The sequence below is a fragment of the Pseudophryne corroboree genome (assembly GCF_028390025.1).
Source record: "Pseudophryne corroboree isolate aPseCor3 chromosome 3 unlocalized genomic scaffold, aPseCor3.hap2 SUPER_3_unloc_28, whole genome shotgun sequence".
NCBI lineage: Eukaryota > Metazoa > Chordata > Amphibia > Anura > Myobatrachidae > Pseudophryne > Pseudophryne corroboree.
In genome coordinates, this window is record NW_026967517.1 from 1217334 (window position 1) to 1361512 (window position 144179).

Consider the following 144179-nt stretch of genomic DNA (forward strand, 5'->3'; position numbering starts at 1 on the left):
CGCGCTGAAGATACCGGGATCTTGACCACCGGAGGAGACGACCACAATTCGGGGAGCCCCCCACCTTTTGCATTGGTGGCTCAAGACTTTTCCAAGTTCACTACTGGTTTGGAGGGTTTAGGTTAAGTTGAGAATCTGGGCCTTCTTAGCATTTGGTAGTTGGATTTGGCGTTTTGGGATATAAGTATGCCGGAGTTCGGGGTGGTGTACGGGGAGGGGAGGGAAGGTTGGGAAGCTGCTAGTTGCGGCTCTTCTTGTTGTTTTTGGTTTCTTTTCTTTAGTTTATTATTTTTCATATCTACGTTTTTTCTGAAACTAGGATGTTTGATATACCAGATATTGTGGCTTATAACGCAGAGCTCCTATGAGATATATGTCGCTATGGCTAACGGTGCTGATGTTTGGATATATATTGTGCGATTTCTATCCGTGTGGTACATAGAATATACCTGGGGTCATGAGTAACTTGAAATTCCTGGCATGGAATGTCCGGGGACTAAATAACAAAATTAAGCGTTCTTTGGTTCTAAATACGATTAAGAAGTATGACCCGGACATTGCATGTCTTAGCGAGACCCACTTGCAGGGAAATAGGTTGTTATCTCTAAGATGGGCCTGGGTGGGATGGGCTTATCATGCCTCTCATTCCTCCTTCTCCAGGGGAGTATCTGTTCTGATTAAGAAAACGGTGCAATTTGAGTTAATATCGGTCAAAACTGACACGTATGGCAGATTTGTGTTTCTAGAATACAAACTAAGTTCCCAGCCATATTACATTTTAGCAGTGTATGTCCCCCCTCCTTTTTCATACGCTGTACAGCAGCAAGCTGCATCTTTTATAGCTTCCTCCCCTACCACTCCGGTGATATGTCTGGGCGACTTTAATAATATATTAGATGTCTCTGTGGACCGATGGCGGTCTCCGAATGATGTGATGGTGGGTAGTGGGTATACCAAATTTGCTGATTTCTTGAATAATCTTCAATGGGTTGATGTGTGGAGGCTTCGCCACCCTGCAGTCCGTCAGTTCTCCTGTTTCTCCAGCACACATGGCTCCTTTTCTAGAATAGACCTGGTACTGGTGTCCCCCGCCCTTATCCCTGCGATCACTGACGTACGTTATGAGGCCCGAGGGATCTCTGACCACTCCCCCTTGCTGATGACTCTAGCTGTGAAGGGTCAGAGGGGACACTCTTATTGGAAGCTGCACCCATCTTGGCTGACTCAACTGAGTCACTGTGGTGACCTGGAGACTCAGTGGGAGGGTTACTTTAGCGACAACACAGGATCTGCCCCGGGAACTATGGTTTGGGATTCATTTAAGGCTTTTCTGAGGGGCTCTTATATAGGACGCATAGCAGCTCACAAAGTGTCCTCTAGAGAAAGGGAGAAGGCCCTGGAGAGTGACGCCAGGGATTTAGAGTCTCAATATTTGCTTGATGGTACCCCTACGACGAAAACACGATGGCTGGTGGCCCAGTCGGCGTGGCTTGCCCACCTGACCGATAAAAACTCACGGTCCCTTCTTTTTAGGGCCACTAATATTTATATGCAGGCTGATAGGACGGGTGGCCTCCTGGATCGGCTGATACATCAGGATCGCCCTGGGACTGTAATTACACAAATGTCCGATGGGGATGGGTCCTTTGTTGACACCACACCGGACATTGCGCAGCTATTCCGATCCTATTACACCAAAGTTTACAGTTCACAATTGACGTTCTCCACTAGGGATCTCTCCTACTATTTGGCGGGTATCTCGCTACCCGTGCTCCCCCCCGAGGCCCGTGTGGCACTGGAAGCACCCTTGACGCTCGCGGAGGTGACTGCGGCTATTGGTATGTCTCCCAGTGGCAAGGCCCCGGGGTGTGACGGAATTCCCTCAGAAGTTTACAAAACTCATGTTGATTTTTTCGGGCCCAGGCTCCATGCCTTATTCCTAGATATATTTACCAATAACGAACTTCCCCCCTCTATGTCAGAGGCAATTATAATAGTGATCCCGAAGCCCGGTAAAGACCCTAGGTCTCTGGATTCCTATAGACCAATATCCCTAATCCCCACCGACGCCAAGATCCTGGCAAAGATATTGGCAGTACGACTTAATACAGTGATCACCTCCCTCATTCATCCTGATCAGACTGGCTTCATGCCTGGGAAGTCCACATCTATCAACCTACGTAGACTATATACCATTTTACAACTCCCACGTGACTTCCCTTCTGACTCGGCTGTGGTCTCGCTAGACGCGGCCAAGGCCTTTGACAGTATTGAATGGGCCTATTTATGGGAGGTGATGTCTTGTATGGGCTTTGGGCCCAACTATATCAGATGGACTAAATTACTGTACCAGCATCCGAGTGCCAGGATCTTGGTGAATGGTTATGTATCCCCCTCCTTTCAATTGTCCCGGGGTACCAGACAGGGCTGTCCCCTATCCCCCGCACTGTTTGCCTTGGCCATTGAGCCCTTGGCCTGTTTGATACAATCACACCCAGATATTGTGGGAATTTGCACGGGCTCACGCGAGGATAGGATAGCACTTTATGCCGACGACATGTTATTATTTCTGCAAGACTACGCCAGGTCAATGCCCGTTCTGCTGCGTGTGATTGAGGACTTTGGTGCTCACTCGGGTCTTCTGATCAACTGGTCTAAATCATATATTATGCCAGTCATAGGCCTCCCTCCTACTGTTCCAAAAATTTCCCTACCATTATGCTGGACAACACAATTTAAATACCTTGGAATCCAAATAACTAATGACCCTTCTGATTTCATCCCTATGAATCTGGACCCGACCATGCAGCAGATCATGTGCAAATCTAAAACCTGGTGTAGGCTCCCATTGACGGTGTCTGGCAGGGTTAATCTCATTAAAATGATCATACTGCCCAAACTCCTATATATTATACTTCAATCCCCCGTATATATCTATCCAACATTCTTTAGGAAACTGAACAGTATCCTGTCCTCGCTTGTTTGGGCTAACAAACGACCTAGGATACAATTAAATACTCTCACTAGGCTGCGCTCTGATGGCGGCCTAGCCTTGCCTAATTTCCAGATGTATTACTACGCTGCCCAGCTGACTCATATTAGTGAATGGGTGCGGGATTCTGGTGATGACACCTTGCAATGTGAGTTTATCCGCTGTTATTTTCCTCACCTTTCTCCTGTACAGCTGCTGCTGAGTGGGAGTGGGGCCCGGTTTCTTCCCCCTATTATTTTTCAGGCCTTAAAAATATGGCGGGCCCTGAGAGACCTCTTAGGGTACGACGACTTGGACCCAGACACCCCCCTTTGGTACTCTGACTGGCTTCCTGAGCTGCATGCGCTTGAGGGACGGGAGGTGTGGGCCCCTAGATCAGTGGTCTCTATTTCCCAACTCTACCTAAATGATTCACTCAAATCCTTTCAGCAACTGAAAGATGAATTTGGCTTACCCAACTCATATTTTTTCAGATACCTTCAACTTCGACATGCCCTCCAGTCCCAGTTTGCGGATTCCCCCCCGCGAATCCTCCCATTTCCCATCAAGACTTTTGTAACTACATTGGGTCGAACCAAGATGGTTTCCCTTGCGTATGGATATCTTCTCACCAAAATCCATGCGGACCCGCTGACACGTCTCCGTGGAAAATGGGAGGAGGATATAGGCCTTATGGGTGAGGAGGACTGGGCTCTTGCTTTGGAATACCCCGCCACGGTCACTAAATCCCTCAGATACCAACAAATCCAATTCTTCATTCTACATAGGACATATATGACTCCAGCTAGACTGGCCTCTTTTGGGACTGGCAGATCTGGTCTCTGCCCTAAGTGCGAGGCGGATATGGGAACATTTTGGCATATGGTGTGGGATTGTCCAAGGCTGAGGGTGTTCTGGTCGGGGGTTAGATCAGTGCTGGTGAGTACGGGAGTGACTGGCGGACTGCTTACCCCACAGTTCTGTATTTTGGGGATAGGAGGCTCTACTTCTGAGACTGGCCCGGTTGATCTATATGCTCGCAATGTATGTGCCTTGGCTAAGGTGTGTATTGCGAGACTCTGGATGGCCCCTAGCGGTCCTTTAATCTCTGCATTCAAGACCTTGGTTAATGACACAATACTTAAGGAAAGATATATTTATATGAAACAGAACGCATCGGCCAAGTTTGAAAGAATTTGGTCTCGCTGGCTGGAATCTCCCCACTCCCACCTAGTCCCTTGATCATAATTGATACCGAAGAGCTATTGTGCCACTGATCTGATCTAATATATAATGATGTATATCTAGAGGGCTGACAGCGTAGCTCTGCGGGCTTGCCTTAATACATATGCGACTGATAAGGTCCTAGTTCAGATGACATTACGTCCTTCTTTTGTTTCTTATTTCTCTTTCTTTTTATGTACCCTTATGTGGGTTAGTTTAAGGGTAAAAATTAAAAAACGGATATGTTGATTTATATATTGGATGCAGATGTTGCAAGTCCAGACGGGCTGACAAAATGTATGGTAAAGAAGATGCGATTAATGTGATGATGTGAGATGCTGATGATATGCAATGTCTGTAACTCAATCTACATATTATTGAATAAAAATTACTTTATTAAAAAAAAAACCTGTTGCACATAGGGCATCGAGGGAGGACCCAGTGCACACCAGAGAGTACCTAATCTTTCTTTAGAGTGCCCAGTCTCCTGCGGAGCCCGTCTATTCCCCATGGTCCTTACGGAGTCCCCAGCATCCACTACAGACTACTAGAAATAGAATTACCGGTGAGTAAATTCTTATTTTTCAGGACATTCTATTTTTGTGAGGTTTTTAATGAGGAGTCGAGTGTGGGACTGGAACTGGTTCTGGAGAAAGGAGTGATGTCTTTATAGGATCCCAGGATCAGCCTATCACTTTTGCTAAAGCCAGAGAAAATCAAAGTCTAGTAGTTACGGAGTTCAGAGGTAACGTGATAGGCTATTGTCCGAGGATTACTGTATTTTTGTAGTTATTGGGACCCTATAATTAAAGATGAGTGCTTCCAGAGATGTCAGTCTAGCAATAAGGCAGCATTTGACATACATCCCTTGAGTGATTACCTCTCACTAGTGGGTAAGGTCTTAAACCAAACGGATTGTTGGATGTGCTCACAGGTACCTCTAAAGACAAAATAATGCAGGATTAGTGCCATATTGTTTAGAGGTAGCAGAGGTACTTGAATGACACGGAAAGAGCGGGGGGGGGGGGGGTGGACAAGGAATATAATATAACTTGACCCCCTAGTCTTAAGATCCACCAGTACCATAGATAACTCCCTGGTATGTTTAAATCTCACCAATTTCAGGATATCAAGAATTTGGGAGGTAATCAGGAACAATCAGACAATGGCTATTCACACATAGCAGATGAAGAACTCATTAATATCTGTGGAAGAAAAGTTTACGAATGGCTCTCCCCGAACTCCAAAGGTTTATGTTATCTAGGAAGGACACTACTAATAACCCTTATTCAATGATGAAACAGACCTAGCATACATTTCAGAAATGGAAACAATGTTCAGGGAATGATAGGAATATATAACATGAAATTTTTTTATGTCTCTTTCACGATTTGTTTGTGTTTTCTCCCTCTACCTAGCAAAACCTCTATCGAATCCAAACATCAGTGTACAAAGACGTAGGTGCATGTATGTGTGCAACGTTCGTTAAAATCAGACATCATAGGCCATAGCACTGTCCCAGCATTCTCTATAGGTTGAATGTTGTCCCACACCAATCAGTGGTCCCGTACCGCAAAGTGCATATAGAGGATGTCCCGTGCTCACTGTCTTCCCCAAATATAGGCAATGTCTGATTTACGAAATTAATACAAATTTGTGTCTAGCTCACCGATTATGTGTTGGAAATTTTTTTTTGTAATTATATTTAGTGTGTCAGTTATGACACTTATTGTCTACTGAAAAAGGATGGACTATCAAAGTCAAAAATATTACATACACAGCAAATACAAATTCCAAACAGATAGGTGTCTGTGCGTTTGCATTCACCCAGCATGAACAGCGATATATGGTAGCATATGCATTCACACAGACAAGCCACAAAGATATATTCAACACATATTTCATACCACACATAAATTAAACATGGCAAGCACCAGACATTATAATGTATTTATATAATAGAGTATAACATTATATATATATATATATATATATATATATATAAGAATGGAACAGGTTAAACATATCATGCTTGGTGTCAAAATGATCATATGAATGAGTGTGTTGGTTTGATAGCTGTGGTTAGACTGTAGCACATTGCAACGATTAGTTATGATTAAATGTATTAAATCTAAAGTCACTCTTATCAGAACAAAGAACTTCCTGGAAGACAGCATGTGTGCAGAAAGGAACCAGTGGCTAACTCCTGTAATTACATATTCAAATTGGATGTTGCTTGCATATGAACTGTCCAATGACAGATCATGAATGAGAGATTTCCCTCCCCTGGACCAATAACAGAAGACTCAGTCCCAGACATGTACTTCCCCCCCTATACACAGTATATAAGAATTTTCCCTCACTCAAAAAGTTTGTTTGCTGGTGTTTAGTTGCTGTTGAGGCAGATTCACAGATGGAGAGGACTGTGCATTGAGGGACAGGGTAATGTATGTATGCTGGCTGTAATGGATTCTTTTGTAACTATTTGTTTCTTGTGTAACTGTAACTCTGTAACCATATATATAATGTACATGTGTTGTATTGTATGCATACCCTTTTAATATCAAACATATACATCTCTGAGCTTTGGACCTCAATGTACAATGTGTGCGAGTGCTTGTTTTCTCTTAAGGGATGTAGTGTTTGTGACATACAGCGCACTGTTATCGTATATGGTAATAAGATGCACCGTGCATCTGCAGCATATATTAACGCTGGCATTTTAAATATTTATTAGAAATAATCTGATCTTCTCAATATATATATATATATATATATATGGGTATATATACCTTTTATAATAAGGTATGGATATATACCTTCTGATGAAACATCCTCATCAATAACCAGTACCCTGGTTTTACATGTTGGATTTCTGCACCAGAGAAAATCAATGGTCTCCCAGTGCTTATACTAATAATTGGAGCCGGCAACGGTTGCGGAGGCGAGTGAATCCTAGATGCTAATAAACAGGCTCCGTCTTTTCAAGCCCTACACAGCTCCCAGTGCTGCACAGCTGACAGGCTCCATCTGTCCAGTCCCACACAGCGTTCAGCACCATACACTGACAAGCCAGCGTCAGGGAAGCTGTCTCTGCAGACACGAGTGGTCATCAGCTGTGAACAATGGAAGCGGCAGGCTCCGTTAATTTGGTTTCATAACAGGTACCTGATAATACTGCTACTGAGAAAGCTGCAGGTTCTGCAGCGAAACGCGTCATATGTTTAACCCAGATCATCTTTCATATACTGGAAGCTGCACTTGCTACATCTGGACCTTTAGTGGACTTCTACAAGAATTTGCAGATAAACAGGAGAACAGCTTTGCCCACTGGTGACACTTGCTTTTCACCCAACATTGAGGACTCCGAATCTGGAGAGGATATAGGATCCCAACGATTTAACCCGTATAAAGGGACGCTATCCGGAGGACCCCTTCCTCTAGCGGTAACCACTGTGGTAATATTGCTATCAGGGCTGTGCCATCAGCCCTTATTTACCTTTCTCATCATATACATCTGCAGCCCACATAAAATAAGGAACGGGCATCATGTTTAGAGCAGTTTATGGTGATTCCGCTTGTTTTTTAAATTTTATTTTTTTTATCTGATACATTGTATGTATTCTTATCATGAAATAATTGTCCTTTTCCACTTTCAATCCATTCATCTCCACATGCCTTAATCAGTTTTACTATACCTAATTGATTCTTGAATATATTATTGATTGCATAGCGCTGCTACTCTGTTGTTTATTAACTTCCTCAACTTTCAGGATAGATTTGACGGCTTCTGCAAGTGCAGACACATCCAGAGCCAAGTGAACCTCCTCCTCTCCTGAGGGGAACTCCGTGAGTGAGACATCAGTTGTTCCTTCTTCACCAGATGATGCATATGAATCTGTGATTGGTGTAGATTGAGAGGATGAAACAGTACACCTAATGGCCCTAGAGGGCAAAGGCCTGTCATTGGGTAATAGTTGCTGGAAGGCCATAGAGGTTTGTGTCAGGCTCTGTACCAAAGTAGAGTGCATCCACCCAAGAGGGATTCATGGTTGTGACTGGTATAGCTGGAGGCCTGGCTGGGACTGATAAAGCAGTATGTACCTGATGAGGAATTCCCACAAGGGGAGTCAATGCAGTTGTCATCAGGCGGTCAGCTATCTGACTCAGTAACTGAGAAAGAGGCCCATGGCGGTTCCTACCCAGAAACTGAAGGTGATAGATGGTTTGGTACTGACAGGTTAGGTCGGATATAACAGGCAGAACAGTAACCCATCCTGTAAACTGTCCTGAGGTGACAGATCTGCAAAACAGGACTTACATGAGGTTAATAGAAGTGCCTCAGCCTCCTTGCGGCCCTTGCCTTTGCCAGACATGGCTGCTCAGGAATGTGTGCACACTATATGGTAATAGGCAGTGAGCAACACTGCTGTAATGTGACTAACTTCACCAGCCCAGAGCTGTGAAACATGTAGAACCCTTTAACACCTGGATTTAGGGTAACATTGTAGAAAGGAAGGACCTAGCACAAGTCACATACAATGTAGAATACAATACAAATGCAAATCAAATAAGCAGTATTAGATGGTAGGCTACAAGTGCTGTATAACCTGGCTCCTTGGAGAGGCATACAGGGAGACTGGACCCAGCATTCCCGGAGACCTGCTTGCTGCACTTAAAGTGGCTGCGTCTGGTCTCAGAAGGGGAGGAGGGTGAAGGAGCAGCTCAGCAGCGGAAACAACACAGTGGACTGGCTCCCTGAGCTGGGGGAGGCGCTGTAAGCAGAGGGCTGTCCTTCCCTATGCCAGCATTACCCACCAGGTACCCTGGCTTTTCTAAGCCTGTGCCAGTGCAATTTATGCCTTGGTACACACTGGCATCTCCGCTCTGTCTCCTGGAACCAAAGGCGGACTGCAAGAAGGGACCCACCTTACCTGTACCCCCATGTCAGTGTGCATTCCTGGGACCCTTAGGGTCAGCAGTGCTAGCTGTGCTCATTCACACTGCTGGAAGTAAATGTCAAGAAGGAGTTTCTGTTACCGGTATGGGGCGATGGAATAGCTGCTCTGGCATCCATAGGACTGCCTAGCACTGCTGCACAAATGTCTTTTCTTTTTCATCCACTAGGGTTCACTGGAGTACTCTTGGGATATGGACGGGGCGTTAGAAAGGATAGGCACATTAAAAATTTTAAATTAGTAACCCTCCTCCCCCTCCATACTCCCAAGATGCCTGTGTTTTTTGTGCCTACCAGGGAAGGCACGTTCTGGACTCAGCTCCAGACTTTACTTTTTTAACTTTTCTTTTTACAAGTCACAGTCCCTTACCAGCTTACTGAGAAGCTTGGTTCCTGGACTGTGTGTGTACTAAAAAACACCAAAGGCTTGTTGGCGCTTACTGAGAAGCTTGAGTCCAGAACTGTGTGTGCTGCTAAAAGGAACAAAGGCTTGTCGGCGCTTAGATGAGAAGCCCCGCTATAGACCTTAATTAGCGTTAGATGATTTTAGGGCAGAAGGTAAAGAGTGGGCGGTCAGCCTCTATTATTGTGGCCTGTCGGGCGCTTTGGTTGCAGTCTTGGCAGGCCGAATCAAAACGAGAAATAGAGGCATTGCCTTATACTGGCGATACGTTATTTGGTGAATTGACAAATGGATTTCTCAGGCTACTGGAGGAAAATCTGTGTTCCTACTGTTGCCCGCGCCAGTACCTAAAAGGAAGTACTCTGGAACAGCGTTTAGATCTTTTAGACCTCAGTCCTTTCGAGGCCATGCTCGAGGAACAACCGTACACAGTAGACGTGGTAAAGGACATGGTTTTCAACAAAGCACTAATCATCATCAAGAAACAAAGCCAGCTGACAAACCAGTGGCATGACAGGCTTCCAGCCCATCTCAGATCTTCAGTTGTGGGAGCATGCCTTCAAACATTTCACTTGGAGTGGTTTCAGACATCCACAGATGGATGGATCTGCAATTTAGTGTGCAAGGGTTACAAAATAGAGTTCGATTGTCTGGCACCAATATGGTTTTTCAAGACAGGTCTGCCTGTGGCAGGAGACAAGAAGACAGTTCTGCAGGCCACTATTCAGTCTCTCGTAGATTCAGCAGTTTTGATTCAAGTACCAGTACACCAACAGGGTCAAGGGTTTTATTCCAAACTTTTTGTAGTATCAAAGCCAAACGGCTCGGTCAGACCAATATTGAACCTAAAGGGGTTCAATCGGTACGTCACTTACTACACATTCAAGATGGAATCCCTACGGTCAGTGATTGCAGGTTTAGAACTACAGGAATTCATGATTTTGTGGGATCTCAAGGATGCGTACTTACACATTCCAATTTGGCCACCGCATCAGGTGTACTTAAGATATGCGGTAAAACAAAACCATTATCAATTTCAGGCACTACTGTTTGGCCTCTCATCAGCGCCTCGGGTCTTCACAAAAGTGATGTCTGTGATGATTGCTCATCTCAGATCTTTGGGAGTGATAATCGTTCCGTACTAAGGGGGTAATTCAGACCTAATTGGTAGGGTGCGTTTTTTCATCCCTGCGATCAGGTAGTCTCAGTGTACTTATGCATTCGACTGTTAGGAAAGATGATGGTGTCTTTCAACGCACTTCAGTTCAGATAATTTCACTCATGTCCTTTTCACCTGGATCTTCTCGCACAGTGGTCAGGGTCTCATCTACAGATTCATCAAATGGTGCGTTTGTCTCCAAGGGTCAGAGTTTTGCTGCTTTTGTGGCTCTAAATAAGAAATCTCAAAAAAGGTTTGGAGTCTGGAATTGGATAATTCTGACGACGGATGCAAGTCTCAGAGGTTGGGGAGCAGCGGTCCCTCATTGTCAGTTTCAGGGTCCATGGTCAGACCGAGAATATTGTCAATAAATGTCCTGGAACTCAGAGCAATATTCTACACTCTGCAATAGGGAATTCACATGCTCCAGTCTCAGACTGTTCAGGTTCAGTCAGACAATGCGACGGCAGTCACATACATCAACAAACAAGGAGGGACTCGATGTCGCATGGTAAGGCGAGAAGTTGCTTGAATCCTGAATTGGGCCGAGCATCACCAAGTGATATTATCAGCAGTGTTCATTCCAGGAGTGGACAACTGGGAAGCAGATTATCTCAGTCATCAAGATTTTCGTCCACGAGAATGGGCTTTACATCCTGAAGTCATCCAGATGTTAGTACAATGGTGGGGTTACCCACAGGTGGATCTAATGGCATCTTCCCAAAATCATCAGACACCCAAGCATGTGTCCAGAACAAGAGATCCAAATGCAGTGGCAGTGGTTGCTGCTCTCACAATAGCGTGGCCGTACAGCCTCGTATATCTATTTCCACCATTTCCACTGATTTCTCAGTTGCTAAAGCGGATCAAGAGAGTCCACGACCGTCATACTAGTGGCACCTCATTGGCATTGGAGAGCTTGGTTCTCAGATCTCTGCTGTCTACTTGCAGATGGTCTGTGCCCGGTTCCACTACGGTCAGACCTTCTGTAACAGGGTCCATTTCTTTACCCTAATTTAGCGCAGCTGCGTTTTATGGGGTGGCTGTTGAAACCACTCTCTTAAGACGCGAGGACATTCCAGTCTTATACCAACCATGTTACGTGCTAGGAAGCCAGTTACAGCAGCTCATTATCACAGGATTTGGTGAGCTTATATTGGTTGGTGTGAATCTCGGATGTTTCCGACATCTTCTTTTCATGTTATCCCGTCTTTTACAATTTTTAGACGGGGTTAGATGGAGGACTATGTTTAGCTACACTAAAGGTGCAGGTATCTGCTTTGTCACTTTTCTTTCAGCAGCATTTGGCTCTTTTGCAAAGAAGTGCAAACTTTCCTGCAAGGTGTCCTTAGAGTTCAACCTCTGTTTATACCACCTACAGCTCCATTGGACTTGAATCTAGTTTTAGAGTTTTTGCAGTCCTCAATTTTTGAACCGTTACAACAATTGGATTTTAGGTTTCTGACTTGGAAAACAGTTTTTCTCCTAGCCTTAGCTTCAGCAAGGCCTGTTTCTGAATTAGGTATATTGTCATGCAAAGCACTGTATCTGGTGTTTTGTGACAGAGCGGAACTTCGGACGAATCCCACCTTTCTACTAAAGATAGTATCCCCTTTTCACAGAAATCAACCAATTGTAGTTTCTGTTTTTTTCAGAAGGTTAAGGAACTCCAGCTACTTTGGATGTGGTTCATGTGCTTAGGATTTATGTAGCTCGAACATCAACAGTACGTAAAACAGATATTGTTTGTTCTCTATAATGAAGTCAAGATAGGTTAGCCAGCTTCCAAACAGACCTTGGCAAGATGAATTAAGCGGACCATTCATCAAGCTTACTTTCATGCTAGTCTACAACCACCTGCATCGATTGCAGCACATTCCACACGTCATGAGCAGCAGGTTGTGGGGCTTCCACGACACAACTTTGCCGTGCAGCTACATGGTCGTCAGTGCACACGTTTGTGCACTTTTACAAGTTTAATACTTTTGTGTCATCAGCATCTAGCTTTGGCCATCTAGTGTTACAGGTGCCACACAGCTCTCCCGCCCAAGGAGGAAACTTTGGTAAAAGTTAACACCAAAATTTAACTGTGGATGCCTGAGCATGGAAGCGAAGTACAGTGTGAAAGGACCGGAGCATCTGGGGATACCAAAAGCTTATCTGTTTGATGCCCGGTCCTTTCACCATCACCCCATGGTATTCCCTATGGACCCCCTATGGATCCCAAATAAATAAAAGCTATAAAGCAATAATTAGTTACAACCTAAATATTTTATTAGGAAAATATGCAGGGGAGCATTCAAACCATATAGTTAATAACTAATAAAAAATGTGGGCGCTCAAGGGATTAATTGATACAACGGCTGCTGGTTTTGTAAAAAATCAACAATATTTATTAAAAAGAGCAAATCAACATATATTATATTGTTGCCATGAGAGGCAACTAATAACAAATGTAATAACCAATTGATATAGCAATAATTTAAAAAGTATAAGTAGTCACTCTGTCCTGGGTCCCGGGACTTTTAATGATGTTTGTGCACTTAATCCTAGATTTGAATTGTTAGTTCTTTAGCATGCATGCATATAACTGTAGATTAGTAATGGAAATTAAGTGCTGTTGCTGGCTCAAAAGCACTTTGCGGGAAGAAAGAAGAAAAAGGCTGTAGAAAACCAATGCTGGTTTATACTTCACCAATTCGTGTGGCTATGATGGTAATTTGCCAATCCCGCAGCTGTCTCCCTCCGTACGACTGACCGCACTGCGGCGGTTACTCTTGGGGCCGTGCCTTGATGTGTATGTCACAGTGTCCTGTGGGCTGGTATTCGGCTACGTCGGGAGCGGAGACAGAGAGCCGTTAGTGGAAGTCCTCGGTAACAAAGGACGCTACGATGCCGCGGCTCGCGGCTTCCGGTTTCGGTGCTTCCGGTTTGCGGTCCACCTGCGTTCCACGGCTGTGTAGATCACCTGACGCGTTTCTCCGCCTCTACAATTTCTTCAGAGGTATGGCTTAGAGGTGATTACGATCTCTTTTTATACCCACTTATCCATCCTTATTGGTTTCCAGGACAGGAGGATTGTTTTTAACCCTTTCTAGGTGGTTGAATTTTTTTAAAAACAAAAACCAGCAATGTCAGCAAAGGCTGAACTTTATTAATAATAACTATTATATTTAAATAGTCAGTAAAAAACGTTTTTAGACACAATGGGGTACATTTACTAAGATTCGTATTTTTCAGAATCATGTTCAAGTTCAAATGCGACTGACATCGACAGTGTAATTTTGCAACTTTTTGAATTGATTACGACTCATTTACTAAGCATTCGTATTCGTATTTTTTGTATCTTCCGATGTCGATGTCATTCGTGCTTTTCTGCTGTAGAATGCGGCCGCGTTTGTTTTTTTCGCGGCCGCGTAGGGGTTTTTTTTTACGACTGCGTCACAAGTCTGTTACGGCAGTGTTTTTGATTTTGCGGCCGCGTTTTGACTTCTAAGTTTCGTTTTCGTCACGCGGCCGTGATTGGTTGTATTCGTCAAGGAGGAGTGTCTGTGCATGTTACTATAAAAACGCCCCAAACACTCCGCACCTCGTGGGTTTAGCTAGTGGAGAGGAGAGAGGAAGGTGTATTTGGAGTTGGTGAGTTTGGTGGAGTTTTTGGTGGATTTGGAGAGGAGTTTGGTGATTGTTGAGTGCTGTACTGTGTGTGTTAGTAGTCTTGTGAACTTTGTTGTATTGTTTTTTACCAGTTTGTAATCTTTTTTGTCCTTGTTTTTTTTTTCCAGTCTTTTGTCTTTGTTTGTGAGTGAGTGAGCGTGTGTGTTTGCTGTGTGGTGTGTAGTAGGAGTAGTGGAGGAGTGTGTTTTGTGTATTATTTTTTCAGTGTTTTCTGTTGTTTGTCATGTCCGACTCAGAGGTCAGTGTGGTGGCGGAGGTTAGTGAGGTGGAGGCTGGTAGTGAGGTGGAGGCTGGTAGTGAGGTGGAGGCTGGTAGTGAGGTGGAGGGGGGTAGTGAGAGGGAGGAGGTGAGTGAGGAGGAGGAGGAGGGGGTGCCTGTTGGTCAGTTTTCTAGTGATAGTGATGGTGCTGTGGCTCCGCAGCCACGCACCACTACCAAGACTGGCAGGAATATAAAGTTCAGCTATGCTGAAAACATGGCGTTGGTGCGTGAGCTGATGAAGCACCATCGCCAATTGTTTGGTCAGGATGCTGCCAGGGTGTCCTCCCGCAGGAAGTCTGCCCTGTGGGGGCAAGTCATACTTGCTGTCAATAGTGAGGGTGTGGTGAGGCGGACAGAGGACACGTGCCGCAAGCGTTTCTATGATATCAAGCGGCGTGTCAAGGCCAAGATGGCCAAAGAGTCCAAAGCTGCACGTAGGACCGGAGGTGGCCCACCTTTACGTGTCGCCTATCGGGACTGGGAGGAGCCTGTGCGGGCATTGATTCCAGGCGAAGTGGTGTCTGCTACTCACGTCCGGGATTCGGACCGACCCACGCAGGATGGTAAGTTGGTTTGTTAATGTTGATATTTTTTTTTTTTTTTTTTCTAAATTTTTTGGTGCAATTTGTGTTGTTTTTTTTGGTTTATTTTAAAGATTGCAGGCCTATGCTCCCTTAAGGTGTGTTTTGGTTATTCCAAGAATTTTTGCAGCTTGCATATGTTGTTTTTAAATTTTTGGCCCTATTTTTTGCGCTAATGCTGTAACGTGTGTTTGTTTGTATGCCTCATTTGGATTTAACTTAAACAGACCACTGTAAAACTTGACAATTTCCAAAACATTACATTTTGTTTAACTTTGAAAGTACTGAATCTGTGCAATATTTTTCTACATTGATGTTTGTTTATTGAAAAAAGTGTGGCCCACATGACTTTTTTTTTTGAAAACCACTCCAAAAAACAAAAAAAAACGCACTTAAGCTTTTTATTGTTGTGTAAACCAAACCAAATATATGCTTACAGTACATCAATGGTTTGCAATGGGTCCTTTTACAAAATCAAATGAAAATAATGTTGTTGTTCCTTTTTTCACAGTCACACAGCCCAGCCGCCCAGAAAGGCCTCAGACCAGTCGTGATGTTGCCGGTATTGCAGGTAAGTCTTCACTGTAGTCACTTTTTCTGAAAAAACATAGAAGTACAAAATATTAATTAAAACATTTCAACCTAGGTTCTGCTTCTGGAAGCCGACCTCCTGTTAGGCGCCCATCACAGGGCTCGGGCCACTTACCAAGGAGGCCAACTAAGACTCGGCGTCTTGGGTCTGATTCTGCACCTCCATCATCCCCACCCAGGCGAAGGCTATCGGCAGTGTCATCCCAGCCACCACTGGCACTATTGGCGAGTTCGCAGAGTGATGAGCCCAGATCACCTCAGTTATCTGGTGAGTAAAATTTAGAAAAAAACACATAAGCAAGGATATACACAGTACATTTATGATGTTGTTAGTGGGTTTGGAGTTTACATGTTTTCCCCTGCAATCAATGGGATGTAATGTCTTCAATTGCTCAAGGTGATTTGCTTCAAATAACTAAGGTCTTAGTGGATGGTGTAGACAATCTAGTTGTTTGGAAAAAACAGTTTTGAAGATACATTAAGCACACATACGTTTTCCTTGATCAAAATTATGAAGTGTATTACATTTAATAACAAAACCCAAAAGCAAAAATAGTGAGCACACATCGTCCCTGACCAGTATGTAGATGGCTTACTTGCTCTGCTCCTCGGCACTATACAGGTAAGTAGTCTAGCTCGTGGTGAGGGGAGGAAATCTAACAGTGTAATGTTGTGGAGGGAAGTTAGTTAGGTGAGGAATATGCAAATTTGTCAATATCTGTGCCTGTGTGGTGTTTTTGATTAAAAAAAGTGCAAAATTGTTAACGTTGAGAAAAACAAGAGGTAAGATTTCAAAACTGTAGGATTAGGAATGTATTAATGTGTTGTATTATCCACGACAAAATTTATAACAAAAAACATTGCATGTTGCCTCCCCCATACAGAGCACAACTTGATGTCCGGTGACGAGCAGCAGGGACCAGAACAACAGCCATCATTCACACTGCAACTTACAGCTGTTGATCCAAGCATGCCAATCCAGTTGCAGGATATACCCCAACCAACCAGCAGTCCACAACTGGCACAAGCTCCGCCCCAAACCCAAATTCCTGACGACTTTTGGGCAAGTTGGACAAGCCAACAGGCCCAAAGCAATGCCACCCTCACCCAACACACACAACACCTTGCCAGTCTGCCCCATCATCTTCCGCGTCTTAGTCGCAACTCGGGCAGACTAATAGTCCAAGTAGGGAGAATGGCGACCTCTATGGAACAAATTAGGGCGGAAAATAGTCAAATGAACGCAAACTTAACACGCATTATAGATGACCAACAGCGACATCAGCAGGCACTTGTACAGATAATACAACACAATCAAGTGGTGAATGAGGCCTTATCCAGAATAGTAGCCAGCCACACTGCTACAAACACACAGCTGATTGCCAGTTTGAATAATCTGAGCAGTAATATTGCTAACATGGGTGGCCATCAAGCTACCTCCAGCTCTGGAACCACAACCCCGGTTCAAACGCCAGTAACCTCCCCTGTCCGGCGTTCATCAAGAGCACGTGCCAGTGAGCCAGCACCCAGCACACACAAGAGAAAAAAATAACAGAAACCTGTTGTTAAGAAAAAATAAAAGCTTTTGAATTAAAAACACATTCCTGTGTCCGACTCTAAAATGTATGAAGCTGGTCTGTATGTATGATGTTACGTTTTTCAAGGGTAATGACTGTAAATGTTTTGTTAGCATCAACTAAGCACAATGGACACAGCACTAAAAACAACAAACAGTAAGTAACAGAACACACAATAGAAAGTATAGGAAAGTGTTTAGAGAAGGCTAATTAGAGCAGAATAAAACTAACCTGTAAAATATCGCAGGATCACTTCTTGACGTACCTGCCTCCCTACATTTGTACTGACACTGTCACCAGATGGTTCTAACTCCTCTGCTTGCTGGCTGCTTTCTCCCTCACCATGTGCAAGATGTTGGCTTAAACACAGATTATGGAGAAAACAGCAGCAGAACACAATCCTAGTCACCTTTGAGGGACTATACAACAAAAGGCCACCAGATTTATCTAGACACCGAAAACGTGACTTCAGCACCCCAAAACATCTTTCTATCACATTCCGTGTAGCCTTATGTGCATGATTATAACTGTGTTCAGCAGGAGAATCAGGTTGGGACAATGGAGTAAGGAGCCAAGAGTAGCAGCCGTAACCCCCATCACCTGAAAAAAATATATAGTCAACATTAGGACATATGTTAGATGATTCTCTCACCTCCTACAAAATCTAGCCTGTGGTTAAAAGACATACACACATAACATTTACAACATACCCAACAGCCAGCCATCAGGCATTTGTCCCTCCTCAAATTTATCGAAGAGCGATGACTGACTGAGGATGAAGGAGTCATGGCAGGCACCAGGGTAACCAGCAACAACACTCATAATTTTTAATTTTGCATCACAGACCACCTGGACATTAGTTGATGGATCCATATGCCTATTAGTATATATATACTGGCGGCCCTTAGGTGATCTCAGCTGAACGTGTGTGCAATCTATGGCCCCCAGCACATTGGGCATGCCAGCAAGCTCATAGAAAGCTACCCTGACAGCACTCCACTCCGACTCCTCTGTAGGGAAGCAGATTGATGCTTTAATGTGTGGCTCCAACACATCCAAAACCTGAGTGGACATTAAAGAAGCTAAGGTGAGTGTCATGTTAGGTTAGTCTCTACAATACTGTGGTGTCTCAAATTACACAAGCAACACTTAGCCATAACCGCATAGGTATTTGTAGACTCACCTGCATCAAATATCTTGAAAAGGTGGGCTGTGAGATCCCAATGACGTCGCCTGCCACAGCCTGGTAGCTCCCAGTAGCCATAAAGTGTAACACAGCCAGGAGTTTGTGTAGGCCTGAGACAGAGCGAGAGCGTGCTGTCTCAGGGTCTATGCCCAGTTTGACAAGGTCATACAGGTGGAAAATGTTGTTTCTATTTAGGCGGAACATCTGTATGACCCTATCATCGGACAATGCATTTAAGTTTAAACGCCCTTTAAAAAAACGAGGCTGGCGCAGCCTCCGCGGTACCTGGACAACCTGTTGGCCATGTTCACTTACCTGGTCCTGATTCCTGGAAGCCTCATGGAGCAGTCTAACGTATCCCACAGCCAACAAAAAACCATTGCCACACACCACAGCAGCCATTTCAGAGTGAGAGTAGTTCAGAATGTGGCTGAAACTCTTTTATAGGCCCAAAAATTCAGGTGTGAGTAATGGAAAATTAAGTTCACATGTAAACGCGGCTTTCAAAGGCTGGCGCGTTTTTTTTTAGGAAAAAAATGCGAATCGTAATTATTCGCGGCCGCAAATGCATTTTCGCGGCAGCAAATACAATTACGAATGGTTAGTAAATGACCGAGATTCGCATCTAAACAGGCGTAATTTGACCGATGGTGTATTCATTCGTAATTTTAGACTTGACCAAGGAAAAAAATACGAATGCCCTCATCACTGCCGTAAATACTGTTTAGTAAATGACCGAGATGACACTTAGAAGAAAAAACGCAATCACGGTCAAAATCGGGAGCTTAGTAAATATACCCCAATATGTAAACATATTTGATAAATACTTATTTGACCACACTGAGATACTTATAAAATGTAAATAAATTCATACAAAAGGTATAGTTAATAAATAGAACAAAGTCAATAACCCTTGCTAGGTACACATTACTATAATTAAGTTTTTATGAATTTGTACAAAATGGTATTTAGTTTATAATTGCACAAAAAGATTGAGAAGAAAAATATGAGAACCAATGACATTGATAAATTATACTAAATAGTGGTGAAAATATATATATATATACTTGAAAAATGAAATTAGGTTCATAATTCAAGATCAGATAGAAACATTATTATATTGTTAAATCATGAGTCAATATTTTACACGTTAGATTTCTTAAATATCTTGAATAAGAAAGGAAGAGAGAGGGAGGTAGAGCATAGCATGGGGAAGAAAAGAGAGCCAGACCTAGTGACTCTATCTTTATATTATACACACAATAAATATTGACTGTATGTCTCTGTCTGGTTAGGTGTCTCTGACCATAAACCATTTCAATTTTGATAAAAACCAAACGTAGACAGTACAACAGACACTATGATGTCTATATCAGAGTGGAAAGTTCATTTTAGATGTATAATGATTATAACAACCCCTTTAAACTACCCTAAAATACCCGATTAGTGAAAGGGGACAATAAGTTATTTGGATTCAAATAAACTGGAGAGAGAGGCATATAAGGAACGAGCACATAGAGAAACCACCCAAATGGACTTAATGAACATGTTTAGAGAAAGGGATACTATCGTATGGCAGGTGTGCTAGATGTTATTCAACTCGATGTTTTCGTTGAGGCCTAGGGGTTCTAACGTCCTTAGGCGAAAGATCCAGAACGCTTCTCTCCGACTCAACCGTGTGAAGCGATCTCCGCCTCTGTCGGTGATTTTAACTTGTTCTAAAGCCGTAATACGAATGTTGGCTATGTCTCCATGTTCACAAGTTCTTGTGTGTCTAGAAAGACTGTGAAGGGGGCATTTTTTGATTATGTTTCTTCTGTGTTCCAGGAACCGCACTTTTAGCTTTCTTATAGTGCGTCCTATATATTGGATTCCACAGCCACATTCGACCAAATATACTACATATGTAGAGTTACAATTCAAAAATTGTGTTATGGTGAATTCTTCACCTGTAGTTCTGGACCTATAAGACTTTTTTCTATGGTCTATATTTTTACAGGTTAGACATCTAGAGGCAGCACATTTGAAGTATCCATTAGGTTCATTTCCTAACCATTTTAAAGAGGGAGATTTTGTTAAATCATTATTAATACTCAACTCCTTGGTGGATATATTCTTATTCTTACTAATCTTTATGCCCCTACTTAAATTCTTATTAGCCCTAAACATACTGGGTGCTAGTTTGGATTGAAGTGTGTCCGATCTTTTATATACTACCTTAATCTGATTCCCTATTTCTGATTCTAGTAGAGGATCGATTTTCAGTAGTGGAGTATTTTTGAGAATGATTTTTCTTATTTGTGTAGCATGTGTATTATATTGTGTGACAAACAACACACAATTATCACTTAACTTATTCCCCTTAGAACATTTTGCAGCTTTTTTATCTTCTAATAAAGTTGTTCTATTCCTGCAGTCTACTTCATATAGTGCATTCTGTAAGATATGGTCAGGGTAACCCTGCTCCTGGAATGCCAGATACAATTTCTGTGCTTGTTCCTTATAGATGTATTCTCTAGAGCAGTTCCTTTTTAACCTTAGGAACTGACTCTTAGGTATATTGTTACGCCATGCTGGTAGATGGCTACTGCTATATTTGAGAAAGTTATTTGTATCAACAGATTTAAAGTAGGTCTCGGTGTGTATGCAGTTGTCTATGGACAGGAGCGCAATATCCAAAAAGTTGATAGAGTGAGGGTGAGAAGTGTGGGTGAATTTCAATCCATAATTGTTTCCATTCAGATGATCCAGAAAAGTGCTGATGGTGCCATCATCCCCATCCCAAATAAAAAATAAATCATCTATGTACCGGCCATAGAGGACCAGGTGCGCCCCAAGGTCCGCCCCCCAAATGAGCTCCTGTTCTAGTGCGCCCATATAGAGATTGGCGTAACTTGGGGCGAACCTGGTCCCCATGGCCGTGCCCCGTGACTGTAATAAAAATGTTGGGCAAACGTGAAGTAATTGTGCTCTAAAATGAATTTTATGGATGCAACCAAAAAGGTTCTCAAATGTTCTGAGATGGTTAGATCTCTATCGAGTACATTCGAGATAATTTCAATCCCTTTTTGGTGTGGAATATTTGAATACAAAGACTCCACATCACATGTGAGAAATTGATATGTACTCTTCCATCTAATATTTTTTAGCATATTCAGAAATTGTGTGGTGTCTCTTATGTAAGATTTTAATTGTGTTACATGCCCTTGTAAATGTGCATCCACAAAATGTGACAGATTTGAAGTGATGGACCCAATCCCTGAAATGATCGGTCGCCCGGGAGGTGAAGTGAGGGTTTTGTGAATTTTAGGTAGATGGTAGTAGATTGGTGTGATGGGATGGATGGGAAGAAGAAAGTGATAGGTGTCTTTGGATATTGCGCCCCGGTCCAAAGCTCCATCCAACAGCACTTCAAGTTCTTTTTGAAATTGTGCTGTGGGATTGCTTGGTAACACCGCATAGAAGCATGTATTTGTTAGCTGTCTATTGGCTTCTTTCTTATAATCTATTGTATCCTGCAACACCACACCACCTCCTTTATCTGCCATTTTTATGGTTAGATTGTTGTCTGACATGAGGGTTTTTAAAGCCCTTCTTTCATCTGCTTTCAAGTTGTCTTTCAGTTGATCACGCTCGGCAGAAATGCACATTTTTCTGAAGTCTTCCATTGTGGTGTTATAAAAACCCACTATGGATGGGCCCCTATACTGAAGGGGATAAAATTCGGACTTCTTTTTGAATTGTCTGCTAACTTTCTCCTTTTGGGATTGGTCTAGGGAATAAATCTTAACCGGAATATAGACCTCTCGGGAACTTTCTGATAGAAGATCTTCAAAGGTCTCAATAGTTTCCCTATCAGATTCATCCAGAATGATGGGCAACACATTTTCAACATCTTTTATAGCTTTTAGTTTCTTAGTTGCGAAGTATCGTTTTCTACTAAGATTTCTTGTGAATCTATTCAGATCCACAAATAGATTAAAAAGATTAGGCTTTTTTGCAGGAGCAAATTTGAGACCTTTACTCAGTAAGGTTTTTTCTGAGTCAGTAAGTTCCCTAGAGGACAAATTAAAAATACTTTTTGTATTTAACATTGTTTTGGGTTTTTTCCTTTTCTGTACTCCTCCCCTACATCCTCTATGTCTCTTTCTCTTCCTCTTTTGGTGTAGTTCATATTGGGTCTGTTGGATTGATTTAGTTCGTATGAACTTTGTTCTAAAAAACGTGTCTGAGGAATATGAGCAATCAGTAATAGTAACTAAAACAAAAAAACTAGAAAGAGATAGAGGGGACTATGAGACAGATACAGTAAGATCTTACAATAGGAGACGTGACTACTCGAGATCAGTCACAAGGAATCCCAAAAGGGACGACAGTAAACAAAACTATAACAATGGGAGGGGGAGGTCGAGGAGTGCAGTGGGGAAGTGGAGAGCCCAAAGAAATAGAACTCTTTCCAACAGAAATAGCCCCCGGAGGGACCCACGGGGAATAGTCTTAGAGAACAAATATGAATGTCTAAGTAGAGACCAGTATTCCCCTGCCTCTATAGCCAGAGGAGGAGCCAAACCAAAAAAACCCTTACAAAATCAGGAAAATACTCGAGAAAAAGAACAGACACGTTTTTTAGAACAAAGTTCATACGAACTAAATCAATCCAACAGACCCAATATGAACTACACCAAAAGAGGAAGAGAAATAGACATAGAGGATGTAGGGGAGGAGTACAGAAAAGGAAAAAACCCAAAACAATGTTAAATACAAAAAGTATTTTTAATTTGTCCTCTAGGGAACTTACTGACTCAGAAAAAACCTTACTGAGTAAAGGTCTCAAATTTGCTCCTGCAAAAAAGCCTAATCTTTTTAATCTATTTGTGGATCTGAATAGATTCACAAGAAATCTTAGTAGAAAACGATACTTCGCAACTAAGAAACTAAAAGCTATAAAAGATGTTGAAAATGTGTTGCCCATCATTCTGGATGAATCTGATAGGGAAACTATTGAGACCCTTGAAGATCTTCTATCAGAAAGTTCCCGAGAGGTCTATACTCCGGTTAAGATTTATTCCCTAGACCAATCCCAAAAGGAGAAAGTTAGCAGACAATTCAAAAAGAAGTCCGAATTTTATCCCCTTCAGTATAGGGGCCCATCCATAGTGGGTTTTTATAACACCACAATGGAAGACTTCAGAAAAATGTGCATTTCTGCCGAGCGTGATCAACTGAAAGACAACTTGAAAGCAGATGAAAGAAGGGCTTTAAAAACCCTCATGTCAGACAACAATCTAACCATAAAAATGGCAGATAAAGGAGGTGGTGTGGTGTTGCAGGATACAATAGATTATAAGAAAGAAGCCAATAGACAGCTAACAAATACATGCTTCTATGCGGTGTTACCAAGCAATCCCACAGCACAATTTCAAAAAGAACTTGAAGTGCTGTTGGATGGAGCTTTGGACCGGGGCGCAATATCCAAAGACACCTATCACTTTCTTCTTCCCATCCATCCCATCACACCAATCTACTACCATCTACCTAAAATTCACAAAACCCTCACTTCACCTCCCGGGCGACCGATTATTTCAGGGATTGGGTCCATCACTTCAAATCTGTCACATTTTGTGGATGCACATTTACAAGGGCATGTAACACAATTAAAATCTTACATAAGAGACACCACACAATTTCTGAATATGCTAAAAAATATTAGATGGAAAAGTACATATCAATTTCTCACATGTGATGTGGAGTCTTTGTATTCAAATATTCCACACCAAAAAGGGATTGAAATTATCTCGAATGTACTCGATAGAGATCTAACCATCTCAGAACATTTGAGAACCTTTTTGGTTGCATCCATAAAATTCATTTTAGAGCACAATTACTTCACGTTTGCCCAACATTTTTATTTACAGTCACGGGGCACGGCCATGGGGACCAGGTTCGCCCCAAGTTACGCCAATCTCTATATGGGCGCACTAGAACAGGAGCTCATTTGGGGGGCGGACCTTGGGGCACACCTGGTCCTCTATGGCCGGTACATAGATGATTTATTTTTTATTTGGGATGGGGATGATGGCACCATCAGCACTTTTCTGGATCATCTGAATGGAAACAATTATGGATTGAAATTCACCCACACTTCTCACCCTCACTCTATCAACTTTTTGGATATTGCGCTCCTGTCCATAGACAACTGCATACACACCGAGACGTACTTTTAATCTGTTGATACAAATAACTTTCTCAAATATAGCAGTAGCCATCTACCAGCATGGCGTAACAATATACCTAAGAGTCAGTTCCTAAGGTTAAAAAGGAACTGCTCTAGAGAATACATCTATAAGGAACAAGCACAGAAATTGTATCTGGCATTCCAGGAGCAGGGTTACCCTGACCATATCTTACAGAATGCACTATATGAAGTAGACTGCAGGAATAGAACAACTTTATTAGAAGATAAAAAAGCTGCAAAATGTTCTAAGGGGAATAAGTTAAGTGATAATTGTGTGTTTGTCACACAATATAATACACATGCTACACAAATAAGAAAAATCATTCTCAAAAATACTCCACTACTGAAAATCGATCCTCTACTAGAATCAGAAATAGGGAATCAGATTAAGGTAGTATATAAAAGATCGGACACACTTCAATCCAAACTAGCACCCAGTATGTTTAGGGCTAATAAGAATTTAAGTAGGGGCATAAAGATTAGTAAGAATAAGAATATATCCACCAAGGAGTTGAGTATTAATAATGATTTAACAAAATCTCCCTCTTTAAAATGGTTAGGAAATGAACCTAATGGATTCTTCAAATGTGCTGCCTCTAGATGTCTAACCTGTAAAAATATAGACCATAGAAAAAAGTCTTATAGGTCCAGAACTACAGGTGAAGAATTCACCATAACACAATTTTTGAATTGTAACTCTACATATGTAGTATATTTGGTCGAATGTGGCTGTGGAATCCAATATATAGGACGCACTATAAGAAAGCTAAAAGTGCGGTTCCTGGAACACAGAAGAAACATAATCAAAAAATGCCCCCTTCACAGTCTTTCTAGACACACAAGAACTTGTGAACATGGAGACATAGCCAACATTCGTATTACGGCTTTAGAACAAGTTAAAATCACCGACAGAGGCGGAGATCGCTTCACACGGTTGAGTCGGAGAGAAGCGTTCTGGATCTTTCGCCTAAGGACGTTAGAACCCCTAGGCCTCAACGAAAACATCGAGTTGAATAACATCTAGCACACCTGCCATACGATAGTATCCCTTTCTCTAAACATGTTCATTAAGTCCATTTGGGTGGTTTCTCTATGTGCTCGTTCCTTATATGCCTCTCTCTCCAGTTTATTTGAATCCAAATAACTTATTGTCCCCTTTCCCCTTTCACTAATCGGGTATTTTAGGGTAGTTTAAAGGGGTTGTTATAATCATTATACATCTAAAATGAACTTTCCACTCTGATATAGACATCATAGTGTCTGTTGTACTGTCTACGTTTGGTTTTTATCAAAATTGAAATGGTTTATGGTCAGAGACACCTAACCAGACAGAGACATACAGTCAATATTTATTGTGTCTATAATATAAAGATAGAGTCACTAGGTCTGGCTCTCTTTTCTTCCCCATGCTATGCTCTACCTCCCTCTCTCTTCCTTTCTTATTCAAGATATTTAAGAAATCTAACGTGTAAAATATTGACTCATGATTTAACAATATAATAATGTTTCTATCTGATCTTGAATTATGAACCTAATTTCATTTTTCAAGTATATATATATATTTTCACCACTATTTAGTATAATTTATCAATGTCATTGGTTCTCATATTTTTCTTCTCAATCTTTTTGTGCAATTATAAACTAAATACCATTTTGTACAAATTCATAAAAACTTAATTATAGTAATGTGTACCTAGCAAGGGTTATTGACTTTGTTCTATTTATTAACTATACCTTTTGTATGAATTTATTTACATTTTACAAGTATCTCAGTGTGGTCAAATAAGTATTTATCAAATATGTTTACATATTGTGTCTAAAAACGTTTTTTACTGACTATTTAAATATAATAGTTATTATTAATAAAGTTCAGCCTTTGCTGACATTGCTGGTTTTTGTTTTTAAAAAAATTCAACCACCTAGAAAGGGTTAAAAACAATCCTCCTGTCCTGGAAACCAATAAGGATGGATAAGTGGGTATAAAAAGAGATCGTAATCACCTCTAAGCCATACCTCTGAAGAAACCGCCCATTGTAGAGGCGGAGAAACGCGTCAGGTGATCTACACAGCCGTGGAACGCAGGTGGACCGCAAACCGGAAGCCGGAAGCACCGAAACCGGAAGCCGCGAGCCGCGGCATCGTAGCGTCCCCTGTTACCGAGGACTTCCACTTACGGCTCTCTGTCTCCGCTCCCGACGTAGCCGAATACCAGCCCACAGGACACTGTGACATACACATCAGGCACGGCCCCAAGAGTAACCGCCGCAGTGCGGTCAGTCGTACGGAGGGAGACAGCTGCGGGATTGGCAAATTACCATCATAGCCACACGAATTGGTGAAGTATAAACCAGCATTGGTTTTCTACAGCCTTTTTCTTCTTTCTTCCCGCAAAGTGCTTTTGAGCCAGCAACAGCACTTAATTTCCATTACTAATCTACAGTTATATGCATGCATGCTAAAGAACTAACAATTCAAATCTAGGATTAAGTGCACAAACATCATTAAAAGTCCCGGGACCCAGGACAGAGTGACTACTTATACTTTTTAAATTATTGCTATATCAATTGGTTATTAAATTTGTTATTAGTTGCCTCTCATGGCAACAATATAATATATGTTGATTTGCTCTTTTTAATAAATATTGTTGATTTTTTACAAAACCAGCAGCCGTTGTATCAATTAATCCCTTGAGCGCCCACATTTTTTATTAGTTATTCTTTGCATTGTCAGGTGGATACCCAGGTCCACCATTGTGGGCAGCTAATAGGAGATTTATACACCATAGGTATAACACCTATTCAAATTAATTAATTTCTTTTTCATTTAATCAGTTTTAGTAATCAGCGCCCACTGTCTGTCTGTGGAATTACACCCACTGACGTTTTTTCTCTAAACCATATAGTTGTAACAATACACCAAACCACTGCCGAACTCAAATGGTAATGAATATATGGATAGGATCTTATATCCCACAATGCTCTCTATCAAGATGAGTGTCTGCCATGAGTTAGGCAATCTACAAGTGAAAACACGTCCCTATGGCCACCATATTGTCGTGAAGCAATACAGATAGTACAAAACTGGCATTAGACATTTACACAAAATGGTAGAATGGATATTGAAAAAACTACAGCAGATAGGATTGACCCTTGAGGAACAATGCATGACAATGATGATCATATTACAGAAGATTTAATGGCTCCTTACTTAGGCAATGTCTATTGTGTGCAACAAGAGCATACTTATTTCTCACACTCAGAACATGGAAATGGCTTCTCACCTGTGACTTCTCTGATGTGTAACAAGAACTAATTTCTGTGCAAAACATTTCCCACACTCAGGACATGAAAATGGCTTCTCACCTGTGTGACTTTGCTGATGTATAACAAGTTGTGATTTCCATGTAAAACATTTCCCACACTCAGAGCAAGAAAACAGCTTCTCACCTGTGTGACTTCTGTTATGTCTAACAAGAACTGATTTGCGTGCAAAACATTTCCCACACTCAGAACAGGAAAATGGCCTCACCAGTATGACTTCTTTGATGTGTAACAAGATTCGATTTATTTAAAAAACAGTTCCCACACTCAGGACATGAAAATGGCTTCTCACCTGTGTCTGCTCTGATGTGTAACAAGAACTAATTTCTGTGCAAAACATTTCCCACGCTCAGAACATGGAAATGGCTTCTCACCTGTGTGACTTCTCTGGTGTATAACAAGATGGAATTTACGTAAAAAACATTTTCCACACTTAGAACAGGAATATGCTTTCTCACCTGTGTGAGTTTTCTGTTGATTAATCAGATTTGATATCTGTGTAAAACATTTCCTACACTCAGAACAGGAAAATGGCCTCACCAGTATGACTTCTTTGATGTGTAACAAGTTGGAATTTCCGTGCAAAACATTTGCCACACTCAGAACAGGAAAATGGTGATGCACCTGTGTGACTTCTCTTATGTGCATCAAGAGTTGATTTGTGTGTAAAACGTTTCCCACACTCAAAACAGGAATATGGTTGCTCACCTGTATGTATTCTCTCATGTCTAACAAGATTTGATTTCCGTGGAAAACACTTCCCACACTCAGAACATGGATATGGCCTCTCATCTGTGTGAGTTCTCCGATGTGTATTAAGATGTGATTTATTTGAAAAACATTTCCCACACTCAGAACAGGAAAATGGCTTCTCACCTATGTGACTTCTCTGATGTGTAAGAAGATTTGATTTCTTTAAAAAACACTTCCCACACCTAGAGCATGAAACATGCCCCTCACCTGTATGTATTCTCTCATGCATAACAAGATTTGATTTCTCTGTAAAACATTTCCCACACTCAGAACATGGAAATGGTTTCTCACCTGTGTGATGTTTCTTATGCCTAACAAGATGTGATTTTTGTATAAAACATTTCCCACACTCAGAACATGAAAATGGCCTCTCACCTGTGTGTATTCTCTCATGTGAAACAAGATCTGATTTCTGTGTAAAACATTTCCCACACTCAGAACATGGAAATGGCCTCTCACCTGCCTTACCTGGCTGATGGGTAATACGCTTTGTGTTCTGTGTAAAACATTTAGCATTTATAGGACATGGAAACACTGCATCTACTCTCAGAGCTGTAACAGATACACCAATATCAGAGTGATAAGGAGAACATTTCCCAGGATCAGGGGGATCAGCTGATAGAGCTGGATGTATAATTGGGGTAATGGGGTTAGCTCCTGGAGAATCCTGTATACTGTCATTATCTCTTATTTCACAATCCGGGGATAACATTAGATGTCCTTCTGAGATATTCCACCTTGTGTGCCCATCTGCTGGAAATAAATTATAGAAATATAAATTGGAATTTAACAATTTTAATCTTGTAAAGATTAAGATAAAAAATAGTAGAAAAGACCCAGGATGTTATAAGGTACAATTTATAATCTTGAAGCAGACATTTTTACCTACATTATAGTTCAAACATTCCCTTTAGGTTTATTTAAAAAAAACTAAAACTAGGATGCGTGGACTGAAGTGTAACCAACACTGAATGCTCATGGGGGATTACTAGAGGTGACACGGACGCTCTTGTGGGATAATTAGAGGTGACATGGACGCTCATGTGGGATTACTAGAGGTGACATGGATGCTCATGTGGGATTACTAGAGGTGACACGGACGCTCATGTGGGATAATTAGAGGTGACACGGACGCTCATGTGGGATAATTAGAGGTGACATGGACGCTCATGTGGGATTACTAGAGGTGACATGGACGCTCATGAGGGATTATAAGAGGTGACATGGACGCTCATGAGGGATTACTAGAGGTGACACGGACGCTCATGTGGAATTACTAGAGGTGACATGGACGCTCGTGTGGGATTACTAGAGGTGACATGGACGCTCATGTGGGATTACTAGAGGTGACATGGATGCTCGTGTGGGATTACTAGAGGTGACATGGACGCTCATGTGGGATTACTAGAGGTGACATGGACGCTCATGTGGGATTACTAGAGGTGACATGGACGCTCATGTGGGATTACTAGAAGAGACATGAACGCTCGTGTGGGATGACTAGAGGTGACACGAACGCTCGTGTGGGATGACTAGAGGTGACACAGATGCTCACGTGTGATTACTAGAGTTGACATGGACGCTCATGTGGGATTACTAGGGGTGACATGGGCTTTGCAATAATAAAACATTAAAACACCAAAGAAGAGAAAGTGATGTCCTGTTTGCGCACTAATAAATAATATATAACCTTTATTCAGTACAGTAAAGTATGTAAGATAAATCAGTGATATATTAAACAGAAAGGTAAATGTATAAAGGTGAATAAACTAATAAAAAATTGCTTATTTGTAAAAAATTGGCAGGTATATTGTATAATGCAACCCCAGTATACCTTATGGATTAAGAGAAAATATATTAATACAATACACCCATACCAGGATGGGCTAAATTACACGTTCAATTACGTTGTGGCAGGTTTTCCTCCAGCTGTAATCACGATGTAACATCACACTATAAACACTTTATGGGGGGGGGTTAGCTGATCACAAAAACTCCCTATCCAATTATCTGCGAAAAGTTATTGGTGAGAACTCTCCATAATTTTACAGCAAATTTTTGATGCAAATGTTTGCGCAGTTGTGCTGTGTCAGAAGGAACTCATTTGAAAGGGCTTTTATATTGTTTCCTCCTATTTTACTGACCTGTAATTTCTTACTGACGTATAGTTTCCGACTGTATTGTCTTACTGACCTATATTTCCTTCTGTATTGTCTTACTGACCTATAGTTTACGACTATTGTCTTACTGACCTATAGTTTGTGACTGTATTGTCTAACTGACCTATAGTTTCTGACTGTATTGTCTTACTGACCTATATTTTCTTACTGTATTGTCTTACTGACCTACAGTTTCTTACCTTATTGTCTTACTGACCTATAGTTTCCTTCTGTATTGTCTTACTGACCTATAGTTTCCGACTGTATTATCTTACTGACCTATAGTTTCCAACTGTATTGTCTTACTGACCTATAGTTTCCTTCTGTCTTGTTTTACTGACCTGTAGTTTTACTGTATTGTCTTACTGACCTATAGTTTCCTACTGTATTGTCTTACGGATCTATAGTTTCCGACTATTATCTTACTGACCTATAGTTTCCTTCTGTATTGTCTTACTGACCTATAGTTACCTACTGTATTGTCTTACTGACCTATACATTCTTACTGTATTGTCTTGCTGACCTATAGTTTTACTGTATTGTCTTACTGACCTATAGTTTCCTACTGTATTGTCTTACTGACCTATAGTTTCCTACTGTATTGTCTTACTGACCTATACATTCTTACTGTATTGTCTTACTGACCTACAGTTTCTTACTGTATTGTCTTACTGACCTATAGTTTCCTTCTGTATTGTCTTACTGACCTATAGTTTCCGACTGTATTATCTTACTGACCTATAGTTTCCAACTGTATTGTCTTACTGACCTATAGTTTCCTTCTGTATTGTCTTATTGACCTATAGTTTCCTTGTATATTGTCTTACTGACCTATAGTTTACGACTATTGTCTTACTGACCTATAGTTTCCGACTGTATTATCTTACTGACCTATAGTTTCCGACTGTATTGTCTTACTGACCTATATTTTCTTACTGTATTGTCTTACTGACCTATATTTTCTTACTGTATTGTATTACTGACCTATAGTTTACGACTGTATTGTCTTACTGACCTATAGCTTCTTACTGTATTGTTTTACTGACCTATAGCTTCTTCTGTATTTTTTTACTGAACTATAGTTTCCTACTGTATTGTCTTACTGACCTATAGTTTTTTACTGTATTGTCTTACTGACCTATAGCTTCTTACTGTATTGTCTTACTGACCTATAGTTTTATACTGTATTATCTTACTGACCTATACTTTCTTACTGTATTGTCTTACTGACCTATAGTTTCCGACTTTATTGTCTCACTGACCTACAGTTATTTAAGTACACTTTGCGGTTGTATGCATTTGTATCCTGACGATGAGATTAAAATCTCTAAACCTTGATCATTCCTTTGCTGTTTTAGACTGATTTATTTGATTGACACCATCTGCATGCTATATCTATATCTATCTATCTATTTATCTATCTATATATATATATACACACATATATATACACATATATACAAACAGAAAAATCAGCACTCACCAAAGCAAGCTCACTTATCTTCACAACATCAATAAAAAATCCATATGGATGTTAGAGAAATGTATTTTATTTTTTTACAATATAACTTGTCTACTTGTATAGTATACTGCCGTGACCTTTTTAACACTCTCCACTAGCCAAATTAACAATTTAATGTGCATTACTAAACCACACATGTGACAAACAGGAAGTGATGTCATAATTATCTTACTGATTGATCTGGGTATAAGTAAGGATTCTGTCCCTCTCACACCAATGTGCCCTTGATGATGTCTATCTGCCAAAACACGTTGGACCTTTCCAGACTTTTAAAAAAAAAACAAAGTGTTCCTTTTTCTTTTTTCAACTACTTTTTTTCTTCTTTCCACCTTTTTTGCTACTACAACTTAATTGAATTTTAGTTAACTTTAAAAGTGTCACATTTTATTGATGGTTTGAGTAGGATTATCCATTGTAAGTGTGATTAATGTGTTCTGTGCTAATTTAGCAATTTTATGTAATATACTATTATTTGCTATATCTGGCTAAATAAATTCATGTTATAGTTTTTATCAGATATGTCAGTCAGAATTTTATAGAAATCGAGACATCTCAGGTCAATTTTATACCCTAACCTTTGTATGTATATATATATATATATATATATATATATATATATATATATATATATAAAAAGCAAAAATTACAGCACTCAAAACCATAGTACAGAATGAGTAGATGGTGCAAGGCAGTAAAATAACATAAAGAGCCCCTGAGGAAGACCTGTATCGGTTGAAACAGCTGTTGGGCTGTGCCTGTATGTACACCTGTCGCCTTGATATGGAAAAAATCTTCTTCGATTTCTCATCTAAAACGTGAGTGCTGGCTTGTTTTGCTTTTTCCAATGAGCTGGAAAAGCGAGTGCCTTTTTATATATATATATATATATATATATATATATATAAATGTTTGCAGTCACACTATAGTTTGGAGACTTACCTCTGTCCTGGATCCTCCATGTTTTCTGCTCACTGGGTTAAACATCTCACCAGTACCATGAGTTCCCTGAGTGCTGAGCTCTCTGTCTGGGATGTAAGAGTTGCTAACGAGCTGCACCTGTGTATGATTAACCTTCTGTGCGAATACTGAATTCAGCAAGTCTCTCCATGCGGAGCCTACACAGCAATCATTGAGTTTCCCTCCTAGCCCAGTACTGGGCGCAGCCATGACAGTCCAGGTCAGCTGACAAGTCTGGATCCAATCCAGAGCCAGTCTGCCGTCAGCTGAATGCCATGGCCAATCAGCATCCAGCCAGGGGTATAAAGGGAGTCTCCCATCACTGTGGAATTGTCAGTCTGCATACCTGCTCCTGGTTATTCTGGACTCTAGTGCTAGCTCCATCCATAGCACCACCTGCCTCCAACAGCTACTATTAGTAGATGCACTGCTGCTGTCAGCGGTCCATCCCGGTGTTCCCAGGTAGCTCTCCTGCTGTGCATCTCTGCTCATCGGTCAGTCCAGTATCTCTCCCTGCTCATACTCAATCCTGGAGTTCGGCTGTGCCTCTCTGCTCATCGGTCAATCCCGGTGCCCTGCCATGCTCATCGGTTAATCCCGGTGTTGTGGCTGTGCCTCTCTGCTCATTGGTCAATCTCGGAGCTCTGCCCTATTCATGGCCCTCATTCCGAGTGGTTCGCTCGCTACCTGCTTTTAGCAGCATTGCACACGCTAGGCCGCCGCCCACTGGGAGTGTATCTTAGTTTAGCAGAATTGCGAACAAACAATTAGCAAAACTGCTACTAAATAATTCTTAGCAGTTTCTGAGTAGCTCCGGACCTACTCACAGATTGCGATCAGCTTGGTCCGTTTAGTTCCTGGTTTGACGTCACTAACACGTCCTGCGTTCGGCCAGCCACTCCCCCTATTTCTCCAGTCACTTCCGCGTTTTTCCCTTACACGCCTGCGTTTTTTTAGCATATGCCGGGAAAACGCTGAGTTGCCGCCCAGAAACACCCCTTTCCTGTCAATCATTTACCAAACAGCAGTGCGACTGAAAAGCGCTGCAGAAGTCACAGCAAAACTGCTAAGGTTTGTGTTAAATAACTAAGCGCATGCGCCCTGCGTGCCTTGCGCATGCGCAATTTGCAACAAATCGCAGCATAGCGAAAATCGGCAACGAGCGAACAACTCGGAATGACCCCCATGTCTCAATCCTAGCGTACACCCTCAGTAAGAAAACCCTTAATAGCCATGTTTTGTGTTACACCATTATGTGTGCGACCCTGCTGCTACTAAAAACGAGATTTATGGTAGATTTACCATTGTTAAATCTCTCTCTGTGAGGCACACTGGATTCCACAGGGAATACATCGGGGTGTAGAGTTGGATCTTGATCCGAGGCACCAACAGGCTAAAGCTTTGACTGTTCCCAGGATGCATTGCACGGCCTCCTCTATAGCCCCGCCTCCAGGCACTGGAACTCAGTTTTGTTAACCAGTCCAATGCAGTAACAGGTAATAGAGACGACAACAGTTAGTAGCCACAGACAACTACATTCTCACAACAGGAGAAGGTACCAGCGGCTAATGCCATACAAACCCAAAGAAGCTAAGTGCGTCAGGGTGGGCGCCCTGTGGACTCCAGTCTATGTCGCAGAAAGAGATTTAACAACGGTAAGTTCTTACCATAAATCTCCTTTTCTGCAGCGGGGTACACTGGTATTCCACAGGAAATAACATGGGGGATGTCCTAAAGCAGTTCCTCATGGGAGGGGATGCACTGTAGCGGGTACAAGTACCCGGTGTCCAAAGGAAGCATCCTGGGAGGCGGAAGTATCGAAGGCATAGAACCTGATGAACAAGTTCACTGAGGACCACGTAGCCGCCTTGCACAATTGTTCAGCAGACGCGCCACGGTGGGCAGCCCAAGACGGTCCAACAGACCGAGTACAATGGGCCTTAATAGCAGCAGGAGCTGGGAGCCCAGCCTGTGCATAAACTTGTACAGTCACCATTTTAATCCATCTGGCCAAAGTCTGCTTATTTGCAGGCCAGCCACATTTGTGAAAACCAAAAAGTACAAACAAGGTATCTGACCTCCTGATAGAGGCAGTCCTGTCTACATAGATACAGAGAGCCTCTACCACATCCAAAGACTTTTCATTGGAGGACAAACCAGAAGAGTTGAAGGCCGGAACCACAATCTCTTGGTTTAGGTGGAAAGATGACACCACCTTAGGTAGATAACCCGGGCGAGTTCAAAGAACTGCACGGCCACGATGAAATATCAGAAAGGGTGGATGACAGCACAATGCTCCTAAGTCCGAAACCCTTCTAGCAGAGGCAATAGCCAAGTAGAACAGGACCTTGGCTGTGAGCCATTTAAGGCCCACTGTCTCAAGTGGTTCAAATGGAGACTCTTGCAGGGCATTCAGGACAACAGACAAATCCCATGGAGCCACAGGGGGAACATAGGGAGGCTGAATCCGTAACACACCCTGAGTGAATGTATGAACATCAGGTAGAGACGCAATTTTTCTATGAAACCACACCGACAACAGATATGTGAACCTTGAGGGAGACCAGATGAAGTCCTAATCCAGACCTTGCTGCAAAAATGCTAAAAGTCTGGTAGTACTAAACTTGCATGCATCATAATTCTTAGCAGCACACCAGGTGAAGTAAGAATTCCAGACCTTATAATAAATCCATGCAGAAGCCGGTTTTTGGGCCTTTAACATTGTTTGGATAACCACCTCAGAGAAACCTTTGGCCCTCAGGAGTGAAGCTTCAAGAGCCATGCCGTCAAAGCCAATCTGGCCAGGTCCAGATAGACACAAGGGCCCTGAACGAGGAGGTCTTGGCATTAAGGAAGTATAAGAGGGCGCTCTATCGATAAACCCTGCAGGTCTGAGAACCAATGCCGTCTGGGCCACGCTGGAGCGACTAGGAGTAGTATTTGTCTTTCTTGTTTGAACTTCCGAAGTACCCTGGGCAGGAGTGACACTGGAGGGAACACGTATGGCAGCCGAAAGTTCCATGGAATTGCCAGTGCTTCCACGAACGCTGCTTGAGGATCCTTTGTCCTTGATCCGAAGACCGGAACCTTGTGATTGTGTCGAGACACCATCAAGTCCACATCTGGTAGGCCCCACTAGTCTATTAGGAGTTGAAAAACCTCCAGATGAAGACTCCACTCTCCGGCATGAACGTCCTGACTGAGGAAATCCACTGTGGTGGCGTTGTCTGATTGTAACTGAACAGGCCTGTTCTGTACCAGAGGCAGGGCAAGTGTTAACGCATTGAACACTGCCCTTATTTCCAGAATGTTTATCGGGAGGAGAGATTCCTCCCTGGTCCACCGACCCTGGAGAGAGTGTTGCTCCAACACAGCACCCCAACCTCTCAGACTGGCATCCGTTGTCAGTAGGACCCAACTGGATATCCAGAAGGGGCGGCTCTGACTCAGTTGTTGGTCCTGGAGCCACTTGCTCAGTGAAAGATGGACCTCCGGAGTCAAGGAGATCATTTTAGACCTGATCCGCAGAGGCCGGCCGGCCCACTTGGAGAAGATTAACCTCTGCAGAGGACGTGAGTGAAATTGAGCGTACTCCACCATATCGAAAGCAGACACCATGAGGCCTAGTACTTACACTCGGCGATGCATCGACACTCTCAGGCAAGATTTTGTCCTGTAGTTTTAGGACCTTCTCCGGAGATAGGAACAATCTCTGATTGTGTGTGTCCAGGAGATCTGCTCCGAGCAGGGACCATGGAGGACTTTGTCCAGTTGATAAGCCACCCGTGGGCTTGTAGGAATTGGACCGTCAGTTCCAGATGACTGAGTAGAACATCTTGAGAGTTCACCAGGATCAGCAGATCTTCCAGATACAATAGGATCTTGATTCCCTGACGGCGGAGAGGAGCCGTGGTCAGTCCAAATGGCAGAGCCTGGAATTGGTAATGTAGGTTGCCAATAGCAAACCGCAGATATTGCTGATGTGATATGGCAATAGGTATCTGCAGATAAGCATCCTGTATGTCCAGGGATACCATATAGTCTTCGGGTTCCATGGCCAGAACAATAGAGCGCAACGTTTCCATCCGGAATTTGGATACTCTCACAAAGTTGTTCAATGGTTTGAGGTTGAGTATAGGCCGGAAGGACCCATTTGGCTTCAGAACTAGAAACAGGGTCGGATAGTATCCCTTGCCTCTCTGAGGAAGAGGTGCAGGTACTACCACTCCTGTATCCAGGAGGGATTGCACAACCAAGTGTAGAGCTTGCGCTTTCAGTGGAGCCAAAGGGATAACCATTGAGCAGAAGTGGTGATGGGAACGTTTCGTGAAAGAGAATGCGTACCCGTGAGAGACAACTTCCCGCACCTAGGTGTCCAAAGTGGTCTTTAACCAGACATGGGTGAACTGCAGAAGTCGGCCTCCCACCCTGGGGTCACCCAGGGGGAGCCCTGGCCCATCATGCAGCAGGCTTGTCTTGATTGGAAGCAGGCTGACGGGTGGCCCAGGATTGTTTAGGTTTGGGCTTAGTGCTCTTGGAAGCACGAGCCTGTCTCATGTACGTCTGACTCTTCATTTTCCCTGTAAGTCGAAAGGAACAACAAATGGTTCTCTTCCCCTTCAGAGCAGAAGGATTAGTACTGGGGAGACACGCAGTCTTAGCAGATGCCAATTCAGTCACAATCTTGTTTAGATCCTCCCCAAATAGGATGTCCCTTTAAAATAGGATTTTAATTACCTACCAGTAATTATTTCCTCGTAGTCCGTAGAGGATTCGGGGTTCCATTTAGTACCATGGGGTATAGGCAGGTCCCTTGGGAGCCATGGGCACTTTAAGAGTTTAATAGTGTGGTCTGGCTCCTCCCTCTATGCCCCTCCTACCAAACTCAGTCTAGAAACTGTGCCCGAGGAGACGGACATACTTCGACAGAAGGAAATACACAGATAGTGGTGAGATTCACACCAGCTCATACATAACAAAAGGAAAGCCAAACTAACCAACTTGAAACAATTCAGCAATGGCTGAACCAAAGTACTTAACCAAGTAACAATGCAGGAAAACGAAGCGCTGGGCGGGCGCCCAGCATCTTCTAAGTGCTACGAGAAAAGGATTTACTGGTAGGTAATTAAAATCCTATTTTCTCTTACGTCCTAGAGGATGCTGGGGTCCATTTAGTACCAAGGGGATGTACCAAAGCTCCCAGTACAGGTGGGAGAGTGCGGAGGCTCCTGCAGAACAGACTGACCAAACTTGAGGTCCTCAGAGGCCAAAGTATCGAACTTGCAGAACTTAGCAAAGTGTTCGACCCTGACCAAGTAGCTGCCCGGCAAAGCTGCAAAGCCAAGACACCCCGGGCAGCTGCCCAGGAAGAACCCACTTTACGTGTAGAGTGGACCTTAACCGAATTTGCACACGGCAGGCCTGCCGTAGAATAAGCATGCTGCATAGTAAACCTGATCCAGCGAGAAATCGTCTGCTTAGAAGCAGGACACCCAACCATGTTGGGAGCATAAAGGACAAACAGAATATGATTTCCTGTGACAAACAGTTCTCTTCACGTAAATCTTCAAAGCCCTGACAACATCCAAGGACTTTGAGGTAATTGAGGAGTCAGTAGCCACTGGCACCACAATAGGTTGGTTGATATGAAAAGCTGACACAACCTTTGGAAGAAATTGCTGACATGTTCTGAACTCAGCTCTATCTTCATGAAAAATCAAGTAGGGGCTCTTGTAGGACAATGCACCCAATTCTGACACATACCTAGCAGATGCCAATGCCAACAGTCTGACAGCCTAAGAAACTTGAGTTCTACCTTCTGTAAAGGCTCAAACCAATTCGATTGCAGGAACTGCAGCACGACATTAAGATCCAATGGTGCCGTAGGCGGCACAAACGGTGGCTGGATGTGCAAAACCCCTTTCAAGAAAGTCTGAATCTCAGGGAGAGCAGCCAATTGTTTCTGGAAGAAAATGGACAAGGCCGAAATCTGGACTTTTATGGAGATCAAGTGTGGGCCCACATCCATACCTGCTTGCAGATAGGGGAGAAACCGTCCAGTTGAAACTCCACCATAGGAAACTTCTTGGAGTCACACAAAGACACATACTTTTTCCGAATCCGATGGTAATGTTTAGACATTACTCCCTTCCTAGCCTGTATCAGGGTAAAAATTACCTTTTTCGGAATACCCTTCCGAGCTAAAATCAGGCATTCAACCTCCATGCCATCAAACATAGCCACGGCAAGTCTTGATAAGCAAACGGCCCCTGTTGCAGAAGGTCCTCGCGAAGAGGCCGTGGATCCCCCAGCAGTAATTCCAGAAGATCCGCGGACCAAGCCAATCTTGGCCAGTCCAGAGCAATTTACCCCAAAATAGCCCCTCGGTGAATCTGGTTATTACACTATTTTTAATTCATTTTTAATTTTTTGCAATATATGTGTGTATTTTATTTTATTTATATTATTAAATAATTTTGGTACCTTCCTATTTTCAGTCCATTCATCTCCATATGTTCCAAATAATTGTTTTGATTAGTTCACATCCAAATTGTTGATTGTTTAGCGCTACTATTTTGTTCGATACATGTTGTTTCCAGGTATACAGGATTGACTAGACCTGTATGTTTTAGCAGCTGCTTAAAATTATCACAGCAGCCCTTCTTGCGCCTGATTTAACATTGGTTAAACCCCCCTTTTTGCTGGAACACATACACTGACTGGAACACCCACGGATTTACCAGGGCATCCACCGCCACTGCCTGTGGCTCTCTCGACCTGGAACAGTACCTCCGAAGCTTCTTGTTGAGGTGGGAGGCCATCATGTCTATTTGAGGTACAAAGACTTGTGACCTCCTCGAACACCTCCGGATGGAGGCTTCATTCTCCTGGATGAAGATTGTGTCTGCTGAGAAAGTCCGCTTCCCAGTTGTCCACTCCCGGAATGAAGATTGCTGACAGTGCCATCGCGTGCTCTTCTGCCCAGAGGAGGATTCTTGTAACCTCTGACATTGCGGCTCTGCTCTTCGTTCCGCCCTGTCGGTTTATGTACGACACCATCATTACATTGTCCGACTGAACCTGAATGGCCTGATCTTGTAGAAGATGTGCTGCTTGTAGAAGGCCGTTGTACACGGCTCTTAGTTCCAGAATGTTTATCGGAAGGATGGATTCCAGACTTGACCACTTTCCTTGGAAGTTTTTCCCTTGGGTGACTGCTCACCAACCTCTGAGACTTGCATCCGTGGTTAGAAGAATCCAATTCTGAATCCTGAACCTTCTGCCCTCGAGAAGGTGAGAAGTTTGCAGCCAACAGAGGAGTGAAATTCTGGCTTTCGGTGACAGGCGTATCCGCTGCTGCATGTGAAAATGAGATCCCAACCATTTGTCCAGGAGATCCAGTTGGAAGGACCGTGTATGAAATCTTCCATACTGTAGGAGGCAACCATCTTCTCCAGAAGGCGAATGCATTGATGAACCGATACCCGGGCAGGCTTCAGGACATCGCGGACCATCGATTGGCTAACCAACACTTTTTCCACCAGTAGAAACACCCTCTGTACTTCCTTATAAAGAATCATCCCCAGGAAGGACAGTCTCCTTGTCATTTCCAAATGTGACTTTGGAAGGTTCAGGATCCACATGTGATCCTGGAGTAGTTGAGTTGAGAGAGTAATGCTCTGTAACAGCTTCTCCCTTGCAGACGCCTTTATCAGCAGATCGTCCAGATATGGAATAATGGCCCTCATTCCGAGTAGATCACTCGCTATGGATTTTCACAGCGCACCGATTATGGCTGAACGGGGCTAATCTGCGCATGCATGTGCACCGCAACGTGCAGGCGCGTTGTACGAGTACAAAGAACTTTGTAGTTTTGCACAGGTTCTAGCGACGCTTGCATTCGCACAGCCGAAGGCAAGGAGATTGACAGGAAGTGGGAGTTTCTGGCTGGCAACTGACCGTTTTCTAGGAGTGTTTGGAAAAACGCAGGCATGGCCGGGCGTTTGCAGGGTGGGTTTCTGATGTAATTACCGGAATCTTTGTCGCAGCAATCATCATACAAATAATTAACTACAGGGCTGGTATTGTTCTGCACAAAATGTGTTCGCTGCCTCGCGGCTGCACAGGCGTTCGCACTCCTGCAAAGTGAAAATACATTCCCCCGTGGGCGGCGACTATGCATTTGCACGGCTGCTAGTAGCTAGCGAGTAATCAACTCGGAATGAGGGCCAATGTTCAGGAGTAGTATCATCTCTGCCATGACCTTGGTGAACACCCTCGGTGCTTTGGAGAGGCCAGAAGGCAGCACCTGGAACTGATAGTGACAGTCTAGCAGTGTAAATCTCAGATAGGCCTGGTGAGGCGGCCCGATTGGAACGTGAAGGTACACATCCTTGATATCCAGGAATACCAGGAATTCCCCCTCCTCCAGACCTGAGAACACCGCTCTCAGAAACTCCATCTTGAATTTGAATTCCCTCAAGTAGGGGTTCAATGACTTTAGGTTTAATATCGCCCTTACCGAACCATCCGGTTTCGGTACCACAAACCGGTTTGAGTAATAACCCTTTTGGTGTAGGTGAGGTGGAACTGGAACAATGACATTTGTTTGTACCAATTTTTGAATGGCTTCCTGTAGGATAGCACTTTCTGTCAGAGAGAATCTATCTTTCTGATGGCACTGGTACGATCCACGTAGATCCTTAATGCCCGTACTACGTCCAGCGACGCCTCTCCTGCAAAAAGTCTCGATAACTGAAAAGCCGGGACTACAATTTCTTAATTAATGTGGAATTTAGACACCACCTTCGGAAGATTCCCAGACCTAGTTCTGAGAACTGCTTTATCTGGATAAAAAGTCAGAAAAGGAGAACGACAAGACAGCGCTCCTAAATCTGACACTCTTCTAGCTGATGCCATAGTCAGTAGAAAGAGAAGTTTAGCTGTCAACCATTTAAGATCCGCTTTATTAAGTGGTTCAAATGGAGCAACTTGAAGGGCTTATAGGACTAAATTTAATTCCCAAGGCACTGTAGGAGGAACAAAGGGAGGTTGAATGCGCAGCATTCCCTTGAAGAAAGTACGCACGTCCTGTAAATTGGCAATTTTCTTTTGGAACCCTACAGTCAACGCTGATACTTGTACTCTCAAGGAAGCCACCTTCAAACCCTTATCCATTCCCGCCTGAAGTAATGCTAAGACCCTGGAAACTTGGAAAGATTACGGGTCCATATTTCTTTTACTGCACCAATGAATATAGGCCTGCCATATTCGGTAATAAATGCGAGCTGAGGAGGATTTCCTTGCTCTGAGCAATGTTTGAATTTACCTGTAGCGAGAATCCTCTTGACTTCAGGATAGAGGTTTCAAGAGCCACGCTGTCAACGATAGTCAATCCAGATGCCTGTGGTAACAAGGACCCTGCATTAGTAGATATGGACGTTGTGAGAGCAGTCGTGGAGCATTCATCGACATTCTCTGTAGATCTGTGTACCAATGCCTTCTGGGCCAAGCCGGAGCCATTAGAATCACAGCACCCTTTGCTTCTTTTATCTTCCTCACCACCCTGGTAGCAGGATGATCGGAGGAAACAGATACGCCAGATGAAACTCCCATTTCACTGACAGGGCGTCCACAAGGATCGCTCCGGGATCCTTTGTTCTTGACCCGTTCACGGGCACTTCGTTGTTCAGACGGGACGCCATGAGATCTATCTCTGGCAAACCCCACTTGTCTGCCAGAGTCTGAAAGACTTCCGGGTGTAGAGCCCATTCGCTTGCTTGAATGGGGTGTCGACTGAGAAAGTCTGCTTCCCAGTTTAGGACTTCCGGAACTAATACTGCGGACAATGCTGGGAGATGGAGTTCTGCCCACTTTAGTATGTGACTTACCTCCTTCATTAAAATATAAAAAGTACTAAATTGCGCTATAAACTGGATTTTATAGCAGCTTAATTCAAGGTTCTCATATAGTGTGAAAGTAAAAAAGCGCTTGATATGTGTAAATATGTTTATGCGCAAAACCTGTGGAAAAAGAAAGATTAGTAAAAGTGTTTCAGATGCATTGCGAAGAAAACCACAGTATTGTACACAGACTCATATGCAATAGGCCAGTGGTTTCCAAACTTTTTTGAATCACGGCGCCCAAGGATATCAGAATTTTTTTCACGGCACCCCTTGGCCAAACATTTCTTATTGAGAAATTTAGAAACAGATATTACATTAAGTAGATTGCGTTTATATGTCATCCTTAGGGTCAGTTGTGTGGTGAGGGACTAGATTTGCTTCTGTTTGACCACATATTTTTTGACTGGCAGCCACCAGCACTGGTTTTACCTATTATATTGACCATGAATAATTTGAATTAGTCCCGGACCACCAACCCAGGGCACCCCTGCAAGTGTCCCGAGGCACCCCAGGGAGCCACGGCACACAGTTTGGGAACCTCTGCAATAGGCACTTAAATGTAACTATTCATACTGACAAAAGTAATGAATTGGCCAATGCACGGAAGCCTGCAAACCGCTCGTCAAGGTACCCCACCTTCTTGCAGGTCCTACACTATCACAGAGTCTTAAAAATTAAAACCTGGCAACTGTATCACACATAATATAACTGCAAATATGCCCACTAGGTTTAATGTGTACCTGCCATATACCGTATGGCTTTTAAAGGTACACTAGTCACCTGACACCGGCTGATAAATTACTAAAGAACAGCTGACACAGGTTTAGAACAATTGAGCTTACATAGGGGAGCATGAAATAGCTTGTGGCTACAGTTAATAAGAGTTAACCAAAGATTAACCCTGCAATATAGAAACAAATATAAAACCACAGCACTCGCCACCCCAGAAGCGGGGTGCAGTATCTGCACTCACCACTCATAGGGTTGGGTGCATGTAGCCGAAAGCCACCAACCCAAATACATACAAACAGGAAATTCAGCACTCACCATAGCCAGCTCAGTTTTTATTGCAGGGTTAATCTTTGGTTAACTCTTATTAACTGTGGCCACAAGCTATTTCATGCTCCTCTATGTAAGCTCAATTGTTCTAAACCTGTGTCAGCTGTTCTTTAGTAATTTATCAGCCAGTGTCAGGTGACTAGTGTACCTTTAAAAGCCATAAGGTGTGTGGCAGGTGCACATTAAACCTAGTGGGCATGTTTGCAGTTATATTATGTGTGATACAGTTGCCAGGTTTTAGTTTTTTAGACTTTGTGATAGTGTAGGACCTGCAAGAAGGTGGGGTACCTTGGCGAGCAGTATGCAGGCTTCCGTGCATTGGCCAATTCACTAACTAAACCCCCGTCATTTATGTATTGATGTTGTGAGGATAAGTGAGCTTGCTATGGTGAGTGCTGAATTTTCTGTTTGTAAATATATATTGTATATATTATATATAATCCTTAATAATACACTTCTGCTTGTTACTTTTAATAACATTATAGTGATGTGTGTAATAACTCTCTTCATGTTATATTTGTCATGGATAACCTTGTGTTATAAACACCCAACTGAGAACAGGGCTGATGGCGGAGGAGGGTGTGGGATAAGAGATTGCTATAGTGACTGAGCAATGAGAATATGTGACGTCTGTAATAAGTGTTTATTACTCACCTGTGCTGATATCTGTAGGGATCTCCTCCTCCTTACACTGCTGATCACCCCTCACATACGTCTCTTCTTCTCCCTCTATATCTTCTGCCTTTATATCAGTCACATACGTCTCTTCTTCTCCCTCTAGATCTTCTGCCTTTATATCAGTCACATAAGTCTCTTCTTCTCCCTGTATATCTTCTGCCTTCATATCAGTCACATACGTCTCTTCTTCTTCCTCTATATCTTCTGTCTTTATATCAGTCAAATACGTCTCTTCTTCTTCCTCTATATCTTCTACCTTCATATCAGTCACATACGTTTCTTCTTCTCCCTCTGTATCTTCTGCCTTGATATCAGTCACATACGTCTCTTCTTCTCCCTCTATATCTTCTGCCTTTATATCAGTCACATACGTCTCTTCTTCTTCCTCTATATCTTCTACCTTCATATCAGTCACATACGTTTCTTCTTCTCCCTCTGTATCTTCTGCCTTGATATCAGTCACATACGTCTCTTCTTCTCCCTCTATATCTTCTGCCTTTATATCAGTCACATACGTCTCTTCTTCTCCCTCTATATCTTCTGCCTTTATATCAGTCACACACGTCTCTTCTTCTCCCTCTATATCTTCTGCCTTTATATCAGTCACATACGTCTCTTCTGCTCTCTCTATATCTTCTGCCTTTATATCACTCACACACGTCTCTTCTTCTCCCTCTGTATCTTCTGTTTTAATATCAGACAGACGTTCTACCTAAAAAAGAACAAAAAATACTATAATGACATTTGCATACAGTCAGATTAGACTGAGGTGAAACAGTATAATATCAGTGTATAAGACACACAGCTCCTCTACAGATCATATAGTGATGGTCACTTTGGTATATTCGGGAGACCCTAAATCCCACCTACCTGATCCTCCTGTGGGGTCCTGTGATTCTCCTCTGTACAGTCCTGGGAATACAGAGGGCGGGGACATCTCTCTGGGGTATCTCTGTTACTGAGCCCATCTGTAGGAGACACACAGTGACTGAGTACAGTGTATATATGTGATTATCAGGTGATGTGTGTATATAGTGTCAAAGTCGAAAAAATATCATGATACATATGCCTTGCACTAACCCCATGCACATGCCCGCTGCTCGTGCACTCAGTCCTCCGTGCGTGCACATTTCCGCAGTTTGCGTAGGAGTCGCTCCGGCGACCCTGCACGTGATATGTGTATTTACGGCGGAGTTTGTGAGCATGTAGCGTGCTATTAGAACAGAACATATTTAACCCAAATAATGCATTTTGTACCCATAGTTCCCCTAGACCATGTCAGCGAGTAATATTAGTTTAAACAGTTCCTGGACAAAGAGATTCCTCTTTGCATGATAGGAAGGGTCAGATAGGAGGTTGATAGGTGGTGTATAGTATCCAGCTGTAGGGTATTTTAAGGGTAACATTACGGTGTTAGTTAGGAGAAGATTGCATGTTCCTGCGTATAGTTACGTGCAAAAGAAGAATATGAACATTGACTGTGTTTACTGTGTATTGTGTATGCGGGGGGGGGGGAATCCAGAGGATACCACCCACAAGAGCAGTTGGGGAAAGACACAGCCCACCTTTTCAAATCCACCTATGACCTTTACTGTAATGTAGAGACACAGCTCTGTGTCCAATGAACAATGAGATTACAGTGACCATTGTATTGTGTATTCATGTTGTGTATAAATAGACCACTGTTGCCTGGCCGGTCAGTAAGACTCTGAACGCTATCTACCTGATAACGGAGGACTGCTCCAGGACGCGCTTGCGAACGATTCCCTGCGTATGTATATTCTCTGTAGCCATTATTCTCACTTATTCTCTTTAGATTTCCTTGTTAGTCTGTAGTGTATAACTTGTATCTGTTTACCCTTTTCTCTGAATAATCCACTGCGGTGTTAGAGCCCAGTGGTTTACCACAAATCGGTGTTGTGTTTTCACTTTCCTGCAAAAGGCTTTCATAGCGTATTAATCGGTATAAAGTGTATAAGCATTGTTAAGGTGTACGCGCTGCGGGTACTTCATACCGCCAGCGCTACTTAAGGTTTTAAGGTATTACATCGTTGCAGTACTTGGCTGCTAAGGTTTAAAGTATAAGCATATCCTTACATGGTTTCATTAATAAGGTTTACAGTATTTCACTCTGGGTGCGTCCACGCCGCATGTACGTTGTACCCACGGCACAGCGTCTGATATGCTAAGTGCGTATCAATACGGTACTCAGTACGCAAATAGCGTACTTAGTAAGTAGCGTGAATCCATGTGCATACGTGCCGCGTGTGTTGTGCCCACGGCACAGCGTCTGATACGCTAAGTGCGTATCAATGCGGTACTCAGTACGCAAATAGCGTACTTAGTACATGGTGTGTGTAATTAGTCTAGCGGCCATAGCCGCTCCACGGTAATAGCAAACCTAGTGATATAGCTTTGTGTTTTAAGATAATAATTGACATTATCAATAGGGACCCCCATACCTGCTCTCCCCTGTACAATACATGACAGTCTACTCTTACCCAGTGATGTGAGGGGCCGGTGATTCTCCATCATCACGTCCTTGTACAGACCCCTGTGTTCCTCTATATACTCCCCCTCCTGCATGGAGACATAGACAGTGACATCCTGACACCTTATAGGAACCTGACACACACAGTGATACAGTCATCACCCAGACACATCCCCTGGTGTTACTGTATAATGCCCCATTCCCAGCAGTCACCTCTCCAGTCATCACCCAAACACATTCCCCGGTGTTACTGTATAATGCACCCTTCCCAGCAGTCACCTCTCCAGTCATCACCCAGACACATCCCCTGGTGTTACTGTATAATGTCCCATTCCCAGCAGTCACCTCTCCAGTCATCACCCAGACACGTCCCCTGGTGTTACTGTATAATGTCCCATTCCCAGCAGTCACCTCTCCAGTCATCACCCAGACACATCCCCTGGTGTTACTGTATAATGCCCCATTCCCAGCAGTCATGTCTCCAGTCATCACCCAGACACATCCCCTGGTGTTACTGTATAATGCCTCATTCCCAGCAGTCACCTCTCCAGTCATCACCCAGACACGTCCCCCGGTGTTACTGTATAATCTCCCATTCCCAGTAATCACCTCTCCAGTCAGCAGCTGAATGATCTTGTTGGTGAGTTCCAGGATCTTCTGGTCACTGTGTCTCTCCTTTGTCAGTGAGTGAGGTGTAGGCACCGCAATGGGGCTTTGGATCCTGTACAGTCCTCCTAACACACGGGTACGGCTGCTGGGTGTCTCACACTCATTGGATGTCTTCTTCACTACAGTGTAATCCTGTGTATTGTGGGAGGCATCAAATATCAACGTATACACTCTCACATCCCCTCACCTCCCCAGTCATGCCCCCATATTATTACTATAGATATAAATGATGTCACTGTGACGCTCCCAGATCCCCTCACCTCCCCAGTCAGTATTATTACTATAGATATAAGTGATGTCACTGTGATACTCCCACATCCTCACCTCCCCAGTCCTGTCCCTGTATTATTATTATAGATAAAAGTGATGTCACTGTGACACTCCCAGATCCTCTTACCTCCCCAGTCATGTTCCAGTATTATTACTATAGATATAAGGTCACAGTGATGCTCTCAGATCCCCTCACCTCCCCAGTCATGTCCCTGTATTTTTATTACTATAGATATAAGGTTACAGTGATGCTCCCAGATCCCCTCACCTCCCCAGTCATGTCCCTGTATTAGTATTATTATTATAGATATAAGTGATGTCACTGTGACACTCCCAAGTCCCCCTCACCTCCCCAGTCATGTTCCTGTATTATTACTATAGATATAAGGTCACTGTGACTCTCCCAGATACTCTAACCTCCCCAGTCATGTCCCTATATTATTAATATAAATATAAGTAATTTCACTGTGACACTCCCAGACCCCCTCACCTCCCCAGTCATGTCTCTGTATTATTACTATAGATATAAGTGATATCAAAGTGACACTTCCAGACCCCCTCACCTCCCCAGTCATGTCCCTGTATTACTATAGATATAAGTGATGTCACTGTGACGCTCCCAGATCCCCTCACCTGCCCAGTCATGTCCCTGTATTATTTCTATATATATAAGTGACATCAGAGTGACAGGTGTGTGATATACAATTGCTTCATACTGAGCAATATTTTCAATCCCCACAATTACATATAATAAAATTAATAATAATAATAATAATAATAGCAAGATCCTCTCACCTCCCCAGTCATGTTCCTGTATTATTACTATAGATATAAGTGATGTCCCTGTAGTGCTCCCAGAATCCCTCACCTCCCCAGTCATGTCCCTGAGTTATTACTATAGATATAATGTCACAGTGATGTTCCCATATCCTATCACCTCCCCATTCATGTCCCGGTATTAATACTATAGATATTAGTGAGGTCACTGTGACACTCCCAGATCCCCTCAGCTCCCCAGTCATGTCCCTGTATTATTACTATAGTTATAAGTGATGTCACTGTGACTCGCCCAGAACCTCTCACCTCCCCAGCAGTCATGTCCCTGTATTATTACTATAGATATAAGGTCACTGTGATGCTCCCAGATCCCCTCACCTCCCCAGTCATGTCCCTGTATTATTACTATAGATATTAGTTATGTCACTGTGACACTCCCAGGTCACCCTCACCTCCCCAGTAATGTCCCTGTATTATTACTATAGATATTAGTGATGTCACTGTGACTCTCCCAGATCCTCTCACCTCCCCAGTCATGTCCCTGTATTATTACTATAGATATATGGTCACTGTGACTCTCCCAGATCCTCTCACCTCCTCAGTCATGTCCCTGTATTATTACTATAGATATAAGGTCACTGTGACTCTCCCAGATCCCCTCACCTCCCCAGTCATGTCCCTGTATTATTAATATAGATATAAGGACACTGTGACGCTCAAAGATCCACTCACCTCCCCAGTCAGCAGGTAGATGATCTCCAGGGTGATATTTATTATCCTCTCAGTCCTGTGACTCCTGTCCTTGTCCATCCTCGGTGAATCAAAGAGAATACAGAATGTGTGATATGTAATAAAGACTCCGTTCCTCACAGCTGGAGTTCCTTGGAATAAATATAACACATAAAACATATTGCACATGTAACATAGTAAAAGTGGAATAGAGTGGTCATTAAGTCTCCTATTTCCCCACAGCCATAGAGTCCTGGTCAGTGTCTCCAAGGTTCCTGTGACCCAGCCCCATAAGACTGTACTGTATAGTGGGCCTGATCTAGAGTATAGCACTATTGTGGGTGGAGTCACAATGAGCTGATGTTCGGTACACCGCTCATGTGCACGACCCGTACGGAGCATGTGACACTCCCAGATCCCCCTCACCTCCCCGGTCATGTCCCTGTATTATTACTATAGATATATGTGATGTCACTGTGACACTCCCAGGTCCCCCTCACCTCCCCAGTCATGTCCCTGTATTATTACTATAGATATTAGTGATGTCACTGTGACACTCCTAGATTCCATCACCTCCCCAGTCATGTCCTTGTATTATTACTATAGATATGTGATTTCACTGTGACACTCCCAGATACCCTCACCTCCCCAGTCATGTTCCTGTATTATGTATTATTACTAGAGATATAAGTGATGTCACTGTGACATTCCCAGATACCCTCACCTCCCCAGTCATGTCCCTGTATTATTTCTATATATATGTGACATCAGAGTGACTATCCCAGACCCCCTCACCTCCCCAGTCATGCCCCTGTATTATTACTATAGATATAAGTGATGTCACAGTGACAGTCCCAGAAGTGTGATATACATTTGCTTTATACTGCTCCAATTATCATCTGTTACACATGCAGTGATGGCGCCGATCCCCAAAAAAATTGGGTCCCAGGGACCCCTCACTGTCAAAAATTGGGGTCCTACCGTTCTTTTTCTGGGTCCCATCGGAATGAAGGTACTTACGAATCTTAATCTTGTTTGGACACTACAAAAGTGTTACAAGGTGGGGGGATGGGGGTGACAATGTTGCTGGGCTGTGTAGCATGCAGGACACCATGAGCCAGAGCTGTAACTACACATATTAGTGCCCTAGGCATAAAGTGAATTGGTGTTCCACCTGCCAGATCGCAAAGCGTAGGCAATGCGCGCTGAAAGCGCACTTCAAAATTTAAGGGGCGTGGCTTCATGGGGAAGGAGCATGACCACATAATAGTGGCAATTCACATTACACCACACAGTAGTGCCGCTTATACACATTGCACCAGGTAGAGCACGTTATACACAATGTGCCCGGTAGTGCACGTTATATACATTGTGCCAGGTAGAGCACGTTATATACATTGCACTGTTAGGTGCCGCGGTCCACGGCGCAGCTCGGTCTGCTTCCGAGCGACGCTTATGGTCGCTGCACCTCCCTCCCTGCCCGCCCAGCAAAGCCAGGACGCCGTGCGCGCTGAGCCGCCGGGTCCCTGGCAACGCTGGGACGCCGTGCGCGCTTAGCCGCCGGACCCTTAGCAACAGGGACGCCACTGACGAACCGCATTCCCCGTTGCTTCCTATCAATCAATACACCTGTTAGCTCTGGTCGTGCAGCAGGGCAGCTGCACGACATTACTAATTAAGCTTCGCTGCAGCTATTGGAGGGCTTCCTGTTATATTCTCCCTCACTACCTGGCACAGACGCCGGTGATAGCTTCCTGCATGCTGTTCCTGCCTTGTAACGTCTGTTCCTGGTCAGTTGTATCTGGTCGATCCTGCTCCATGTGCTCCCGAGTCCTGGAGTTCTGAAGCCGGTCCTGGGAATCCTTCCTGTTCAAGTGAACCTGTTGCAGTCACCTGGGGGTTCTCGTTTGTTGGGGTTCTCTCCCGGTTTCGTGAGTAGCGGCTTGTGCCGCGTGTTGCAGCCTAGGCCGCTTAGTCCTTGTGTTACTTTTTGCGTTTGAGGTTTTTGCAGAGGTTTCCGCTTTTCACTGTCCTCCCCGGAACTCGGCGGTGCCGTGTGGGGGAGTGGACAGTGATATCTTTCGTTGTTCTTTTCCTTTGGCGGCGTGCCGCACATATATTTAGTTTTAGGGTAGTTAGTAGCCCCTAGCTTCGGTTTGCTTTAGTTAGAGGTCCCCTTGTTATTATCCTGTCTCGGTTCACGCTTTGTCTCACTCTAAGACCTGGGAGCATCGGTGTTGGGCAGACCTAATCCTCCCTTCAAACGCGGCTGCCGTGGGCCCAAGAAACCATAGTCACTCAGGCGTGAACTGACCACACGGGTAAAACAACGGAGGTAGGGTGCTAGGGGCTATGTCCGTTCCATCCCTATCTCAGCGTCACGTCCTGGTGCTCTGGACTCACTTCACAACATCTTTCTAGTTCTCAGCATCAGGAACGTAACATTATCACCGGCCAAAACACACACACACAAAAAAAAAACCAAGATATAAAATATTAAACAGTTATTTTTGTTTTTGCTGGGCCTTGAAATTCGGCCTCATGAATCCAGCAGTTTTAGGACAGAGTCCCAGCCAGCTTTTAGCCAACCAGATTCAGGAACTAACTCAGATGGTTCAGGATCTTACTCTTAAGGTGAGATCGCAGGAAGATCTTTTGCGAGCCTCCCCGAGTATGATTCCAGAACCAAAGATGCATCTACCTGACCGTTTTTCGGGTAACCGAAAGGATTTTTTTAATTTCAAGGAAGCTTGTAAGCTTTATTTTCGTTTAAGGCCCCGATCCTCTGGTACTGAGTCTCAACGGGTCGGGTTTGTGATGTCATTACTACAAGGCGATCCGCAAACCTGGGCTTTTGGGCTAAAAGCCGATGATGTTGCCTTGCTATCTGTAGATGCCTTTTTTAAGTCCTTAGGCATTTTGTATGATGACCCTGATAGAGAAGCGTTGGCTGAGAGCCACCTGTGTGCACTTAAGCAAGGGAAAAATCCAGCAAAGGCGTATTGTACCGAGTTTCGCCGTTGGTCGAACGACTGTGGCTGGAATGACCCGGCCCTGCGCAGTCAGTTTCGCCTCGGTTTGTCCGAAGTTATTAAAGACAGTCTCCTTCAGTACCCCGCTCCTGAGACTAGACAAACTCATGGAGCTTGCTATTAAAATTGATCGTCGTCTCCGGGAGCGGAGGGCTGAAAGAGGAGCTAGTTTCAGGCCTAGTCCATGTGTATATATTTTTCCTGAGGACGTCGAGGAGCCCATGCAAATGGGTCTCTCCCGGCTGTCCCCAGAGGAAAGAACCAGAAGGCTAAATTCTGGTCTTTGTTTGTATTGTGGTGGCAAGGGACATGTTGCACGTAATTGCCCGAATAAGCCGGGAAACGCTCTGACCAAGTGAGTTGTGAGGGGGTTCACTTGGGTCTGCAGTTAATCTCCTCTAATGATTCTTTATTAGTTCCTGTAAAAATTTCCTTTGGTAGCCTCATGTCACGATCCGGGTACTGAGACGCCATTTTCTGCCCGTTAGGTGCCTCCTGAGGTTGGCTCAGTGGGCCAGGGCCAGTCTTTAACCTTGGTTGTGGCATGCAGCGCTGGTCTTAGCATCCACCCGGGTATGTGTACTCACAGAAGTGCGGTGCTCTCAGCCCCGCCGCGGCCGTCACCGCCGCATCCGAGGACCTCTCCTGGATACACGTCCTCCATGTGACTCTGCCGTTCCTGTGGCCGCTGTGTGCGTCTGGGCGCATGAAGCTCTGCTGATTGCGGCCTCCGCCGCCATTGTTACATGGCTAAAGTACTTTGTTCCCCTTCTGTGTGTGTGTTCATGGGCGCAGCCATGTTGGACTTCCTCACATGACATTGTTCCTTCTATCCGCAGTGCTGACAGTGCTGGAGCCTAATTGCCCACCAATCCCTGCTAAGCTGTGGGTATAAATATCCTAGATCCACACCCAGAAGATTGTCAGTGCTTCTGTTTCCTTCAGCTACTCTAGTGTGCAGTTCTCTGTGGACTCTCTCTGGTGCATTCCAGCTCTCCTGTATCCAGCTTGTGGAGCAGCCTGCTTCTCTTTGTTCCCGCATCCAGTGATAAGTAGTGTGTATACTCTGGCTTACCAGCGAACCCCAGCTGCATTTCTTATTTACCAGAGAACCCCAGCTGCATTTCTTATTTACCAGCGAACCCCAGCTGCATTTCTTATTTACCAGCGAACCCCAGCTGCATTTCTTATTTACCAGTGACCCCAGCTGCATTTCTTATTTAACAGCGAACTCCAGCTGCATTTCTTATTTACCAGCGAACCCCAGCTGCATTTCTTATTTACCAGTGACCCCAGCTGCATTTCTTATTTAACAGCGAACTCCAGCCTCATTTCTTATTTACCAGCGAACCCCAGCTGCATTTCTTATTTACCAACGAACCCCAGCCTCATTTCTTATTTACCAGCGAACCCCAGCTGCATTTCTTATTTACCAGTGACCCCAGCTGCATTTCTTATTTACCAGTGACCCCAGCTGCATTTCTTATTTAACAGCGAACTCCAGCCTCATTTCTTATTTACCAGCGAACCCCAGCTGCATTTCTTATTTACCAGTGACCCCAGCTGCATTTCTTATTTACCAGTGACCCCAGCTGCATTTCTTATTTAACAGCGAACTCCAGCTGCATTTCTTATTTACCAGCGAACCCCAGCTGCATTTCTTATTTACCAGTGACCCCAGCTGCATTTCTTATTTAACAGCGAACTCCAGCCTCATTTCTTATTTACCAGCGAACCCCAGCTGCATTTCTTATTTACCAACGAACCCCAGCCTCATTTCTTATTTACCAGCGAACCCCAGCTGCATTTCTTATTTACCAGTGACCCCAGCTGCATTTCTTATTTACCAGTGACCCCAGCTGCATTTCTTATTTAACAGCGAACTCCAGCTGCATTTCTTATTTACCAGCGAACCCCAGCTGCATTTCTTATTTACCAGTGACCCCAGCTGCATTTCTTATTTAACAGCGAACTCCAGCCTCATTTCTTATTTACCAGCGAACCCCAGCTGCATTTCTTATTTACCAACGAACCCCAGCCTCATTTCTTATTTACCAGCGAACCCCAGCTTCATTTCCCATTTACCTGCAAACCTCAGCTTCATCTTCTGTTTACTCACGAACACTTACATTATTTACAGCTTCACGAATCATCCTCAACATCACGTTAGTCCTCACCTGAGTCCTCAAGCTTTATACAGAACTTTTTATTCATTTCGGATTACTGGTCTCAACCAGCAGTATGTCCTTTATCCCTGGTGACAGTATTATTTCAATGCACCTTATTTGACTTTTATTTAATAAAAACCTTCAAAGTTATTTCAGTTGTCGTGGTCACGCCTTCGGGCTTCTATTACTACTACTGTGCGCATGTCTAGGAGTCCACTCTCTCCTCCTAAATTCCGGTACCAGTCAGCCCCTACAACTGAGGCTTCCAGTCACCGTCATCAGCCCTCAGTTGTGACACCTCAGTTCGTTGGTGTCGGCCTTCGTCGACAGTGGAGCAGCGGGAAATTTCATGGATCTTGGTTGGGCTCAGGCTTTGGGCGTTCCACAGATACCTTTGGATAAACGCATCACCATGCATGGCTTGGATGGTGGTCTGCTTTCTAATGGGGTAATCACTCACCGCACACCACCAGTACGGGTTCACTACGGCTGGCCGGCGGTCGGGCTCCCGGCGCCCAGCATACCGGCGCCGGGAGCCCGACCGCCGGCTGACCGACAGTGTGGCGAGCGCAAATGAGCCCCTTGCGGGCTCGCTGCGCTCGCCACGCTACGGGCACGGTGGCGCGCTACGCGCGCCACACTATTTTATTCTCCCTCTATGGGGGTCGTGGACCCCCACGAGGGAAAATAAGTGTCGGTATGCCGGCGGTCGGGCTCCCGGCGCCGGTATACTGAGCGCCGGGAGCCCGACCGCCGGCATATAGAATGCCACCCCACCAGTACAACTGACAGTGGGGGCCCTACATTCAGAGAAAATCGAATTTTACCTTACCCATTGTCCGGCTGTCCCCGTAGTTCTGGGTCACCCCTGGCTTGCCTTTCATAATCCCACCATAGATTGGCGGTCTGGGGAGATTTCCCGATGGGGTCCCTTTTGTGTTAAGGAATATATTTCCCGTCCAGTCCGGGTTGCGGCAGTCACCCCAGAACTTATTCCTTTGGAATATCAGGACTTTGCCGACGTTTTCTCCAAGGGTAATGCGGATATTCTGCCTCCTCATCGACTGCGCTATTGACTTAGTTCCCGGTGCCTCTTTACCTAAGGGGAGACTATATGCCCTGTCTGGGCCGGAAACTACGGCAATGAATTATTATGTACAGGAGAGCCTAAAAAAAGGCTTCATTAGGCCCTCGAAATCTCCATTGAGTGCAGGGTTCTTTTTTGTTGAGAAAAAAGATGGGTCGCTCAGACAATGTATTGATTTTCGGGCTCTGAATAAAATCTCTGTTAAAAACACCTACCCCTTGCCACTGATTTCAGTACTATTTGATCAGCTCCGGACTGCTGTCATCTTTTCCAAGATCGAATTTAGAGGGGCTTACAATCTCATCCGAATTAAATCTGGGGATGAGTGAAAGACGGCATTCAGCACACAGTCAGGACATTATGAATACCTGGTGATGCCGTTTGGGCTGTCAAATGCTCCTGCTGTATTTCAAGATCACATTAACGACGTCCTTCGCGACTTTCTAGGAAAGTTCGTAGTCGTTTATTTAGACGACATTTAGACGACATTTTGATTTACTCTGGGTCTTTTGAACAACATATTACCCATGTGCGACTGGTCCTTCAGAAGTTACGGGAAAATCATTTCTACGTCAAACTGGAGAAATGTGATTTCCACATCACAGAAGTGTCCTTCCTGGGGTATATTATTTCTCCTAAGGGGTTTTTCATGGAGCCAAATAAACTCAAGGCCATTCTAAATTGGGCACAACCCACGAACTTAAAAGCAATTCAGCGCTTTTTAGGGATTGAAAATTACTATAGGCGTTTTATTCATACCTTCTCAGATTTGGTTGCTCCTATTGTGGCATTGACTAAAAAAGGAGCGGATCCTTCCAATTGGTCGCCTGAAGCCAAGTCTGCCTTTCTGGCTTTAAAGCAGGCCTTTGTCTCAGCTCCAGTACTCAGACACCCTAACCCGGAGCTCCGCTTTATTGTCGAGGTAGATGCCTCAGAGGTTGGAGTGGGGACTATCCTTTCTCAGGAAGACCCGGAGTTTCAGGAATTACACCCATGTGCCTTCATGTCCAGAAAATTCTCCTCCGCAGAATCCAACTATGATGTTGGTAATCGAGAATTGTTGGCAGTTAAATGGGCTTTCGAGGAGTGGAGGCACTGGCTGGAAGGAGCAAGGGATACCATTACGGTGTTTACTGACCACAAGCACCTGCAGTATATCTAGTCAGCTAAACGGCTTAATGCTCGGCAGGCACGTTGGGCGCTGTTTTTTACTCGTTTCAGGTCTATTATCACCTTCAGGCCCGGTTCCAAGAATACAAAAGCCGATGCCCTGTCACGTTGTTTTCTTCCAGTTCACAATAACCACCCGGCTACTACCCCCATAGTCCCATCGTCTGTCATCCGGGCAGGCCTCACACAGGATTTATTTACACAGCTAGTCCAGCTTCAGCAGCAGGCTCCCAAAGTCACTCCTGCTGATCGTCTCTTCGTCCCTGAATTTCTGAGAGGCTCTGTTCTAGCTGAGTTTCACGATAATAAGGTTTCTGGTCATCCGGGTATCACTAAGACCTTGGAGTTAATCTCTCGCTCAGTGTGGTGGCCTAATCTTTCTAAAGATGTAAGGGAATTTGTCCGTTCCTGTCAGGTTTGTGCTCAGTACAAGGTATCTCGATCGTTGCCGGTCGGGCAAGTCATACCTTTAGCCGTTCCTCTCAGGCCATGGTCACATATATCCATGGATTTCGTGGTGTACCTTCCTCTTTCAGCTGGATTTCGAGTTAGTTGGGTGGTAGTAGACCGTTTTAGTAAGAAGGCCCACTTCATTGCTCTCCCCCGATTACCCTCTGCTCAAGGGTTGGCAATTTTATTTCTCCGCCATGTGTTCAGGCTCCATGGTTTACCCAGGCATATTGTCTCTGATCGGGGACCGCAATTCATCACCCGTTTCTGGAAACGTTTTTGTGCCTCATTAAATAAGAAACTCTCTTTAACATCTGGGTACCATCCACAGTCTAACGGACAAACTGAACGTGTTAATCAGTCTTTAAAACAGTATTTACGGCTATATTCAGCCAAACTTCAGAATGATTGGTCTGAATTTCTTCCTTTGGCCGAGTTTGCCTATAATAACTCTTGTCATTCTTCCACCAAGGAGTCCCCATTTTTTTCGGTCTTGGGCTTTCATCCTAGAGCCAATTTTTTTTACCCTCCTTTTCCAGTCTCTTCATTGACCTTAACTTCCCATCTCAGAATGATTTGGAAAAAGGTGCACCTTGCCCTTAAGAAGGCTGCCTTCCAAGAAAAAATAATTTCTGATAGGTTCCGATGCCCATGCACTTTTAAGGTGGGAGACAAGGTGTGGTTGTCAACCTGCAACATCAAGCTCCGACAACCCTCGGCTAGATTTGGGACACAAATTTATTGGACTGTTCCTTATCATTAAGAAGGTCAACCCAGTTGCTTTTCGGCTACGCTTGCCTAAATCACTCAAAATTGGCAATACTTTTCACTGTTCCCTTCTGAAGCAGTATTTTTCTTCCAGGAGATTCCCTCGGAAGACTTCCCAGGGTAGACCTCCGGTGGATGTTCAGGGGCAACAAGAGGTCTTGGTGGAGAAGGTTTTAGATTACAAAGTTTCTCGGGGCTGGCTTTATTTTTTGGTTCACTGGAAAGGCTATGGCCCGGAAGAAAGGTCTTGGGTCCTGGATAAGGATATATATGCCCCTAAATTTAAGAGATTATTCTTTCAGCAATTTCCTCAGAAACCCGGCTTTAGGGGTTCTTTAACCCCTCCTCAAGGGGGGGGAACTGTTAGGTGCCACTGTCCACGGTGCAGCTCGGTCTGCTTCCGAGCGACGCTCACGGCCGCCGCACCTCCCTCCCTGCCCGGCGCCTAGCAACGCCAGGACACCGTGCGCACTGAGCTGCCGGACCCTTAGCAACGGGGACGCCACTGACGAACTGCGTTCCCCGTTGCTTCCTATCAATCAATACACCTGTTAGCTCTGGTCGTGCAGCAGGGCAGCTGCACGACATTACTAATCAGGCTTCGCTGCAGCTATTGGAGGGCTTCCTGTTATATTCTCTCTCACTACCTGGCACAGACGCCGGTGATAACTTCCTGCATGCTTTTCCTGCCTTGTAACATCTGTTCCTGGTCAGCTGTATCTGGTCGATCCTGCTCCCTGTGCTCCTGAGTCCTGGAGTTCTGAAGCCAGCCCTGGGAATCCTTCCTGTTCAAGTGAACCTGTTGCAGTCATCTGGGGGTTCTCGTTTGTTGGGGTTCTCTCCCGGTTTCGTGAGTAGCGGCATCTGCCGCGTGTTGCGGCCTAGGCCGCTTAGTCCTTGTGTTACTTTTTGCGTTTGAGGTTTTTGCGGAGGTTTCCGCTTTTCACTGTCCTCCCCGGAACTCGGCGGTGCCGTGTGGGGGAGTGGACAGTGGTATCTTTTGTTGTTCTTTTCCTTTGGCGGCGTGCCGCACATATATTTAGTTTTAGGGTAGTTAGTAGCCCCTAGCTTCGGTTTGCTTTAGTTAGAGGTCCCCTTGTTATTATCCTGTCTCGGTTCACGCTTTGTCTCACTCTAAGACCTGGGGGCATCGGTGTTGGGCAGACCTAATCCGCCCTTTAAACGCGGCTGCCGTGGGCCCAAGAAGAAACCATAGTCACTCAGGCGTGAACTGACCACACGGGTAAAACAACGGAGGTAGGGTGCTAGGGGCTATGTCCGTTCCATCCCTATCTCAGCGTCACGTCCTGGTGCTCTGGACTCACTTCACAACATCTTTCTAGTTCTCAGCATCAGGAACGTAACATGCACCAGGTAGAGCACTTAGACACATTGCACCAGGTAGAGCACATATACACATTGCACCAGGTAGAGCACATATAAACATTGCACCAGGTAGAACACTTAGACACATTGCACTAGGTAAGGCAAATATAAACATTGCACAAGATAGAGCACGTTATACACAATGCGCCAGGTAGAGCACGTTATACACAATACGCCCGGTAGTGCATGTTATATACATTGCACCAGGTAGAGCACGTGATATACATTGCACCAGGTAGAGCACATATAAACATTGCACCAGGTAGAACACTTAGACACATTGCACCAGGTAAGGCAAATATAAACATTGCACAAGATAGAGCACGTTATACACAATGCGCCAGGTAGAGCGCGTTATACACAATGCGCCAGGTAGAGCACGTTATACACAATGCGCCCGGTAGTGCATGTTATATACATTGCACCAGGTAGAGCACATATAAACATTGCACCAGGTAGAGCACGCTATACACATTGTGCCGGGCAGAGCACGTTATACGCAATGCGCCAGGCACAGCACATAACATGCTCTGCCTGGCGCATTGTGTATAATGTGCTCTGCCCGGCACAATGGCCATATCTTTATTACTAACATGAATCCTCCATGCCAGGGGCGGTTGAAATTCTTCTCTTTAGCTCCTCACTGCTGTGGGCGGGATGTAGTAACCTCTTCTGCAGCATTAACTGGCTTTCTCTGCGGCCACCCTTCTCCTCCCCGTCCCAGGCCTGCTATTCTCTTCTACCCCCCACCGCCGCGGCCACCCAGGACTCAGCGTTGTAAGTGCCCCCGCATCCTGAGTGGCCGCGGCGGTGAGGGGGGAGAAGTGAATAGCAGCGGTGGGACGGGGAGGAGACGGGTGGCTGCAGAGAGAGCCTGTTAACGCTGCAGTTCGGGCCGCCTTCTGAGTACGGGTGCCGGCGCTGCATACAGGAGTAAAAGGCACCAACAGCTCCTCCTCCCCGTCTACTAGTCCTCCCGGAAGCCCGGCTATTGGAGGGGTTTGAGAGGGAGACCTCTGTGTATACATGTGATTGGCCACTAGACCTAAAAGGTACCACAGGATTGGCAGCTGGACCCAGAGACATCAATGAAGCCACAAGATTGGCAGCGGGACCCGGCAGAGAGATCAAAGGAGCTACAGGTCTGCCTACAACGGAGCGGGTACCCAGGGACGCACTCATTTTGTAAAAGCGAGTCCCGATCCTCATTATGGGGTAAAATACGCGCTATAGCGCGTTTTTATGATCACTGCACATGCCAGGGATATTATGGTCTCTGCTTTAATGTATCCTAGAATTTGAGCAATATTTTCAATCCCCACAATTTCATATAATAAAATTAATAACAACAACAACAACAACAACACTAAAGGCTGCACCCCAGTATAAAAATAATAACATATGTCTTTATTAACAGGACACCACAGGCTACTCCCCCTGTATAATAATAACAGGACACCACAAACTGCTTCTCCTGTATAATAATAATAATTACAGGACACCACAGGCTGCTGCTCCCTCTGTATAATAATAATAATAATAACTGGATTGCACAAGCTGCTCCTCCTGTATTATAATAATAATAATAATAATAATAATAAAGACTGGATTCCACAGGTTGCTCTTCCTGTATTACAATAATAACAGGACACCAAAGGCTGCTACTTCTGTATTATAATAATAACAGGACACCAAAGGCTGCTCCCCCTGTATAATAATAATAATAATAATAATAACAACAACACACTACTGGTTGCTCCCCCTGTATAATAATAATAATAACAACAACAACAACAACAACAACAACAACAGGACACCACAGGCTGCTTCCCCTGTATAATAATAATAATAATAATAATAATAAAAGGATCCCCCTGAATAATAATAAGAGGATACTACAGGCAGCTCCCCCTGTATAATAATAACAGCACACCACAGGCTGCTCAACCTGTATTATAATAATAATAACAACAATAACAGGACACCACAGGCTGCTCCCCCTGTATGATGATGATGATAATAATAATAATAATAATAATAATAACAACAATAACAGGATACCACAGTCTGTTCCCCCTGTATAATAATAATAATATTAACAATAATAATAACAAAAACAGGACACCACAGGCTGCTTCCGCTGTATAGTAATAATAATAATATTAATAACAGGACACCACAGGCTGCTCCCCCTGTATAATAATAATAATAACAGGACACTACAGGATGCTCCCCCTGTATAATAATAATAATAATATTATTATTAATAATGATAATAAAAGGACACCATAGGCTGCTCCCCCTGTTTAATAATAAAAATAAAAGGACACCACAGGCTGCTCCTCCTGTATAATAACAGGACACCACAGGCTGCTCCTCCTGTATAATAATAATAACAACAACAACAGGGCCCCACAGGCTGCTCCCCCTGCATAATAACAGGACACCACAGTCCGCTCCCCCTGTATTATTATTATTATTAATATTATTATTATAATAATAATAATAATAATAATAATAATAATAATAATAACAGGACACCACAGGCTGACAACAACAACAATAACAAGACACCACAGGCTGCTCCCTCTGTATAATAATAATAATAATAACAACAACAACAGGACACCACAGGTTGCTCCCCCTGTATAATAATAATAACAGTACACCGCTGGCTGCTCCTCCTGTATAATAATAATAATTAGTTCAAAATGAACTAATCTTCAAAGTGAACTAGTTTGTTCAGGTCACAGCTTTTGCAGAGATTCGTTCATCAGGAAGGAGGAGTCAGACAGAATAGTGCCAGTAGCTGCATTAGGCTTCTCACTGTCTCATTCACTTCACTGGATTTTCACTTCCTGAATCTGATGCTGTGAAATGAAAGGTAAAAGTACAACACAGCCCAGCAATACAGATCTAATAAAAAATATATAGCATCTGCACTGCTTAGTCAAAGTCTATGTGTGTCTGTGAGTGAGCATGTGTGGTCATGCTGATCACCTTTCTGTGATATAATCACTGTCCTATTAGTCCAGATATTCAAACACTTGCTGCTACTTCTGGTACTACTGGCTCCTGAGCATACTGCTGTGCTAAGGCCCTCATTCTAAGTTGTTTGCTCGTTATTATTTTTCGCTACGGAGCGATTAGTCGCAAACTGCGCATGCGCAATGTTCGCAGTGCGCCTGCTCCAAGTACATTTGCACAAAAGTTTGGTATTTTACTAACGGCCTAACAAGGTTTTTTCATCGTTCTGCTGATCGTAGTGTGATTGACAGGAAGTGGGTGTTTCTGGGCGGAAACTGGCCGTTTTCTGGGAGTGTGCGGAAAAACGCAGGCATGTCAGGGAAAAACTCGGGAGTGTCTGGAGAAACGGGGGAGTGGCTGGGCGAACGCTGGGTGTGTTTGTGACGTCAAACTAGGAACGAAAAGGACTGAGCTGATCGCAGTGTAGGAGTCAGTCTCGAGCTACTCAGAAACTGCTAAGAAATTTCTATTTGCAATTCTGCACTTTCGTTCGCAATTCTGCAAAGCTAAGATTCACTCCCAGAGGGCAGCGGCTTAGCGTGTGCAATGCTGCTAAAAGCAGCTAGCGAGCGAACAACTCTGAATGAGGGCCTAAATCTTCTGCTGGGTGTTGTGTAGGTGCAGCTGTAGCAGCAGCAGCACTGTTGTTATTCAGCTCTCTCAGCAATACTCATGAGTCAGTACATCTCTGCTGCCACAGGGGTCACTGCTGTGCTCAGTGGTGCTGATTGAGTTACATTGTCCTGACGACTCATGAGTCATTCTCCTTGCAAGTAGTTCAGTAGTTCATTACAGTTCACTGATCAGATCTCTGACTCATACAGCCATCCGAGTCAGTGCAGTACCTCTAAGCTACCATGTGTGGCACTGCTGTGCTCAGGCATATGCATTGTATGGAGCTGATGCTGAGCTGCATTGTCCTGACAACTCATGAGTCACTCTCCTTGCAAGTAGTTCAGCAGTTCAGTGATTCATTACAGATCACTGATCAGCTCACTGAGTCAATGACTAATACAGCCATACGAGTCAGTGCAGTACCTCTAAGCTACCATGTGTGGCACTGCTGTGCTCAGGCATATGCATTGTATGGAGCTGATGCTGAGCTGCATTGTCCTGACGACTCATGAGTCACTCTCCTTGCAAGTAGTTTAGCAGTTCAGTGATTCATTACAGATCACTGATCAGCTCACTGACTCAATGACTAATACAGCCATACGAGTCAGTACAGTACCTCTAAGCTACCATGTGTGGCACTGCTGTGCTCAGGCATATGTATTGTATGGAGCTGATGCTGAGCTGCATATAGCCATGATTCATTCCCCCAATATATTAGATGACAAGCTACACTCCCAATCAGCTAAAGACACAGCGCTGAGTCCCTGTAGGGTCTGATTACTCCACACAAGTCACAGGGGGATATGTACTATGCCCCTTCAAGTAACATAAAGTGGAGCAGTTGCCCCTAGCAACCAATCAGCTTCTGTCACTTTATATACTGTTGAAGATAAATGACAGAAGCTGATTGGTTACTTTACATCTCAACTTTCTCTCTCTCTAAGGTCTGTTACATTGGGGCAAAGGGACTTTTTTTCTTTTAATTATTGTATTTTAAAAGCAGAAAAAACTAAAAGTGACTTATGAGGTTACTCTGAATTTGGGTCACTTGCATATTATGAAGTAAAAAGGAGTACCACCAATGGGAGTAATATTGCAGAGATACGTGTGTCACTATAAGGTTGTTATATAACTTATTGCTTTTCTTACATATAAAACAATCTGACATATTACACCTATCTGATCATTTACTCCTACAATGAGCTAGTGTTAGAAATCCCTCCTCTATGTGTAATAGTCTAGACTAGTTCTACATCCAATCACTCCTTTCAGTCTCAGAGTCAGCGAGTGACAGGATGAACTACAGGAACTAATCTCCTGAGTGAACTAGTTCATAATGAACTAATCACCAAAGTGAACTACATTTCCCATCACTACCCTCACCCTCCCATACGCCGCAGCCGCGCCCCCTCTTCCTCCCATACGTCACAGCTCTGCCCCCTCTTCCTCCCATACGCCGCAGCAGTCCCCGCCCCCTATCCCTCCTATTGGCAGCAGCACAGTCCCCGCCCACAGCTGCCTCCTGCACAGCGCATGGGATCAGCCACCAGCCCGGCCCACTCTCTCATAGGCTGCAGCATCCCGTCACTCAGCCAGCCCCGCCCCTGTCTCTAGCTATTGGTCGCAGAGTCCAGTCACTTTTCTCCTGCTCATTGCTCGCAGTCCAGCCCCCCCTTGCTCTCAAAACGTCACGATAAGTGATGGGACGCTCCGACCAATGGCGGGTAGATAGGGCGGGGCTGGATGATGAGTGATGGTATCTGCGGCCTGTGTCAGGAGACTGGACGGGGCTGCTCCTGGTTGCTTAGTGACTGCGGCTGTCCCTACCCATAATCCCATACGCTATGCAGACGGTGACCCGGAAACAGTGCCCCACCACTTCCTGTATGCCGAGCTCCGCCCCCGGTCTCCTCTGCTGCCGCCTCCTCCTCCAGGTAATGGCCGCCGCCCCCTCTCCTGTCTCTTCCCTGTCTCCTGACGGGCAGGGTGTATGTGCTGCAGTGTGTGGTGCATGGAGTGTATATTACCAGTGTCATACACACACAGCACTGCACACACATAGGGGGGCGGTATACACACATAGGGGGGCGGTATATACACATAAGGGGCCGGAATATACACATATGGGGGCGGTATATACACATAGGGGGCGGTATATACACACAGGGGGCACTATACATACATAGGGGGTGGTAAACACAGAGGGCAGTATACACACAGAGGGCGGTGTGCACACAGAGGGCGGTATGCAAACAGAGGGCGGTATACACACATGGAGGGCGGTATACACACATAGGGGGACGGTATACACACATAGGGGGACGGTATACACACATAGGGGGACGGTATACACACATAGGGGGACGGTATACACACATGGAGGGCGGTATACACACATGGAGGGCGGTATACACACATAGGGGGACGGTATACACACATAGGGGGACGGTATACACACATAGGGGGCGGTATACACACATAGGGGGACGGTATACACACATAGGGGGACGGTATACACACATAGGGGGATGGTATACACACATAGGGGGGGAAGTATACACACATGGAGGGCGGTATACACACATAGGGGGACGGTATACACACACAAGGGGGCGGTATACACACACAAGGGGCGGTATACACACACAAGGGGCGGTATACACACACAAGGGGGCGGTATACACACACAAGGGGCGGTATACACACACAAGGGGGCGGTATACACACACAGGGGGGCGGTATACACACACAGGGAGGCAGTATACACATACAGGGAGGCAGTATACACACATAGGGTAACGGTATACACATGGGGCGATATAATCACACGGGTGGGGTGATATACACACCGGAACGCAGAAGTTAGCCGCAGCCTGGCGAGGGGACGTTGTCCGGCACGGCTTTTCAGCCTACGCAGTCAATACGGAGACTTATCTTCCGATGTATCTGTGGGGGGGTTGGTGCCGACTTCCTGCTCATTCAGTGTGCTATAATGTGAATTTCGGCTCATTCAGTGTGCTATAATAAGAATTTACTCATCGGTAATTCTATTTCTCGTAGTCCGTAGTGGATGCTGGGAACTCCGTAAGGACCATGGGGAATAGCGGGCTCCGAAGGAGGCTGGGCACTCTAGAAAGATCTTAGACTACCTGGTGTGCACTGGCTCCTCCCACAATGACCCTCCTCCAAGCCTCAGTTAGGATACTGTGCCCGGACGAGCGCACACAATAAGGAAGGATTTTGAATCCCGGGTAAGACTCATACCAGCCACACCGTATAACTCGTGATATGAAACCCAGTTAACAGTATGAAACAACAGAGCCTCTCAACAGATGGCTCAACAATAACCCGATTTAGTTAACAATAACTATGTACAAGTATTGCAGATAAACCGCACTTGGGATGGGCGCCCAGCATCCACTACGGACTACGAGAAATAGAATTACCGGTGAGTAAATTCTTATTTTCTCTGACGTCCTAGTGGATGCTGGGAACTCCGTAAGGACCATGGGGATTATACCAAAGCTCCCAAACGGGCGGGAGAGTGCGGATGACTCTGCAACACCGAATGAGAGAACTCCAGGTCCTCCTCAGCCAAGGTATCAAATTTATAGAATTTTGCAAATGTGTTTGCCCCTGACCAAGTAGCAGCTCGGCAAAGTTGTAAAGCCGAGACCCCTCGGGCAGCCGCCCAAAGATGAGCCCACCTTCCTTGTGGAATGGGCATTGACAGATTTTGGCTGTGGCAGGCCTGCCACAGAATGTGCAAGCTGAATTGTACTACAAATCCAACGAGCAATAGTCTGCTTAGAAGCAGGAGCACCCAGCTTGTTGGGTGCATATAGGATAAACAGCGAGTCAGATTTTCTGACTCTAGCCGTTCTGGAAACATATATTTTCAGTGCCCTGACAACGTCTAGCAACTTGGAGTCCTCCAAGTCCCTAGTAGCCGCAGGCACCACAATAGGCTAGTTCAGGGGAAACGCTGACACCACCTTTGGGAGAAACTGGGGACGAGTCCTCAATTCTGCCCTATCCATATGGAAAATCAGATAAGGGCTTTTACAAGACAAAGCCGCCAATTCTGATACTCGCCTGGCAGAAGCCAAGGCCAATAACATAACCACCTTCCACGTGAGATATTTCAGATCCACGGTTTTTAGTGGTTCAAACCAATGTGATTTTAAGAAACTCAACACAACGTTGAGATCCCAAGGTGCCACAGGGGGCACAAACGGGGGCTGAATATGCAGCACTCCTTTAACAAATGTCTGAACTTCAGGTACTGAAGCTAGTTCTTTTTGAAAGAAAATCGACAGAGCCGAGATCTGTACCTTAATGGAGCCCAGTTTTAGGCCCAGATTTACTCCTGCTTGCAGGAAATGCAGAAATCGACCTAGTTGAAATTCCTCCGTTGGGGCCTTTTCGGCCTCACACCATGCAACATACTTGCGCCATATGCGGTGATAATGAGTTGCTGTGACCTCTTTCCTGGCTTTAATAAGCGTAGGAATGACTTCCTCCGGAATGCCCTTTTCCTTCAGGATCCGGCGTTCAACCGCCATGCCGTCAAACGCAGCCGCGGTAAGTCTTGGAACAGACAGGGCCCCTGCTGTAGCAGGTCTTGTCTGAGCGGCAGAGACCACGGGTCCTCTGAGATCATCTCTTGAAGTTCCGGGTACCACGCTCTTCTTGGCCAATCCGTAACCACGAGAATTGTGTTTACTCCTCGCTTTCTTATTATTCTCAATACCTTTGGTATGAGAGGTAGAGGAGGGAACACATAAACTGACCGGTACACCCACGGTGTCACTACAGCGTCCACAGCTATCGCCTGAGGGTCTCTTGACCTGGCGCAATACCTCTCTAGTTTTTTGTTTAGGCGGGACGCCATCATGTCCACCTGTGGACGACCCCATTGATTTACAATCATTTGGAAGACTTCTGGATGAAGTCCCCACTCTCCCGGGTGGAGGTCGTGCCTGCTGAGAAAGTCTGCTTCCCAGTTGTCCACTCCCGGGATGAACACTGCTGACAGTGCTAGTACATGATTCTCCGCCCATCTGAGAATTCTTGTGGCTTCTGCCATTGCCATCCTGCTTCTTGTGCCGCCCTGTCGATTCACATGGGCGACTGCCGTGATGTTGTCTGACTGGATCAGCACCGGCTGGTGTAGTAGCAGGGATTTTGCTTGACTTAGGGCATTGTAAATGGCCCTTAGTTCCAGAATATTTATGTGAAGGGCAGTCTCCTGACTTGACCATAGTCCTTGGAAGTTTCTTCCCTTTGTGACTGCCCCCCAGCCTCGTAGGCTGGCATCCGTGGTCACCAGGACCCAGTCCTGTATGCCGAATCTGCGGCCCTCCAGAAGATGAGCACTCTGCAGCCACCACAGAAGAGACACCCTGGTTCTTGGGGACAGGGTTATCAAGCGATGCATCTGAAGATGCAATCCGGACCACTTGTCCAACAGGTCCCACTGAAAAATTCTGGCATGGAACCTGCCGAATGGAATTGCTTCGTAAGAAGCTACCATCTTTCCCAGGACCCGCGTGCAGTGATGCACCGATACCTGTTTTGGTTTTAGGAGGTCTCTGACTAGAGAAGACAACTCCCTGGCTTTCTCCTCCGGGAGAAACACTTTTTTCTGGACTGTGTCCAGAATCATCCCCAGGAACATTAAACGTGTCGTCGGTACCAGCTGTGACTTTGGAATATTCAGAATCCAGCCGTGCTGGCGCAGCACTTCCTGAGATAGTGCTACTCCCACTAACAACTGTTCCTTGGATCGTGCCTTTATTAGGAGATCGTCCAAGTATGGGATAATTAAAACTCCCTTTTTTCGAAGGAGTATCATCATTTCCGCCATAACCTTGGTAAATACCCTCGGTGCCATGGAGAGTCCAAACGGCAGCGTCTGGAATTGGTAATGGCAATCCTGTACCAAAAATCTGAGGTACTCCTGGTGAGGATTGTACATGGGGACATGCAGGTAAGCATCCTTGATGTCCAGGGAAACCATGTAATCCCCTTCCTCCAGGCTTGCAATAACCGCCCTGAGCGATTCCATCTTGAACTTGAATTTTTTTATGTATGTGTTCAAGGATTTCAAATTTAAAATGGGTCTCACCGAACCGTCCGGTTTCGGCACCACAAATAGTGTGGAATAGTAACCCCGGCCTTGTTGAAGTAGGGGTACCCTGATTATCACCTGCTGGGAATACAGCTTGTGAATCGCTGCTAGCACCGCCTCCCTGTCTGAGGGAGCAATCGGCAAGGCGGATTTTAGGAACCGGTGGGGTGGAGCCGCCTCGAATTCCAGCTTGTATCCCTGAGATATTATTTGAAGGATCCAGGGATCCACCTGTGAGCGAGCCCACTGATCGCTGAAATTCATGAGGCGGGCCCCCACCGTACCTGGCTCCGCCTGTGGAGCCCCACCGTCATGCGGCGGACTTGGAAGAGGAAGCGGGGGAGGACTTTTGTTCCTGGGAACCTGCTGTTTGCTGCAGCCTTTTTCCCCTACCTCTGCCTCTAGACAGAAAAGACCCTCCTTTTCCCCGCTTGTTTTTCTGGGTCCGAAAGGACTGAACCTGATAAAATGGCGCCTTCTTAGGCTGTGAGGGGACATGGGGTAAAAATGCTGACTTCCCAGACGTTGCTGTGGAAACTAGGTCGGAGAGACCATCCACAAATAATTCCTCCCCTTTATAAGGCAAAACTTCCATGTGCCTTTTGGAATCTGCATCTCCAGTCCACTGGCGAGTCCATAAGCATCTCCTAGCAGAGATGGATAATGCACTTACTTTAGATGCCAGCCGGCAGATTTCCCTCTGTGCATCTCTCATGTATAAGACTGAGTCTTTGATATGGTCAATTGTTAGCAGAATCGTGTCTCTGTCTAGTGTGTCAATATTTTCTGACAGTTTATCTGACCACGCAGCGGCAGCACTGCACATCCATGCTGACGCAATAGCTGGTCTAAGTATAATGCCTGAGTGTGTATATACAGACTTCAGGATCGTCTCCTGCTTTCTATCAGCAGGTTCCTTAAGGGCGGCCGTATCCTGGGACGGTAGTGCCACCTTTTTAGACAAACGTGTGAGCGCTTTATCCACCCTAGGGGGTGTTTCCCAACGTAACCTATCCTCTGGCGGGAAAGGGAACGCCATTAGTATCTTCTTAGGAATTACCAATTTCTCATCAGGGGAAGCCCACGCTTCTTCACACACTTCATTTAATTCATCTGACGGGGGAAAAACTACGGGTAGTTTTTTCTCCCCAAACATAATACCCTTTTTTGTGGTACCTGGATGTAAATCAGAAATATTTAACACCTCTTTCATTGCCTCAATCATGCAGTGAATGGCCCTGATGGGCATTAAATTTGACTCATCGTCGTCGACACTGGTGTCAGTATCCGTCTCGACATCTACTTGTGCCATCTGAGATAGCGGGCGTTTCAGAGCCCCTGATGACTTTTGAGACCCCGGACAGGCACGAGCTGAAGACTCGGCTGTCCCACAGTCGGCATGTCGTCAAATTTTTTATGTAAGGAGTCTATACGTGCACTCATTTCCTGCCATAATACCATCCACTAAGGTGTCTGCCCCCCAGGGGGTGACATCCCTGCTAAAGGCATCTGCTCCCCCTCCACATCATTATCCTCCTCAAACATGTCGACACAGCCGTACCGACACACTCCACACACACAGGGAATGCTCAAACAGAGGACAGGACCCACAAAAAGCCCTTTGGGGGGACAGAGTAAGAGTATGCCAGCACACACCAGAGCGCTATATATATACAGGGACTAACTGAGTTATGTCCCTAATAGCTGCTTTTCAATAAAATATAATGTATATACTGCCAAATTTAATGCGCCCCCCCCCCCCCCCCTCTCTTTTCCCTCTTACTGGTACTGTAGATTGCAGGGAAGAGCCAGGGAGCTTCCTTCCAGCGGAGCTGTGAGGGAAAAATGGTGCCAGTGTGCTGAGGAGATAGGCTCCGCCCCTTTATGGTGCCAGTGTGCTGGGGAGATAGGCTCCGCTCCTTTTTCGCGGCCTATTCTCCAGCTTTTTCTGGAATCTGGCAGGGGTATTTACCTCATATATAGCCCCTGGGGCTATATATTGAGGTATTTTAGCCAGCCAAGGTGTTTTTATTGCTGCCTCAGGGCGCTTTCCCCCAGCGCCCTGCACCCTCAGTGACCGGAGTGTGAAGTGTGTGAGAGGAGCAATGACGCACAGCTGCAGTGCTGTGCGCTACCTTGGTGAAGACTGAGTCTTCATGCCGCCGATTTTCCGGACCATCTTCTTGCTTCTGGCTCTGTAAGGGGGACGGCGGCGCGGCTCCGGGACCGAACATCAAGGCTGGGCCTGCGGTCGATCCCTCTGGAGCTAATGGTGTCCAGTAGCCTAAGAAGCCCAATCCGGCTGCAAGCAGGCGAGTTCGCTTCTTCTCCCCTTAGTCCCTCGCTGCAGTGAGCCTGTTGCCAGCAGGTCTCACTGAAAATAAAAAAATCTAAGACTATTACTTTCTAAGAGCTCAGGAGAGCCCCTAGTGTGCATCCAACCTCGGCCGGGCACGAAATCTAACTGTGGCTTGGAGGAGGGTCATAGTGGGAGGAGCCAGTGCACACCAGGTAGTCTAAGATCTTTCGGAGCCCGCTATTCCCCATGGACCTTACGGAGTTCCCAGCATCCACTAGGACGTCAGAGAAAATGTGAATTGCGGCTCATTCAGTGTGCTATAATGTGAATTTCGGCTTATTCAGTGTGCTACAATGTGAATTTCGGCTCATTCAGTGTGCTATAATGTGAATTTCTGCCGATTCAGTGTGCTATAATGTGAATTTTGGCTCATTCAGTGTGCTACAATGTGTCTGCTTATTCAGTGTGCTACAATGTGAATTTCGGCTCATTCAGTGTGCTACAATGTGAATTTCGGCTCATTCAGTGTGCTACAATGTGAATTTCGGCTCATTCAGTGTGCTATAATGTGAATGCGGCTCATTCAGTGTGCTATAATGGGAATTGCGGCTCATTCAGTGTGCTATAATGTGAATTTCGGCTCATTCAGTGTGCTACAATGTGAATTTCGGCTAATTCAGTGTGCTATAATGTGAATTTCAGCTCATTCAGTGTGCTACAAGGTGAATTTTGGCTCATTCAGTGTGCTATAATGTGAATTGCGGCACATTCAGTGTGCTATAATGTGTCTGCTTATTCAGTGTGCTACAATGTGAATTTCGGCTCATTCAGTGTGCTACAATGTGAATTTCGGATCATTCAGTGTGCTATAATGTGAATTGTGGCTCATTCATTGTGCTATAATGTGAATTTCGGCTCATTCAGTGTGCTATAATGTGAATTTAGGCTCATTCAGTGTGCTATAATGTGAATTGCGGCTTATTCAGTGTGCTATAATGTGAATGCGGCTCATTCAGTGTGCTATAATGTGAATTGCGGCTCATTCAGTGTGCTATAATGTGAATTGCGGCTCATTCAGTGTGCTATAATGTGAATTTCGGCTCATTCAGTGTGCTACAATGTAAATTTCGGCTCATTCAGTGTGCTATAATGTGAATTTCGGCTCATTCAGTGTGCTATAATGTGAATTTCGGCTCATTCAGTGTGCTATAATGTGAATGCGGCTCATTCAGTGTGCTATAATGTGAATTGCGGCTCATTCAGTGTGCTATAATGTGAATTTCGGCTCATTCAGTGTGCTACAATGTGAATTTCGGCTCATTCAGTGTGCTATAATGTGAATTTCGGCTCATTCAGTGTGCTATAATGTGAATTTTGGCTCATTCAGTGTGCTACAATGTGTCTGCTTATTCAGTGTGCTACAATGTGAATTTCGGCTTATTCAGTGTGCTACAATGTGAATTTCGGCTCATTCAGTGTGCTATAATGTGAATGCGGCTCATTCAGTGTGCTATAATGTGAATTGCGGCTCATTTAGTGTGCTATAATGTGAATTTCGGCTCATTCAGTGTGCTATAAATAAGAATTTACTTACCGATAATTCTATTTCTCGTAGTCCGTAGTGGATTCTGGGAACTCCGTAAGGACCATGGGGAATAGCGGCTCTGCAGGAGACTGGGCACAAAAGTAAAAGCTTTATGACTAGCTGGTGTGCACTGGCTCCTCCCCCTATGACCCTCCTCCAAGCCTCAGTTAGGATACTGTGCCCGGACGAGCGTACATAATAAGGAAGGATTTTGAATCCCGGGTAAGACTCATACCAGCCACACCAATCACACCGTACAACTTGTGATCTGAACCCAGTTAACAGTATGATAACGAAGGAGCCTCTGAAAAGATGGCTCACAACAATAATAACCCGATTTTTGTAACAATAACTATATACAAGTATTGCAGACAATCCGCACTTGGGATGGGCGCCCAGCATCCACTACGGACTATGAGAAATAGAATTATCGGTAAGTAAATTCTTATTTTCTCTGACGTCCTAGTGGATGCTGGGAACTCCGTAAGGACCATGGGGATTATACCAAAGCTCCCAAACGGGCGGGAGAGAGCGGATGACTCTGCAGCACCGAATGAGAGAACTCCAGGTCCTCCTCAGCCAGGGTATCGAATTTGTAAAATTTAGCAAACGTGTTTGCTCCTGACCAAGTAGCTGCTCGGCAAAGTTGTAAAGCCGAGACCCCTCGGGGCAGCCGCCCAAGATGAGCCCACTTTCCTTGTGGAATGGGCTTTTACAGATTTTGGCTGTGGCAGGCCTGCCACAGAATGTGCAAGCTGAATTGTACCACAAATACAACGAGCAATAGTCTGCTTAGAAGCAGGAGCACCCAGCTTGTTGGGTGCATACAGAATAAACAGCGAGTCAGATTTCCTGACTCCAGCCGTCCTGGAAACATATATTTTCAGTGCCCTGACTACGTCCAGCAACTTGGAGTCCTCCAAGTCCCTAGTAGCCACAGGTACCACAATAGGCTGGTTCAGGTGAAACGCTGAAACCACCTTAGGGAGAAATTTAGGACGAGTCCTCAATTCTGCCCTGTCCGAATGAAAAATTAGGTAAGGGCTTTTATATGATAAAGCCGCCAATTCTGAAGCCAGGGCTAACAGCATTACCACCTTCCATGTGAGATATTTTAATTCTACAGTGGTGAGTGGGTCAAACCAATGTGATTTTAGGAAACCCAAAACAACATTGAGATCCCAGGGTGCCACTGGAGGCACAAAAGGAGGCTATATATGCAGTACCCCATTGACAAATGTCTGAACTTCAGGCACTGAAGCCAGTTCTTTCTGGAAGAAGATCGACAGGGCCGAAATTTGAACCTTAATGGACCCTAATTTTAGGCCCATAGACAGTCCTGTTTGCAGGAAATGTAGGAAACGACCCAGTTGAAATTCCTCTGTAGGGGCCTTCTTGGCCTCACACCACGCAACATATTTTTGCCAAATGCGGTGATAATGTTTTGCGGTTACATCCTTCCTGGCTTTGATCAGGGTAGGGATGACTTCATCTGGAATGCCTTTTTCCTTCAGGATCCGGCGTTCAACCACCATGCCGTCAAACGCAGCCGCGGTAAGTCTTGAAACAGACAAGGTCCCTGCTGGAGCAGGTCCTTTCTTAGAGGTAGAGGCCACGGGTCCTCCGTGAGCATCTCTTGAAGTTCCGGGTACCAAGTTCTTCTTGGCCAATCCGGAGCCACGAGTATAGTTCTTACTCCTCTCCTTCTTATGATTCTCAGTACTTTGGGTATGAGAGGCAGAGGAGGGAACACATGCACCGACTGGTACACCCACGGTGTTACCAGAGCGTCCACCGCTATTGCCTGAGGGTCCCTTGACCTGGCGCAATATCTGTCTAGTTTTTTGTTGAGACGGGACGCCATCATGTCCACCTTTGGTTTTTCCCAACGGTTTACAATCACGTGGAAGACTTCTGGGTGAAGTCCCCACTCCCCCGGGTGGAGGTCGTGTCTGCTGAGGAAGTCTGCTTCCCAGTTGTCCACTCCCGGAATGAACACTGCTGACAGTGCTATCACATGATTTTCCGCCCAGCGAAGAATCCTTGCAGCTTCTGCCATTGCCCTCCTGCTTCTTGTGCCGCCATGTCTGTTTACGTGGGCGACTGCCGTGATGTTGTCCGATTGGATCAATACCGGCTGACCCTGAAGCAGAGGCCTTGCTTGACTTAGGGCATTGTAAATGGCCCTTAGTTCCAGGATATTTATGTGAAGAGACGTTTCCATGCTTGACCACAAGCCCTGGAAATTTCTTCCCTGTGTGACTGCTCCCCAGCCTCTCAGGCTGGCATCCGTGGTCACCAGCATCCAGTCCTGAATGCCGAATCTGCGGCCCTCTAGAAGATGAGCACTCTGCAACCACCACAGGAGAGACACCCTTGTCCTTGGAGATAGGGTTATTCGCTGATGCATCTGAAGATGCGATCCGGACCATTTGTCCAGCAGATCCCACTGAAAAGTTCTTGCATGGAATCTTCCGAATGGAATCGCTTCATAAGAAGCCACCATTTTTCCCAGGACTCTCGTGCATTGATGCACTGACACCTGGCCTGGTATTAGGAGGTTCCTGACTAGCTCGGATAACTCCCTGGCCTTCTCCTCCGGGAGAAACACCTTTTTCTGGACTGTGTCCAGAATCATCCCTAGGAACAGTAGACGTGTTGTTGGAATCAGCTGCGATTTTGGAATATTTAGAATCCACCCGTGCTGACGTAGCACTACTTGAGATAGTGCAACTCCGACCTCTTACTGTTCCCTGGACCTTGCCCTTATCAGGAGATCGTCCAAGTAAGGGATAATTAAGACGCCTTTTCTTCGAAGAAGAATCATAATTTCGGCCATTACCTTGGTAAAGACCCGGGGTGCCGTGGACAATCCAAACGGCAGCGTCTGAAACTGATAATGACAGTTTTGTACCACAAACCTGAGGTACCCTTGGTGAGAAGGGTAGATTGGTACATGGAGATAAGCATCTTTGATGTCCAGAGACACCATATAGTCCCCTTCTTCCAGGTTCGCTATCACTGCTCTGAGTGACTCCATCTTGAATTTGAACCTTTGTATGTAAGTGTTCAATGATTTCAGATTTAAAATTGGTCTCACCGAGCCGTCCGGCTTCAGTACCACAAATAGCGTGGAATAATACCCCTTTCCCTGTTGTAGGAGGGGTACCTTGATTATCACCTGCTGAGCATACAGCTTGTGAATAGCTTCCAATACCGCCGCCCTGTCGGAGGGAGATGTTGGTAGAGCAGACTTCAGGAACCGGCGAGGGGGAGACGTTTCGAACTCCAATTTGTACCCCTGTGATACTACCTGCAGGATCCAGGGGTCCACTTGCGAGTGAGCCCACTGCGCGTTGACATTTTTGAGACGGGCCCCCACCGTGCCAGAGTCCGCTTGTAAGGCCCCAGCGTCATGCTGAAGACTTGGCAGAAGCGGGGGAGGGCTTCTGCTCCTGGGAAGATGCTGGCTGGTGCAGTCTTTTTCCCCTTCCTCTGCCCCGGGGCAGAAATGAGTGGCCTTTTGCCCGCTTGCCCTTATGGGGACGAAAGGACTGAGTTTGAAAAGACGGTGTCTTTTTCTGCTGAGAGGTGACCTGGGGTAAAAAGGTGGATTTTCCAGCCGTTGCCGTGGCCACCAGGTCCGATAAACCGACCCCAAATAACTCCTCCCCTTTATACGGCAATACGTCCATATGCCGTTTGGAATCCGCATCACCTGACCACTGTCGCGTCCATAACCCTCTTCTGGCAGAAATGGACAGCGCACTTACTCTTGATGCCAGGGTGCAAATATCCCTCTGTGCATCTCGCATATATAGTAATGCATCCTTTAAATGCTCTATAGTCAATAATATACTGTCCCTATCCAGGGTATCAATATTTTCAGTCAGGGAATCCGACCACGCCACTCCAGCGCTGCACATCCAGGCTGAGGCGATTGCTGGTCGCAGTATAACACCAGTATGTGTGTAAATACATTTTAGGATATTTTCCAGCTTTCTATCAGCTGGTTCCTTGAGGGCGGCCGTATCAGGAGACGGTAACGCCACTTGTTTTGATAAGCGTGTGATCGCCTTATCTACGCTAGGGGGTGTTTCCCAAAGCGCCCTAACCTCTGGCGGGAAAGGGTATAATGCCAATAATTTATTAGAAATCAGCAGTTTTTTATCGGGGGAAACCCACGCTTCACACACCTCATTTAATTCATCTGATTCAGGAAAAACTATGGGTAGTTTTTTCACCCCCCACATAATACCCTTTTTTGTGGTACTTGTAGTGTCAGAAATGTTCAACGCCTCCTTCATTGCCGTGATCATGTAACGTGTGGCCCTACTGGACATTACGTTTGTCTCCTCACCGTCGACACTGGAGTCAGTATCCGTGTCTGGGTCTGTTTCGACCATCAGAGGTAACGAGCGTTTTAGAGCCCCTGACGGTGTTTGAGACGCCTGGACAGGCACTAACTGATTTGCCGGCTGTCTCATGTCGTCAACAGTTTTTTGCAAAGTGCTGACATTGTCACGTAATTTCTTAAATACGACCATACAGTCAGGTGTCGACTCCCTAGGGGGTGACATCACTAAAACAGGCAATTGCTCCGCTTCCACATCATTTTCCTCCTCATACATGTCGACACAATCGTACCGACACCCAGCACACACACAGGGAATGCTCTGATAGAGGACAGGACACCACGAGCCCTTTGGGGAGACAGAGGGAGAGTTTGCCAGCACACACCAGAGCGCTATATATGTATAGGGATAACCTTATATAAGTGTTTCTCCCTTTTGTAGCTGCTGTATTTATATTATCTGCCAAATAGTGCCCCCCCTCTCTTGTTTTACCCTGTTTCTGTAATGCAGGACTGCAGGGGAGAGTCAGGGAGCTGTCCTTCCAGCGGAGTTGTGAGGGAAAATGGCGCTTGTGTGCTGAGGAGATAGGCTCCGCCCCCTTCACGGCGGCCTTTTCTCCCGCTTTTTTTAGTAAAACTGGCAGGGGTTAAATGCATCCATATAGCCCAGGAGCTATATGTGATGCATTTGTTTAGCCATATAAGGTTTTATCAGTGTTTTATTGCGTCTCAGGGCGCTCCCCCCCAAGCGCCCTGCACCCTCAGTGACCGAAGTGTGAAGTGTGCTGAGAGCAATGGCGCACAGCTGCAGTGCTATGCGCTACCTTATTTGAAGACAGGAACGTCTTCTGCCAGCCGATTTTTCCGGACCTCTTCGCTCTTCTGGCTCTGTAAGGGGGCCGGCGGCGCGGCTCCGGGACCCATCCAGGCTGTACCTGTGATCGTCCCTCTGGAGCTAATGTCCAGTAGCCAAGAAGCCCAATCCACTCTGCACGCAGGTGAGTTCGCTTCTTCTCCCCTTAGTCCCACGATGCAGTGAGCCTGTTGCCAGCAGTACTCACTGAAAATAAAAAAACCTATTTAAACTTTTACTCTAAGCAGCTCAGGAGAGCCACCTAGCATGCACCCTTCTCGTTCGGGCACAAAAATCTAACTGAGGCTTGGAGGAGGGTCATAGGGGGAGGAGCCAGTGCACACCAGCTAGTCCTAAAGCTTTTACTTTTGTGCCCAGTCTCCTGCGGAGCCGCCATTCCCCATGGTCCTTACGGAGTTCCCAGCATCCACTAGGACGTCAGAGAAATGTGAATTGCGGCTCATTCAGTGTGCTATAATGTGAATTGCGGCTCATTCAGTGTGCTATAATGTGAATTTCGGCTCATTCAGTGTGCTACAATGTGAATTTCGGCTCATTCAGTGTGCTATAATGTGAATTTCAGCTCATTCAGTGTGCTACAATGTGAATTTCAGCTCATTTAGTGTGCTACAATGTGAATGTCGGCTCATTCAGTGTGCTACAAGGTGAGTTTCGGCTCATTCAGTGTGCTATAATGTGAATGTCGGCTCATTCAGTGTGCTACAATGTGAATGTCAGCTCATTCAGTGTGCTATAATGTGAATTTCAGCTCATTTAGTGTGCTACAATGTGAATGTCGGCTCATTCAGTGTGCTACAATGTGAATGTCAGCTCATTCAGTGTGCTATAATGTGAATTTCAGCTCATTCAGTGTGCTATAATGTGAATGTCAGCTCATTCAGTGTGCTATAATGTGAATTTCAGCTCATTCAGTGTGCTATAATGTGAATTTCAGCTCATTCAGTGTGCTATAATGTGAAATTCAGCTCATTCAGTGTGCTACAATGTGAATTTCAGCTCGTACCGTGTGCTATAATGTGAAAGGGGCACCAGTACTAGATAGTATAAGGGGTTCTACTACATGAGACACGCCCCCTTTTAAGTGATCACGCCCCCTTTTCTGGAGCGCACGCACATGATTGAGTCCTTTGCTTTTGCTTTCCCCCACTTTAAAATTTCCACCTCGACCACTGATGCTACCCCTGTATATTATGACAACACAGGCCACTCCTACTGTATACTATAACAGCACAGGATGCTACCCCTGTATTTTCTGACAACACAGGCCGCTCCTCATGTATATTATGACAACACAGGCTGCTCCCCCTGTATACTATGACAACACAGGCCACTACCCCTGTATATTATGACAAAACGGGATGCTACCCCTGTATATTATGACAACACAGGCCGCTCCTCCTGTATACTATAACAGCACAGGATGCTACCCCTGTATACTATATCAGCACAGGCTGCTCCTCCTGTATTTTATGACAACACAGGCTGCTCCCCCGGTATAGTATGACAACACAGGCAGCTCCCCCTGTATACTATGACAACATAGGATGCTACCCCTGTATATTATGACAACACAGGCCGCTCCTCCCGTATACTATGACAGCACAGGATGCTACCGCTGTATTTTGTGACAACACAGGCTGCTCCACCTGTATACTATGACAACACAGGCCACTCCCCCTGTATACTATGACAGCACAGGATGCTACCCCTGTATTTTATGACAACACAGGCCGCTCCTCCTGTATACTATGACAACACAGGCTGCTCCCCCTGTATACTATGACAACACAGGCTGCTCCCCTTATACTATGACAACACAGGCTGCTCACCCTGTATACTATGACAACACAGGATGCTACCCCTGTATATTATGGCAACACAGGATGCTACCCCTGTATATTATGACAACGTGGGCAGCTCCTCCTGTCGGGTTCACTACGATCTGCCGGCGGCCGGCCTCCTGGTGACCAGCATACCGGCGCCGGGAGGCCGGCCGCCAGCTTACCAACAGTGTGGTGAGCGCAAATGAGCCCCTTGCGGGCTCGCTGCACTCGCCATGCTACGGGCACGGTGGCACGCTACGCGCGCCACACTATTTTATTCTCCATCCAGGGCGGTCGTGGACCCCCACGAGGGAGAACAAGTGTCGGTATGCCGGCTGTCGGACTCCCGGCACCGGTATGCTGGTCGCCGGGAGCCCGACCGCCGGCATACTGAAGACCACCCCTCCTGTCTATTATAACAACACAGGCCACTTCCCCTGTATACTATGACAGCACCGGATGCTCCTCCCTTATATTATGACAACACAGACCACTCCCCCTGTATACTATGACAGCACAGGAGGTTACCCCTGTAAATTATGACAGCACAGGATGCTACCCCTGTATATTATGACAACACATGCAACTCCTTCTGTATAGGAAGACACTACATGCCGCTTATATATAATAATAGTAACAAGACACCACAGGCACCTCCCCCTGTATAAAAGGGAAACACAGGTTGTACCCCCTGTAGAGTAGGACACATAGCGCTCCCCTATATAGTACAATGCCATTATATGTACAGAAAAGCGGTAACGGCGGGGTCTGCGCCACCTGTATTACGGTAACGGCGGGGTCTGCGCCACCTGTACTACAGTAATGGCGGGGTCTGCGCCACATGTATTACGGTAATGGTGGGGACTGCGCCACCTGTATTACGGTAATGGCGGCGTCTGCGCCACCTGTATTACGTAACGGCGGGGTCTGCGTTATCTGTATTACGGTAACGCAGGGTCTGCGTCACCTATATTACGGTAACGGCGGGGTCTGCGCCACCTGTATTACGGTAAAGGCGGGGTCTGCGCCACCTGTATTACGGTAACGGCGGGGTCTGCTCCACCTGTATTACGGTAACGGCGGGGTCTGCGCCACCTGTATTACAGTAATAGGACACTAGAGTGTCAGCCACCTGTACAGGGATAATGCAGCACCAGAGGCTGCTCCAGCTGCACTATAACAAGGCACCAGAGGCTGCTCCCCCTGTAGTACAGAACCTGACACCAGAGCTGCTCAGCCTATAGAATAATAATAATAATATCATTACCTGCTGCCAGACACAGCAATGGCTGCTCTCTGCTCCTGCTGCCTTGTGGGAATGATAGAAGGAAGGCGGAGCTCAGACCAGGGGAAAATGGCCGCCGCTCCTGACGTCACTACACGGCCAGGGAACCTATTGCTGCTGCCGGGCTGGTCTACAAGAAAATGGCCGCCGGCCTCCTGCACTGAGGACATGTATTGTAATAATCATTACAGAACACGGGCTGTGAGCGGGGTGTGGGAGGGGAGGGGGCAGTCACCAGGAAGCGGCCCGTGCCAATCATGCCCTACTTCCTGCTTTCCTCCTTACTTCCGGTCACACAGATCAGGTAAGGTTGGTTCTATATCGGAGTGGCTGAAGGGACCTTGTGACGTATTGAGGGGAGGAGCTACGTCACCAGGGGGAGGAGCTACGGGTGAACAGGGTACCCGAAAAGTACCCTCGCGGGCTCGCTTCGCTCGCCACCTAATTACTAAAGGTAATAGTTGGTGGCGTGGACAGTAGAGGAACTATCCCGCTGGCGTAGCTCCTCCCCCTTGTGTCGTAACTCCTCCCCCAAATGGAAAAGGTCCCTTAGCCCACTTGATTCTAGCATCTACCGATCAGGTAATGCCACCGGAGCTGCCTGTAGTGTCTTGTTATTATTATTATTATTATACAGGGGGAGCAGCCTGTGGTGTCCAGTTATTATTATTATTTTACAGGAGGAGTAGCCTGTGGTGTATTATTATTAATATTATTATTATTATACAGGAGGAGCATCCTGTGGTGTCCTATTATTATCATTATTTTGCATTGGTTGCAGCCTGTGGTGTCCTCTTGTTATTAGTGTTATACAGGGGGAGCAGGTTTTTGTGTACCGTTATTATTATACAGGGACAGCATCTTGTGGTGTCCTGGTATTGTTATTATACATTGGGAGTGGTGGTGATGTCCTACAATAGAGGATGAATGGTCTGATGTGTCCTGCTTTTGAAGACATCTGTTATTATTTTTATACTGGGGTGCAGCCTTTAGTGTCGTTATTATTATTATTATTATTATTACTATTCGTTTTATTATATGTAATTGTGGAGATTGAAAATTTTGCTAAAATTTTAGGATATATTAAAGCAGAGACCATAATATCCCTGGCATGTGTAACAGATGATAATTGGAGCAGTATGAAGAAAATGTATATCACACTCCTGGGAGTGTCACTGTGACGTCATTTATATCTATAGTAATAATACAGGGACATGACTGGGGAGGTGAGGGGATCTGGGAGTGTCACAGTGACATCACTTACATCTATAGTAATAATACAGGGACATGACTGGGGAGGTGGGGGGATCTGGGAGCATCACAGTGATATCACTTATATCTATAGTTATAATACAGGGAGGTGAGGGGATCTGGCAGTATTTACAGGGATATTGATGTCTCCCCTATTTCACAGGGTTAAACAGTGGTAAAGAAGACATCCGATCGCATTGTGTTAGAGGGACTGAGCAGAACCCAGAGCCCTATCACTGTGCCTCCACCTCACTCACTGATACATGAGACACAATAACCAAAAGATCCTGGAACTCACCAACAAAACGATTCAGCTGCTGACTGGAGAGGTGACTTTTGGGTATGGGACATTATACAGTAACACCGGGGGACGTGTCTGGGTGATGACTGGAGAGGTGACTGCTGGGAATGGGACATTATACAGTAACACCAGGGGATGTGTCTGGGTGATGACTGGGGAGGTGACTGCTGGGAATAGGACATTATACAGTAACACCAGGGGATGTGTCTGGGTGATGACTGGATGTCAGGAATCGACTTACCAGGCTGACATCCGTCCGCCGCTGCGGACTCCGTCCTGGCTCCCTGCGGTCACCTGTCACCTATGCCCCTGCCATGGGACATCATCAAGGGCCTGGGAACACTCCTGAGACAGCGGGCGTGTAGCGCGCCGCGTCCCCGCTAGGCCGCGGCGTGGGCGCCGCCATGACAGTCTGCAAACAGCCAGTATACTGCGGCCAATCCGGTGCTTGGCCGCACCCACTTTTCCTTCACTCACCCAATCCCTGTGCACCATGGGGTACATAAGAGACTGCAGGTTCAGTCTGCAGGCATCCTGGACTTTGTGTCTCTCCAGCGACCCATGTGAAAGGATCGGTTCCTGTTTCTCCTGTGTTCCTGGTTCTCTGCTTAAGAACTTGTACTCCTGGTTACTCTGCACAGCTCCGTGGAACTTCAAGGCCCAGCAATACCTGCAACCTGCAATTAGGCTTCACACTCATCACCACCTTGTGTGCTTCAGCCTGCAGTTGAAGACTGACTCCAGGTGTGTTTCATTCCTCCACCTGTGACACAGCTTGCTGCTGCCAGTGCCTCATCACCTGCACTGTGAAGTCAGACTCCTGCCTATGCTCAGGTTTGCCATTTCCATCTACTGCCTAAAGTTTCCTGTTTTAAAAACCTGCACTGGTTTCCAAACCAGAACCATTTCACAAACTCTTGTTCTTCTGTTTATATATACCGGATATTATTTTCTCAAGTCATCTGTCATCCATTGCCATAGACTTTCAGTTATCATACTGAGTGATTGACTTTATTCATCTGTTATTATTGTTTCTGCTACCATTCTGTTTTATATAATCTGCCAAATAAAATACCATTGCGCTCATGCGCAGGAACGTTATCCAGCCTCCTCGTTTTCTCCCATCTACCTCCACTGACCCACTAGCGCCCCCTCCGGGGACACAGACCAAACACAATCTGACAGTAAGTCCAGGATCGATGGACTCGGATGGTGGACGGAGTGTGGGGTCAGAGGCCTTGCAAGATCTGGTCTCCCGTCTGGATGGTCAAGAGGTTGCGCAGCAGCAGATGCTTCACTTCCTGCAAGGGATGTCCTCCCGATTGGATACACTGCAGCAATCCCTGCCTAGTGTACTCTCTCCTACTGTTCCTGTTACTCCAGCACCTGCCAGTGCTGTAAGTTCTTCTATGTCGGCTGCATCAGCTCCAGTGTCACGTCTGCACCTGCCCGTGCCGAGCAAGTATGATGGCAGTCCTAAATTATGTCGCGGGTTTCTCAATCAATGTGAAATACAGTTTGAGTTATTGCCACATAATTTCCCCACGCCAAGGTCCAAGGTTGCCTACATCATCTCCTTGCTCTCTGGATCTGCTCTGAGTTGGGTGTCTCCTCTGTGGGAACGTGCTGACCCTCTGATCAACAACTACACAGACTTCGTGTCAACTTTCAGACGGATCTTTGACGAGCCTGGTCGTGCAACATCAGCTTCGGCAGACCTGATCCAACTTCGTCAAGGTACCCGAAGCATGGGACAATATGTCATCCAGTTCCAGACGTTGGCTGCAGAGATTCAGTGGAACAACCAAGCTCTGGTAGCAGCCTTCTGGCACGGACTCTCGGATCGGATCAAGGATGAACTGACGACCCGTGACATTCCTGTTCAACTGTCTGATTTGATCTCCCTGTGCATTAAGTTGGACTCTCGCATCCGCGAACGCAATAATGAACGCGCTCGGAGTGAGCCACGCAGATCAAGGTTCATACCTTCTGTACAGTTCCAGTCTCCCTCTTCTGACGAGCCTATGCAGATAAATAGGTCCCGCCTAACTCCTGAAGAGCGGGCAAGAAGAATACGTGAGAGACTCTGCCTATACTGTGCTGCTGCGGGCCATCAGATTAACTCCTGCACGGTGCGTTCGGGAAACGCCAGATCCTGACTTGTAAGGGAGGAGTCAAGTTAGGATCTTTCAGTCAAGCTCCTTCTCAACAAGATCTCATTCTTCCAGTGACGCTAGAGACTCCAGTTGGGCTCCAGTCTGCGTCAGCATTAGTGGACTGCGGTGCTGCAGGAAACTTTATCACCCAAGCTGCGGTAAATAAATTTTGCCTATCTACCTGTGAACTTTCTTGTCCAGTGTATATTACTGCTGTGGATGGTAGTCGAATCTCCAAGGGGAACATTTCTCATCAAACTGCCCCAGTGGTTCTGGGAGTTGGATTTCTCCATTCTGAACTGATTAAGTTCCTGGTCATCCCTCAAGCCACCCAGGAGATTGTCTTGGGCATGCCTTGGCTCCAGCTACATAATCCACAGTTTGACTGGTCAACGTTGCAGCTTACCTCATGGGGTTCACATTGTCATCAATCCTGCTTAGCCCAAGTGTGTCCCATAAAGTCTACCGAAGTTAAGACACAGTCAAGTCTCCCAGCAGCTTATCAAGACTTCTCAGACGTCTTCTGTGAAAAGGCTGCTGATATTCTGCCGCCCCATAGGGAATGGGATTGTCCCATCGATCTCCTTCCTGGCAAGAATCCACCTAGGGGTCGCACCTACCCTTTGTCTGTTCCTGAAACTGAGGCGATGAGTAATTACATCAGAGAGAATCTTCAGAAAGGATTCATCCGTCCGTCATCATCACCCGCTGGTGCAGGTTTCTTCTTTGTTAAAAAGAAGGATGGAGGACTGCGTCCATGCATTGACTATCGGGGTCTCAATGACATTACCATCAAGAATAGTTATCCATTACCACTCATTACCGAATTATTTGATAGAGTTAAAGGGGCCCGCATTTTCACCAAGTTAGATCTCCGCGGTGCCTATAATCTCATCAGAATCCGGAGTGGTGACGAGTGGAAGACAGCTTTCAACACTCGAGATGGCCATTATGAATACCTGGTAATGCCATTTGGGTTGAGTAATGCTCCAGCAGTATTCCAACACTTTGTGAACGAAATCTTTCGTGATGTCCTGTATAAGTACCTCGTTGTTTACTTAGATGATATTCTTATCTTTTCCCAAGACCTTCCATCTCATCGCCTACAAGTCTGTGAAGTTCTCCGACGTCTTCGTGAGAACCGTCTCTACGGGTAAAACTATCTAAATGCACCTTTGAAGTTCCCTCTATACCCTTCCTGGGTTATATAATTTCCGGATCGGATCTTCAGATGGACCCGACAAAATTGGAAGCTATTGCCAATTGGTCCATTCCAAATTCTCTCAAGTCTATCCAGCGGTTCCTGGGTTTCGCCAACTACTATAGAAAATTTATTCGAGGATTCTCCACTCTCATCGCTCCTATTACCAACCTGACTCGGAAAGGGGCAGACCATTCCAACTGGTCAGAAGAAGCCTTGGCAGCCTTCCAGAAGATCAAGCTAGCCTTTATGTCTGCTCCAGTGCTGTCTCAGCCAGATGTCAACAGACCGTTCGAGTTGGAGGTAGATGCCTCTACCGTTGGGGTTGGAGCTGTTCTCTCCCAGAAGGGATCTGATGGGAAAGTCCACCCTTGTGGATTTTATTCTCGCAAGTTTCTTCCTGCAGAAGCTAACTACTCCGTGGGAGATCAAGAGTTACTGGCGATCAAGCTGGCCCTCGAGGAATGGAGATATCTTCTAGAAGGGGCCAAACATCCGTTTAACATCTACACGGATCATAAAAACCTGCTATATTTAAAGGCAGCTCAGTGCCTTAACCCTCGCCAGTCCAGGTGGGCTATGTTTTTCTCACGTTTTAATTTCAAGCTTCATTTCCGCCCAGGTTCACAGAATGTGAAAGCCGACGCGTTATCCCGATCCATGGAATCTGAAGAAGGAACATCTGACTCAGTGCCACATTCCATCCTGAGTCCCGTGGTTTTCGCTGCATCTCAAGTCTCCCCAACTCCTCCTCCTGGTAAGACTTTTGTTTCCCCAGAACTCCGTCCCAAGTTGCTATCTTGGGCCCATCAATCCAAGTTCACTGGTCATCCTGGTGTCCTGAAGACCTTCAAGTTCCTTTCTGCGACATATTGGTGGCCAAAGATGAGAATGGACATCCAGGATTTCGTGGCATCCTGTCCTAAATGTGTGCAGCACAAGACTCCTCGTCAGTCTCCAGCAGGTCAGTTACAACCCTTGTCTGTCCCTAGTCGTCCCTGGTCACACCTGTCCATGGATTTTATCACTGACCTTCCTCCTTCTCAGGGACATAATACCATTTGGGTTGTAGTGGACAGATTCACCAAGATGGCTCATTTTGTTCCTCTCCAGGGTCTCCCTTCTGCCCCGAAACTTGCCCAAATCTTCCTACGGGAGATTTTCCGCTTACATGGTTTACCCTCAGAAATAATATCTGATCGGGGGGTACAGTTTGTAGCGAGGTTTTGGAGGGCCCTCTGTTCTGCCATGCAGGTCAAATTGAAGTTTTCGTCTTCATACCATCCTCAGACGAATGGGCAGACAGAGAGAGTCAATCAAGAACTTGAGACTTTTTTAAGATTATATGTGTCATCTTCCCAGGATGACTGGTTCGATCTGCTCCCATGGGCCGAGTTTGCCCATAACTTTCGATACCATACTGCTACTGAAACGACACCATTCTTTGCAGTATATGGGCAACATCCCCGTGTACCTGATTTCCAAGAACTCCCTCATATGGATGTTCCTGCTGCCACTACTGCTCTGACTCAGTTTTCATCTATTTGGAGAAAAATTCACGTTTCCCTCAAAAAGGCCTCCAGTCGGTACAAGGTCTTTGCCGACCGCAAGAGACGTGCGGTTCCCCATTTGAAACCTGGGGACAAGGTTTGGTTATCAACCCGTAACCTTCGTCTCAGGGTCCCATCCATGAAGTTTGCACCACGCTTCATTGGCCCTTACCCTATCGAGAGAGTCATCAATCCAGTGGCCTACAAGTTGAAATTACCATATTCCCTTCGTATACCTAACGCTTTTCACATTTCTCTCCTCAGACCTCTAGTCCTAAACCGCTTTCAGAATACTCTTCCAGTAGGTCCCAAGGTTCGAACTCAGCGGGGCGTGGAATTCGAGAACAACAAAATTCTGGACTCCCGTTGCCGGTATGGACGTCTCCAGTACCTGGTCGATTGGTCCGGTTATGGCCCAGAGGAGAGAAGCTGGGTGAATTCGTCCGATGTCCATGCTCCTAGGTTGGTCCGTGTCTTCCACAGCACTCATCCCTCCAAGCCACGTGGGTGTTCGGTGTCCACCCCTAAAGGAGGGGGTACTGTCAGGAATCGACTTACCAGGCTGACATCCGTCCGCCGCTGTGGACTCCGTCCTGGCTCCCTGCGGTCACCTGTCACCTATGCCCCTGCCATGGGACATCATCAAGGGCCTGGGAACACTCCTGAGACAGCGGGCGTGTAGCGCGCCGCGTCCCCGCTAGGCCGCGGCGTGGGCGCCGCCATGACAGTCTGCAAACAGCCAGTATACTGCGGCCAATCCGGTGCTTGGCCGCACCCACTTTTCCTTCACTCACCCAATCCCTGTGCACCATGGGGTACATAAGAGACTGCAGGTTCAGTCTGCAGGCATCCTGGACTTTGTGTCTCTCCAGCGACCCATGTGAAAGGATCGGTTCCTGTTTCTCCTGTGTTCCTGGTTCTCTGCTTAAGAACTTGTACTCCTGGTTACTCTGCACAGCTCCGTGGAACTTCAAGGCCCAGCAATACCTGCAACCTGCAATTAGGCTTCACACTCATCACCACCTTGTGTGCTTCAGCCTGCAGTTGAAGACTGACTCCAGGTGTGTTTCATTCCTCCACCTGTGACACAGCTTGCTGCTGCCAGTGCCTCATCACCTGCACTGTGAAGTCAGACTCCTGCCTCTGCTCAGGTTTGCCATTTCCACCTTACTGCCTAAGTTTCCTGTTTTAAAAACCTGCACTGGTTTCCAAACCAGAACCATTTCACAAACTCTTGTTCTTCTGTTTATATATACCGGATATTATTTTCTCAAGTCCTCTGTCATCCATTGCCATAGACTTTCAGTTATCATACTGAGTGATTGACTTTATTCATCTGTTATTATTGTTTCTGCTACCATTCTGTTTTATATCATCTGCCAAATAAAATACCATTGCGCTCATGCGCAGGAACGTTATCCAGCCTCCTCGTTTTCTCCCATCTACCTCCACTGACCCACTAGCGCCCCCTCCGGGGACACAGACCAAACACAATCTGACACTGGAGAGGTGACTACTGGGAATGGGACATTATACACAGGGCCGGTGCTAGGGTTTTCGGCGCCCCCCTGCAAACAATAAATTTGCGCCCTCCCTCCCATACATAATAAAGGGACAGCATGTGCCAAAGGGGCGTGCCTCTAAAAAGGGTTTTGGTCTAACAAGAAAGGGGCATGGTCACACATTATTATCCCCAATTCAAATTATGCCACACAATAGCAAAATCTTATTCCCATTACACCGCACATGGTGCCCGATTTATATTGCACCACACAGTAGTGCCCCGTATTCACGTTATGTCACACAGTAGTGCCCCTTAGTCACATTATGCTACACAGTAGCGCTCCTTATACACAATGCCCACAGTAATGTGCCTTTTACACATAACATCTGCAGTAGTAATGCCCCTTCCACATAACGTCCACAGTAGTAGTGCCCCTAACCCATAGCACCCACAGTATTAGTGCCACACATAATGCCCACAGTAGTAGTGCCCCTTATGCATAGCACCCACAGTATTGGTGTCACAAGAATGTCCACAGTAGTAGTGCCTCTTACACTTAACACCAACAGTAGTAGTGCCACACATACTGCCCACAGTAGTACTGCTCCTTACACTTAACACCAACAGTAGTAGTGCCACACATAGTGTCAACAGTAGTAGTGCCACACATAATGCCAACAGTTGGGTGTGCCACACATAATGATCACAGTAGTAGTGCCCCCTACCCATAATGTTCACGGTATTAGTACCACATGTAATGCCCACAGTAGTAGTGCCCCTTATACGTAACACCCATAGTAGTAGTGCCACACATAACACCCACAGTAGTAGTGCCCTTTACACATATGTCCATAGGAGGGGAGAGAGGGGGTAGTGCAGTACTTACTGCACATGGGAGATCAGCAGGGTGGATTGCAGTGGCGGATTTATGGGCCAGGTTGCTCCTGGGCACAATATTATTGGCTGCCACCAACCCCCTACATTTTAAAAATTCAATTATTCTTTTTTAAGTCCTAAATTGGCATTTTGACTAAAGCATAACAGACGACAAACACTGGCTTCACTCAACCTACGCGGTCACAGGCAGATAAGAAAGGTGCAGAGATGCCCAGCAACAGTGACACTTCACTATGTGCCGCCTTATCCTGTCAGCTGTCACTGCATTATGTTGCCCACATCCCCCGTCACTGCCCTATGTGCCCCCACATTCCCTGAAACTGCCTTATGTACCCCCACATTCCCTGAAACTGCCCTATGTGCCCCCACATTCCCTGAAACTGCGCGATGTGCCCCCGAATTCCCTGATACTGTGCTACTCACAATACCGACGCCAGATTCTTGATGTTTGAAATCCCGACAGGGGCGAGGTAAGTATGTTTTGCCCCTCCCCTACCACTCTCTTCCCACAGCCTAACCCTCCTTAGTGCCTAACCCTAACCTTTTCCTGGTGATGCCTAAACCTAACCCCCTCCCCGCAGTCTAACCCTAACCCTCCCCCATTAGTGCCTAAACCTAACCTCCCCCAGGCGGTGCTTAACCTTAACCAACACAGGGAATAGGGAAAAGAATAGGAAGGAGATGGGAGGAATAGGAGGAGGAATAGGGTAGATGGGAGGAAAATGGGAAGAATGTAGGAGATGGGAGGAATAGGGGGAATAGGTCGATCCAGGAGTAATAGGGGATGATAGGATTATAGGGGGAGGAATAAGAGTAAACAGAAGGAATAGGGGTAGATGGGAGGAATAGGGTAAGGAATAAGGGGGCATGGGGGGAAAGGGAAAAAAGATGGGAAAGTATAGGAGAGAAAAAAACCTTCATAATAACTAATAATATTATTATAATACTCAGAACAAACCTTTACACCATTTGGCATGTGAATTCTAAAGAACAAGAGTTTGTGAAAGGGTCCCTACTCTGATGGTCTTTATTTTCTTTCATAGGGCGGGATATACAAATGATAAAATGCTGTAAAACCCCCGTTTTCTGGGTTTTTACCGCATTTTTATATGTACTAAGACCCCACCGCACGGTTTACGCCACCTGGTGTATCTCCATCTTTTGATGGCGATACCCCATAGAAGCCTATGGGCTTCTTACCGCCGCTGCATTCCGCCGCCGACCTGCGCCGCTCACGACAACCTCCCTCACCCCGGTCCCCCTCCTCCTCCGGCTACAGGGGGGAGAAGGAGGAGCACGGGACTCCCTGCACGTCACCTCCTGGGGCTGGGAGGTGACAGAAGCCGCCACAAATCTTGTCCTGTGGACCATCACTGATCGCAGGACACCTCTGGCATCGCTTTGTGATACTAACCGCATATGTTAGTACATATGCGATTAGCATCATTGCGTTGACCAGCGATGACCCGCGATAAGTGACAGTACATCCCGCCCATACTGTGAATGTAAAAAAATCCCCCAATGAGTAATCTTATTCTATAGTACCTCATTAATAGTGCAATCCAGGCAGTTGCAGACTGCAGAGGTGTCACTTCTGCACTGCACAGCACCCAATCCATCTACAACATCCTGCTACCAAGCTGCACAGTACCAGGAAGAAAGGATAGCACACCACACGCTCCATGCGCACCTGCAAGAAGTTAAGCAATGTGACACTAAGCATGGAAGTAGGAAGGATCGCAGTCAGTAACTCCCGCCCATCCCCTACCACTCACCAGTCTCCTCCTTTAGTGCCGCCCATCCCCTACCGAGGTTCGTTCTACTTTGAAATAATTATAGCCGCCAGTGGAGTCTTCTTATGGAGTGCGGAGCTGAGCAGGGCTGCCCGCATTAGAGCTTGTATTGTGCTCTAGTTGCTCCGCCCTCCCCCAGCAGCGCTTCATGCTGACGGCGCCGCTGTGCCTGTCAGACAGTGTGACAGAGCAGCGTTAGCCGGCAGGTACAGCGCACGGCAGCAGGAATGCAAAGCGGGGAGAGCGCCTCTTTAGCCCAGCGCCTCCCTGCAATGCATCCCCTTGCTGAGCGGGTTCCGCCGGCCCTGATTATACAGTAACACCGGGGGACGTGTCTGGGTGATGACTGGAGAGGTGACTGCTGGGAATGGGACATTATACAGTAACACCAGGGGATGTGTCTGGGTGATGACTGGAGAGGTGACTGCTGGGAATGGGACATTATACAGTAACACCAGGGGATGAGTCTGGGTGATGACTGGAGATGTGACTGCTGGGAATGGGACATTATACAGTAACACCAGGGGACGTGTCTGGGTGATGACTGGAGAGGTGACTGCTGGGAATGAGACATTATACAGTAACACCAGGGGATGTGTCTGGGTGATGACTGGAGAGGTGACTGCTGGGAATGGGACATTATAGAGTAACACCAGGGGATGTGTCTGGGTGATGACTGGAGAGGTGACTGCTGGGAATGGGGCATTATACAGTAACACCAGGTGATGTGTCTGGGTGATGACTGGAGAGGTGACTGCTGGGAATGGGACATTATACAGTAACACCAGGGGATGTGTCTGGGTGATGACTGGAGAGGTGACTGCTGGGAATGGGACATTATACAGTAACACCAGGGGACGTGTCTGGGTGATGACTGGAGAGGTGACTGCTGGGAATGGGACATTATACAGTAACACCAGGGGATGTGTCTGGGTGATGACTGGAGAGGTGACTGCTGGGAATGGGACATTATACAGTAACACCGGGGTATGTGTCTGGGTGATAACTGGAGAGATGACTACTGGGAATGGGGCATTATACAGTAACACCAGGGAAAGTGTCTGGGTGATGACTGGAGAGGTGACTGCTGGGAATGGGGCATTATACAGTAACACCAGGGGATGTGTCTGGGTGATGACTGGAGAGGTGACTGCTGGGAATGGGACATTATACAGTAACACCGGGGGATGTGTCTGGGTGATGACTGGAGAGGTGACTGCTGGGAATGGGACATTATACAGTAACACCAGGGGATGTATCTGGGTGATGACTGGAGAGGTGACTGCTGGGAATGGGACATTATACAGTAACACCAGGGGATGTGTCTGGGTGTTGACTGGGGAGGTGACTGCTGGGAATAGGACATTATACAGTAACACCAGGGGATGTGTCTGGGTGATGACTGGAGAGGTGACTGCTGGGAATGGGACATTATACAGTAACACCAGGGGATGTGTCTGGGTGATGACTGGAGAGGTGACTACTGGGAATGGGACATTATACAGTAACACCGGGGGACGTGTCTGGGTGATGACTGGAGAGGTGACTGCTGGGAATGGGACATTATACAGTAACACCAGGGGATGTGTCTGGGTGATAACTGGAGAGATGACTGCTGGGAATGGAACATTATACAGTAACACCAGGGGACGTGTCTGGGTGATGACTGGAGAGGTGACTGCTGGGAATGGGACATTATACAGTAACACCAGTGGATGTGTCTGGGTGATGACTGGAGAGGTGACTGCTGGGAATGGGGTATTATACAGTAACACCAGGGGATGTGTCTGGGTGATGACTGGAGAGGTGACTGCTGGGAATGGGGCATTATACAGTAACACCAGGGGATGTGTCTGGGTGATGACTGTATCACTGTGTGTGTCAGGTTCATATAAGTTGTCAGGATGTCACTGTGACTGCTGGGAATGGGGCATTATACATTAACACCAGGGGATGTGACTGGGTGATGACTGTATCACTGTGTGTGTCAGGTTCATATAAGGTGTCAGGATGTCACTGTCTATGTCTCCATGCAGGAGAGGGAGTATATAGAGGAACACAGGGGTCTATACAAGGACGTGATGATGGAGAATCACCGGCCCCTCACATCACTGGGTAAGAGGAGACTGTCATGTATTGTACAGGGGAGAGCAGGTATGGGGGTCCCCTATATACACACATCATCTGATAATCACATATATATATATATATATATATATATACTGTACTCAGTCACTGTGTGTCTCCTACAGATGGGCCCAGTAACAGAGATACCCCAGAGAGATGTCCCCGTCCTCTGTATTCCCAGGATTGTACAGAGGAGAATCACAGGACCGCACAGGAGGATCCGGTAGGTGGGATTTAGGGTCTCGCCCATATACCAAAGTTACTGTCCCTCTGATCTGTAAAGACGCTGTGTGTGTATTTTGCACTGATGTTATACTTTCTCCTGCAGGGTCCACAGGTTATCCACAGTATAACTTTGGGACATGAGGTAGCGACAGCGGATTGGCACCAACGATCAAAGCTTTTGGCCTTCCAGAATGCAATGGGCCTATATCCTATTCTATCGCCTACATCAGGCAAATCAGTTTTTTGTTTGGTGCGGCAGGAGCCAGACCATGGTCAGAGGGCTTCTGTTTTTTATTTTAGAGTCTTACTCTTTTTTGAGTGATTCGTACCTTAGAAAGAGTCGCTCCAACAATTCCTGCCGGGTCGCAAAAACACTTACGCATGAGTACATTGCTGTTTCGGAGGGCGTCTGTGTAGGATGTACTAGCAAGTCCAGCAGACATTACCAGGCTGTGCCCGGAGCACAGGGAATAGGTAAGGCATCGGTTCTGTTAAGCGGGGAAACGCGAGACACAGCCGCACTGTTTTGGGAGGAGACTATCAAACAGTCTCTGACGCGGCTGCCACCCTGGGTGCACCAGCGCTAGGCCTCAGGTATTATAGGCTCCAGGAGTAGTATGAGGCTGGGATCCCTGGGGTTGATGTCAGCATTGGGGAGTAAGATGCTCTCCCGGTTCATGACCAGTTTCCTCCGAGTTTCCCACCATGAATTGATTTCCTGCTTCCGTCTGAGACGCTGTGTATCTAAAGGACCCAGTCGCAGCTTAGGCGGCTGTGTGACTTGTGCGTCGGTGTTCATTTGGGTGTCTGTTCACTGTAGGTCACTAATAGCGTCTAGATCCACTCAGCGTTCACTAACGTATTGATCGATCCTGGAAGCGGGGTGACGTCTCCCTGTATCCCACTCTCCTGAGCCAGGTGATACAGCACTGAGTCTCTGTCTACCTTTAAGTATGAATATTTGAATACTGTAAGTGCTTGATGCATATGAGTCTGTAAAGTATTACTGCTGTTTCTTTCGCTGTTCTAGAATACGTTTAAAGTCCTATATAAGGTAATGCAGTAATGTTTCTCATATATACCTGAAATGTGTCTGTAGTTGAATATGTGCTCATATTGCTTACTATACCAATGTATAACCTGTGACTGATTGCTTGTATGATTGCTGACTTTACTATAATTCTGTCAGTTTTTTGTGTATTTCAATCCTCAATGCTGGTGCAAAGCAGGGAGGGATCGGATTGTATGTCACTTTAATAAGTTTTAAAGTGATTTCAGTCACAAATTGTGTACAGATGTGTGATTTGTTTATCATGTCTAAAAGAGGCAAGTGTGAGGAGAATACACTCTCCACAGTTGCACCAACACTAATTTCATGTTTGTCTTGTAACCTCTCAGGATTTGGTTCAAAATGGATTATGTGCAAATTGTTTTAGCTCTCACCAAAGCTTCTTAAATAATCCGAGGCAGGCACAGGTTGAAATGGAGCCCCCATGTGCTACGTTTGCACAGTCATTATCCAGTATAGCTGAGTGGATAATGCCATCTCCCATACCAGGGTTAGGTTATACTATTAACCCTTACATGCAACATTCCACCTGGGGTTTATCATATCAGTACAGGTATCTGCAGCCATTTAACAAAAACAGGCTGAAAGGCTGATGGAAAGTAAATCAGATAGACATGAAACAACATCTTCACAGTCTACACATGTTTCAGATGGGGATACTTCGGAGGATGAGAACTCATCGCACTCTGGGTCTGCATACAGAGATGAGGATAAAGGTCTCAGCTCAGTGGACAAACCTGAGCTAATTAGTGCTATGAAGGCCTTTCTATCCTTAGAAGAAGCAGCAGAGCCTTTGTTAAAATTCAAGGCACCTGTGTTTAACCGTCCCAAAACAGGACTGAATTTCCTGGGTCAGAGCAGCTGACGGAAATTATGCAAGAGGCTTGGGTAACACCCAGTAAGAAGTTTAGAATTCCAAAGGAAAGGATTCCCATTATCCTCTTCCAGGTGGGGACTGTTTATAAAGAGAGGTGGCTCTCAAAGTTGATACACGTTGTTCAACTGGTGTGAAAATCTACATTACCTCTGCCTTCAACATCATTAAATGATGTCATGGATAGGAAAATAGATGGGGTTTTTTAAAACCATTTTCTTCCTGTCTGAGGCAGTCATAAGACCAGCCATGGCTTCAGCCTGGATGGCAAAAGCAGTGGTGGCCTGGGCTGATGCATTGGAGGATGATCTTTCATTGGCATCTAGAGAGCAAAAATCCCATATTGCACATATTAAACAGACGGCTATGTTTATGGAAGAAGCAGCCTTGGACATGGGTACTATTGTCTCTCGAGCATCAGCCTCAGCAGTAGCAGCTCGCTGAGCGGTCTGGCTACGTACATGGGAAGCTGACTCAGAGTCCAAGGAGGTTCTAGAGTCTTTGCCTTTTACTAGAGATATTCTTTTTGGTAAAGAATTAAACATTATTTTGTAGTCAGAGGCAGACTCCAAGAAATTGAAGTTTCCTTCCACACACAAATCCAAACCTAGGTTTCCAGCTTTTCTGCCCTTTTGAACTCAAGGAAAAGGAAAGGGTTATGCTAAACAGTCCCAATCTGACAAGTCTGGGAAGACTAAAAAGCATTGGGCTACCAGAGTCAGAAGATAAGCCATCAGCCTGATGGTGTGGTCCTCCACCTGGAGGACCCCAGGGTGGGAGGCAGACTTCTTCATTTTGCACATGTCTGGCAGCAGTCCACCATAGATGCCTGGGTGCAAGAAGCGGTATTTCACGGTTATGCGTTTGCTTTCAAGAAACACCCTCCTCAAAGGTTTTTTTTGTACCAGCCCATCTTCATTGGAAACGAAGACCAGGGCTATTTCAGGAGTTGCTTCAGTCAGGAGTGATAATTCCAGTTCCCCTGCACAATGAGGACAAGGGGGTAAATTTACTAAGATGGGAGTTCTATTTAAGATGGGATGTTGCCCATAGCAATCAATCAGATTCTACTTCTCATTTATCTAGCACCTTCTAGAAGATAATACCTGTAATCTGATTGGTTGCTATGGGCAACATCCCATCTTAAATAGAACTCCCATCTTAGTAAATTTGCCCCAAGGTTTTTATTTCAACCTGTTTCTAGTTCAGAAACAGAAAATTGAGATCGACCATACTCATTCTCAAGATGCTGAACAAGTACATTTGGGTGCTTCGGTTTCATATGGAAACTTTACGTTCCATTATTTTGGCCATGGAGCTGGAGGATTTGATGGTATCTCTAGATATCCAGGATGATTACCTGCATGTTCCTATAGCACTGTCCTATCAGTGCTATCTCAGGTTTGCTATCCTCCAGCAATATTTTCAGTTTCAGGCCCTACCATTTGGACTGGACACAACTCCTAGAGTATTCAGCAAAATTATGGTGGTAATGGCGGCTTATCTCCGTCGGCAAGGGATAAGGAGTTTTCCATACCTCTACAACCTATTAATCCTGGCACAATCTGAGGAATTGCTTCAGTGTCATCTGCAACAGACAATAGCTTGTTTACAGAGACACGGTTGGCTCATAAATTGGGCAAAGTCGTCCCTGGTTCCGTCACAGCGGATTACTCACTTGGGCGCTTGATCTGACACTGATGAAGCCGCTGAAAACGGACCCTGAGGTGGAAAAACGCGTTTGAGAGGGATAAAGACAAAGTACCGTGAGTTAAAGAGTAAGCCTCTCACCCCTTGCAATACCAGGTGGAGAGCTCACAACTTACATTTACCGGCCGGTGAGCTGTCATCACTCATACCCCAGTGCACAGGGTTAAGAGTGCTATGAAGCTTTGGTGACCCTTTGATTCATATGCTGCTAGCTTGTGCAGCCAGAAAGGATAACATCTATTTTGAGTGCGTTGGCTATATGTGCTCTAATCCTGGATCAATGCAAAAAAAGGGCTAAGCTAATCTACTAACTCTGCTTCTGTCACTGGAAATTGGCTGTCTATCTTTACAAATCTTATAGGACATTATTTTAAAAGTGTGCTCCTTCCATCTGGGCTGGGAGAATTGTGCCAGATATGGATGATTGAAAGGCTGCTCGGATAAGGAAATATATGTTCGCTCATTGGGGTATAGTAAATCATTGTGCTAATTACCGGGACTGTTAGCATAGCACTTACCATTATAAAGTCCAGAGCTATTTATAATCTTGTCATCAACTTGCTAGGGCAATTTTTAAGAAGAATTATATTTTATGATTATATTTTATTTGATTAATCATTAATGTGATACTGGCCGGTATCTCTTTGTTTGTATTTATTATATTTATTTCTTTTTTGTCATCTTTGTGTATGTACATTATAAAAAGATAAATTTAAATCTCATAACCAAAGTGGGTAGCGCTGTCTCATTCTTTGTCTGTATATTCTTTCTTGGAGGGTTTTTCGGATCATCCCTCAGAGTTCAGCTGCTTTCACTGGGTTTAGTGATTAGCGCCAGGTGCAAATACATTTTTTTGACTTGGGGGCTGTGTTGGATTCGGGTCTTCAGAGAATAATTTTACCTCTGAATAAAATGTACAAAATTCAGTAAAGGATTCAGGAGCTACTACACAGTCAAAGGGTATCCACTCACGCAGCAGTGTGTGTGATGAGTTTGATGGTGTTGACATTCGACATGGTGAAATATGCTCAGTTCCATTCGATGCCTCTACAATGTCTGATCCTTTCCAAATGGAATGGTTTTCATCAGACAATAAAAACTCTGACTATAGTCCTTCCTCTGGAATTAAGGAGATCGTTAGCCTGGTGGCTGCAGACAACCCATCTGGACAAAGGGAGACCCTTTTGAATATCATATTGGGAAATTCTGACAACAGATGCCTGTCTTCAGGGTTGGGGAGCAGTGTCAGGAAGAAGTTGCTTCCAAGGGCAGTGGACCAAGAAAGACAGTTGCCTGACAATAAATATATTGGAACTTCGGGCCATTTATATAGCACTCATTCAGGCAAAGGACATTCTTCAAGGGAAACCAGTTGAAATTCGCTCGGACAATGCAACAATAGTAGCGTACCTCAATCATCAAGGAGGAAGTCGTAGCCAAAAAGCAGTGAAGGATGTAAGCCGCACGTTAAGGTGGCCAGAACTTCATCATCCAGCCTTGTCTGCAGTGTTTTTTCCGGGAGTCCTAAATTGGGAAGCAGATTTTCTCAGTCGACACCCTATTCATGCAAATGAATGGGCCTTACACCCCGAGGTGTTCCAGATTCTGGTAGACAAGTGGATGTTACCGGAGATAGATCTCATGGCATCCCGTCAGAAGAATAAAGTTCATGCGTACTGGTCAAGAACAAAGGATCCCAGGACGACCTTTGTGGATGTCAGTGAGATGGGAATTTTGTCTGGCCTATGTGTTTTCACCAATCGCCCTGTTACCTAGGGTGATGCGAGATGAAAAACAGGGAAAGGGCACCGTGATACTAATAGCTCCGGCTTGGCACAGAAGACATTGGTACACAGATCTGCAAAGGATGTCGATGGATGCTCCATTTCTACTCCCTCAACATCCAGATCTGCTGTCTCAGGGTCTTTTTTTTCACAAACATGTGGATCGGCTGTCTTTGACGGCGTGGCTCTTGAGACTTCCATTATGAAAGCAAGAGGATTCTCACAACAGGTAATTCAAACAATGCTTAGAGCAAGGAAACCTTCCTCAGCTCGCATTTATCACCGAATATGGCAAGCCTATATTCAGTGGTGCAGTGACCGGAAATTTGACCCTTGGTCTTTCAGAGTCCTAACATTCCTTCAGGCAGGAATGGACAAAGGACCACATGTGGCTTCCTTGAAAGTTCAGGAGTCAGCATTGTCTGTATGGTTCCAAAAGAAAATTGCTAACCTGCAGGATGTTTGCACTTTCTTCCAGGAAACGCTTCACATCCAACCTCCCTGCAGTGCCTTGAGATATAAGTTTAGTCCTAAAGGCACTTCAAGTTGCTTCATTTGAAACACTAAAGCAGGTGGATCTTAAATGGTTGACAGCTAAAGCTCTCTTTCTACTGGTTGTTGCTTCAGCTAGAAGAGTGTCCGATACGGGCATTATTATGTCGTCCTCCATTTCTGATTTTTCATCCAGATAAGCGGTTCTTAGAACCAAATCTTGTTATCTTGCTATAGTGTTGTCTAAATTCCATCTTAACAAAGAAATTATTTTCCCAGCCTTCCAAGGGACGGACTTTTCTGCGGAAGATGCATCATTGGACATAGTTCGTGCCTTAAGGATCTACGTGGATCATATCAGTGCCATCAGAAAGACAGACACTCTCTTTGTTCTCTACAGATTTTACAAGAGAGGATGGCCTGCTGACAAGCAGACACTGGCGAGGTTGCTTCGCATGACTATTTCAGAAGCATATTCTCAAGCTGAACTCCCTATTCTGGCTAATATCTCTGCTCACTCTACTCGTAAGGTAGGTCCGTCATGGGCAACACAACGTGGTGCTTCACCTAAACAGATATGTAAGGCAGCCACATGGTCTTCCATTAACACATTCATTAGACATTATGCCTTTAATACCGCAGAACGCTGAATTCAGGCAAAAGATTCTCTTGTCCAATCAGGAGCATCCCACCCACTAAATTTGCTTTGGGACATCCCAATGTTATCCTGTGGATAACCTGTGGACCCTGCAGGAGAAATTATAGTTATGGTAGACTTACCGTTGATAACTCTTTCTCCTTAGTCCACAGTATCCACAGGGATCCCACCCTGACGCACCTGATTTGAGGATCCTTTCACCTACTAACATCTTCCATCTTGTACGGAAGGGTGTGCATGTGTGTTCTTCTCGCCTGATTAGGGCTCTTTATGATGCTTCTGCCTTGAGCTTTGGAAAACAACTGAATTACTTGAGCCATGAGGGGGGGATTTAGGGGACTGGCCTGTTGCATTCTGGGAGGCCGAAAGCTTTTGATCGTTGGTGCCAATCTGCTGACGCTACCTCATATCCAAATGTATATCCTGTGGATACTGTGGACTTAGGAGAAATAGAGTTATCAACGGTAAGTCTACCATAACTATTTTTCACCTCAGTTTAAACTGACTGTATGCAAATATCATTATAGTGTTTTTTTTTTTGTGTTTTAGGTAGAACGTCTGTCTGATATTAAAACAGAAGACATAGACGGAGAAGAAGAGACGTATGTGACTGATATAAAGGCAGAAGATATAGAGGGAGAAGAAGAGACGTATGTGACTGATATAAAGGTAGAAGATATAGAGGAAGAAGAAGGGACGTATGTGACTGATATAAAGGCAGAAGATATAGAGGAAGAAGAAGAGACGTATGTGACTGATATAAAGGCAGAAGATATAGAGGGAGAAGAAGAGACGTATGTGACTGATATAGAGACAGAAGATACAGAGGGAGAAGAAGAGACGTATGTGACTGATATAAAGGCAGAAGATATAGAGGAAGAAGAAGAGACGTATGTGACTGATATAAAGGCAGAAGATATAGAGGAAGAAGAAGAGACGTATGTGACTGATATAAAGGCAGAAGATATAGAGGGAGAAGAAGAGACGTATGTGACTGATATAGAGACAGAAGATACAGAGGGAGAAGAAGAGACGTATGTGACTGATATAAAGGCAGAAGATATAGGGGGAGAAGAGACGTATGTGACTGATATAAAGGCAGAAGATCTAGAGGGAGAAGAAGAGACGTATGTGACTGATATAAAGGCTGAAGATCTAGAGGGAGAAGAAGAGACGTATCTGAAGGGTGATCAGCAGTGTAAGGAGGAGGAAATCCCTACAGATATCAGCACAGGTGAGTAATAAACACTTATTACAGAAAAGAATCACATATTCTCCTTTATCAGTCACTACAGCAATCTCTTATCCTACACTCTCCTCTGTCAGTACAAACTAATGAGGGAAATGTATCTGCCCTATTATACTCCTGCTCTCCCCTCACATCATGTCACTGTGTGTTACCAGCCCAGAGATCTGACCAGTCTCCTCCCCACACTCTCTGGTGTATCTCATACATCAGGAGCCATCAGCCCCTATTATACTCCTGCTCTCCCCTCACATCATGTCAATGTGTGTCACCAGCCCAGAGATCTGACCAGTCTCCTCCTCACACTCTCTGGTGTATCTCATACATCAGGAGCCATCAGCCCCTATTATACTCCTGCTCTCCCCTCACATCATGTCACTGTGTGTCACCAGCCCAGAGATCTGACCAGTCTCCTCCTCACACTCTCTGGTGTATCTCATACATCAGGAGCCATCAGCCCCTATTATACTGCTGCTCTTCCCTCACATCATGTCACTGTGTTACCAGCCCAGAGATCTGACCAGTCTCCTCTCCACACTCTCTGGTGTATCTCATACATCAGAGCCATCAGTCCCTATTATAGTCCTGCTCTCCTCCTCGCATCATGTCACTGTGTGTTACCAGCCCAGAGATCTGACCAGTCTCCTCCCCACACTCTCTGGTGTATCTCATACATCAGGAGCCATCAGCCCCTATTATACTCCTGCTCTCCCCTCACATCATGTCACTGTGTGCTACCAGCCCAGAGATCTGACCAGTCTCCTCCCCACACTCTCTGGTGTATCTCATACATCAGGAGCCATCAGCCCCTATTATACTCCTGCTCTCCCCTCACATCATGTCACTGTGTGCTACCAGCCCAGAGATCTGACCAGTCTCCTCCCCACACTCTCTGGTGTATCTCATACATCAGGAGCCATCAGCCCCTATTATTCTCCTGCTCTCCCCTCACATCATGTCACTGTGTGTTACCAGCCCAGAGATCTGACCAGTCTCCTCCCCACACTCTCTGGTGTATCTCATACATCAGGAGCCATCAGCCCCTATTATACTCCTGCTCTCCCCCTCACATCATGTCACTGTGTGTTACCAGCCCAGAGATCTGACCAGTCTCCTCCTCACACTCTCTGGTGTATCTCATACATCAGGAGCCATCAGCCCCTATTATACTCCTGCTCTCCCCCTCACATCATGTCACTGTGTGTTACCAGCCCAGAGATCTGACCAGTCTCCTCCTCACACTCTCTGGTGTATCTCATACATCAGGAGCCATCAGCCCCTATTATTCTCCTGCTCTCCCCTCACATCATGTCACTGTGTGTTACCAGCTCAGAGATCTGACCAGTCTCCTCTCCACACTCTCTGGTGTATCTCATACATCAGCAGCCATCAGTCCCTATTATAGTCCTGCTCTCCTCCTCGCATCATGTCACTGTGTGTTACCAGCCCAGAGATCTGACCAGTCTCCTCCCCACACTCTCTGGTGTATCTCATACATCAGGAGCCATCAGCCCCTATTATACTCCTGCTCTCCCCTCACATCATGTCACTGTGTGTTACCAGCTCAGAGATCTGACCAGTCTCCTCTCCACACTCTCTGGTGTATCTCATACATCAGCAGCCATCAGTCCCTATTATAGTCCTGCTCTCCTCCTCGCATCATGTCACTGTGTGTTACCAGCCCAGAGATCTGACCAGTCTCCTCCCCACACTCTCTGGTGTATCTCATACATCAGGAGACATCAGCCCCTATTATACTTCTGCTCTCCCCTCACATCATGTCACTGTGTGCTACCAGCCCAGAGATCTGACCAGTCTCCTCCCCACACTCTCTGGTGTATCTCATACATCAGGAGCCATCAGCCCATACTATACTCCTGCTCTCCTCACATCATGTCACTGTGTGTTACCAGCCCAGAGATCTGACCAGTCTCCTCCCCACACTCTCTGGTGTATCTCATACATCAGGAGCCATCAGCCCATACTATACTCCTCCTCTCCTCACATCATGTCACTGTGTGTCACCAGCAGGCATACTATTTGCTAGCAGTACCTCTGCCTATGGTATTACATGCAAGGTATTTCCTGAGTGTATCACTATTAGCTCACGCCGGTCTATATATATAAACCACTCCTTTTCTCCAGGGTCCACAGTAGTATCCACTGGATATACATTGGGATATGAGGTAACGTCAGCATATTGGCACCAATGATCAAAAGCTTTCTCTTACGTCCTAGAGGATGCTGGGGACTCCGTAAGGACCATGGGGTATTTACGGGCTCCGCAGGTGACATGGGCACCATAAAGAACTTTTAGTATGGGTGTGCACTGGTTCCTCCCTCTATGCCCCTCCTCCAGACCTCAGTTAGATCCTGTGCACAGAGGAGACTGGGTGCACTACAGGGAGCTCTCCTGAGTTTCTCTGATAAAATAATTTTGTTAGGTTTTTTTATTTTCAGGGAGCACTGCTGGCAACAGGCTCCCTGCATCGTGGAACTGAGGGGAGAGAGAAGCAGACCTACTTAAATGATAGGCTCTGCTTCTTAGGCTACTGGACACCATTAGCTCCAGAGGGATCGGAACACAGGTCTCCCCCCGCAGTTCGTACCAGAGCCGCGCCGTCCTCCTCCTCGGAAGATAGAAGCCGGGTGAGTATAAGAAAAAAGACTTCAAAGGCGGCAGAAGACTTCAGACCTTCCCATTGCTCCCACACATTAAACACTGACAGGCACTGATGGGTGCAGGGCATAGAGGGGGCGCCGTGAACAGCAATATAAACCTCTGCCATTTTTTTATATATGGGCTGCGGAGGCAGTAGATATATACATTCCCCGCCATTATTTGTACATTTGAGTGGGACCGGAGACCGCCGCTGAGGGGGTAGAGCTTGGTCTCACAGCACTAACCAGCGCCATTTTCTCCACAGAGCACTGCAGAGAAGCTGTCTCCCCGGACTCTCCCCTGCAGAACGGTGACACAGGGCTGAAAGAGAGAGAAGGGGGAGGGGGGCACATGTAGGCGCAGTGAGTGTATATCACATTTAATATATATATAAAAGCGCTTTATCTGGGAATTGTTTCCAGTGTCAGGTGGCGCTGGGTGTGTGCTGGCATACTCTCTCTCTGTCTCTCCAAAGGGCCTTGTTGGGGAACTGTCCCCTTATAGATATATCCCTGTGTGGGGGTGTCGGTACGCGTGTGTCGGCATGTCTGAAGTGGAAGGCTCATCCAAGGAGGAGCAGATGATTATGGTGTGTCCGTCGGCAATGCCGACTCATGATTGGTATGATATGTGGAATATTTTAAATGCAAACGTGACCTTATTACATAAGAGAATGGACAAAGCTGAGTCAAAGGCGAGATTGAGAGATCAATTGCTGAAAAGCGTGTCGCTCTCCCTGAGAGTGTTACAACAACACGGTTGGATTCTCAATCTGCCAAAGTTGCAGTTGATTCCAACGACTCGACTATCATTCCTAGGCATGATTCTGGACACGGAACAGAAGAGGGTTTTTCTACCAATGGATAAAGCCCAGGATCTCCAGAACATGGTCAGGGACCTGCTAAAACCAAAAAGAGTGTCTGTTCATCAATGCACTCGAGTTCTGGGAAAAATGGTGGCAGCCTACGAGACCATCCCCTTCGGCAGGTTCCATGCGAGGACGTTTCAGTGGGACCTTCTGGACAAGTGGTCAGGGTCCCATCTGCAACTACATCAAAGGATAAGCCTGTCCCCCAGGGCCAGGATGTCTCTCCTGTGGTGGCTGCAGAGTGCTCACCTTCTAGAGGGTCGCAGGTTCGGCATTCAAGACTGGGTTCTTGTGACCACGGATGCGAGCCTCCGAGGATGGGGTGCAGTCACAAAAGGAAGACATTTTCAAGGTCTATGGTCAAGCCAGGAGGCTTGTCTACACATCAACATGCTGGAATTGAGGGCCATATACAATGGCCTACGTCAAGCGGAGTATCTTCTTTGCGACCTTCCAGTTCTGATTTAATCAGACAACGTCACAGCTGTGGCTCATGTAAACCACCAAGGCGGGACAAGGAGCAGAGTGGCAATGGCGGAAGCCACCAGAATTCTGCGCTGGGCGGAAGATCACGTAAGCATTCTGTCAGCAGTCTTCATACCGGGAGTTGACAACTGGGAAGCAGACTTCCTCAGCAGACACGATCTTCATCCAGGAGAGTGGGGACTTCATCAAGAAGTCTTTGCAGAGACTTCCTCAAATAGACATGATGGCGTCATGACTCAACAAAAACCTTCAGAGGTATTGTGCCAGGTCAAGGGACCCTCAGGCAGTAGCGGTAGACGCCCTAGTGACACCATGGGTGTTTGTCGGTCTGTGTGTTCCCTCCTCTGCCTCTCATCTCAAAAGTGCTGAGAATCATAAGACGAAAAAGAGTACAGACAATACTCAGTGTTCCAGATTGGCCTCAAAGGGCCTGGTATTCGGATCTTCAGGAGATGCTCACAGAAGATCCGTGGTCTCTTCCTCTCAGGGAAGACCTGTTGCAGCAGGGGCCTTGCATGTTCCAAGACTTACCACGGTTGCGTTTGACGGCATGGCGGTTGAACACCGAATCCTAGCGGAGAAAGGTATTCCGGAGGAAGTTATCCCTACTCTGATAAAGGCTAGGAAGGAGGTAACGGTGAAGCATTATCACCGTATCTGGAGGAAGTATGTATCTTGGTGTGAAACCAAGAATGTTGCTACGGAAGATTTCCATCTGGACCGTTTTCTCCACTTCCTACAGACAAGAGTGGATATGGGCCAAAGTTAGGCTCCATTAAGGTACAGATTTCGGCCCTATCTACATTCTTTCAGAAGGAATTGGCTTCTCTCCCAGAAGTCCAGACTTTTGTAAAAGGAGTGCTGCACATCCAGCCTCCTTTTGTGCCACCAGTGGCACCATAGGACCTTAACGTGGTGTTACAGTTCCTTAAATCACGCTGGTTTGAACCCCTTCAAACGATTGAATTAAAATTTCTCACCTAGAAGGTGGTCATGTTATTAGCCTTGGCATCTGCAAGGCGGGTGTCCGAGTTGGCGGCCTTGTCTCACAAGAGCCCCTACTTGATTTTTCATGTGGATAGAGCGGAATTGAGGACTCGTAAGGTGGTTTCTTCATTTCATATGAACCAACCTATTGTGGTACTTGTGGCTAGAAGTGACTTGGAGGATTCCAAGTCCCTGGATGTAGTCAGGGCCTTAAAAATCTATGTTGCCAGGACGGCTAGGGTTAGGAAGACAGAGGCTCTGTTTGTCCTGTATGCAGCCAACAAGGTTGGCGCGCCTGCTTCTAAGCAGACTATTGCTCGCTGGATCTGTCACACGATTCAGCAGGCTCATTCTACGGCTGGATTGCCGTTAGCAAATTCGGTAAAGGCCCATTCCACTAGGAAGGTGGGCTCTTCTTGGGCAGCTGCCCGAGTCGTCTCGGCATTACAGTTGTGCCGAGCAGCTACTTGGTCGGGTTCAAACACGTTTGATACCCTGGCTGATGAGGACTTCACGTTTGCTCAATCGGTGCTGCAGAGTTATCCGCGCACTCCCGCCCGGTTTGGAGCTTTGGTATAATCCCCATGGTCCTTACGGAGTCCCCAGCATCCTCTAGGATGTAAGAGAAAATAAGATTTTAAACCTACCGGTAAAATCTTTTTCTCCTAGTTTGTAGGGGATGCTGGGCACCCGTCCCAGTGCGGACTAAATCTGCAAGACTTGTATATAGTTGTTGCTTACGTAAGGGTTATGTTACAGTTGAGATTGGTCTTTGACTGATGCTGTTTGGTTTCATACTGTTAACTGGTTGCGTATATTCCAGGTTATACGGTGTGGTTGGTGTGGGCTGGTATGAATCTTACCCTTAGATTACAAAATCCTTTCCTCATATTGTCCATCTCCTCTGGGCACAGTTTCTCTAACTGAGGTCTGGAGGAGGGGCATAGAGGGAGGAGCCAGTGCACAACCATACTAAAAGTTCTTTACGGTGCCCATGTCTCCTGCGGAGCCCATCTATACCCCATGGTCCTTACAGAGTCCCCAGCATCCTCTACGGACTAGGAGAAAAAGATTTACCGGTAGGTTTAAAATCTTATTTTCTGCCTCCCAGAATGCAGTGGGCCAGTCCCCTATATCCCTGTCTTCTGGCGTAGGCATTTCAGTTTTTTTAGTTGGTATGGCAAGAGCCGGACCACGATCTTTGGGTTGCTGATTTTGGCAGCCCTAAGCTTGTTATTTCATTTATTTTTATAGTCTTACATTTTTTGAGCGAGTTTTCTAAAAAGCATCTTACACGCACCTTAGAAAGAGTTACTCCAACAACTCCCCGCCGGGTCGCAAGAACGCTAACCCATGTGTACAGTGCTGTTTCGGCGGGCGTCTGTGTTGGATGTACTAGCAAGTCCAGCTGACGTTAACAGGCTGTGGCCGGAGCATGGGGAGAAGGTAAGGAGTCAGTTCCGCATAGCGTGGGGGTACGGGAAACTACCAAACAGTTGCTGACGCGGCTGCCACCTCGGGTACACCAGTGCTAGGTTCCAGGGATCATAGACTCCAGGGATTAGTGTGAGGCCTGTGTCCCTGGGGTTGAAGTCAGCAGTGGGGAGTAAGACGCTCACCTGGTCACCCCTCCCCCGGTTCATGACCAGTTTCCTCCGAGTTTCCTGCCATGAACTGATTTGCTGCTTCCGTCTGAGATGCTGTGTTTCTAAAGGACCCAATCACAGCATAGGCGTCTGTGTGACTGGTGCATCGGTCTTCACTTGGGCGTCTATGTTCACTGTTGTGTGCACTTGGAGTTTGTGTACACTATTTGCGTCTGGATCCACTCAGCATTCACTAATGTATTGGGTACGAGTAGTTGGATAAGTGCCTGATGCATATGAGTCTTTAAACTATTGCCGTTTCTTTCGCTGTGCGACTGAATACGTTAAGTTTCCTATATAAGGTAATGCAGTAATATGTTTCTCCTACATACTTGAAATGTATCTGTAGTTGATGATGTGCTCATGTTGCTTATTATACTAATGTATAACTTGTGACTGATTGCTAGTGTGATTACTGACTTTACTATTTCTGTCATGTATACAGATCCTCAGTGCTGGTGCAAGGCAGGGAGGGATCGGATTGCATGTCACTTTAGCAAGCTATTAATTGATTTCAGTCACAAATTGTGTAGTTAACACCATACAAATGTGTGATTTGTTTATCATGTCTAAGAGCAGCAAGGGTGAGGATGATACACTCTCCACAGCAGCACCAACACTGATTTCATGTTTGTCCTGCAAAGCTGGGTTAACCTCTCAGGATCTGGTTCAGAATGGATTATGTGCAAATTGTTTTAGCTTTCACCAAAGCCTCCTGAATAATCCTAGGCAGGCACACGTTCAGATGGAACCCCCATGGGCTACGTTTGCACAGACATTATTTGGTGTAGCTGAGCGCATAATGCCAGCTCCTATACCAATGATAGGTTACCCTGTTAACTCTTACATGCAACATTCCCCCTGGGTTTTATCACATCCAGTCCAGGAATCTGCAGCCTTTCAACTAAAACAGACTGAAAGGCCTGTGGAAGGTAACATGAAACTACATCTTCACAGTCTACACATGTTTCAGATGGGGACACTTCGGAGGATTAGGATTCCTCGCATTCTGGGTCTGCATACAGAGACGAGGATGAAGGTCCCAGCTCAGTGGTTATACCTGAGTTAATTAGTGCTGTGAAAGCCATTCTATCCTTATAGGATGCAGCAGAGCCCTTTGTTAAAATCCAATGCTCCTGTGTTTAAACATCCCAAAACAGTCAGAACTGAATTTCCGGGGTTAGAAGAGTTGATGGAGATTATGCAAGAGGCTTTGGTCACACCCAGTAAGAAGTTTAGAATTCCAAGGAAATAAAATTCCCATTATCCTCTTCCAGCTGGGGACTGTTTAAAAAGGGAGTGGCTCCCAAAGTAGATACACATGTAATTCGATTGGTGCGAAAATCTACATTACCTCTGCCTTCAACATCATTAAATGATTGTTACGGATAGAAAAATAGATGTTTTTTTAAAAACTATTTTCTCATTGTCTGGGGTAATTGTAAGACCAGCCATGGCTTCAGCCTGGATGGCAAAAGCAGTGGCGGCCTCGGCTGATGCATTGAAGGATGATGTCTCATTGGCATCTAGAGAGCAAAAATCCCATATTGCACATATTAAACAGGCGGCTATGTTTATGGAAGAAGCAGCCTTGGACATGGGTACTATTGTCTCTCAAGCATCAGCTTCAGCAGTAGCAGCTCCCAGAGCGGTCTGGCTACGTACATGGAAGGCTGACTCAGAGTCCAAGGAGGTTCTAGAGTCTTTTGCCTATTACTGGAGATATTCTTTTTGGTAAAGAATTAAACAGTATTTTGGAGTCAGAGGCAGACTCCAAGAAAGTGAAGTTTCCTTCAACCCACAAATCCAAACCTAGGTTTCCAGCTTTTCGGCCCTTTCGGACCCAGGGAAAAGCAAAAGGGAAGGGTTATGGCAAACAGTCCCAATCTGACAAGTCTTGTAAGACTAAAAAGCAATTAGCAGAGGGCCTGCTTCCAAGCCAGAAGATAAGCCATCAGCTTGATGGTGTGGTCCTCCACCTGGGGGACTCCAGGGTGGGAGGCAGACTTCATCATTTTGCACAGATCTGGCAGCAGTCCACCACAGATTCCTGGGAGCAAGAAGCGGTTTCTCATGGTTATGCGTTTGCCTGCAAGAAACACCCTCCACAAAGGTTCTTTTGTACCAGCCCATCTTCCGTAGAAACGAAGGCCAGGGCCTTACAACAGGCAGGTCAGAAGTTGCTTCAATCTGGGATGATAATTCCAATTCCCTGTGCTCGCGCAAAAAGGACAAGGTTTCTATTCCAACATGTTTCTAGTTCAGAAGCCAAATTGGTAATTCCGGCCCATACTCAATCTCAAGGTGCTGAACAAGTACATTTGGGTGCCTCTGTTTCATATGGAGACTTTACCTTCCATTATTTTGGCCATGGAGCCGGAGGATTTTATGGTATCCCTTGATATCCAGGATGATTACCTGCATGTTGCTATAGCACTGTCCAATCAGTGCTATCTCAGGTTTGCTATCCTCCAGCAATACTTTCAGTTTCAGGCCCTACTATTTGGACTGGCTACAGCTCCCAGAGTGTTCACCACAATTATGATGGTAATGGCGGCTTATCTCCGTCGACAAGGGATAAGGAGTTTTCCATACCTCTACGACCTATTAATCCTGGTTAAGTCTCAGGAATTGCTTCAGTGTCACAGTTGACTCATAAATTGGGCAAAGTTGTCCCTGGTTCCATTACAACGTATGACGCACTTGGGGGCTGTATTGAATTCTGGTCTTCAGAGCGTGTTTTTACCTCTGAACAAAATGACCACAATAGAGTCAAGGATTCAGGAGCTGCTACAGAGTCAAAGGGTATCCATTTACGCAGCTATGCGTGTGATGGGATCAATGGTGTCGACATTCGACATGGTGGAGTATGCTAAATTCCAAGTGTAATGGGTTATATCAGACAATAAAAACTCAGACTATGGTCCTTCCTCTGTAAGTACGGAGGTCATTAGCCTGGTGGCTACAGACATCCCATCTGGACAAAGGAAGACCCTTTAGGATCTCAGATTGGGAGGTTCTGACAACGGATGCCAGTCTTCAGGGCTGGGGAGCAGTGTCGGAAAAATGTTGCTTCCAGGGGCAGTGGACCAAGGAAGAAAGTTGCCTGCTAATAAATATATTGGAACTTCGGGCCATATATATGGCACTCATTCAGGCAAAGGACATTCTTCGGGGGAAACCAGTTCAAATTCGCTCGGATAATGCAATGGCAGTAGCGTACCTCAATCATCAGAAACTCGCAGCCAAAAGGCAATGAAGGAGGTGAGCCACACGTTACGGTTGCACTAGGAAGCGGATTTTCTCAGTCGACATGCCATTCATGCAAACGAATGGGCTTTACACCCCAAGGTCTTCTAGACTCTGGTAGACAAGTTGGGGTTGCCGGAGATAGATCTCATGGCGTCCCGTCATAACAACAAAGTTCCCGAATACGGGTCAAGGACAAAGGATCCCAAAGCGACCTTCGTGGATTCCCTGTCATTAAGATGGGACTTTCGTCTGGACTATGTTTTCACTGATCGCCCTGTTGCCCAGGGTGATGCAAAAGGTAAAACAGGGAAAGGGCGCCATGATGCTAATAGCTCTGGATTACCCAGAAGACATTGGTACACAGATCTACAGAGGCTGTCAGTGGATACTCCGTTTCTACTCCCTCAACGTGTAGATCTGCTGTCTCAGGGTCCTTGTTATTACAAGCACCTGGATTGGCTGTCTTTGACGGCGTGTCTCTTCAGACTTCCATCCTGAAAGCAAAAGGATTTTCACAACAGGTAATTCAAACAATGCTTAGAGCACAGAAACCTTCCTCAGCTTGCATTTATCACCGAATATGGCAAGCTTATATTCAATGGTGCAGTGACCGGAAATTTGACCCTAGGTCTTTCAGAGTTCCCAGAGTCCTAGCATTCCTTTAGGCAGGAATGGATAAAGGTCTACAGGTGGCTTCCTTGAGAGTTCAGGAGTCAGCATTGACTGTATGGCTTCAAAAGAAAAATGCTAACCTGCAGGATGTTTGCACTTTTTTCCAAGGAATGCTTCACATCCAACCTCCTTTTGTTCCTCCTACAGCGCCTTGGGATCTAGGTATAGTCCTAAAGGTGCTTCAAATTGCTCCATTTGAACCACTGACGTAAGTGGATCTTAAATGGTTGACAGCTAAGATTCTCTTTCTACTCTGCTATTGCCTCAGCTAAAAGAGTTTTAGATTTCGGGGCATTGTTATGTCGCCCTCTTTTTGATATTTCACCCAGACAGAGCTGTTCTCAGAACCAAATCTGGTTATCTTCCTAAGGTGGTGTCTAAATTCCACATTAACGAAGAAATTGTAGTCCCGGCCTTCCAAGGGCCAGATCTTTCTGCGGGAGATGCATCTTTGGACGTAGTCCGGGCTTTAAGGATCTAAGTGGATCGTACCAGTGCCATCAGAAATACAGACACTCTCTTAATTTTCTACGGATTTCACGAGAGGATTGGCTGCTGACAAGCAAACACTGGCGAGGTGGCTTCGGATGACGATTCAGACGCATATTCTCAAGCTGATATCCCTAATCCAGCTAGTGTCTCTGCTCACTCTACTCGTAAGGTAGGTCTGTCATGGGCAGCACAACGTGGTGCTTCAGCAGAACAGATAAGTAAGGCAGCCACATGGTCTTCCATTAACACATTCATTAGACATTATGCCTTTTATGGATATGGTGTCTAGCGCATGCCTAGCTTGAGCATGAAAATTATATTGAATACTGTACTCTATAAATAATGTCCACAGTGAGACAATGTTGGTGAATTATGCCTTTGATACCTTTGCCTTTCAGGATGCTACATTTGGGCAAAGGATTCTCCTTTCCAATCTGGAGCGTCCCCTCCACGAAATTGCTTTGGGACATCTCAATGTATATTCTGTGGATATTACTGTGGACCCTACAGGAGAATTATGTAGTTATGGTAGACTTACTGTTGATAACTCTATTTCTCCTTGGTCCACTGTATCCACAGGGATCCCACCCTGACACACCTGATTTGAGGATCCTTACACTTACTAACCTCTTCCTTCTTGTACGGAAGTGTGTGCATGTGTGTTCTTCTCGCCTGATTTTGGCTCTCTATGATGCTCCTGCCTTGAGCTTTGGAAAACAACTGAATTTCCTGAGCCAGGAGGCGGGGATATAGAGGACTGGCCCGTTGCATTCTGGGAGGCCAAAAGCTTTTGATCATTGGTGCCAATCCGTTGACCTCATATCCCAATGTATAGCATGTGGATACTGTGGACAGGAGAAATAGCTGATAAAGCCTATATGTTTATCCTATTTAAAACACTTTAAAAGGTTAAGAGACACAGTACGCAATTGGCGCAAAAGGTACCGCAAGGGTACGCCCTTAGTGTAGCAGACGCTGTGCACAGGGTGTGAGCATAGGCGTCGCAGACACTTACAGAATTAAGCTTTAATAACTATACCTTAAGGAATGTACTTATACTGTAAACATTTGTGCAGTGATCAGGTGTAAATGCAACACAGTGTAACCTTGTTAGTTTAAAAGCTGTATGAGCGACTGTGACGCTCTGAGAACCGTTTTGCAATATAATAAACACTCTAATACCAGTCTAAGGTTCTAACGCCTTTAAGGAAGAGAATGAACGTTCAATTGCAAAAGAATAAAAAATACAAGTTATACACTACCAAAATAACATAGAATACCTAACTGAATTACTACACGTTAAAATACTACAATAGCTGCACAATTACATTTAAGGGGAAAGAGAGAGAGAGAGAATGGCTTATAATAACAATAAAGACAATATGGTTGCAGAGAACCTTACGCATATTGAGAAACAATCGCTGCGCAGTTAGTCAATGCTGAGAATCTTTGTGGAGAGAATACTTGAGCTCACCCAGGCTTGCTGTCCCTATATACACAACACCCAGCAACAACACAATGGTCCCTACAATACCGCATGGGACAGAAGCTAGACTCCATTTTGGGAAAAACTCCCATGATTCCAAAGTCTGTAACATATGATTTAAAAGGGAATGCTATCAGCCATTTTAGATTTGCAAGTCCAAACACATGGCATTCTTTGCTATACCATATTCACATAGCAGAAGACATAAGACTCCACTATATTCCAAAATGTCTAAGCTTCAATATAATGCATATGTTCTGATTTTACGATTCCAAACCATCTAAATCACCTTTCACAATTTCAAGCCAACACGGTATCTCAATAACCAGGTACCCACAAGTATCAGCCTGCTATTGCTGCAAGCACATGACTACAGTAACAAAAGGAAGTATGTTTTGACTTCTAACCTTCAGCAAGATGTATCATGTAAAACTACTATAATCTGTTATAAATCACCATCCATAAATGTATACCAGAGATGCTATGCTACAGATTGTCTACTGTTCCAATTCATTACAGATTTCATAGAGTATCATCCCAAACACCCAACAATCACACAACTGCACAAACATCATTAACCTTAAGCCATTTGTATCTCCAAACTAACTATTCTATGCCAATCATTTCACAACTACTTTACCACAAACACATATTTAAACTATTCTATGCCATTAAGCCATGTGAATTCAATACTTAGCCTTCGTAAGGAGGTCAGTCCTGGTGATGAGCCAGCCATGCTTGCTGGGTGCAAGGTAGCTGTGTGAGTGAGTGAGTGTGCCCTGTGATTTCCAGTGGGTATATCATACCTGCATTCCAGCTGTGGGGGTGTGTCAACCACAGGAAGTGTGTGTCTTTCACAGCATGTGGGCTAGCTGTATCAGTGAGCTGAGCATGTGATCTTGGTTGTTGTGTGATGACTAACACATTCCTGTCTTGTGGAAAGCTATTGTTTGGCGAATACAAAACAAACCCTGTCTCTGGGTTTTGTTCGGTATTCTCAATGTCCACTTTCAGTTGAGACAATGACATCTCAGCAATCATTCTTCTGGAGACAAAACCAGCCCCATTCGTAAACACAGGTGTTGGCCCTCTATTGAGTCTCAAAGCTCAGTGTAATTAAAGGCTATTGTACTCCGTCTGTGGGAAAGAAACTGATTCGGAATACAATTAATCTTCAATTACTATTCCTGTGCTTAACTATGCATAAGAACATGTGAAGCCCTCCCAACATGCAAACTATTGTTTGGGGAATCTCTAAGGTCAAAGAGCCATCTTAAATATACCATACTTTGCTGAGCTCAGGGGAATATTAACTTATAAAATACATTATTTTGATTAAATATGCAGCACACACACGCATGAAGTGCATATATGGCAACGTGCAGCGTGATATTTTTCTGACTTTGACATAGCGTTATCGACAGTAGGTCTACCATAACTACATATATTTCTGGCATGGTGCGGCTGCTTGCTAGGGCACCGGCTCAGGGTTCCTCATGCCACATGATACAAAGCTTAGGAACTATATGGCGCAGGCCCTGTCATGTATCCACATGCTCCTGTAACAGCCGGCCTCAGGGAATTGGCTTGTGAGCGGCTCCTATTACTGAGTTGGCAGCATCTGAGTCTTGCTACCGCCGCCTTAGGTATATAATACATTTATTGAGCTTGTGTATGGGAGCCAGCATTCAGAATCCTGCACATTCCCTGCAGATTACCTGTCCCCTGGCACTTGGATGACGGCCTTCTGATCCATGGCCTTAAGGGCACACCAATGGTTCCTAATGGAAGTATCTTCAGCATCCATTAATATATAATCCTGCAATCTCCAAGGTGGTAAAGGAGGAGTAGCGGGAAAAGGCGACCAGGACCCTATCAGAGGGGTGTGGTCAGACCATGAAATTACTGTCGGTAGAAAAATTCAAGTCACCAGGTTCTGGGATACAATATAATAAATACGGAGACTGACACAGGACATTTTATAAAGGATAAGCATTTATTTCTCTAAGTTACAACAATGAGACCCTGCAAATAACAAGTTATACTCAGTTACAGTAATAGGAAGAACAAATTAGAATACTCCGCTCTTATCTCAGATGTTTCATGATTTGTCCCAGATGATGGTCATCAATTACGTAGTTTAAACAATATAGTTCAGTCGCCCCCAGGGTCCCCCTTTAATAACATAATTTATCTTATCCTGGACAACTGTCCCTTCACCTACTTATGAATACAATACCCCAAACATCTTACTAGACAGTTTCCATCTGAGATGCTGATAATAGGAACATATATCTATTATAATCAGCCAGCCTAAAAGCTGTGTATATTCTTCCCACTAATCCTAATAAAATGAACATATATAGAGCAGTGAGGACATACATAAACAAAATGGAGATACACATGGACAAAATGGCATCTAAAAAGTAGTAACTAATTGTGAGGATACGGATTCTCAGATCACTCAGGTAAACAGTTTAGTAAAGTGGCAAATGCCCTTTATTGTAAATATACACACAGTACACTAAAACAGTAACTATTACATGCCAGGATGGTATCTCACTAGGTCCCCACAATAGTATAGGATTACAGATGTATGCGGGAGTATCTATATAGCAGAGCCACCAAGTCTGCACTCCCAGGAAAAGCTTGTCATCCAGTGTCCACAATGCGTCCAGACAATCCTCACTCAGGACACTGGCAGCCTCGTCCTCAGTGCACGTCCAGTAGCCTTTTTAAAACGAGAGGATAACAACCATGCTTCTAGGCCACAGCACACTGGAAGCGCTATCCTACCAGTAGCTTTCAGAAGCAATACACCTCATTCCTCTCAGGTCAAGAACTCCACACTCTCTGACCTTCTGGCCAGATCTCACCTCAGAAGAGCCCACTCCTCTTGCCTCCCCTGTCTTTTCATCACACAAGCTGGTCAGTCAGGAGGTCACAGAGGACTGGAGACGAGGTGTCTGGGCTCCTGTACACAGTGGGGTGTATAGGATCAGATTACCTGCAGCTCCATACAGAAACTGTTTACTACTGAACCTACTCCTCCTAATCACATCTGATTGTATAGCTAGGGGACTTACATTACAATGACCTGATACTATGTTACTAACACTCTGGCATACAATCACACACATTGCACAGTATAACCAAATCACCTGCATATTCCTAATATAACAGATAAAACATAACTACAATATAATAACACAATACAATATTGCCTAGCATATGACTAATAACATAATGGCGATTAGTGGAGTCCATGGTTAGGACCAGGGCTAGGAAAGTAACTGCGTGTATTTCATCACTGTGCGACACGATGCGCCAGCTGTGTCGTCACACTATCACCCCATATTGAAATATATTAATGTAAGGGATCAATTGTAATGACCTAGAAGAAGGTCTATTCTCTAATATGACCTGTGTACAGCAGAGTAATAAATGTAATCACGCACACCTGGATGTCTAATTCTCCGAGTATTATAGAGGTCACATTCAGCTAATAAATGGGGGCATGAGGCAGCTAAGGAACGGGCGGCGTTATTGGTCTGTTCATCAGTAGTGGTGGATCTATCAAGATGAGGGTCTGGAGCAAGAGTAACATCTCCCATAAGGATAAGTGCAATTTCTTGTAGCTTTTGAAAAACAATATATAAGAAATCGGGGCTGTCTGGCATGCGGGGCATAGAGAGAAGTGAGGGTGACATATTTATAATGGATTTTCCCAACTAGAATTCAATATCTACCATTGCAATCCACCCACTTGCTTTCCAGGTGAAAGGGGCAGTATCTATGGGAAATGATGGCTACACCACAGGAGATAGAGCATGCTGGGTAGTTATTGGTAAACTGAGGGGCAGAGTGCAACGGAACATGTGATTCCTGAGTGGCTACCACCGCCGCCTTCTGGTCAGCTAAATATGTTATTGCAAGACGTCTCTTATGAGGAGAATTAAGACCTTTTACATTAAGAATTAAAAACGTCACCATGATAGAGATCAGATCATGGTATGAAACATCTAGGATCATCTGTGTAAAGTCCAATAGAGTCTGTAGGACGTGTGCATATTTCAAACTATCATAACAGAAAAAATAAAATAGGGAACAAAAATGGAAGACAAACAGAAATAGCGTCCATAAAGGAGCTAGAGATTCCGTCACTAGGGTACCGTGACAGAAAGGTAGAAAAAGGTGGCGGTCGGGCCTAAAAGGGAAACCCACCGACTACCCCAAGTAGCCATGCGAGAGTGCAAAATCTAGTCATCATAGTAACAACTGTACAAAGAAATATCAAATCTCAATGTAACCAATGTGTCCAAAGGAGGTAAAGGCCAGGAACATGGCCTGATATTCAATTTAGGTACTACCAAAACCGTTATAAGGGCAACAGGATGTTAGACGAATCAGTCATGCTTTGCCTGAACACCCAAACATTCTAGAAAGGTATTATGAAACGTAAGACTAGAAAGTATATCAGACCATATACTATATAGCAATTAAATAGCACAGGAAATAAAGAGAAACAGACACGTTTTAAACCCATAATAAGAATAAATAAATCTGACCCAAAAATAGATCCATGCCCAGTAACTTAGTCCCAGTTGGCACATGTTACAGTAGGAAACAAACTCTGAGTGTCTCTTGCAGTCTTACAACTTAGCATATTGCTTCAAGACGGAAGTCAACTCATCCGGGATTGGTTTAGGTAAAGTGTCATGAAGGACTGTCAACAGAAAAATCCCACATTTTCAGAATAGCAGGGTCATCCTCGGGTGAAGGTATCACTGTGAAGGTGCCATTTCGCATCACAATAATCTTAGTAGGAAAGCCCCATTTGTATTGCACATTTCCTTGGGTGGAATAGACGTCTTTTGGCCAGCGTCACAGAAGAAATATCTGGAAATATCTGCAGATTATCCAGACACTCGGCTGTGGATGAGGAAGACAAAGCAGACTAGAATGTGTTCTTTTATATGAAGAAAGTGGACCCTGAGCAGAGTGTCCCTCGGTGCTTGGATAGGGGTCTGTTTGGGCTTTGGGAGTCTTCAGTGGAAGCTTCTGAATAGAGGACCGTGGCATAATCATAAAGCTCAGAATTTGTAACAGAATCCGTCATGCCCATTATTCTGATATTATTTCTCCGAGACCTGTCTTCTAAATCAATGACTTTATCACGAATAGAGACCAGGTCTTCCTGAAGGGTGTCATGTGCTGAAATCAGATCTTTGTGAGACGCAACAATCTCTTTCATCTTAGTCTGTACGAGTGCCAATCTCACTGATACCGGACCTCAAAGCTTGAATATTAGAGTTAATTTCTGAGGTTATTTCAGTCCTTAAATGTAGATAACACAGAATGTATAGAGCATAGAGTAACAGGACCATCTAGTGTGTCTTAAGATGTTTTCAGCCATTACAGCTGGGCTGTGTGTCTGACAGACAGAGAGGGGGGGTTGCAAATCCCACCCCTACATTTCCCTTCAGCACACAAAAAGATTACCTGTAACCATACCTGAACCTATCTGGTAATAGAAATTCAGAGAATAAGTTTACACATGTTTAAGCTGCTGCGTCACTTCACGGCTTCTTCGATGTCAGCAGTCCTAACACTACATAATGGCATTGCCCACATAGTGCCATGTAATTTGTCACAGTAGGCCTCATGATAAAGGCTATTACTAAAACACACCCAGACAGAGAGCTAACTTGCCCAGGAGCCACCCCCAGGATCTCCCATGGGTACTACAAGGAACAGCATGCCTTCCAAATACTGCTCCCATTCAATGCCTCTCGCACACAAGCAGACAAACAATGGTAAATGCTCGATCATTCCTGGAGATAATTATGTATCAGGTACTGGAAAGGGGCAGGGGTCACAGACAAACAGACAGAGAGGGGGGGTTGCAAATCCCACCCCTACATTTCCCTTCAGCAAACTAAAAAATGACCTGTAACCATACCTGAACCTATCTGGTAATAGAAATTCAGAGAATAAGTTTACACATGTTTAAGCTGCTGCGCCACTTCACGGCTTCTCCGATGTCAGCAGTCCTAACACTACATAATGGCATTGCCCACATAGGGCCATGTAATTTGTCACAGTATGCCTCATGTGCGTCTGAACAAGAAGAAGCAGATGATGTTGTAGCGGTCTTAGAAGGACCACCTGAATTTGAGGTACCAAAGGGATGGACAGGTGGGCCAATTTGGTACCTTTTAACCTTTTTTGGAGGCATGTTAAGCCGGCTACAAAGAGACGGACCTCTCAGAGATAGGAAAATACAAACGATCTATAAATAAAAGGAGTACGCTGTTAGGAGGTTACATCAAGATGACACAGTTCAAAATGACATTCTTAGTCGGGATGACAGGGGTAGCCGAGCCAAAATTTCAAGTAAACATGATGTAATGCAACTCAAATAACACAGTAATGACCGAGAAATTCCACTAGAGGTCAGCGTGATCACAGACGTGAAGTACTCAGCACAGAGAGACACAAATGGAAAAATATATTCAGTGAATAAATCCACAAAATAATATACTGTGAGGTTGTAATCAGATTGTAATGAGCTGTACTCAGACGATACTTGATACTGGGCTCTGCATGTAGACTGAGAGGAAGTAGATTATAGTGGTACCATATAAATAGAAGGTAGTTTCACCTCCAGGCAAATGCCTCAATTTAGTGTAGTGAGCCCGGTCCAGCCATCACAACACTTTTTTAGCAGCTTATATCAATTTTACACCTTATTGAAGGCAGAAGTCAAAGCATGCGATGGCCGGACACCAGGATCCAAAATGACAGTCATCTCACTTCCCAATATCACCGCCGGGCTCCACTGACTATGGGCAGCCCGTTCTGTCCCCAGCAGTAGCGGAATCTGCACACCCGTGTGTTATGAGCCACGGCTGTGGCTCATTCCTGTTTTGCATTTTTGTTAGGTATTTCATGTTTATTAGTTGTCTTGCATGCCAGGATTTCCTGTTGCTCTGCTTTAGTATGCTCTTGTCTGCTGCCGCTGGTTAGTCTGTGTAATTGCAGCTTGTTCCATGTGTTCAGCCTCACCTGGCTGCTGATTGCATTTTGTCAGTTGGAATCATGCAGTGGGCCAGCTGCTCTGGATTGTTTAATTAGGACTCTCTGTTAAAAGCACTCCCAGGACTCCTCACAGACGCCGGTGATAGCTTCCTGTTTGCCTGATTCTGCTGCAGAGAGAGTTCCCAGTCCCGGTCTGTTCGTTTGTTCCTGTTCTCAGTGATCCTGTACTCGGAAGTTACCATCTGTTCCTGGAGTCTGATCGAGCACCTTTAACATCTGGTGGTGTTCGTGAGTCGCGGCGCAGCCGTGTGTTGCGGCTTGTCCGCTATTATTTTTTATTTTGTTTATATTGTGTTCTGGAGCTTTGCGGAGGATTCCGCTTCCACAAGATCCACTCTGGTGTCCAGCGGTGCCGGATAGGAGTGTCGGATCAGTGGATCTTTGGTTGTCCTTTTCCCTGGCGGCTAGTCCGCACATACCTTTTGATTTAGTTAAGTTAGCTTGTAACCCCTGGCTTGGTTGCTTAGTCAGAGGGCCCCTTGTTATCACCCTGTCTCGGACTTCCCCTTGTCTCCCATTAAGACCTGCGGGGGCATCGGGGTTGGGCAGACATAATCCGCCCTTCGAACGCGGCTGCCATGGGCTCAAGCAACCATAGTCTCGCAGGGGATTTCTGATAACACGGGCGAGACAACGGAGTTAGGGTGCCAGGGGTTACTAGGCTTTCCAGCTCCCACAACCTGTATTTCATTCCTGTACTCAGATCTCTGCCATAAGATCTTCTCCAGTCTGGAGTACAGGAATCGTAACATTATCACCGGCCCTACCACAAAAAAGAAATAAAACTTTTTTTCTTTTTTGGCCCAGTCCAGTGTCTAGTCTAGAATCCAGTCCTGTCTAGAATTCAGTGTGCAGAATCCAATCCGGTGTTTAGAATCCAGTCCTGTATAGAATTCAGTGTGCAGACTCCAGTCCGGTGTTTAGAATCCAGTCCGGTGTTTAGAATCCAGTCCGGTGTTTAGAATCCAGTCCGGTGTTTAGAATCCAGTCCGGTGTTTAGAATCCAGTCCGGAGTTTAGAATCCAGTCCGGTGTTTAGAATCCAGTCCGGTGTTTTTAAAAAAAAAAAAAAAATACAAAAAAAGTCTTGATTTGTTTAGCAAAATTTTGTCTTGCCTTGTCTTGTCTTGTCTAGTTTTAAATCCTCCTATGTCTACTATGCAAGCCCTGCAGGCATCTCTCGCAGCCCTGAACTCTGTATTCAGTGCTTTGAGACCAGAGCGACTAGAAGCTTTTCAGCAATCCCTAAAGCAACTGCAAAACCTTCTGACTAAAATCTTGCTTATTTTGCCAGAAGTCGTTGAGAGTACATCTATCTCTAAAGAGACTCTTGTTCACAGTATGGTGACAAGAGAATCCTCTGGTTTAATTGAAGAGAAAAAGTTTAAAAGTTTTCTGCGGCCCAGGCTCTCAGAAGAGGAGCGTCTGCGTCGCAGAAACTTAAACTTATGCCTATATTGTGGGGGTTTAGGCCATTATCTGCAGACCTGTGAGTTGCGCAAGCCAAAGTGTGGTGACGAGTCTTGCCCTCTGTCCAAGTTGAGTCATGATACAAGACCTACTCCTGTCTCTACTGTGGCAGAGGTACTTGTCACACAACCCACACAAAAAAACTCTCTGTCCTATAATTGGGGTCCTTGGGCAAGGGAGCCCCATTATAGATTCAGGAATCAAAAGAGAATGTTTCTCTCCTCTCTTGAGGTTCCTGTGGAAGCGGAGTTGCAAGTCCCTGGAGTGGTGCCCGTAGCTCAGGGTCCTGGAGTGGTGCCCGTAGCCCAGGGTCCTGGAGTGGTGCCCGTAGCCCAGGGTCCTGGAGTGGTGCCCGTAGCCCAGGGTCCTGGAGTGGTGCCTGTAGCCCAGGGTCCTGGAGTGGTGCCCGTAGCCCAGGGTCCTGGAGTGGTGCCCGTAGCCCAGGGTCCTGGAGTGGTGCCCGTAGCCCAGGGTCCTGGAGCGGTACCCGATGCCCAGAGTGCTGGAGCGGTACCCGATGCCCAGAGTGCTGGAGCGGTACCCGATGCCCAGAGTGCTGGAGCGGTACCCGATGCCCAGAGTGCTGGAGCGGTACCCGATGCCCAGAGTGCTGGAGCGGTACCCGATGCCCAGAGTGCTGGAGCGGTACCCGATGCCCAGAGTGCTGGAGCGGTACCCGATGCCCAGAGTGCTGGAGCGGTACCCGATGCCCAGAGTGCTGGAGCGGTACCCGATGCCCAGAGTGCTGGAGCGGTACCCGATGCCCAGAGTGCTGGAGCGGTACCCGATGCCCAGAGTGCTGGAGCGGTACCCGATGCCCAGAGTGCTGGAGCGGTACCCGATACCCAAGCTTATAGAGGGAAATCAAATATTGTAGCTCAGGTTTCCATACCAGAAGGGGTCTCAGAAGCTGTTATCCCAGGTAGGGACTTGAGGAGCGCAACCCCAGAAAGGGTATCTAAAACCATAGTTTTTGAAGGGAACTCGAGAAGCAAAACCCCAGAAGGGATCTTTGAAGTAATATCCCCAAGTGGGGTCTCGAGAGACGCAGCCCCAAAGAAGGGTCTAGAAGTCGCTTCCCCAGGAAAGAACTTAAGAAGCATAGCATTAGTGGAGGATCTGAACGTTATTGCTTCAGCAAAAGTCCCGGAAGTCATAGTCACGGAAGAACTTTCGATAATTATCGACTCAGAGAGGGAGGCCGGTGGCCCGATCCCAGTCAGGGAGGCCAACGGCACGGTCCCAGTAAAAGAATCCGAGGTGCTGACCCCAGCGGGGTTCCCGGAGGCCACTGCCCCAGCGGGGTTCCCGGAGGCCACTGCCCTAGCGGGGTTCCCGGAGGCCACTGCCCCAGCGGGGTTCCCGGAGGCCACTGCCCCAGCGGGGTTCCCGGAGGCCACTGCCCCGGGTGGGGTTCAGGAAGTCACTACCCCGGGTGGGGTTCAGGAAGTCACTGCCCCGGGTGGGGTTCAGAAAGTCACTGCCCCGGGTGGGGTTCAGAAAGTCACTGCCCCGGGTGGGGTTCAGAAAGTCACTGCCCCGTGTGGGGTTCAGAAAGTCACTGCCCCGTGTGGGGTTCAGAAAGTCACTGCCCCGGGTGGGGTTCAGAAAGTCTCAGCCCCGGGTGGGGTTCAGAGAGTCTCAGCCTCGAGTAAGGTCAATAGTGACCAGGTCCTAGCAAAGCACTCCAGTCAGTCAGATGAAAAGGAAACAGATCCTGACTCTGATATTTCAACATCCATAACCTTTGATGGGGACTTCGCCCAATTTATGGCGCTTTTCAAACACTATTACACTATTATGTTGTCTAGACCATTTCTGGGCATCACTTCAGAAAACCTTGGGCTCTATCTGATTTATTCTTTTAGAGGAGAGCCTTCTGAGTGGGCAACCAGCCTAATGAAAGCTGAAGATCCCATTCTTCAGGATCCCCAAGCATTCTGTGATGCAATTGTTAAAAGATACGGTTCCAAAGAAATTGGTTCAGGTTCCTCTAAGTCACCCGTCTTGTCTGCTGAGAGTCCACCAAATACTGTAAACCCGGCACAAGAGTCCCAGCCCGTTGCTTTGACTGCAGGATGTGCTTTTCTGACTTCTTCTTCTAATAATAGTACTTTACCAGAAAGTTCAGCTCCCAAGGGTAAGAGACCTGTCTCTGATTTGAACGCAGCCTTGCTGGGTGGTACCATCAGTTCAGACAATGTTTGGGGAATTACCTTGGTCAGACCTAAAGAGCTTTGTAAAAAGAAGAAGAAGAAAAAGAAATAATTTTTGACTCTTGCCTTGATAAAAAAAAAAAAAAAAAAAGAGATTTTTTTTTTTCCTTGTCTTGTGTCCAGTGGCCACCATCAAGGGGAGGGCACTGTTACAAGTTGTTGCTACAGCTTGTTTTTTGTTTTCTTGTCTGTTAGACCAGTGTGTCAGGTTTTTTTTTTTTTTTTTGTATCCCTTGTTCTGGATAGTCTGAATATTGGGGTCTTTTGACCCCTCCTCAAGGGGGGGGTAATGTTATGAGCCACGGCTGTGGCTCATTCCTGTTTTGCATTTTTGTTAGGTATTTCATGTTTATTAGTTGTCTTGCATGCCAGGATTTCCTGTTGCTCTGCTTTAGTATGCTCTTGTCTGCTGCCGCTGGTTAGTCTGTGTAATTGCAGCTTGTTCCATGTGTTCAGCCTCACCTGGCTGCTGATTGCATTTTGTCAGTTGGAATCATGCAGTGGGCCAGCTGCTCTGGATTGTTTAATTAGGACTCTCTGTTAAAAGCACTCCCAGGACTCCTCACAGACGCCGGTGATAGCTTCCTGTTTGCCTGATTCTGCTGCAGAGAGAGTTCCCAGTCCCGGTCTGTTCGTTTGTTCCTGTTCTCAGTGATCCTGTACTCGGAAGTTACCATCTGTTCCTGGAGTCTGATCGAGCACCTTTAACATCTGGTGGTGTTCGTGAGTCGCGGCGCAGCCGTGTGTTGCGGCTTGTCCGCTATTATTTTTTATTTTGTTTATATTGTGTTCTGGAGCTTTGCGGAGGATTCCGCTTCCACAAGATCCACTCTGGTGTCCAGCGGTGCCGGATAGGAGTGTCGGATCAGTGGATCTTTGGTTGTCCTTTTCCCTGGCGGCTAGTCCGCACATACCTTTTGATTTAGTTAAGTTAGCTTGTAACCCCTGGCTTGGTTGCTTAGTCAGAGGGCCCCTTGTTATCACCCTGTCTCGGACTTCCCCTTGTCTCCCATTAAGACCTGCGGGGGCATCGGGGTTGGGCAGACATAATCCGCCCTTCGAACGCGGCTGCCATGGGCTCAAGCAACCATAGTCTCGCAGGGGATTTCTGATAACACGGGCGAGACAACGGAGTTAGGGTGCCAGGGGTTACTAGGCTTTCCAGCTCCCACAACCTGTATTTCATTCCTGTACTCAGATCTCTGCCATAAGATCTTCTCCAGTCTGGAGTACAGGAATCGTAACACCGTGTGAGTGGGAGAGCAAGTGATCCCGACTGAGCGAAAAGCGCCTTCAAGTCAGGTGTCAGGAGCGTGCAGGAAAACTTGGGCACACTTAGCCCCAGAATACAGCCTGTGGCATCAGCGGCGTCACTAGGCTGCGGCAGTGAACGGTGCCCGGAGGGAGCGGCTTTAGGGCAGTAGGAGTGGTGTACCTAATAGATTGGGTCTTGGTACCAGCGGCGGCTAAGAGATATCAGGTAGGTTAGATAAGAAGCCACTTAGTGAGGAGATCTCCATAAAGCACGCCTGGATGGACCACACCCCTCTTTTTTATTATTATTTTTTTTTTTAATTGTTTATTTTAATTTACAGGTTGTAAACTTTACAGGTTACAAACATTACAGCAGCCTCCCCCCATTCTTGGGGTGGGCTGTTTCGTCTAACATTATAGTACCAAAAGCAGAGATATAACCTTAAAATAAGGAACATATGGTTCCCATGCTGCACAGATACAGCCAAGAGTTATGCAACGGGGTAAGCAGATACTGTTCAATTGAATGGGAACCAGAAATAAAGAAAAGAAAAAAAAAAACAAGCTCATGTTTGTATCAGTAAGAGGAATAAGACTAGAGAAAGAGAACATGAAGGGCGAGAAGGAGAGACAGGGAAGGCTGAGAGGGAATAGAGTAGAGGGGGAGAGGGGACAAAGTTGGAGAGAGGCCGCTGGTACGCCCCCGTGTTGCGCTGGTTACGCACAAGGCGCCGGTACAAGTTGGAAAGTGCTATTCGGGGAACACGGAAAGGATATATTGAAGATATCCCACGGGCTACTTATCAGGTTAGGAGAGTACAAGGGTCATAGTAGTAGGGCCGTCAAGCTCCCGGAGGGTCGTGCTCCATGTGCGGTAGTCTGTGAGTCGAACCATAGTTCCCAGTTTTGAAGGAACTGGAAAGATCTGTTATGGAGGTAAGCAGTGATTTTTTCCATGCTTGCGAAGTACCATACTTTGTTGATGACCTGTTGCATAGGGGAGGGCTCCATCTTTTTCCAATGGAGGGCGATTGCGCATCTAGCCGCGTTCAAGATCTGTGTCAGTAATTTGCCCGAGTTCGGAGGTGCATTGGCAATGGGGAGACCTAGCAGGAATGACCAAGGGTCTTTGTGTATCCGGATCTGGAGTACTGTACTCAGCAAGTGTGCGACTGAGTCCCAGTATAGCTTGATTTTGGGACACGTCCACCATATATGGAGGAAAGAACCATGTCCTCCGCACCCTCTCCAGCACAAAGGCTGAGAGGAGGGAAACATTTTGTGGAGTCTGGAGGGGACTAGATACCACCTATATAAGATTTTATATGCGTTTTCCTTAACTAAGGTTGAGATAGAGGATTTCGCGGCCGCCGTAAAGACATCTGACCAATCATAGTCATCCGGTATCGGGCCAAGGTCCTGTTCCCACTTGTGTATAAAAGCCGGAGTTACCAAATTATCCCCTGCCTGGAGAAGGGAATACAGTAGGGTGATGATTCCTCGGACAAGTGGATTGTTATAACAATAGGACTCCAGGGTTGAGAGAGGTTGGAATGGGGATGAGCTTGTTAAGGACGCGACAAAGTGTTTCACCTGGAGATAGGTAAAAGGATTCGCTTCCGGGAAGTCATGTTTTGAAATGATATCCGGTAACGGTGCGCAGGTCCCTTCGGATAACACATCTAGAACAAAGCAAATGTTGTGTGTTGACCATGGGCGCGAGCGGGTTATGGATTGGCCTGGGACGAAAGCATGGTTGTCCCACAAGGGGGTAAGTGCCGAGGGGGATGACAACATGTGGAAATGACGTGTGCAATAGTCCCAGATCTGGCAAGTGAATTCCAGAACCGGGTGGAGTTGCAAATGGGGAGATCTGGTCTTAGGAGGGGATAAGAGTATAGATGATAGCGATGGAGTGTGGCTAAGCGTCCTCTCTAGCTGAAGCCAACGTATGGACTGCGTAGGGGCGAACCATGCCACTGCTTGGCTGAGATGGGTAGCCAGATAGTAAAGACGGATGTCTGGGAATCCTCTCCCCCCTTCTTGCACTGGTTTGCGGAGGGTAGAAAACCCTATCCTAGGGGTTTTATTTCTCCACACAAAGCGAAGCAACCACGAATGGATTTGTGCCAGTACCGAGTCCGGGACTTTCACTGGCAGCGTCTGGAACAAATAAAGGAGACGGGGAATAATATTCATCTTCAGAGCAATAATACGACCCAGCCAAGAGATGATTAGTGATTGCCATTTATGGAGGTCGGCCTTAAGGTTTTTAAGCAATGGCGAGAAGTTTTCCTTAAACAAGTCTCCATAGCGACTCGTAATATAGACCCCCAGATATCGAATTTTAGAGGTGCGCCAGGAGAATTTAAAGTTGTTTTGCATGTTGGCTGTTTGGGAAGGGGAGATGTGGAAGGGAAGAGCTTCAGTCTTGGACCAATTGACTTTGTAGCCCGATATATTTCCGTAGTCAGATAGGAGAGTAAAAAGGTTCGGCAAAGAGGTGTGAGGTGAGGAAAGTTATAGGAGGACGTCGTCTGCGAACAAGGAGATCTTGTAAACAGAGTCCCCCACTTCCAGTCCTCCTATATCGGGCGAGGCTCTTATGCGGGCTGCTAATGGCTCTATTACTAAAGCAAAGATCAGGGGTGAGAGTGGGCAGCCCTGTCTGGTACCATTGGAAATGTTCAGAGGGTCTGATTGTACTCCGTTCACAGATACCCTAGCGGAAGGGGTCGAGTATAAAGCTTGTATCCCTGCGAGGAATTCCCCCTGGAAACCTAAATGAGCAAGTGTTTCAAACATAAAGGGCCAACCTATCCTGTCAAATGCTTTCTCCGCGTCCAGAGAAAGCAAGAGAGCAGGGGTATGAGTAAGGTTGATATAATGAGTCAGGCTAATAACTCGTCTCGTGTTGTCTCGAGCTTGACGGCCGGGAATAAATCCTACCTGGTCGTTATGGATAAGGTGGGGCAAGACACTATTTAGACGGAGGGCTAATATTTTGGCATAGATCTTGATATCTGAGTTAAGTAGTGATATAGGCCTGTAATTAGCGCAATTAGATGCGTCCTTACCCTCCTTAGGAATGACTATAATCTTAGCCTCCAGTGCCGATTTGGAGAAAGAAGCTCCCTGTAGGACAGCATTGAAAAGGGTTGAGAGGTGGGGAGTAAGCTGGGGGAGAAAGGTCTTGTAATATGCGGCCGTAAAGCCGTCTGGGCCAGGGGCTTTGTTAAGTTTTAGGTTTTTGACAACAGTGTCAATTTCTTCGTCGGATATTTCTGAATTCAATTCGGCAGAAACCGATGAGTTCAGACGAGGGAGATGGCTTTGAGCCAGGAAGGAACGGATAGCCCCAATAAAGTCTGGTTTCGTCTGAGAGGTCTCGTGGGCATTGTATAGCTTCTCGTAGAAGCGAGAGAAAGTTTCCGTGATACGTTTAGGATCCCTAGTCTTCTCACCAGAGGGAAGCTGAATGGACATAACGTTGTTCCTTGCAAGTTTAGCCCGGAGCCTAGAGGCCAATAGCCGATCGGCTTTATCCCCTTTTTCGTAAAAGGATTGGTTGAGCCACTTCAGGCTGGTCTCCACCTTCGTCGTCAGGAGCATGTTTAATTCACCTCTGACCGCAGCTAGGGAGGAGAGATCCGTTTCGGATCCTGTTTTTTTGTGTTTCAGTGAGAGGGAACCAAGCATGTCTGAGAGTTCCCGGATGCGTTTAGATCTGGTCTTCTTGTTATAGGAGGAGGCGCTGATCAGGCATCCACGTATAACCGCTTTATGAGCGTCCCATAGTAGCATAGGGGAAACAGATGGGGATGCGTTTGTCTCAAAGTAGTGGGAGATTTCAGCGGCTATGTGGGCTTTCGTTTGGGGGTTAAGAAGGAGTCTATCATTCAATCTCCACACAGGATGGCGGGCGGGTGGATGTGAGCCCTGGACATCTACGGTGACCAGGCCGTGGTCTGACCACGTGTTGGGGTGAATGGAGGTGTCTATGATATATTGCGCAGGTTCCGAACTCAGGAAAATCATGTCCAGTCTTGTGTAAACATCGTATATGGGGGAATAGTATGTGTAATCTTTAGCGGTCGGCTCTTTCACTCTCCATGTATCGAAGAGAAGGTGGCGTGACAGCAGGAGGTTCAAAGCAGCTGCGTTACGCGTGTGTGAGGGGCGCATAGATCTGGGTAGAGGTTTAGATCTGTCCAGAACGCTGTCCAAAGTCACATTAAAATCCCCCCCTAATACCACATTCCCGCGTCTGTGTAGGGTTAAGAGGCTATTTAGTGAGTGGAAAAAGGGGGCCTGGTTCTGGTTTGGAGCATAGACATTTAAAAATGTATAGGGGGACCCATTTAACATCCCCACCAGCAACAGGTATCTACCTTCGGGGTCGCTCAGTATTTCAGAGGGGATGAAATCTAAATGATTAGCAAAGAGTACTGAGACCCCTTTCTTCTTGTGTATGGGGTCGCAAGCATGGAAAGTGAGCGGGAAGTGTTTGGACTTAAGTTCTGGATGAGACTTACCCGAGAAATGAGTCTCCTGTAGGAAAACGATGTCGCCTTTAAGTTGCTTAAGGGATTGGAATAATAGAGATCGTTTACGTGGGTTATTCAGACCTTTCGTGTTCAATGTGATTATTCTAAGAACCATGGTATGAACACTTTTCATGTGGGAGCGCACCAGCTGGGCTCCGAAAGAAATAGGGGAAGGGAAAGGAAAGAGGATCGGAGAGAGAAGAAGGGAGAGGGTAGGAGAACAGATGAAGGACAAGCCTATATTAGTATCAGTGGTTAGAAGGCGGAGAAAATCCATTCTCGTTAGTCGGACCCAAGGAAGAAGTCGACCCGTAGGTCCAGGTCGTCCGACGTCGACCTTAAAGGTCGAATGGGGGGTGGGTGGACCCAGCTGCTCGGAGAGGAGCCCGGGTCCCGTGTGCAATCAGACTAAAAGTAAGTGTACATGTTGCGGACAATAAACTAGGGGAGCTTGAAGGGGAGGGAGGAAGGGGGGAAGGAGGGAGGGAAACAGCATTAATGGAACTGGGGGTAAACATGTCATGTCGACCACATATCAACAACAATAACATTACAGCCTACGTGAGGTAAAGAGAGAAGGTTCGGCCCATACGGGCCCCCCGGGGCCGGGACCCCCGCAGCCAGCCACGACGAACCCCGGCCCCGTGGGCCCGGACAGGCCCCCCCACAGCAGGATCACCAAGGCATTAAATGGTAAACATTAACTTAACCAAAGTCTCTACATCTTATGGGAGTCTTGGCATAATGCGGAAAGACCCCCCGCAGTCCGTCAGGGATTCGTATGCGCATCGAGATCCATCATGGACCTCTATACATGGCGATTCATGTATCTGGGGAGGCGTGAGAAGCGGATCCGACGGTGGTCCAGTTTGAGGCTGGGGCTGTGAGAGAAGGGGATGTGTTGACTGGGAGAGAGCGTTGAGGAGTGGTGGTCGGGGGGCCGGAGATGTTCAGTTGATGGAGTAGTTGAAGGGCCTCATCTGGGGACCTAGCAGAGAGGAATTTACCATCCGTTCTGACTTGGAGGGCAAAAGGGAAGCCCCATCTGTATCTGATGTTATGGTCTCTTAGGGCTTTGGTTATATCTTTTAGCTCCCTCCTTCTGTTCAGGGTGACCGGCGACAGGTCCTGGAAGATCAAGAGATCGGAGCCCTCGAACAGGATAGTCGACATCCTCCTGGTTTTGGCGTAGACTCGGTCTTTGACCTCGAAATAGTGGAAGCGGAGAATTACGTCTCTTGGTGTTTTGGCGTCTTGGGATCTAGGACGTAGAGCCCTGTGGGCCCTATCTAGAAGGAGCATGTCATCTGGAACGGAGGGAGCAAGTGAGCGGAAGAGGCGGAGTAGATAATCCGTGAGGTGATTTTGTTCCACCGTCTCGGGCACATTGCGTATTCTAAGATTGTTCCGACGACCTCTGTTGTCCAAATCTTCCTGCTTATCCGCTAAGAGCATAACATCCGTACGCATTTGTGATATCTCCTGTTCTGATTCTTGTTGGAAGGCGATAAGCTCTTCTTGTTTTCTTTCGATGGCATCCACCCTGGTGCCCAGGCTATCCACGTCCGATTTTAGACCCGAGATAGCCTCCTGTACTTCTGCACGAATTGATTTTTTAATATTACGCATCTCGGATAGGAGAAGGGCGACATCAGCCTTTGTGGCGGGAGTGGAGGAAGAGTCATCGTCCGAGTCTCTGTCAGAGGTTGCTGAAGTGGGTGGGGGTGAGGTTGCTCTCCGGGTGGAAGATGGGGTCGGGTTCTTGAAGTAGCCCACTAGGTTATGGGCATTCGACTTTTTCCCCCCTTTAGGCATGTTGGCGGAAAGAGGTGAGGTAGGTTGGTTGTCAACACCTAGGAAGGACGAGGGAGGCTCCTATATCATTAGGATCACACACGGGACCAGGTGTAGTACATATCGAGGTCACATGTTAGGCACTTTGAAGAAGATGGTCAGGAAGGTCCAGCTGGGCATGCCACGGCATGTAGGTAATGAGTGACGTTTCTTAGCACCGGCAGGGTTGGGAACCCCCGGAGGCCGGGGCTTCTTTCAGAGATACTCAAGGCCCTTCAGGCGTCACGTGTGTGGGTGTCAGGGGGAGGGGGAGGGCCCTGCAGGGTGCATAAAGAGTACTGTTGGACCGGTAATAGTAGGCCGAACCCTCAGAAGTGTTATCTGGTCCAGTATTTCTAGCCCGTAGGAGCGCTTATAGGGCGGGGTAGGGCGTTCAAGAGGTGAGGGTGAAAGCAGGGTAAGGAGAGTCCTCACTATCAGCTGCGCCCGCTTCCGATGGCCGCCACAGGCACACAGGGGGTCTCCTGCATTGGCGGCAACGGCTCCCACCTCTCCAGGCAACAGTCGTCAGCCGCGTCTATCCGGTCTCCACCGCCCCCCGGCCCGTCCAGCCGTGCCCCTGGCAAGGGAGGGGAAGGTCGTACCTCGCAGGAGCCCCTCCGAGGCAGCACCAGCCCGTGGGATCACACCCCAACCGTGAAAGAGTATACCAAAGGTGAGAGGACAATTGCAGGGTGAGGTGATCACTGCACAACAGGTTCTCCCCCCTCACAGTCTGGTGTAGTGGGCAGCAGGTACTGGGAACGGGGGTCTAGGCGGGGGTTCTGAGGTGTACTGGGAACCCAATCCTCCAGCCGTGTTTTCAAGGTGGCCACCGGCCTTCGTGCTCTGTTGTGTGCTCGGTGCAATGGGGAACAGGGCCTCCTTCAACGATGTAGCTGCGCCGGCAGGGGCCGTGTCAGGGGCCGCTGAGTCCGTCCGTGGTCAACACGTGACCGGCCCCGCAATCGAGGTCCCGGACCGAGGCCCGCCGCTAGACCGCGTCTCGCGGGAGCTCTGGTGATCGCTTCCCGGGTCCGCGGCTCAGAGCAGGTTGCAGCGGACGAGGCGGCACGGACAAGAGGCGCGGGGAGAGGGAGGAAAGAGCCCCGATGCTGCGCTGGAGGGCGCCGGTAAGGAAGGGACTCACCCACCGTACGGGGCTTCCGCCGCCAACCGCACACGATATCGACGGCTAATGCAGGGTCACAGGACGAGGTCCCCGGTCCCGGGGAAATCACTCTCCGTCGGCCCGGCGTATGGGCCCGTCCTCCCGGACGGCAGTCCAGAACGGTCTCACTTCCGGTGGGGTGGGAGGTCGCGCCACAGACCCCCGGCTTCTTATGGAGGGGAAGGCCGCAACCTGCAGGAGCCCTGATAAGGGCTCCCCGGCTCCGCAACCGACACCTTCCGATACTAGTTGGAGCAGGGAACCGGGATACACGATTAGATGTGTGTGATGACCCGTGAGGTGTATTTTATAAGCAATATAAGGCCCAGGCCCTCAGGAGCTCACACAATTCACCTCCTCTCGGCTTGCTAGCTAGGCCACGCCCCCTCTTTTTTATTATTTTATATACTAACAGGGGTGACAGGTGTGGTACATCCCTGCAAAGGCAGATCCAATCTCTTTCTCATCAGACTCTGCTGTCTTCCCTGCACTCTCACTCAGATGTTCACTGCTGCCAGTAGCACACGTATGAGAAGCAGAAGTATGGCTGCAGCTGTATAGATTCTGATATGTAATTCTCTGTATCATACTTACCGTACACACATCATCCTTATTACTATGGAGAGTATAGAGTTAAGACACTGATGATGGGGTGTAACAGTGTATTATAACCTATCAGATGATGATGATGATGATTACAGTGTATTATATGGTGTATTGCATGTAAAATACCTTGTTCCACACACCTACTCTGCTGTAGCAATATACCTTATATAAGGGTGAGTAACACATGTACAGGCTTACCAGCGTATGAGCACACACATAAAGGAATGCTACCTTACCAATGCTTCCAGGAGTAACGTTAGGAGACATTTCTCTGATCTATCAGCTCATATGACTGATGTTATTGTTCATCTAGAGTCTACGATATGTTCCCCATATATTGTTTTACATTGGTGCTGACATAGGACTTGGCGAGTGACTACATCTCTATTGATGTTTCATGGTTAGTTATAAGAGAGAGGTATATCTAAGTCTTATTATAATATTATATTTGTTATTGTGAGTATTCTCAGGAGGGTGGACACAATGATTGAGACACAATATTATAAAGCCTTCATTAAAAATTGTTTTATTATACCCACACATTTACAATTAAGTGTCCCAGAGAGTCGTCTTATCCTATTGTTTACAAGATTAATATTGTTACAAAAAATGTCACATTTCCATAATGTATTTTATTTCCAGCAGATGGACACACAAGCAGGAATATCTCAGAAGGACATCTAATGTTATCCCCGGATTGTGACATAAAAGATAATGACAGTAGACCGGATTCTCCAGGAGATAACCCCATTACCCCAATGATACATCCAGCTCTATCAGCTGATCCCTCTGATCCTGGGAAATGTTCTCCTGATCACTCTGATATTGGTGCATCTGTTACAGCTCTGAGAGTAGATACAGAGTTTCCCTGTTCTATAGATGCCAAATGTTTTACACAGAACACAAAGCCTATTAACCCACACACAGGTAAGGCAGGTGAGAGGCCACTGATATGTTCAGAGTGTGGGAAATGTTTTACATACAAATCACATCTTGTTATACATCAGAGAAGTCACACAGGTGAGAAGCCGTTTCCATGTTCTGAGTGTGGGAAATGTTTTACACGCAAATCAGATCTTGTTAAACATCAGAGAAGTCACACAGGTGTGAAGCCATTTTCTTGCTCTGAGTGTGGGAAATGTTTTACACAGAAATCACAACTTGTTACACATCAGCAAATTCACACAGGTGAGAATCTGTTTTCTTGCTCTGAGTGTACGAAATGTTTTACACGGAAATCAGATCTTATTACACATCAGAGAAGTCACACAGGTGAGAAGCCATTTCCATGTTCTGAGTGTGGGAAATGTTTTGCAGACAAATCAAATCTTACTAAACATGAAAGAAGTCACACAGGTGAGAAGACATTTTCATGCTCCGAGTGTGGGAAATGTTTTACACGGAAATCACATCTTGTTACACATCAGCAAAGTCACACAGGTGAGAAGCCGTTTCCATGTTCTGAGTGTGGGAAATGTTTTGCAGGGAAATCAGTTCTTGTTATACATCAGAGAAGTCACACAGGTGAGAAGCCGTTTCCATGTTCTGAGTGTGGGAAATGTTTTACACGCAAATCACATCTTGTTAAACATCAGAGAAGTCACACAGGTGTGAAGCCATTTTCTTGCTCTGAGTGTGGGAAATGTTTTACACAGAAATCACAACTTGTTACACATCAGCAAATTCACACAGGTGAGAATCTGTTTTCTTGCTCTGAGTGTACGAAATGTTTTACACGGAAATCAGATCTTATTACACATCAGAGAAGTCACACAGGTGAGAAGCCATTTCCATGTTCTGAGTGTGGGAAATGTTTTGCAGACAAATCAAATCTTACTAAACATGAAAGAAGTCACACAGGTGAGAAGACATTTTCATGCTCCGAGTGTGGGAAATGTTTTACACGGAAATCACATCTTGTTACACATCAGCAAAGTCACACAGGTGAGAAGCCATTTCTATGCTCTGAGTGCGGGAAATGTTTTACACAGAAATCACATCTTGTTACACATCAGAGAAGTCACACAGGCATTTCCATACTCTGAGAAATAAGCTTTTGTTGCACACAATAGACTTCACTCAGGTGAGAAACCATTTTAATCTTCTGGAGTATACTTATCATTGCCATGTAATGTTCCTCAAGATTCTGTCCTATCTCTTATGCTTTTTGCAATATACATGCAACAGGTCCTTCTGATAGAAGCTCACCAACAAAGGGCAGGGCTACAGCTCAGCTTTGCAAACCAAACAGACTTAAGCTTGGAGGTTCAGAGTAACAAAATGCTGATCATGTGCGGAATCTTGGGGATAAATTTACTAAGATGTGAGTTCTATTTAAGATGGGATGTTGCCAATAGCAACCAATCAGATTTCAGGTATTATCTTCTATAAGGTGCTAGATAAATGAGAAGTAGAATCTGATTGGTTGCCATGGGCAACATCCCATCTTAAATAGAACTCCCATCTTAGTAAATTTCCCCCTTGGTGTCCTGGATGGTGGAGTGATACTTGGGGGGTATTCAACTGTTTGAAAAGTCAGGTGTTTGTTTTTTCCTATCTACTAGACCGGAAAAAACACCCCCAACCGACTTTTCAAACAGTTGACTTCCACGCTTAGACATCAAATATCAGCCACAATCAGATCCTCATCTGAGGAACATAGCCAGACTCCAGCACTTATTTCCCTCAGAAGATCTACCTACAGTCATACATGTACTTGTATCATCACGCAGTGACTACTGCAATGTCCTCTACCTGGGTCTCCCAGCAAAAGAATTGCACCGCTTGTAGCTTGTACAGAATGCAGCAGCCAGGCTGTTACCTAACCAGCCCGTTCCTGCCACATAACACCCATTCTCTGCTCCCTTCACCGGCTGCCTGTAAGATGGTGACTATATTACATAATCTCACTGACTCTCCCAGCCCTACATGACCAGGGTCCAAGGTACCAGAAGCAGCGCCCTGTTCGGTTCCATCTGCAGATGAAGGACTGTAACTAGCAGTATCAATTCCCCAAGCAGTGCTGAGATGTCGGGTAGGCGGCACCTTTGCATTAGTGGGGGCTGCTGGAGCAGTGTCTACATAGGTAATATTGTCTCCAAGCAGCGCTGAGGTGTCAGGGGAGACAGGGCGGATGGCTGCAGTGCGGTACCAGGGGCTGCTGGAGGCAGTGTCTATGTGGGTAATCATGTCCCAAAAAAGAGCTAAGGTGTCAGGGAGACAGCGGGTGGCAGTAGTGGAAGGAGACAGGGTGGTGGCAGTAGAGGGGTAGACAGGGCAAGTGACAGTAGTGGGGGGATACAGGGCGGTGGCAGTAGTGTGAGAAGATGGGGTAGTGGGAGGAGACAGGGCAGGTGGTAGTAGTGGGGGAGACAGCGAGTGGTAGTAGTGAGGGGGAGACAGGGCGGGTGGCTGCAGTGTAGTACCAGGGGCTGCTGGAGGCAGTAAAGAGGTGTATGGGTCCCGCACAGAATCAGTTGATAATTAGACTTAATGATGATTATGCTTCCTTATTTCTAATTGATCCCTTGTATGTGTTACTGTTATTTGCTGTGTCAGCCTTTATGTGTGTTCTGTGTAATAATCCTGAAAGTAGTGCTGCTACCGATCTCATATCATTTGTAGTAACTTGGAAAAGATGAGATATGAGGTGCACTCTGGAAGCTTATAGGGGGTTAATCAGAGATGATCGTAGATGTGACATCACGCAGCCCCTGGAAAATGGTACCGGCCCACCCGCGTTCACCCCTCAGGGATGTGACCGCAATGTGCGCATGTATATATTACCACCACCAGCAAACTGTTGCGAGACGCTATTGCGGCTGGTTCTGAATGACCCCCATAGGCTGTTGTGCAGAGTAAAGTATTTTTTAAGTTTAAAATATAGAGAGAAATCTGTGTATTAAAAATATGAAATAAAGTTGTTTAAAAACAAAAGATGTCCGTTGAGTCTTTTTATGTGTCTGTGTATTATCTTATTTCCAGATAATTGTCGCTATGGTGACAGAAACAATTTCCTGTTACTGTGTCCCTTGTAGTGTTACTTTTGTGTCCACATAATATCAGTGTTGCTGTGTATAAATACCCCGTCTGGTGTGTAAAGGTGGGTACACACGCTGCCATTGTGACTGTGCGATTCCCCTTGAACTGGCCGGAGCCCAGAACCACCAATAGTGACTATGTACTTGTGATTGTGGCTATGTCTGATTGTGTGCTTGTGTGAATAGTGGGGTGTATATAGATATCTTATTTTTTTTTGAATAAATGATGTCTGTTCAAAGGTTCAGTTTTTTTTTTTTTTTACTTGTGTAGGTGAATTAGGGTTGTATTGTCGAAGTCAAAAATATTACATACACACCACATGCAAACACCATCCACGCCCGCTACGTACACTGGTTCACGTATTGATACGTGGTATGAGTATATACGGTAGCATACGCAATCGCACAGAAAAGCCACAAAGACATATTCAATATTCTATTTATATAGTGCATAATTTTACACATAGTCTCCACACACATTTCCAGCAAGTTACATATACTCAAAGGATAGAATAACAGAGTCATTCAGGGTTACAGGATGTGAGGGGATGGAGTAAGGTTAGGACTTAGTGTTTGGTATACAGAAGTGCAATATCTTGAGACCTATATTCTGGTTGCTATGTGCAGTTTATAGCATGTTTCTGCACATATATAAGGATAGAACAGCAGAGTCATTCAGGGTTACAGGATGTGAGGGGATGGAGTAAGGTTAGGACTTAGTGCTTGGTATACAGAAGTGCAATATCTTGAGACCTATATTCTGGTTGCTATGTGCAGTGTATAGCATGTTTCTGTACATATATAAGGATAGAACAGCAGAGTTATTCAGGGTTACAGGATGTGAGGGGATGGAGTAAGGTTAGTACTTAGTGTTTGGTATACAGAAGTGCAATATCTTGAGACCTATATTCTGGTTGCTATTTGCAGTTTATAGCATGTTTCTGCACATATATAAGGATAGAGCAGCAGAGTTATTCAGGGTTACAGGATGTGAGGGGATGGAGTAAGGTTAGGACTTAGTGTTTGGTAACCAGAAGTGCAATATCTTGAGACCTATATTCTGGTTGCTATGTGCAGTTTATAGCATGTTTCTGCACATATATAAGGATAGAACAGCAGAGTTATTCAGGGTTACAGGATGTGAGGGGATGGAGTAAGGTTAGGACTTAGTGTTTGGTATACAGAAGTGCAATATCTTGAGACCTATATTCTGGTTGCTATTTGCAGTTTATAGCATGTTTCTGCACATATATAAGGATAGAACACCAGAGTTATTCAGGGTTGCAGGATGTGAGGGGATGGAGTAAGGTTAGGACTTAGTGTTTGGTAACCAGAAGTGCAATATCTTGAGACCTATATTCTGGTTGCTATGTGCAGTATATAGCATGTTTCTGCACATATATAAGGATAGAACAGCAGAGTTATTCAGGGTTACAGGATGTGAGGGGATGGAGTAAGGTTAGGACTTAGTGTTTGGTATACAGAAGTGCAATATCTTGAGACCTATATTCTGGCTGTTATTTGCAGTTTATAGCATGTTTCTGCACATATATAAGGATAGAACAGCAGAGTTATTCAGGGTTACAGGATGTGAGGGGATGGAGTAAGGTTAGGACTTAGTGTTTGGTAACCAGAAGTGCAATATCTTGAGACCTATATTCTGGTTGCTATGTGCAGTATATAGCATGTTTCTGCACATATATAAGGATAGAACAGCAGAGTTATTCAGGGTTACAGGATGTGAGGGGATGGAGTAAGGTTAGGACTTAGTGTTTGGTATACAGAAGTGCAATATCTTGAGACCTATATTCTGGCTGTTATTTGCAGTTTATAGCATGTTTCTGCACATATATAAGGATAGAACAGCAGAGTTATTCAGGGTTACAGGATGTGAGGGGATGGAGTAAGGTTAGGACTTAGTGTTTGGTATACAGAAGTGCAATATCTTGAGACCTATATTCTGGTTGCTATTTGCAGTTTATAGCATGTTTCTGCACATATATAAGGATAGAGCAGCAGAGTTATTCAGGGTTACAGGATGTGAGGGGATGGAGTAAGGTTAGGACTTAGTGTTTGGTAACCAGAAGTGCAATATCTTGAGACCTATATTCTGGTTGCTATGTGCAGTTTATATCATGTTTCTGCACATATATAAGGATAGAACAGCAGAGTTATTCAGGGTTACAGGATGTGAGGGGATGGAGTAAGGTTAGGACTTAGTGTTTGGTATACAGAAGTGCAATATCTTGAGACCTATATTCTGGTTGCTATTTGCAGTTTATAGCATGTTTCTGCACATATATAAGGATAGAACAGCAGAGTTATTCAGGGTTACAGGATGTGAGGGGATGGAGTAAGGTTAGGACTTAGTGTTTGGTAACCAGAAGTGCAATATCTTGAGACCTATATTCTGGTTGCTATGTGCAGTATATAGCATGTTTCTGCACATATATAAGGATAGAACAGCAGAGTTATTCAGGGTTACAGGATGTGAGGGGATGGAGTAAGGTTAGGACTTAGTGTTTGGTATACAGAAGTGCAATATCTTGAGACCTATATTCTGGCTGTTATTTGCAGTTTATAGCATGTTTCTGCACATATATAAGGATAGAACAGCAGAGTTATTCAGGGTTACAGGATGTGAGGGGATGGAGTAAGGTTAGGACTTAGTGTTTGGTATACAGAAGTGCAATATCTTGAGACCTATATTCTGGTTGCTATTTGCATTTTATAGCATGTTTCTGCACATATATAAGGATAGAACAGCAGAGTTATTCAGGGTTACAGGATGTGAGGGGATGGAGTAAGGTTAGGAATAAGTGTTTGGTAACCAGAAGTGCAATATCTTGAGACCTATATTCTGGTTGCTATGTGCAGTATATAGCATGTTTCTGCACATATATAAGGATAGAACACCAGAGTTATTCAGGGTTACAGGATGTGAGGGGATGGAGTAAGGTTAGGACTTAGTGTTTGGTAACCAGAAGTGCAATATCTTGAGACCTATATTCTGGTTGCTATGTGCAGTTTATAGCATGTTTCTGCACATATATAAGGATAGAACAGCAGAGTTATTCAGGGTTACAGGATGTGAGGGGATGGAGTAAGGTTAGGACTTAGTGCTTGGTAACCAGAAGTGCAATATCTTGAGACCTATATTCTGGTTGCTATGTGCAGTTTATAGCATGTTTCTGCACATATATAAGGATAGAACAGCAGAGTTATTCAGGGTTACAGGATGTGAGGGGATGGAGTAAGGTTAGGACTTAGTGTTTGGTATACAGAAGTGCAATATCTTGAGACCTATATTCTGGTTGCTATGTGCAGTTTATAGCATGTTTCTGCACATATATAAGGATAGAACAGCAGAGTTATTCAGGGTTACAGGATGTGAGGGGATGGAGTAAGGTTAGGACTTAGTGCTTGGTAACCAGAAGTGCAATATCTTGAGACCTATATTCTGGTTGCTATGTGCAGTTTATAGCATGTTTCTGCACATATATAAGGGTAGAACAGCAGAGTTATTCAGGGATACAGGATGTGAGGGGATGGAGTAAGGTTAGGACTTAGTGCTTGGTATACAGAAGTGCAATATCTTGAGACCTATATTCTGGTTGCTATGTGCAGTGTATAGCATGTTTCTGCACATATATAATGATAGAACAGCAGAGTTATTCAGGGTTACAGGATGTGAGGGGATGGAGTAAGGTTAGGACTTAGTGTTTGGTAACCAGAAGTGCAATATCTTGAGACCTATATTCTGGTTGCTATTTGCAGTTTATAGCATGTTTCTGCACATATATAAGGATAGAACAGCAGAGTTATTCAGGGTTACAGGATGTGAGGGGATGGAGTAAGGTTAGTACTTAGTGTTTGGTATACAGAAGTGCAATATCTTGAGACCTATATTCTGGTTGCTATTTGCAGTTTATAGCATGTTTCTGCACATATATAAGGATAGAGCAGCAGAGTTATTCAGGGTTACAGGATGTGAGGGGATGGAGTAAGGTTAGGACTTAGTGTTTGGTAACCAGAAGTGCAATATCTTGAGACCTATATTCTGGTTGCTATTTGCAGTTTATAGCATGTTTCTGCACATATATAAGGATAGAACACCAGAGTTATTCAGGGTTACAGGATGTGAGGGGATGGAGTAAGGTTAGGACTTAGTGTTTGGTAACCAGAAGTGCAATATCTTGAGACCTATATTCTGGTTGCTATGTGCAGTATATAGCATGTTTCTGCACATATATAAGGATAGAACAGCAGAGTTATTCAGGGTTACAGGATGTGAGGGGATGGAGTAAGGTTAGGACTTAGTGTTTGGTATACAGAAGTGCAATATCTTGAGACCTATATTCTGGCTGTTATTTGCAGTTTATAGC